General features: G+C 33.3%; 8 protein-coding genes and 1 pseudogene across 11 annotated transcripts; 6 read left to right on the top strand and 3 right to left on the bottom strand.

Moving 5' to 3' along the window:
* Window positions 1–37,718: 37,718 nt before the first annotated feature.
* Window positions 37,719–40,685, top strand: LOC125837882 (replication protein A 70 kDa DNA-binding subunit B-like; annotated as a pseudogene).
* A 3,896-nt stretch (window positions 40,686–44,581) lies between these two features.
* LOC125837850 (uncharacterized) lies at window positions 44,582–46,184 on the top strand. The gene is made up of 4 exons (XM_049516918.1): window positions 44,582–44,919; window positions 45,093–45,325; window positions 45,388–45,537; window positions 45,649–46,184. The coding sequence occupies exons 1-4, from the start codon at window positions 44,582–44,584 to the stop codon at window positions 46,182–46,184; spliced, it is 1,257 nt and encodes a 418-aa protein (XP_049372875.1).
* Window positions 46,185–57,972: 11,788 nt separating this feature from the next.
* LOC125837849 (uncharacterized) lies at window positions 57,973–58,440 on the bottom strand. Its single transcript, XM_049516917.1, has one exon. The coding sequence runs from the start codon at window positions 58,438–58,440 to the stop codon at window positions 57,973–57,975; it is 468 nt and encodes a 155-aa protein (XP_049372874.1).
* A 6,017-nt stretch (window positions 58,441–64,457) lies between these two features.
* On the bottom strand, window positions 64,458–67,004 carry LOC125837877 (protein NLP6-like). The gene is made up of 5 exons (XM_049516952.1): window positions 66,881–67,004; window positions 66,524–66,797; window positions 66,323–66,394; window positions 65,088–66,183; window positions 64,458–64,948 (listed from the first exon to the last, which is right to left on the bottom strand). The coding sequence occupies exons 3-5, from the start codon at window positions 66,341–66,343 to the stop codon at window positions 64,467–64,469; spliced, it is 1,599 nt and encodes a 532-aa protein (XP_049372909.1). The 5' UTR covers window positions 66,344–66,394; window positions 66,524–66,797; window positions 66,881–67,004; the 3' UTR covers window positions 64,458–64,466.
* Window positions 67,005–75,440: 8,436 nt separating this feature from the next.
* LOC125837931 (zinc finger CCCH domain-containing protein 19) lies at window positions 75,441–91,521 on the top strand. 3 transcript variants are annotated; one of them, XM_049517013.1, is made up of 11 exons: window positions 75,441–75,884; window positions 75,954–77,026; window positions 77,135–77,214; window positions 80,970–81,154; window positions 81,790–82,708; window positions 82,847–82,974; window positions 86,887–86,946; window positions 87,026–87,076; window positions 88,222–88,293; window positions 88,935–89,085; window positions 89,211–91,521. In XM_049517013.1, the coding sequence occupies exons 1-11, from the start codon at window positions 75,561–75,563 to the stop codon at window positions 91,250–91,252; spliced, it is 5,085 nt and encodes a 1,694-aa protein (XP_049372970.1). In that variant the 5' UTR covers window positions 75,441–75,560; the 3' UTR covers window positions 91,253–91,521. The 3 variants fall into 3 exon arrangements, with proteins under 3 accessions (XP_049372970.1, XP_049372969.1, XP_049372968.1); XM_049517012.1 differs by having other exon boundaries at window positions 75,441–77,026; window positions 88,935–89,070; XM_049517011.1 differs by having other exon boundaries at window positions 75,441–77,026.
* Window positions 91,522–93,965: 2,444 nt separating this feature from the next.
* On the top strand, window positions 93,966–96,085 carry LOC125837930 (pentatricopeptide repeat-containing protein At2g22410, mitochondrial). The gene has a single exon (XM_049517010.1). The coding sequence runs from the start codon at window positions 94,010–94,012 to the stop codon at window positions 96,083–96,085; it is 2,076 nt and encodes a 691-aa protein (XP_049372967.1). The 5' UTR covers window positions 93,966–94,009.
* A 5,649-nt stretch (window positions 96,086–101,734) lies between these two features.
* LOC125837840 (E3 ubiquitin-protein ligase BIG BROTHER-like) lies at window positions 101,735–108,780 on the bottom strand. 2 transcript variants are annotated; one of them, XM_049516909.1, is made up of 9 exons: window positions 108,653–108,780; window positions 107,338–107,432; window positions 107,099–107,263; window positions 106,233–106,464; window positions 104,713–104,747; window positions 104,209–104,253; window positions 102,897–103,024; window positions 102,109–102,217; window positions 101,735–102,021 (listed from the first exon to the last, which is right to left on the bottom strand). In XM_049516909.1, the coding sequence occupies exons 3-9, from the start codon at window positions 107,237–107,239 to the stop codon at window positions 101,971–101,973; spliced, it is 741 nt and encodes a 246-aa protein (XP_049372866.1). In that variant the 5' UTR covers window positions 107,240–107,263; window positions 107,338–107,432; window positions 108,653–108,780; the 3' UTR covers window positions 101,735–101,970. The 2 variants fall into 2 exon arrangements, with proteins under 2 accessions (XP_049372866.1, XP_049372867.1); XM_049516910.1 differs by having other exon boundaries at window positions 107,099–107,253; window positions 108,653–108,774.
* Window positions 108,781–120,832: 12,052 nt separating this feature from the next.
* Window positions 120,833–131,284, top strand: LOC125837907 (uncharacterized). The gene is made up of 6 exons (XM_049516981.1): window positions 120,833–121,063; window positions 121,154–121,293; window positions 128,067–128,419; window positions 129,403–129,499; window positions 129,585–129,872; window positions 130,024–131,284. Exons 1-6 carry the CDS (start codon window positions 120,925–120,927, stop codon window positions 130,999–131,001), a joined length of 1,995 nt encoding a protein of 664 aa, XP_049372938.1. The 5' UTR covers window positions 120,833–120,924; the 3' UTR covers window positions 131,002–131,284.
* Window positions 131,285–135,421: 4,137 nt separating this feature from the next.
* Window positions 135,422–139,650, top strand: LOC125837905 (uncharacterized). Its single transcript, XM_049516979.1, has 3 exons — window positions 135,422–135,587; window positions 139,022–139,154; window positions 139,565–139,650. The coding sequence occupies exons 1-3, from the start codon at window positions 135,427–135,429 to the stop codon at window positions 139,619–139,621; spliced, it is 351 nt and encodes a 116-aa protein (XP_049372936.1). The 5' UTR covers window positions 135,422–135,426; the 3' UTR covers window positions 139,622–139,650.
* Window positions 139,651–144,179: the final 4,529 nt, after the last annotated feature.

Raw genomic sequence — 144,179 nt, 5'->3', positions numbered from 1 at the left:
TAATCCTTCTTTGATCAGGCGGTACTGATTTGAAGAGAGCTAGGGCAAGTTGCGACCATATTTAGAAAGACTTTTCCAATTCCTTTTCCGTCATTTACTTTTCTGAAAAAAATAGCGGGACTTTGCCTTTTTTGGCTTCATTAAAAAAAACTTTAGCGCCTAAAATTTGGTGAAAACAAAAGTTTATTTTTTTAATACTTCAGTATTTAATTTGGGTTGAAGTAATTCCCGCTAATTCCTTCAATTACAATTTGGGACCAGTTAATAAGTTCTTTAGGGACCGGATTTAGTATCTTCCCTATAAAATATATAAATAAGGACCAAAATATAATCTCGTCCCAATACATATATCATTAGAGAAGGGATTACTAGCTCGTCTCTAAGCGTTGGTCTTAAATAACTGTTTTTCTTGTAGTGTCAGCAGCGATATGGTGCAATGTATGTTTACAAAATTGTTTCATCATTCTATAAATTGATATAGCTCTACGAAATCTATTATTTAATAAACTATATATATGTACAGGGATTGTGGACTGTATTTGCAGAATACTTGAGTGATGGCAAAGGTATTTCTGTTGAAACCATTGATGCTGAGGTTACTTCGTACTAGATACAGTGCACGTCTTTGAGAATACGCTGCAAATAAGATTGAAGATAGAGCTGTTAACGACGATGAGGCACCGCCTAAGTTGAACAAGATGCCATGCTCAGAAATGGACAGTAGTGAAATTGTCATGATCAGCTAGTAGCCTATCTAAGTTTTTTAATTTTTAGATGTTTTGAAACTACTATTTCGTTTTGGATATATGTCTAGTCGTTTTTAGCTTAAAGTATTTTAATTAATGAATAAGTGAATTTCTTTCTGGGCAATTAAGAATCGTTGACAGGCTTCATTTTTGTATGCATATTCTTTGTATCTATTTTAACTATATTTATGTATATTAGTATTTAACTATATTTTTGTATGCATAATTGTGGTATCATATTTAACTATATTTATGTATATTAGTATTTAACTATATATTTTTGTATGCAGATTCGTTGTCTCTTATTTAACTATATTTATGTATATTAATATTGCTAAATAGTAATTGCTCGCATGATTTAGTCTTGTTTAGCCATTTTTATCAAGGAATTTTGGTAACATAACTTTGTTTAGGATGAATTTATAATCGGATTTATTGTGGCTCCTAAAATATCACATTGGTTAAACATGTTCATGTTTAAAGTTAAATCCAATCAAAAACAGTTGTATGCAAATAAAATCACTTTATTCAATAATTGTATATTTACTCAAAAGGTATATTCTAAATATATGGGTATGTATTCCTGTGTATTTTTAGTTAAATGTATTTTAATTTTTACCTTCATTGATTTTTTAGTTAACGTTTTTTTTAATTTTTATTCAGTCATTATTATGACATAGCAATACCACATCTTTTGAGACAACAAGAGAATGGGGTATTTAAACTGATAAGAATATGATTGGATATGTCTTTAAATAAGTAATTATTAGTTCTAATGTTAATAATGAGAAATTGCTCATTGTATGGACGTAAATAAGGATTGTGGATTATACTTAGAGTCAATTCCTTATTTAGTTTATTGTACTTAAAGATGTGTTAGTGTATAAATAGAAAAATTAAAAATGTATACAAAAATACAACGAATAAAAGATATAAAATGTAGTCATTTATTGTAAATAACATACTTATAGCTATTGAACTTCAATAACCCTATAAATATATTCATTTTTGTAAGTTGCTCAAAAAATATTTTGTTATAAACACTTATTTTTCTAAAACTTTTTCTGAAGGGAGCAATTTGACAATTAATGAACTAATGTTTATTTTTTTAATTACTTTTTTTAGCCATGGATTACATATTTGTCTAAATTGATCTAAAGATATTATTCTTTCTTAAATCTTTTTCATTCTAATACAATTGCAAAAAAGGCTTTCAAAATAAAAATGTTTTCCAACTTGGTTACCCAATTACTTAATCTTTAGCACTCATATCTGGACGGTAACCGTTTTTAATGGATCTTAAAAGATGCTTAACCCCTTTCCTTTAGGATAACTTGAACCCTTACCTAGAATCACTTAAGTTAAGTAGACCTTAATTGGAGTCAATTTTAGTATTACTTAGTTAAATATTTAGATGTCCTAATTCACCGTAATTAATTAGGTGGCGACTTCTTAAGTTAGTTAATAATTTGGAAATCACCAATATGTTGTACACTGTTTGGACCTCGAGTTGAAATGGGGTATAACAACGAAAACATAACAACTCACTCATAAAAGACAAGAATGACAATGAGGTGTGAATACAATACAATACAATCAATGTCATATAGAATGTTGCATGTATGTTCTGTTGATACACTCGCTGACTAGTATCCCCGGACACATGGAGGACATATATGTCCATGCATTCACTACATAACTGTTGACTAGCAGCTCAAGAACCATGAGGGACATATTAGTCCATGCATCCATCAGAATCATTTTTCATCGGCATAAACATCAATCGCCAGAACCATTTTCCAACGACATAAACATCAATCGCCGGAATCATTTCCCATAAGCGTAAACATCAATCACCAAAACCATTTTCACCAGCATATCAAGAATTCAAATCTCACAATAGTGTTTCAGCCAATGCAAATAAGCAAGTTCACGTGTGTAATAAGAAGATGATAAATTTTACATCAATAACCAATCCACACACACAATTATGGCACATCATCAAAAGTGAGTCAAGATAATCATTCAAGTGCGGCACATCACACATTATTATATCAACGAATTCATTTTTCTCCGCATGATCACTACAAATATTCGGGTAACATTTAATAACAAGTATAATATACGAAGACCTTCACCATTCCCCATTACTCCCAGTTACACAACAAGACATACAAGGTTCAATATACTTAACAAAAGGTTAAAGAGGTCCGCTTACCTATAAAAAAAAATCAACTCGGTACTATTCATGTCAATTTATCTATCTATTCAAATCAATTTATTTTAATTTGTTAACGTGATCTTTTTAAATTTAGATCACCCATTTATTTTCTACCTCTAAATAAAGTCAAAAGTTTAGTTTGTGGACAAGTGCAAATGGATCAAAAAGCTCAAAAGGTTCAAACAGACTTTAGCTTTTTTGTGGAAATTGTACATTTTTCCATGCTGTAGTCCCTGTGGAAATTGTCAAAGGTAAAAAGGAAGGCAAAAAATTGTGGAGTTAGTACCATTTGTTCTTATTGAATTTGTATCTCTAACAACCATTTCGTTGGGTGGCAAAAAGTACTCACGCAAACAAAATTGTTGGCGCATTTACTTTGCAAACAAATTGCAAAATTCTGTGTCAATCTAGCTTTTCGTGCACTAGGCACCAAAGGGTACTCTTTGAAGCTTAATGTAGTAACATCCTTTCAAAAGCATGAACCTTGGGATGCAAATGCCCTCCCCACCAATGCCTTCCCGCTCTCAATAAGACAGAACTTAGAAACATATTCAAAGTCATGATACATTGAACTCGAATGATCATAGATGGAGGCACCAGCACGATAGAGGAGTTGTAAAGAGCGAGGTCGAGAAAAAGGAATCCAAAATTGAACAAAGGGACTATGTCTTTCAAGGATCTCAGATAACCCGTTCTTTATTTCATCAAGTCTATCATCAAGTGCCAGCTATAAAAAATGATAAGATAAGCTATGAAACTATAATAGAGCAATGGAAATAAAAATGAGAACAAAATCTGATCTCTTTTTCTTTTTAACTTTTATTTATGTTGTTTGGTTTCGCCAAAATAAAAAAGGCAACAACACCATACCTCTGAAAGTCCAAAAAGCATGTCCCTTGATTTACAAATGCTATACAACCCAAATGATTTGAAATTCAACCCCTATGATGGAAAATGAAACAAAAGTGAATAATCAATGTTCTTTGGTTGAAATCCATCAATTTAGACAACCAAAAAAGACGGGTGGGCGTGGCAAGCTTGTTTTTCTTTTTGTCTTAATTCAAGCATATGACCATGCCTCCAACCCCATCTATCTGCCAAGAAAGTGTTGATCTCGTGTCTATCTCAATTATATACTTAATAAATCGAAAAGCTATGAGCAATTACCATAATAAACTTTGGAAGACAGATAGATGGTTGTGTAGATACAATCTCAAATACACCAAGGTCAGTGGCGGAGGGAGGATTTTCATCAAGGGAGTTCAATGAAAAAATTAATCACATAAATAATATCCACAAATAAATTAAACGGGTCGAATCGGATATAAACGGGTCGGATTAAACTGTGCATTATTATATTTTTAAATAAATTAAAATGCCTAAAGTATAAGCTGATAAAAGAAATGGCTCTGCCCGGATTCGAACACGCGACCCCGCGAGCGAATTCCTGAACCCCCAACGCCACTGAGCTACGCCTTTGGTGTATGTTCAGGGGGTTCAGTACTATATATATACATGTATATTAAAAATTTAATCTTATATATATAGTGTAATTTTTCGACAAATGAACCCCCTTCGTCCTACGTAAATCCGCCCCTGACCAAGGTAGCGCTGATCATGGAGGTTGAACACTGGAAATGCATAATAAGAATGAATTCCCAAGCTTATTGCAGTTTCGAGAAGTGGAAACTCTGCAGCAGAGTAACTCTGGACGTCGGGATTATATTCTGGCAAGCATCTTCTGAAAATTCGTCCAAGGGGGCCAAGTACACCATCCTTGTAATAGTCAATTGGAATCGAAGTATCTATACATAACCTCCTGTATGAAGAGAGACTCTTATTGAAAGCACATATTTGATCCGCAGTGGACAGGAAAGTGGATCCGTTGACCTTGATGGGTGCCCAAAATTGAACCAGAGAAATATGTGGACGTGACATTTTCTCAATAACAGATTTGATCCTCAATTTCAGCATTAGAAAGCTGAAATCGAGAGAAGCAGGAGCAGCTGTATCAACATGATAAGATTGAGAATATAATAAACAAAACACTCATGTTTTGATATTGACAACTCTTAACTCACAGATGAAAGGGGAGATCGTTCGTTGGTACTCCAACTCATCGTCTTGTTTTATGCTCCAAAATGCGGAGGCATTGCACTTCACTTCACACCACTCCATTTGACTAGACATTAGGTCACATATCTCTAAAACTTGCCGGAGATGATACTCCATAGAATTTCACTGCCTTTTGTCCCTTTCCTCTCCTCCTTGTATTATGGCAACTTGCTTTTGTTTTTGTCTACACTATTGTTTCTTTTTTTTTTTTTTAAGGATTTTGGCCATTGATATAAGATTGTATTATTAGTACTATTTTATAATGAAATGTTTCGTTTAAGGATAACCTTAGAACATAATTGATGACAATCAGCTTGCAAGAGTAGTATAATAATGTATAACTTACATAAATCATATAGTGTAAAGACCTAAATTACATTCTATCCCAACTCTTTTTCAATTTACAAAAATCCCTCAAAATCAATGTTATCCGGATACATAGCAAACAAGCCGGATACATTAAATTAGATACATTAAAAAAAATTCAGTTACACTTTTAAAGGAAAGAAAATATAAAATTGATTGTGAGTTCCCCAAATTACGCTAATCTAGTATATTCAATCTCTCCCAAATCTTAAAAGATTCAATCAAATCAAAATTTAAATTTTCTTCTTTTAGTTCTCTTCCAAATCCACCCACCTTTAATTCAAAATTCAAATTTTCTTCTCGCAATTCTATTCCAAAACCGTCTAGCTTCAAACAATTCAAATTTTCTTCTTTCAATTCGTACCCAAATCGTAATAGATTAAAAAAGTCAAAAACAATAGCTGATACATGATGAATACATTGAAGAATCTAGGAAAACAAGGTGAGTTATGAACGATACATAAGTGATGGATTTCAAAATTTTCTCCCAATTCGTCGAAGACCCTTTCAATTTTGATTCAAAATTATCAAAAAAAAAAATTGAGAAGATACATCATGAATATTTTGATTTTGCCGAGACAAGGAAGAATCTGAAGAAAAAAAAGATCTGACATTCAAGAATCTGGAAAAAATATGAGCCTCGATTGTCAATGCATAAAATAGATCAGAGCTTTAATTTCATAGTAAAATTGATTTGGCAATCAGAGATTTGAAATTACATATATTGTGTTGTTAATTTAATTTTTTGTTTGTGTTTTCAAGATGACTATACAATCGTGATACATTAGTATTTATTTATCTTGGATAAATTGATAAGTACTATACTCCTATTAATTAGATACATTAAATAAGTAATTTTGCATTTAAAGTGTTTGCTTAGAGATCAATAGATTATTGTGTGATACATGTAATATAAATTTAAATTATTGTATCATGATCAAATATTTAGCATGATACATTGCTATTTTTGTATCTTGTTGTGTTTGTGAAATACTATACTTTATAGATGATATATTGTACATGTAATATGTTGTAAAAGCATCAAAATGTTCAAGAATGAGGGTATGCATCAAATTATAGTTATATTTTGTACCTGATACTAAGTATAAGTTAGTTGTTTGATTGTTTGTGATTGATCCATAGAAATAACTGTTTTATGGAATGTATCACTAATTTCTTTAATGTTAACAACTTGTTGCATCATCTGAGCATCTTTATTCAGTCTATGATTTTGGAAGAAGATACATTGTTTGTCTTGAAATATAAATATGCAATTGTGAAAGATTTCAAGTTGATACGATACATTTTTTATATAATGTATTATTTTATAGTTGATATTCATGTATCTGATACAATAAGGTTGTGAAAGAAGGGTGTATGTAAGCTAAATAAAGTGTATCTATAAATGTATCATTTTATAGTTGATAATGATGTATTTGATACAATAAGATTATCAATTTTTACGTATTTATATATCAAGATACTTAATTTGATACACAGTGCTTTATCAAAATAAACTAGATAAATTAAGTATCATATGCATAGAACAAAAAACGATTGTAGCAGTGATGTATCGAATCAATAATAACACTAATAAAGATTAATTTAAGAATCAAAACAAACGAGATACATATAGGGAGTGATTTGTAGAGTGAAATAAGGAAAGGATAAACATTATTTTGGGGAGTTAGGATTTATAAGGAATTTTGGAGGATTCCCTAACTTTCTGCCTTAAAGGTTAATAATAAAAAATTGTTGAATCACTTTCCATTATTAATTTTCTCAGAAATGCACCATTTGAAAATCTTGCAAATGAGCAAGTCCTTAACGAACTATAGTGAACGTTTAAAACATACCATGGTATTGAGTTTTGGTTTGTCGTAGATTTTGAAGTTTGAAACTTAAAAATATGAGTTTTTAAAATTGTGATTTTTAAAACTTGAAATTTTATTTGGACATGCATTTCTACCCGGAAAAAATTTAAAATTTTATAAGTGAAACTGGAAATTTTTCTTTTTAGGATAGATTTTTAAAATCTGATACAATATCTATTATCAAAGGTCACTTAATTCAAAAAATTTGATATACAAATTGATGTGTAGTTAGGTAATTTTTCCTATAATAATTGCATACTCACATGTGTCACTTATCCAAGATTAATTATAGCCCATTAAAAATAGGCATAATGCATAACAATGACTCTTAACTTGACGTCAGTTGGCAACTATGACCTTTAAATTTGGGTGTGCACAACTAGGCACTTAACTTGTATGAAATTGAGCAAATGGACACATTCGTCCTACATGGCACCCTACATGGCAATTTTGTATCCTACATGGCGTCCTATGTGTATTGTGCCATGCAGGACACTTGTGTCTACTTGTTCTATTTTATACAAGTTTAAGTGGCTACTTGTGCACATTCAAAGTTGGAGGGCATAGTTGTTTGCTGAAGCCAAGTTAAGGGGCATGTTTATATATTATACCTTAAAAATAAGTTGTTCTTTTTAATGGAGATGGTTGTAGATATATATTAATTGGGATTAATAGATAATGGATGTTTTTTATAAAATAAAAAGTTTTAGGTAATTTTAAAAAATTTCCAACACTAGAATTTGGCCCAAATTCTTGTTTTATCTAGAACTTGAAAACTTGGATGTGTGTCAAATATATTTGCAAAGAAATAACAAATTATATGGCCAAACGCTAGCTGCCAAGATTTTTTCCAAATATATTTATGACTAAATATATCGGAATTCATATGCTCCTAAAATTCGGAATCACAATTTTTAAAACCTTGAAGAACAACAAAAATATGTTTTCACTTTTTTCAATTCAAATTACTCATATATAATAATAATAATAATAAACAACTTCAATTTGTATTTAGGCACTGGTCCAATTTTCCAAATATCCTTTTTTACTTGTAGTTTTTATTTTCAAATTTCACTATGAGATATGCCGAAACATCATAACAAAAAGTTATTTTTACTCCAAATTATGGGGGGGGGGGAGAGAAGAAGTTAAAAATAACTCTAACTTGAAAATTGCCAATTTTCAAATATTATTTTTCCATTTTAAAAACAAAAATTACCATTTCAAATTTCAACATGATCAAACTTTCAACAAATTTTGCCCAATAATTTTTATTCAAATTCAAATTAAGTTAAATTCATATCAACTCGTTCATTTACTCCTCTAAACAAAATCATAAATTTAGTACTATGAAAAAAGCCTCAAATATTCATTTCATATAGGATGGAGAATATTTTCCTTCATAGTCTTTAAATTTTAAAAAAGATTTTATAACTCAGCGCCTAAATTTAAATGGTTAGTAACTTAATATTACAAGAAAATTGAATTTATCAAACTTTTTATAAAATTTTCATGGTTAAACACCTTATTACGGCCACTTGCTTCCTCCTCCTTTTTTAAAAAAATAAAATTGTTTGCACTATTTTACTTATAACAAAACAAAATTAGACCCCTCATTTATAAGTTCTCCCCGATTAATTGGATTATGATTTATATTTTATTCTATTTTAATTTAAATAAATTTTGGAGGAATCAATAATTCATTCATTTATATCAGTCTATTTTATTTTTGGAGGAATCAATAATTCATTCATTTATATTAGGCTATTTTATTTTGTTCAAACTCAAAATTAACTTGATCTATTTAAATACAGAACACATGTCTATTTGACACTTTCAAAATAAGATCAAAATTTTAGTTTGTGAACGGGTGCAATCATATTTATTTCCTTTTCAAGTTGAAAAAAGAAGAAGTAAGATCTGTGTGAAGCAAGTGAATCAAAAAGTTCAAGAAGTCAAAGAGATTTCGTGTTTTTGTGGAAATGCCAAAGGAAAAAAGGAAAGCATAATATTTGTTCTTTATTTCTTTATATAGAATTTAAAATCATCCATAATTCTCGATTTATAGATTTATATGACAGTGACACACTTTGTACTTTTTAATAACTCAATTTATTTAACTACCACATATAAGTTATTTTTTCATTTATGATCCTGTATCTGTATTGGAGCCTGACTATTTTAGATTGAGCAACTTTCACATATAGCAAACACAAAATTCATATTTGTATGTTATAGCAAAGTTTGCATAATTGCGCTCCATAGCAAACATAAATATGTATATTTCGCTATACATAAACAAAAGAAAGCAGTTGTATAATCTGTTTTGGTATACATATACAAAAAGATCAATTGTATAAAGTGAGAGAGGCGAGTGAGCGAGCAAGATCTGGGAGAGTGGCGAGCAAGATCTGGGAGAGGGGAGAGAGGGGAACGAAAATATATGTATATATACAATTTTCACGCATTTTATACATTTGCATTTTTGTATAAAGTGAGAGAGGCGAGTGAGAAAGCAAGATCTGGGAGAGTGGCGAGCGAGATCTGGGAGAGGGGAGAGAGGGGAACGAAAATATATGTATATATACAATTTTCTCTCGCTTTATACAAACACAAACGCATTTTATACAATTTGCGTTTTTTGTATAAAGTGAGAGAGCGAGATCTGGGAGAGTGGCGAGCGAGATATAGGAGAGGGGAGAGAGGGGAACGAAAATATATGTATATATACAATTTTCTCTCGTTTTATACAAACACAAACACACTTTATACACTTGCATTTGTATAAAAAACGAGAGAGGCGAGGGAGAGAACGAGAGTGGCGAGCGAGATTCACCAGGAGAGAGGTGAAATAGCAACAGTTTGCTATGAGGTACAATTAAATCAAACTATATTTATAGCATTTAATTTGAATTAATAGTTTGCTATTATATACAATTTTCCCTTTTAGATTCATAGGGCCCATTCAGGGGAAAGCACTCGCTACCCAAGTTTTTTCTGTACTCAGAATTCAAATGCGAGATTTCTGGTTAAGAAATGAGTAACTCCATCCATTGCACCACCAGTAGCAAAGTTAGAAATTTCGCTAAGAATATCTAAAATTTAATATATACGTGTGAAAAATATTTTTTGACTTGTATATTTCGTACATTTTTTATTATACATAATATAATTTTTTGAAGAAGGACATCCAACTGAACATCCTGAGCTATACGTAGCTATGCCTATATGCACCACATTCTTTTATGATGCTATCAAATATTGTCACAACATAATTAAATATTATTCAAATACCATTACAATCTAGTCTCAAACTTCCCACATAGTTTCGATTGGGACTCATGAACCGGGAAAAGAAAATAGGAAAATCTTAAAAGGTTCAAAAGGTTATGGCATAAGATATTGAGGTTCAAAAGATTATGATATTAAGTATCTGCATTATACGTAAATTCCTTATCAATATTTTAAAAAAATAAAAAAAATATTAAAAATCATATAACCAAAGAAGTTCCTAAAATATGATAAATAATCATCTTAAATAACTAACTCAACAAAGGAAGAAATTATTACGGAATTGTGTGTCATAGCAATAAATTTAAAAATTAGTAGTACATATAACTCAACAAAATTAGACCCCCAAATTTATATGTTATGCTCAATTATTTGGATTATGACATATATTTTAATTTAAATAAACTTTGGAGGGTTCAAGTGGATGATTGTGACAAGCTTAAATCATCATCTCTTTTTTAAAAAAAATAATCAAAATTTTAGTTTATTGATGGGTGCAAGTGGATAAAAAAGCTCAAGAGGTTCAAAGAGACTCCGCATTTTTGTGGAAATGGTACATTTTCCCACTAAACTATGGAAATTGTCAAAGGAAAAATAAAGGCAAAAAATTGTGGAGTTAAGTTAGTACTATTTGTTCTTTATTGAATTTATAAATCACCCATAATTCTTGATTTATATGACAGTGACACTCTTTTTCAAATAAGAAAATTCACTTATATCCAAGTTTTGTACAATTTAAAATAATTCAACACATCACATACTATCTCCGTTCATTTTTACTTATTCACTATACTAAAAATACTTATCCAATAATACTACTTGTTTAGTTTGGAAAATCAAGAGATATTTTACTCTTTTGTGTCTATTTTATCATTGTTATTCAATGTCTAATACATTTTCTAAAACATTAAATTTAATATATTCAAAGAATAATATAGTAATATTGCTCATATTATTTATTATTTCTTAAAGTATGTGTTAAGTTAATAGCGGATAATTATTATTGAAAAAAAAAGTATATCTTAATTAACCTGTTAAATTTGTGCATTCAGTTAATTATTTTTACATTAAATTGAAATGGGTATTAAATATTGTCACATCACCATTACACATAGTTTTGATTGGGACCCCATGAATCGGGGAAATGAAACATGAAAATCTTGAAAGGTTCAAAAGGTTGTGGTGCATGACCTTAAAGTTCAAAAGATTATGATTTTGTACTTCGTTACTATTTAGAGGAGTTGCTAAATTGTGGTCTCACATAAGAGGGGATGTAACTAAAGAGAATAATGGATCATCACAAAATGACAGATTAAAGATTTTTTATTACTAGTACTAACAAGACTTTCTGGTTTTCGATATATAACATTAAATTTATATCAATACTTAACAAATTAATAAATAAATTTTAAAATAAAAATGAAAAAAAAAAAATTTTAAAAAATTCCTAACGTATTTTCCTTTAATTAACTAATATTCTTTCCATAAATATAACATTTTGTAACTTGCAGAATATGTTGATCCCCTAATTTTCTTCTAATCGGTTAAAAAGATCTCTCCTTTCTAAAATATCGAGAAAAATAATTGTGAGTTAATGTCTTAAAAGATCGTTAAACTATGAGAATTTATCTAGTAAAGTTATTGAACTTTGTTTTGTATCAAAAAAATCATTCAACTTAAGGTTATAATCTTTAAAAATCACTCAACTACATTCCTCACTAAAATAAATTAAGCATGGCAAAATAAATTATTTTTATGTCATATAGTAATACCTTAAACTTGAAATTAATTATAAAAATTATGTGGCTTACAAAACTTTCTACGCAATATGACATGATAATTTTAAAATTTATATAATGATAAAAGGAAGGAAAACAAGAGCAATTTGGGCACGAACATTTTTTATAAAATACGTCAGAATGTTAATTGGTGAACTGAATAGAATCATTCCTTTCACTTTTTTTTGTTTGTCTACAACCACAAGTCTGGAAAAATACAATCTGAGTCAGTTATTTGGTTATGAAAAAAATATACATATTTTATTTTTAAAAAAATAAAGTTGAAATTGAAATTAGAATTGTACTTGATCATACTTTTGCAATAAATATATGGAATTTAAATGTAATTTTTAAAAAATACATGAAATATGATTAAACATGAAATGGGTTATTTCATAAACTCATTTCGTAAGAAGAATTTTAGCATGAATAATATTAAAGAATTTTCCAAGAACAATTATTTTTTGTAAGAACTTTTAGAGAAATAAAGAAAGGAGAAGCATAATGGGTGGATTTAAAAAAAAATTAATTTATTTATGGGGTCCATGTTTATATAACATAAAAAATAATTTATTTTGTTCATATCTAATCTATATATCTATATAATAGGAGAGGTGATAGCACCTACATGTCAGCGCCACAATTAATTTCACTTTTTACTTTTTAATTATCAATTAATAATTAATAAATATATATATTCTTACGGAAATCCGCAAGAAAACGTTAGAGATTTTCAAATAAAAATTAAACATACAAGTGTCATCTTCTAATTATTCATTCATTTTAACATTTAAAATGATAAATTATTATAGCAAATATTAACACGTGTCAGCATTTGCATTATATAATTTGACATTTCAACTTCTGATTTAAAAAAAAAACTTAAATAAATTTATTAAAGGAAGTATTTAATATGCACGTGTCAAATCTGGATCAATTAATCACTAATTTAACATTTAAAATAAAAATTAATTAAAATATCTTAACACGTGTCAACATTTGCTTGATATAATTTAACGTGTCAATTTTTGAATTTACAAAAATCTGAAATAAAATTATTGAAGGAAGTTTAAATTTACACGTGTCATATTTTCAATTAAACACTAATTTAACATTTGTAATTAAAATAAATATAAACACGTGTCATCATTAGCATGATATAATTTTGTCTGTCAACTTATCAATTTTAACAATTAATTGTAAAAAAATATCAACACTATAGCGGTATTAATATTAAAATCTAATACAGTTTCATTGCATAAAGGACGTGTTAGCTTCTTCAGTTCCAAACAGCTTTGTTAGCAATATGGTAGCATCTGAATTAACCTCTAATTCTGTAATAAAAAATTCAAAAGCAGTTTAAAATTTAGAGCAGTTTAAATTAAGAGCAGTTCTGTAACTTCCCACTAACTTTTGAAAAAACTGTTTCTCAAATCACGTACTATGTACCTATATATAGATACCATTTGTTTCAAACTAAACATGTTTCTGTCAACTTTCAAATTACAAAATATGGTTTGCAATATAACACAATATCTGAAATTACCAATAACTCAATGAACTGGAATTTAAAAGTTCGCGTTGTTCGTTTTTGGACAGTGCCCGATAAATACAAGCCTGATATTTCGTATACTATGGAGTTGATTTGCAAGGTGAAAAGGTATGATTTAATTCAAATTTGTGTTTTTAATGTTATTCTCTAATTCTATTATACATTTAATATTAATGATTAATGATTATACGAAATTTGTTTTCATATAGGGTGATCGAATACATGCATCTACTGATAAGTTCACAATAAAGTATTTTAGAGACAAGATTTATGATCATGGTTTATATCAGATGAAATATTTTGTGATAGCGCCTTATCACTTGAAATTTAAATCAAATTCTCATAAACACAAGCTTACATTCACTCAGAATACTATTATGACTGAAATTGAAGATTTATCTTTTCATTATGGATGTTTTTAAGGTACACACTTTTGAAGAAGTGGAAATTCAACACAAGATCGACGAGAATCAACTAATTGGTAAATAATAATATTATTATATAATTCTTTTCATTATACTGTAAATATTATAACTAAGAATTTCATAATTTTTTAAGAGTTGTTGGACATGTTGTCTCATATGAACCAAATCAATTGTCAAAGAAAGGAGACAACAATAGTTCTTTCATGAATATTGTTGTAGAAGATGAGCAGTAAGTATTATTAAACAATTTACATTTAATAGGGTATATAATATTATATTATTATTATATTATATATTATAATAATAATTATTATATTATCTTATATGATAATAATAATTAAATTTATCGTTTTCACAACATTGTTTATGTTGGAGAAATAATAATTAAATTTATCATTTTCACAACACTGTTTATGTAGGAGAAACAAGCTTCCTGCCACTTTATGGGGTGATCTCGCATGTCAAATGCAATCACATTTATCTGGATCGACAGATGAACCATTAATTGTGTTCTTCAATTAATGAAGACACACAAATTTAGAGGTATGAATTTTAAAGTTTTTATTTTGTTAAGCTATTGTTTATCATTATTACAAATTTATTTATCTAACTTCTTGTAAATTATTTTACAGATACCTATTCTATTCGTAGTTGTTGACCAAACTATGGATTAATGCAGATCTACCACAATCTTTGGATTTTAAAAACAAGTTTGACAACTCATCTGTATTATTAAGTACTCCAAATGAATTAAAATTAACAAATTATATAACTACTATTTTATGATAAATTTACAGGTTAATTGCATCAGATGAATATGAGAAGGTTTCACAAACAAGTTCACAACATATTTCAATTTCTAAGGAGTTGTCTACAAAAATGGTCTCTTTTAAATTTATTAGGGATTTCCTTCAATTCACTGAAGTGAGTTGTATATATTATATTACTAATTATAATCTATATTTTTTTATAGTACATATAATTGTCTAGACATTATGATTTAACTCACTGGAGTCTAGCTATTGGATTGGTGTAAAGATTGTTTGTTTGGAACTTGGTCACAGATGGTCATACTTGGCTTGCAATAAGTGTATCACAAAGGTTGATCCTTTGGGATACAAATAATATTGCGTAAAATGCAATGCTGAAGTTATATCTGTTATTCACAGGTTGGAGCAAACAATATAGATTTTTAAATTTAACTAAAATTTATATAACACTCTATTTTATACACTTTAGGTATCAAATTCAAATTCATGTTACTGATGAAATTGGATTTATATCATTATTGTTGTGGAATAAAGAGGTTCTACAATTAATTGGAATGACTGCCAAGGAGTTGAAGGCAGGATTAATAGGAGATGCTGACATGGGTTATCCAATAGAACTTGATTCTTTGATTGAGAAAAGGCTAATGTTTAAAGTCCATATTAAGGATTCAAACATTAACAAGAATGATAATGTTTACAAAGTAGTAAAGTTCATTGATGATGAAGCATTACTAAAGGAATATTGTCATCCTTCTCTTATACACAATTTGAATATAAGTGTCTATATTATTAAAATTTAACTCTAATTGTCATATAAATAAATTAACTATAATTTTTTGAAACAGGAGGCAACCCTTGATTGTGGACAGAGCTATGATGAAGATAAACTAATTGAGGTATATAATTTAATTCAACCTATATTTCGCTTTTTAAACTTTTCAAATTTTAAAACATAGTTTGTTATTTTACATTATGTGTATAACTATTCAACACACATAAATTACTAAATTATGTATGTATTTAAATTATTTTCAGACACCTATCAAAAATAGCATTTCAGATTGTGCTTCTTCACAAAATAAAAATGTGATTGATTTGACTGGAAAGTTATATCCCAATAGTGGCAAACATGTTGGAGTTCGACCAACACATTCAAATGATGAGGGATTAAATGTCAAACTACCCAGTAACAAGTTACGCAAAGTTATAAAGAAGGAGAAGAAGACATAAGTTTTTCATAATGGGAAATAGGCTTTAATTATTTAAGTTAGTTTATTTTAGAATATTAAACTATCCAATTAACTTTGTTCTATAAAGATTTATAATAATTATAATATTTAAAAATACTTTAAATAAATTAATATTGTTAACTCTTTTATTGACAATGACATATAATACAGCTGATATTTGAGTTGTTGAATTTGAAGAATTAGTAGCAAGAGTTTGAAAAAACGGAGGGGGATAATACACTTATGCATATGGTGAACAATTTCACACTTAAGTAATTGAGTGTGCTTTGAAGATAGTATCAAACTCTTCCATTATATGAAATGGAACCGCCTGTTGACATTATTTTTTTATAAACTAGACTATATATATGCAATGGAGGGCTTGGTTCTAGATACTTTTTAAACTTTACATTTAATCTTGCTAGTTATCCTGTAACAAGTATTTAAAAACGTGAATATCAAATATGATACATCTTTCACACATTTATAAATTCTTAATTACTAATATACAAATTTGTTGGATATCAATTTTCATACATAATTTGATAATCAATATTATTGCCAATTTTCAACTTGGCTTGATTTTTTCCAAATTTGAATTTTTGACAACAAATTTTGATCCTTCTCAAGAGTCTTGACCAAGTTGTCACATCAAGTGGAACAAAATTATTTTATTTTTTAGGCAAAATAATCAAAATCAAATAAAATAATACAAAATCATAGAAATTGAAGAAAAGAGAATTATGGATTAAATATGATTGCATGTCAAATGAAACATAATGTTGGACGGCCTTTATTCCTTTGGTTATGACCATAGAATCTATCAACACCACTCCCGCTCAAATAGATCTTTCTTTCCATAGAAGCGGCTCTAATGTAGTACCAATCGGGGCAAATTTCTTTGGCCTACCAATCTTGACGATATTAGTCAGGAAGCTCCATCTTTTCAGAACGATTGTGGCCTCCATCTTTGCCTATACACATCTCTCTCAAGGAAAAATCGAGAATGATTTTTTTGGACCTGGGGTCCTTTTATTTAATCACAACAATCAATACATCAGATGGCAACTAAGCCCAAATAAGCAATAATTAGATGGCCCAAATTAGGAAATAAGAGACATTTTCCCACAAAAGTAGGGATTTTTCCACTTCCTTTCCTCTTATCTCCACCGCCTCCATTTCCTTTCAGCTCAAATTTCATGTTTTTTTCCTTTTATCTTTCTCCGCATCTGGATCATCAACATTCAGCATCCATGGACAATGAAGTGGCATAGGTATTCCCATTAGATTTTGTGCCTCTCCCAACTAGTTTCCTTGTTAACTTTCCCCTTTTCGTAGATGTGTATCCCGGTGAAGGTGTTTCTCCTTCTGAAGGCTTTGAGGATCGGCTTGCTGTAACGAGTGTGTGCTCCATTGAATGAATCGGTATAACACACAATTAGTACTGCTATAATGGGGAGAAGATTCACATGAGTTTCATCATCATTGTGAAATTTTTTTGAGAAGATTTAAGGAGAGAAGTTTGGAATTTCAAGTATTGTTACATATTATTACTTTTAAGGAGACATATAACATTAAAATTTCTAGATTGTAGTTAGATAATTACCTTGATAATTGTCATAAAAAAATCAAACCTTTTATTTTCTCTTTCCAATATTAAATACGAAAATAAAAAAATAAATTTAATTAATTAATTTGAATCTGTTATCACTAGTAATAAAGTTGTTGTATTAGTAATTCCTAATTAATAGATTTATATGATGCAATATAAAATCTCAAATACATATATGAAGTAATTCTTCCATCAATAAATAGTATGCTATTATTATCCGTGTATTAGAGGATCGACATTCTAATGGAAGAAGGGAGTAGGTAAACTTATCTGTATGTTTAGATTTTGTTTTCGGTATAAAAGTGTTCCTTATTGTGAAGTATCATAATTGCCCTTAACAGAAATGAAAAATTTATTTTAATTGGTTATCATAGTTAGTAGAAAGACTAAAATAATTTATTTTAATTAAAGGTTAAATCTGGGAAGTAAGATAGTGCTAGGATCAAAATCAAAATAAGACAATAACATATGGACGAAAACAATTGTTTTCCCTATAACTTATTATTTAGAAAAACAATAGTATTGAAAATTAGAGAAATATTATTATGATAATATACAAATAATAGTGTACAAAATTAATATTTGAGTTGTGATGGGCACTGTCCTAAGGACCTGTTTGGTAGGCGGTATTAATTAGAATAGTTCATGGATTAAAATTTAGTTCATCTAATATATTGTTTGGTTATTTTACTTAACTTAATACATGGATTAGTTATACACCATACGTGGTCTTATTTTATCCCTAGAAAATGGAGGGATAACTAATCCAAGGTTTAACAATCTTGGATAAGACCCCTAAATGACTAAACTATCCCCCTATTTCGTTTCTTAAATTTCGTTTGTAATTTGTTTTCTTTTTTTATTTATATTGGAATGGTTATAAATGTTCTAATTAATTCTCCAATTTCATTTAGTGTAATTTGATGATTTCACTAATATTTTTTCTCTGTATTTTTGAATTTGTTTATTCAATGTAGTTCGTCAATTAACCACTTGAACTACTTTTTTTTTAAAAAAAAAAATAAGTTTTAGGTATTGAATAACTTAAGTAGCCTTAAAATCTATCCTAAGATTAAGATATATTTGACCAACAAAAAATTAGAAATACACCCTGCCATCAAGGATCTCCGAAGAGAGTGAGTGTGTGTAGAAAATGCTGAAAAAGAAGATTTTGTCCGGGGATTATCTACCTTGGCCCAATTACGTAAAATAAACAAGAGGAACTTTTGCATATAGTCACTCCAAAATAGTCTAATTACGTTGCATAACTATAGTTTGCTAATTATGATTCGTAGCTACATGTTATAGGGAGGAGAGTGACGAGTGAGATTGGGAGAGGGAGGAGAGAGGTGAATTGTATATGTATATCAGTTAGATAATTGTATATTATACATATGTATTTGTATATTTTGACGAGCGAGATTAGGAGAGGGAGGAGAGAGGCGAGCGAGATAGGTCAATAATTTGTATAATTCGTAGGTATGTTTGTATAATTCGAGTGTTTTTGTATAATGGAGTAATGTAAAGTCTGAAATTATACAAATATGATAAAACTCAAAATAACGAATTGATACAAATATAAACATATGAACTTTAAACAATTATACAAAACATATTATACAAGTTACATTATATAAATTATCTTATACAAAATTCAAAAACTACACGTTTATATAATCTTTAAAAAGTTATACACAAAAAGATTGAATGAATATGATGACAAAACTGAAAAACCAAAGGAAATCATTGGCATATACAAATACAAACCATTGTATACAAATATAAATCAAACAAAGAATTGTTAGTTGCGAATTATACAAATGTGGTGAATTATACAAACATGACTAATTATACAAACTCGAAGTCAGCCCACGTAATTAAGTAGCATAAGTTTGCTTAACCGCATAATTTTTCCAATAAAGCAATATCATAATAACACAAGGTTATAATAGTAAAGAAATATTTTATAGAGTTTCAAATCAAACACAAAATTAAGTGGGAAGTAATGAATCAAAGTATCAAACACTTGATTAAAAATAGTATCTACATTCAGGGCCAAATTTATGTATAAATTTTAGGTCACTAGAACTCGTGGTCATCCGACTAAACTCGATATATTACTTCTATAATTATTAAAGAATATATTGAATTAAAACTTGTGGAACCCGTTTTCAAGATGACTGGATGGTTCACTGGTACGATTGCAAGATTTCAACACGAAGGTCGCAGGTTTGATCCTAGGCAGCCCCAATTCGCTTCAATTTATTTTTATTAACTAAAAACATGTTTTTCATTAAAAAAAAAAAAGAAGCTAAATTCTGAAAGTTCTAAAAGTCAAAGACTTCAAAAGTTTCCTTCCCACCCACTTTCCAAGTTCCAAGTTCCAAGTTCCAAGTTCATTCCAACAATATCTTTCTTCTCTCTTTAAATTTGTTTTTTATTTTTCACACAAAGAAGAAGTTTCAAGTCTCCAACTTCAAGTCAAGAATCTAGAGAAATCATCATTGTCAAAATTTAAGATAATTTTAGTTTATGATTTCTCTTTTTAATAAACAAACTAACAAGATTAAAAAAAAAAAAAGATATATATATTACCCTTATTTAGAAGAGGGAGTTGTGAAGGACCAACACAGCTCCAAAAAGTTGTTCCAAATGTAATTTAAGTTGTACTATGTTAGGCTCCACTTTATTCAACAAGTATTGTACTAGCATTGATAAAAGTGGGCTCCATTTCATTGTTAATTGAATCAGTCTTTATGGTCTTTTCCTATAAACACGTGTTGTACCTCGATCCACGTGTATCATATTAGCTATCTCTACAATTTTACTTTCCTTTTTTGCTGCTTTGACTGACATTTCTCATGTTGATTTTCTCTGCAATTTTACTTTCCTCTTCCTTACTTTTGCTCCATCTTTCTTCATCATTTTGTTAAATTTCTTGCGGCTGATTTGAGATAAGAGTTTTAACAACTCTAGAAGCATTCAAGATCTCCCCAGCATCATTAAATTTAGGGGATTTCTGCCGGATGAACAAGGGCACTTTTAGGGATCTGTATGTTTGCTGTCTATCGAGTTTAGCTCTTTCATTGTTTGCATCGATTTCTCCTCAACAGTTGCTCTAATCCTTAGTTACAGTAAGTTTTGCTTCCCCTTCTTCCCCAATTTTTCGGTAATGTGTCCAACTCTTCAAAATAACCTATATTGGTAGTTTTTTCCATTATTCTTTCGATTCTTACGTTTTCTGTGGATTCTTAGGTTCACTATCATAAACTGTATGTTATTTTCCTATATGCATGTTTGAAAATGTAAATAAATATGTATATAACTTTGATGTATAGAGTGCATCTATGGTCGTTTTTACCGACTGTCCACCTGTGCTCAAAAGTCCAATAACAACAACCACAACTCTCACTTCGAATCTACTTTGAACTGTTTCCCATCTTATTTTCTTTGACTGCTTCAAATTTGATTCTGCTAAGTTTCCAAGTCTTTTGTTTTTATTGCTCTGGTGTTTTTGTTCTTTGTTTTTACTGCTGGTTAAGGATCTTTCTCCTTCACTCTTTCAATATCGAATCTCTTTTTGACAAAACAAAGTTAAATTCCTAGGCGTAAAATTTCTAATTCAATCACCCCTTATATTCAATACAAGAAAAGGTGCAATATTGTTTGTTTGAATCATAAGATTCCACAGGTTCATGAAATGTCCTGTTTGTTTGAATCATAAAAACCCACAACTTCATGTGAATGTCTTGTTTGTTTCAATCATTTTCAAGATAATGATAAGCTAAGAATTATTTCAAGTTGTACTCATATACTCCACATTGATTGGTTTCTATATCTTCTATGAGGTTGCTAGAAATCTTGGTAATTCCTACTCTCTATTGCGAAGAGGAAAAATAACTATTTTGTGAACTCTCTTTGTTCATGATTACTGTTTATTTCGAAGCTTATTTCAATTTTTATTACCCTTATTTAGAAGTGGGAGTAGGGAAGGACGAACAAGGGCAAATAGGTAATTCTAAAGTTAACTTTGAGGTAATTCCAACCAGCATGCAAATAAGGGCATTTTTGTAATTCAAGGCATAAATTGAATTAAAATAATGTTTCTTTTAAACTAGAGAATTTGGATTATATAAACTGTCCTTTCTAAATAAGATTATATAAAGGATTACAATGGAAGTGTTGGTATGCACCAGAAGTTGCATTAATTTTTCATATGTTCCATGTTAAATTGATTTTCCAGATTCTATATCTTATGCACTGAATTCACCACCTCTGTGTAAGGCCAAATATTATTGTTGGACTTCAATCAAAGTTTTAGAAGTCTTATCAGTTGCACTATGTTTATGCAACTTGCACACCTTAGCAAGACATTTCTGTGAAAAGACACCTCCAAGATGAGTATTCAACCCTTTATTAATCGGCAAGAATTGTCAATTCTCATGTCAGCTGATTATATAAGATTGGTTAAATATTTCTCACTATTACCAACTGTACACCTGAAGGACAAAGATAAGAAGTATATGATATGTGAAAAAACTTGAAGGTCGAGGAATAGTCAAATAATAGTCAAATATGAAATGATAACATGCCTCACCAGTACAGATCACGATGTCTATAGAATTTTGTTGACTTGCACTATATGTAACCATTTCATTTATTTCCAGTTGTACTCATATACTCCACATTGATTGGTTTCTATATCCTCTATGAGGTTGCTGGAAATCTTCGTAATTCGTACTCTCTATTGCGAAGAAGAAAGACTCATTTAATTTGCCTTATATAGGATGAATGTGATAGAACCTGAATGCGATAGACAGGTTCTAATAGCAATCTCATGAACAATTTATCATTTAAATCTCATATGAAGTGAAAGGATCCTTAGCTTATTCTCTGGTGATTTGAAAATTCATTTATCAAAAAGTATCGTAATTGGTTCATCTTCATCTATTTAGATTTAGTAAATTAGTGTTCTACCAACAAAGGTCTTTGTATGCGGTTATTATTACCCTTATTTAGAAGTAGGAGTAGGGAAGGACGAACAAGGGCAAATAGGTCATTCTAATGTTAACTTTGGGGTAATTCCAACAAGCATACAAATAAGGGCATTTTTTTAATTCAAGCCATAAATTGATTTTTCTTTCATCAAGCCACGTGTTGTCAGCTTTCTTCCCAATATTCAACTCATTCCCACCTTCTCCATTTTATTCTAGGCTATTCTTTATGAAGTTGTCTAATAAAGCTTTTGAAATTGTACAGAAACTACTATCAAAGTTCTTAATTTATTGGGTGTTTTGTTTATTTACAGGAAATTAATAAATCTGCTCTTTCCGATTGTTCAAATTTCCCAAAAACAAAGAAAGAGCAAATACATATCAGGTAAACAATCTTTCTGAACTTCAATTTCAACAACTTATTGCTTGTTTGTGTGATTCATTCTACAGGGTATGTCTGATTATTGCTTTTTACTCTTATTTAGAAGTGGGAGTCCTCCTATTTAGAAGTGGGAGTAGGGAAGGACGAACAAGGAAAAATAGGTAATTCTAATGTTAATTTTGGGGTAATTTATTTGTCACATGTGTATCCACTTTATCCCTTCTTTCATTGTTCATCGCTACAATCTACCGTCTGCTATAGATTTGTTCTATCACTGCCTTTTGCTCTTCATCAAATCCGGATCATCGTTTTTGGATCTCAGTTTTTCCTCAAATGTTTCTTCGATGTTGCTCTAATCCTTAGTTACAGTAAGTTTTGGTTTCCCTTCTTCCTCAATTTTTCGGTAATGTGTCCAACTCTTCAAAATAACCTATAATGGTAGTTTTTTCCATTATTCTTTCGATTCTTAGGTTTTCTTTGGATTCTTAGGTTGTGTATCATAAACTGTATGTTATTTTCTTATATGCATGTTTGCAAATGTAAATAAATATGTATATAACTTTGATGTACAGAGTGCATCTATGGTGGTTTTTACCGATTGTCCACCTGTGCTCAAAAGTCCAATAACAACAACCACAACTCTCACTTCGAATCTACTTTAAACTCTTTCCCATCTTAGTTTCTTTGACTGCTTCAAATATGCTTCTGCTAAGTTTGTAAGTCTTTTGTTTTAATTGCTCTGCTGTTTTTGTTCGTTCTTTTTACTGCTGGTTAAGGATCTTTCTCCTTCACTATTTCAATATTGGATCTGCTTTTGACAAAACAAAGTTAAATTCTTAGGCGTAAAATTTCTAATTCAATTACCCCTTATATTCAATACAACAAAAGGTGCAATATTGTTTGTTTGAATCATAAGAATCCACAGGTTCATTAAATGTCTTGTTTGTTTGAATCATAAAAACGCACAACTTCATGTGAATGTCTTGTTTGTTTCAATCATTTTCAAGATAATGATAAGCTAAGAATTATTTCGAGTTGTACTCATATACTCCACATTGATTGGTTTCTATATCCTCTATGAGGTTGCTGGAAATCTTGGTAATTCGTACTCTCTATTGCGAAGAAGAAAGACTCATTTAATTAGCTTTATATAGGATGAATGTGATAGAAGCTAAATGCGATAGACAGGTTCTAATAGCAAACTCATGAACAATTTATCATTTATATCTCATATGAAGTGAAAGTATCCTTAGCTTATTCTGTGGTGATTTTAAAATTCATTTATCAAAAACTATCGTAATTGGTTCATCTTCATCTATTTAGATTTAGTAAATTAGTGTTCTACCAACAAAGGTCTTTGTATGCGGTTAATGAAAACACATACTGCTTTTTCTATTCTCTTCAAGTCTTTTCCTGTCATCTTCTTCCTCTACTTTTTTCAGTTACATCTATCTCACTTAACTTCTATTTCTCCTTTTCAGATTTTTCCAAATTTCATTTACTTTTTCAGCTGTTGTAATATGTAGTTGTCCAATCAAATATATGTACATTATGACCTGAACTAATTCCTTTTATTTTGCTATATCTAAATTTAATGGGTATATATTATTAGTATTCTAACGAAAGGACTTTTCGTCTATTTTTCAATAAACACGAACTTCTACTCTTCAAAGTGCTTACTAGAAAACAAATTACACTATTCTGTTTGTATTATTTTCATTGTAATTCTTATTTTCCCAAATGCTACATTGATATGTCTCAAGTGTCTGGTATTTTATCCCAATAGTTCTCCTGTTACAGTCATTTACTATTGTCTGCATTTTTTTTTGTCAATTCTACATATTTTTTCCACATTACATTAAGTTATAAATTAATTTAACAAATCATGAACTACTCGAAACAGGAATGGAAGAAAATAGAGATAATAGAGATAATGTGTTTGTCCAAGAAAGAACTTCTGACAGAAATTTTCGTCGTCGTGCTAGATATGCACAGATGTCATCGGAGAGAAAAGAATTATTTTTATCCCAGCTAAGGCAAAAAAAGGGCTGAATCAAAAAGAGCGGCAGTACTATCCATCAATCAAATAGTACTGCCGCTCTTACAATCAGCACTTCTTCGTTATCTCCTCAACAAGGTCAACTAACCATATTCTTATCTTCCTTCTGTCGAATCTCTCTTCTGAATATCTATAGCTATAGTTACACGCTTCAACTGACCTACTCTTACTAGAGTTATTTTCCTCATTTTGTAGTTGAAGCTTCCGAACCTACAAACCTACCAGTTACTTCAACTAGAGGAGAACGTATAGTTAATTGCTTATCTACCTTCGAAGTAGGTAAGTTCAGAAATATTACTTCAACTATTTTGACTATATTCATTTTGTATAATTCGCTAGCTGTCTCTAAATATTGTTTTTCCTCATACTAGGATCAACATCAACTACATCTCATGTTGCAAGTAAATTAAGTTCAAGACGTACTGCAAATAGAGGTATGCTTCTTTCTACCAAAGTAAAAAAAAAACATGTATTGTCGTGCCTTTATATATAACAAATAATTGCTTTTTACCATGCACAGGTAGAAATAAGTTAGAAGTCAATCTACAAAATGCTAATTTATTGCCAAAAGATTACTTACTTTTAAAGAAAGTTCCAAATTGCAAATTTTGCGCAGCAAAAAGGTTTCAATATGAATCACCGGGTTTTTGTTGTGATAATGGATCAATTAGACTATCTTCTCATAACATGCCTACTAAGTTGCGAAATTTGTTCTTGGGTGACTCTAAAGAATGTCAACATTTTCGCACTTATAGTAGAGCCTACAATAATATGTTTGCATTCACTTCACTTGGAGTACATTATGATAGAGAAATCGTGGCATCTATACATTTAAAGTCCAAGGACAAATGTATCACTTCATTGATGATTTGATACCCTCAGCAGGAAAAGGAAAAAAATACAGTTATATTTCTATGATAACGAAAATGAGCTAACAAATCGAATGACGTTATCAGATAATCTTAATGAGCTGATTGTTACAAAGCTCATGGATATACTAAAACTTAATCCTTATTCTACTTTTCTAAGATCGTTGACAATTGTTCCAAATTTATCTGAATTTTATATTGCTCTAAACTCAAGTTCCAATTTAGACCAAAGAACACATAACTTACCAACTGCGTCCGAAGTTGGGGAAATTTGGATTGAAGATCAATTAAATGATAAAATTCCCACACCACATATTCGAATTTACACTCATAGTAACAGAAGTCAATTGGTAAATTACTATTATGGATGTTATGACCCATTGCAATATCCACTGTTGTTTCCTTATGGTCAAAATGGTTGGCATTGGGGTATTAAAAAAATCAAAAAGACAAACAGTTATTCCAAAACACAAATTTATTGTGAATATGAGCAGCTACCAAGTATAATGAACATGACTTCTATTGATGGACTCCTTCACATCGAATCTACAGTTTTATCAAAAGGATTGAGAAAAAGAGAGACTGTTTCTTGTCGTGAATATTATTGTTATAAAATTCAAATAAGAGATCAACAACCAAATGAAACTTTACATTCTGGAAGAGTATTTCAACAATACATAGTTAACCAATATATAAAACTTGAGACACAAAGATTAGATTTTGTTTCATTTAACCAAGATCTATTTAGAGTTGAAGCCTTTCAAGGAATTATTGATTTATTGAGGCAAGGAGAAAGAGATGCTTCCAATATTGGGAGACAAAAATTCCTTCCTGGTAGTTTCATAGGAGGCCCAAGAGATATGCGTCGAAGATATATGGATGACATTGCTTTGGTACAACAGTTTGGAAAACCAGACATATTTTTGACAATGGCTTGTAATCCTTCTTGGCCTGAAATACAAGAACAATTACAGCCAATGGAAGAAGTTCAAAACAGATCTGATTTAGTTAGTAGATTATTCAGAGCAAAAGTAGAAGAACTTAAAACAGATATTCAAAAAAAATAACGTATTTGGAAAGGTTGCAGCTTTTATGTATACAATTGAGTTTTAAAAACGAGGTCTTCCACATGCCCATTTTCTCATTATACTTATGGATGGATATAATTTGCTAACACCACAAGCATATGATAAAATTGTATGTGCTCAATTACCTGATCCCCATATTGATCATCATCTATACAAACTTGTCACCAAGCACATGATCCATTGTCCTTGTGGCTATTTAAATCCTTCAAATTCTTGCATGCAAAAAGAAGGAAAATGTAAGTTTAAATATCCAAAAGAACTTACTGAACAAACAACCAACGGAAAGAATTCATATCCTCTTTATAAAAGACCAAAAATGCTCACACCAATCAAAGTTAGAGGACACAACATTGATAATTCTTGGATTGTTCCGTACAATCCCTTTTTACTGAAGAAATTTGGTTGTCATATTAATGTTGACATATGTTCTGACATTAAGGTTATCAAATACATTTACAAATATATTTGCAAAGGACATGACAAAATTGCATTTTCTGTACATAATAATGATACTAATGTAGAAATAGATGAAATTAAAGAATACAAATCTGCTAGATGGGTTTCTCCACCAGAGGCTGCATGGCGTCTGTTTGCTTTTTCAATAAGTGAAATGACTCCAAGTGTTTGCCAGTTGCAATTGCATCTTGATGGACAACAATTTGTTTCTTTCAAAAATAACCAAACTGTGGATCAAATAATAAACAATCCAATGATAAGGAAAACTATGTTAACAGAATTCTTTCTTATGAACAAAATCAATAACGATGCTATAAATATCAATTTACTATATAAAGAGTTTCCCCAACACTTTGTATGGTCATCATCATACAAAATATGGTCGCGTCGAAAACAACGCCTTACTATTGGACGTATTGTCACATGTCATCTAACCGAAGGAGAAAGATATTATCTTAGGTTGCTTCTAATGAACGTCAGAGGACCAAAATCATACGAAGATCTTCGTACAATGGATGGAAGATGCTACACTACATTTAGAGAAGCTGCAGAAAAAAGAGGCTTATTACATTCTGATAACAACTTAATTGACTGTATGTCTGAAGTTGTAAGCTATCAAATGCCTTATAGTTTAATAAGACTATTTGCAACATTATTAGTTTATTGTAATCCTGGTAACCCAAAAGATCTTTGGAAAAAATATGAAGACTCTATGTCGGAAGATTTTAAACAATTTCAAATGTTACAAAAAATGATATCCAGTAGTTAGTTTTAAATCATATCAATGAAGTTCTACTTTCAATGGGACATAACATAAATGAATTCAAAGATATATTTGAAAATGTTAGCTCTTCTAGAACAACTAATGAGGCCAAAGAAATATATTTCAAAAGAAATATAATAGTGTCTGAAGAAGATATACTTCTACAATGCAAATTAAATGTTCAACAAAAAAGGGCATATCACATAATTCTTGAAAGAGTATATTCCAATAAATCAGGAGCTTTTTTCATTGATGGTCCTGGTGGAACTGGAAAAACATTTCTTTATCGAGCTTTGTTGGCTGCTATAAGAACAAAAGAATGCATAGCTTTGGCAACTGCAAGTTCTGGTGTGGCAGCTTCAATACTTCCAGGAGGACGAACAGCTAATTCACGTTTCAAAATTCTTATTGACATCGATGAGAATTTCACTTGCAATATTAGTAAACAAAGTTCATTAGCCACTCTAATTCGAGATTCAAAGTTAATTGTTTGGGATGAGATCTCAATGGCAAAAAAAAACACGATTGAAGCTCTTGATACACTTTTAAAAGATCTTATGAATACAAAAACACTTTTTGGTGGAAAGGTAGTAGTTTTTGGGGGAGACTTTAGACAAACACTTCCTGATGTTCGTAATGGAAAAAAAGAAGACTTTATTAGTCAAAGTTTATTATACTATCATATTTGGAATCATCTCAAAAAATTGTGCTTATCTGAAAACATGCGTGCAAAAAAAGATCCAGCATTTTCTGCATATTTAATGAGAATTGGAAATGGGCAAGAAAAAACTAACAACTGCAACAAAATTGAAATTCTCAATAATTTTATCATTCCCTTTACACATGAAATAGAATCTTTGAATCTTTTGTTTAATGTAACTTATCCTGATTTCCATACATTCTATTCTAATCCACCTTTTATAACTTCCCGTATTATTTTGACAACAAAAAATGATTTTGTTGATGAAATAAATGACATGCTTATACATGGATTTCCCGATGATGGTACAGTGTATACAGCTATTGATGAAACAATAGAACCAAATGATCAGTGCCAATTTGAAGATTTTCTGCATACCTTACATCCTGCTAACTTACCAACTTATAGATTAACTTTGAAAAAATATTGTCCAGTTATATTATTAAGAAACTTAAATCCTACTGAAGGTTTATGCAATGGTACACGATTGATATGTCATGATTTTAAGTCACATGTTATCAGTGCTACTATTTCCAGTGGTGATTTTAAAAATAAACATGTTTTTATTCCAAAGATACCATTACTAGCATCACAAGATGAGAGGCTACCAGTTCCCTTCAAAAGAACACAATTTCCGATAAGGTTATGTTTTGTTGGAATATATTTGCGTGAACCAGTTTTTTCACATGGATAACTTTATGTCGCTTTATCTCGAGCAAAATGTTCAGACAACGTAAAAATATTAATACGTCCGCCTACGACAGAGGACACAGATGATCATTCTACATATAATGTAGTTTATGACGAAATCATTTGAAAAGCATTCTCATGATACTTTTAAAACCAGCAAATGTAACAAGTAAGCACCCTCATGCTACACATTGTGAAATTCCCGATTCTTTTACTTCATCTGTTTTTTAAGATAACTAAGAGTTAGCTCGCAATCATATTTCAAGATTTTCAGTTTAAAATTTAAGCTTTCAATTCAGATTGTGCCTGGCCAATTAGTTAAATTTCAAATGTTAATTTAGACTAACGTAAATTACTAACATTGCAGGAGCAACTTATTCTATCAAGGGTAATTGTTTGTATAGTTCTAGCTGAAGGAAATGACAAAGATGACCTATCTCTTAAGGCTTCAAACCTTTTTTATTCTAGATGATGCAAGTGCAAATAAATGATCATGAGGTAGGCAAAATTTACAGTCATAATGTTATACCAATTAATGCTCTTAACTTTGTTAACTGTACTTTCAATGAATTTTTCTTGCTTATCTTCTCTCTTTGTTTGTTATTAAACTTCTCACATTACCGTATTGACCTTATTATAGTATGTTTATCTTCTCATAAATGTCTTTATTTTGAAATTGCAAGTAATTTTACCATATTTGAACAAACCATTTTCGATTTGCTTTACTTCACCTATGTTTTTTTTTCTTGAATTGCTTTAATCCTTTGGTTATCTCGATTCTCCGCATTGGTTAAATGTGATATACATTAATAACAAAATTGGTTCTCTCAATTCTCACTTTGGTGATCCACATATGTGCGCTATGAACATTGCATCACATAACTTAACTGTACAAAAAGAAATAGTTATTCTATTGCATTTATGAACTTATATATTTTCTTGGTAACTAAACTTTGGAACTATTTAATTGGTAGTTAAATTACATCCTCTTCTCTCATGAACATGTATGTTGTACTTCTCCTTAAGCAAATACGTGTATGCATATTAGATAGATAGACAGACTTTCTCCATCATCACTTTTCACCAAGGAAATCATTTCTCATGCACCTATTGTGTTTGATAGTATGCCGAAGAGATTGAACAACTCTTATTTCTTTGTTCTCTCCATAGAGTTTCCACAACATTTTCATCTGTCACACAACTATCCGAAAGGTACATTTTACTTAATTTCTAATAGAGAATATTATTATATAGATCAGTATGTGTGTTAGTTCTGATTGGGTTCAAATATTTTTGGAACCTGTATCCTTTATTTGCCTTTGGTTTCATTGCATTTTGATACTATGTGCCTTTACTTTAACAAAATTGACAACTACTTGCAATGGTAATGTTTGACAAACAAGGACAATGTGTTGCATGACCCCAAAATACTGACATGAGTGTAATTGGAGATATTGTGGGTGTGCACTTTACTTATGTCTACACTTAGTGTTCTTAAAATTACCTCATGAAGTAATGGTAATTATGCTTTCAATGACCTCAAATCGTGTCATTTGTTTCTTCACTTCTTTTCATTGATCTTCTAATGGAACTTGCAAAAGTTGGGTTAAATGTTTCTTTATAGTCTGTTCACTACCCTTCTGAAAATGAGTATTCATCTACTTTATTGGTTGTCTGAGATATCTTTCAATTTTTTCCCTTTTTTTAGGAAAATCTTCTTGCTAATCTGGTGTAGTTGGATATGCAGGTCAATGCGGCTATGATCTGAACAAGGTTAGTGATATCAACTCAACAACTTTGTATACATATGTGTTTTTTGAGGCATCAAATGCTAGCATTATATATGGATCAATTTTATGTTTACATTCAACATAGGCATCTTTGCACTTAACTGTGTATGTTGTTACTCAGTAATTCACACCACATTGTTATACGCTAAGCCTACATGTGAAAGTTGCTCTTCTAAGTACCTGCAGATACCATCTACCCTGCCTATTCTCCTACTCCCTTTTATTATCACCTATGAAATATTGAAAGTAAGTCTTGTGTTTTGTTTGATTTATGTCCAAACTATGGCTTCTTTTGTAGGTCCTCTTCAAAGTTAATCCCGTTGCTGGTTTGGATTTTGTCGCTTAAGTTTAAGCTGTTTTGATGTATGTGGTATGAAGTCAGTATTTAACTACAAAATAAATTATGCTCCATTCTACTTACCTAAATATCTATTAGTCTCTATCACAGTTAAAGTAATTACCTCATGTACCTAAACTTATCTTGTGGATTTAGGAACTGATGAATGAATTTCTTGCTAACTGTGGTTTACTTTCATGCCGAGAAACCACAATGCATGTGTGGAATCATACATAGTTGCAGGAAGGACAAGGCCAGGTTGTTGGTAGACTTGCAGAAGCTTAGTTCTCATGCTAACTTGCTAAGTAGAAAAGACAATGCTCCGTTATTGCTGTTTGATCTTCTTATTCTGAATACATCACCCTGGCAACACTTTTTTTGTTCCTGCTTGGGTGCTTCTATCGTTTCATTTCAGAAATTTTGCATGCATACTAGACATAGATCGGCTTACTTCTCTAGACAGATTTACATATCGCTCTAACCTTGCATTTTCACTATATGACACCCCCTTTCCTCTGAATTTGCAGAGTATGGATAAGCTGCTAGATCTGTCTGCATCAACTTTGAGAAAGAGTGATGATTATTATAAATAAAAGTAAGTTTTCTAGTACGTCAGTTGGTGTTGCTCATGCTGCTAACTAGGATGGATGAGGATGAGCTAGGCTTTCAACAACGTAGGGCACATTCATAACGCTAAAGAAAACATTTGATTCCATTGGATAACAAACTAATAGCTGAATTACCAAACCAAGGCAACTGTTGAATCATTCAAAGAATGCACCACCTACCCACTACTCTTCAGCAAAACCCTAAGCTCATGATATAAAACCCTAATGCCTCCTCTTCAATCATTATCAGGCAGAGAGAAGAGCAACAATGTCGAAGGAAGGTACAATTCGATTTCTATCGTATTTTCATTGTCTGATCTCAATTCAATATATTTACTTCAAAACTTGAGAATTTACACATCTTTCATGTCATGTAACTCATTATTACCTGAGAAACCAAGTTATTTAAGTCATATAATTCATAATATACCTTGAATTAAACATATTCAAATGTTTCATGTAGTTGGGATGTACATTAGTTGATTGCTTGCTTGATTTGTTTACCATAGTATACTGAAACAAGATGAGTAATATACTTTCTTCTCATTCTGTTGCAAGAATATTTAGGAACATAAATCTTAAAGGACAGAGATGGAGTTTTTGGTTCAATTTCTTTCTCCCAATGTATTGATGAATTTTCATGTATATACGTCAAAGTCTACAGAGAGCTGTAGGGAATAGTAAATATAGATAATACATATAGTTCTCTCTAATTAATTTTGAATTGAAGTAGTAATGATTGATCGATCAGTAGTCATTTTGAGGACACAGGTCAATAAAGAGATAATAAAATGAAGTCTCATTGTTTTGCTTCACTTTTACAGATGAAGTCAAATGTACTCACGAATGTAATCTAAACCTACTATTTAACTACTAAAATGGCGTTTCCAGTAGGCAAAAGTAAATAAGTGAATCAGTGAATGAATTTGAACTTGTGTGAAGAAGTCATATAGAAAAGAACTACATGGTTTAGTCTTTTTGAAATATTCTTACTGCAAAATTTTGTTCATTTCTTTCTAATTCTTATTAGTCTCATGTTATACTGAAGAAAATTTTGGTAGAGAGTACAAGTTGCAATTGTTAAAAGTTTTGACAACATTCAGTGTAGCAAAGGCAGGATGAGGATTGAGCTTCTATGTTTCACATCTGCACTATGTATAACACGTGTTTGGCCTTCAATTACCATCTTTTCATCATTCCAGAAACTGCAATCAGTCCGCCTCTTCCTCTTTCGAAGGTAATTTTCTTGGGTTTACATTGTTCCTCCATCTCAATACACTTTTTTCCTGATTGAATGTTAAGTTTTTCATGTCCTTTCTTCTTCTCTAGCTTCAATTTCTCTGTTTTTAGAAGACTTTTTCCATGCCTTTATATTGTTCCTAATCTGAATCTACTGTCTGCTCTAGATTTGTTCTATCGCTGGCTTTTGCTCTTCATGAAATCTGGATCATCGTTTTTGGATCTCACTTTTGTCTCAAATGTTTCTTCGATGTTGCTCTAATCCTTAGTTACAGTAACTTTTGTTTTCCCTTCTTCCCCAATTTTTCGGTAATGTGTCCAACTCTTGAAAAGAACCTATAATGGTAGTTTTTTCCATTATTCTTTCCATTCTTAGGTTGGGTATCATAAACTCTATGTTATTTTCCTATGCATGTTTGAAAATGTAAATAAATATGTATATAACTTTGATGCATATAGTGCACTATGGTGGCTTTTAGCGACTGTCAAGGTGTGCTCAAAAGTCGAATAACAACAACCACAACTCTCACTTCGAATCTGCTTTAAACTCTTTCCCATCTTATTTTCTTTGACTGCTTCAAATCTGCTTCTGCTAAGTTTCTAAGTCTTTTGTTTTAATTGCTCCAGATTTGAATGGAAGTTTAATACTCCTTTTAATTGTGATATGCTATCTCCTTTGGTGAATATTCTTGAATGGTTTAGCAGCACACATTTTTCCTCTTAAGCATATTCTCTCTAAATTTACATTTCAAGTTTCGTGAAAAACTAATCCTCTTTGTGAGTGCATTTTATTTTTGCTTGTTGCTTTAAGCTCACTAGATATCTATATTTGCTTACAACTTAATTTATTTACTTTTCAAATATATACCAAAGCTTTAGCATTTTTGTTCCACTTAGTATACTTAATTCTGCCCATAATGATATAGGCTCGGATCATTGACATTTAAAGTCCCTAATAATGTGAAATACACATTTATGAATTTGGCTTACTGTGGGGGAAAGCTAGAGGGACTATGACTGAAGTTTCGGATGCAGTAAAAGAAAAGGCAAAGGCAGTGAAAATATTCATTAGTGACAGGTATATAATATCCAATCTTACATTCATTTTTTGCACAGTATCATATTATATGTTTCAAGTATTTAGTTTGCTTATAATTTAAGACTATAGAACACATGTTCATTGTAAACACTAGCTTTCTCTACTCTTCTGTATTTGATATGTCATCATTTCAAAGAGGGAGTTCATATATTTAAAGAATAGACTCAATTAGACTATACCTTGTCTTATTTTCATTGCTTAGGACAAAATAAAATATTCTTACTGCAACTCTTAACTTGTTCTTCTTCATAATTTTGAAAAGACATATATATACACTTCCTCAGCTTATTCATGGAATAGAGTAATATAGACATAATTTTCATTTTCCTCTACAATTGGAGTTCCCTACATTGTGGTAATAATGCTAATATCACATGCCATACACATGAATTCTCTTTCGACAAAATCGAGCATATATGTGCAATATTTTTAACTATTAACTCACTATGGTTCCAGTTGTACCTTCCAAGTTGATCTTATTGTTGCCAGTAGTTCGAAAACAACATGTATTTCTGGTCATCTAGCTGAAAAATTCCTCTCCTTGACAGTAGAAGACATATTTGGCACAACCTATGGCAAGGTTTCCTTTATTTATACGTATCAGCATACTTTATATATGTTTGTTTGGCTATTTCTGCCACAGTTGTGCAGCCAGTTGAATCATTCCTACCATGTAAACGCATATAAATATTTATACTAACCTTTTCACATACCATATTTAAATCTTACAATTTTTTTCTTTTTGTTTTCAGCACCAGCTACTATGTGTTAATCATGTACAACAGATGTAGTCAAATAGACTATTCTGCATTCTGCTGACAAAGTCATCCGCATAAATTCTAACAGTTCTATCATACATAGAAAATGAACATGTTTTCCGATCAAGCATTAACTAGAGAAACGCTAAAAAGGTGAAGCCGCTAAGCAGAAGCAAGCTGGAGATACTGCGATCAGTTATTGAATCTGAATCTTCACACCGTTTATAAAAGGTTAGACAATTAATCATCCTTTAATTTGTTCCAATGCAAGGATAGGACGAACACTGCAATTTGATATTGTACCCAAGGTTTTCTTACTGGTACTATAAGCGTGTACGTATTTATTGGTTATGGATCAACTTTTACTTTTCAGAAGCCTTTTTGCTTAACGCGTGTTCTTTTTTTCCTGCAAACTATGTCTATACCAACGCACTTGCCACTTTTCCTAATACCCAGATGACCACTTTTTCTCTCTCCAACTCTCTCTCTCTCTCTCTCTCTATATATATATATATATATATATATGTAGAGAGAGAGAGAGATAGATAGATATTTTTTACCCTTATTTAGAAAGGACAATAAAACTACATGTGTCTTCTTAAAAATTCATGAGGTTTTGCTTGCCAATGAAATTGTGCCAAAAAAGAGACAAAATCATTACATTTGACTAGCAACCAAAACCCCATTAATTTTTAAGAAGACACATGTAGTTTTATTGTCCTTTCTAATTTCTAATAAAAATAAAAATAAGGGCAAGGTAATATATATTTATATATTACTCATGCATCACAAATTTAATAGGCTTCCATTGAAGAAAAACTTTTGCTCCCTTTCTCAGGTATTTTTTCCCCTTTAAGAACATCAGTAATATGCATCCAAACATACACATAGAACTCTCTTTCCCTTAGCTTGTATCTTTAAAATGCCTTTTTAAGTTATTGCTTCCCCTTTCCTCATCATGACATCTTACAGTTCAGTTATTGGCACCTTACAGGGAGATTTTCCAAATTCCCAATACTTAAGTTTTCTATCTCCTTTATATCTCGATTACTAATTTATCCATGCAGGCTTTAACATTTCTCTATCTTGGTGTTTATCTTAGCTCTTTGTATTGGTGAGACTGTACTCTCACTGTTTATAATAACCCAAAAAAAAATTGGGTTGCTTCTTCCTTTGCTGTAAGTTTGTATACATCTCAATTAATTTTCGTACGATAGCTATTTTCTTTTGTCTTCTTTTTTGGTTTTTTTTAATAGAAATTTTAAATAGTAGCATGAAAGTTTACTTTGTATCAGAATAGGAAAGATATCAGAGATTCAGACACAGTATGTTACACATTTTCTGACCTGTAATAATCTGCCAAATGTTTTTGCTATCCTTCTACAAGCAGTTTAGAACTTCCTAATTTTCGATGTATGTCTAAATTGAGTGATAATTACATTTATGTTTGACGGATAAGCTCAGTCACCAAAACTTTCCATCTCTTCTTTCAGTGCACTTAATTGTATTCAGATCATGTAATTTAATTTAATCCTGCAGAAATTTGTACTAAGTTTCAAAAATAGAAGTTGAAGTTATAACAACGCTTTAGGTTCAGAACAAAAAGAGGAGTACAACCATCTAAACTCATGAAACTTATTGGATTACCCAACAAACTGGATTGCATTAGTTTTTTTTTTATGTACTCTTGATAAAATAATACATTTTTTATGTACTAAGATGTTTTTGCACTTTCTCTTTTTCTGCCAAAATATATCTGACTTTTAGTATGTGGAGAGCAATTATGTTGTTGCATCTTCCTAATTTCATCACCCTGTTCATAAAAACACAAAAAAGATAGGACTTTGACTGAATACTCATGTTATCCTGCAGATACTACTGTTTGGTTAGCTATATTGCCTACAAAAATGGTACTAAGATTGAACATCGACCGAATTGAATTAGCAACACGAGATTGGATTTGCAAAGTTCAAATTGTCGAAATGGGACGCTCGCGAGAAAGCCCTGACAAGAAATGTAGATTCCAAAATTTGATTTTGGAAGATGAAGAGGTCAGCTCATTATTATATTTTATCTTATGAATATTGCTCTTTTTCTTTTTACCTCATCTGAACATTTTTCCTACATTTGCTCGTTGGTAAGCAGCTACAGTTATTCTCAACTTAGTTAATCTCAGCTTTGTATAACTCTTACTTTCAGGAATGCCAGATTAAGGCAGTTATGTATGCTGATGAAATTGAGCAATATGCAGATAAGCTTAAACTCATCAATACCTACCTCATCTCTACCGCAAGAGTCAAAGTCTCGCCAACTTCATACGGCAAGCCAATACATAAATTTTACTGGATTCTTGACAAAGAAACAATAATTGAACATATTAAACCATCTAATGAACTTGAAAAACCACTTCCACCACCAACCAAGCTGAACATCACAACCTTTGACTGCATTCCTCATCTGATGGTTGATTCTGCTGCTGAAATTGGTATATCCATCCTAATAGCTATTATCAGGCTAAAATATATTATACAGTATTCTTTTTAAGTAAGTGTTTTGCAACATATATGACTGCTATGTTAATTGCTGTTTATGACTGCTAACTTGCTCAATCTTGGATTTTTTATATTTCTTCTTTTGTTTTATTAGAGATTGTAACTTTGACACAAAAAATGGCGGACAGAGAGATGTTTGCTATCCAGGATGAGGTTAATCAGTTTCTCAGTCTTATTATCAACACTTTCTCGGTGAACTCATAAGAAATTCTTCCAATGCAAGTCTGAAGACAATTTTTTATTTTCCTGTATTCTCTTTCTATATTGTTTAACGTCACATCTAAGATACTGTAGTTTCGTGCTTTTTCTGATTTTGAAATTTGATTAGTTTAGAGCAATCTTAGTTTTTTTTATGATCTTAGTAGATATCTTAATGGGATCTTCTACAGTATTGTGGTGTTGTCAATCTATGTGATTTTGAAATTTTATTATTTAGAGCAATCTCAGGCTTTTTATTGTATTTGTTGATAGCTTAACTTCATCATCTAGGATACTGTATACCCATTAATCCTTGTGGTTTTGTAATTTGATTATCATAGAGCAACCTGAGTGTTTTTGTAGGTTGTTTATATGTGTTGTCTTTGTGGATAGCTTAACGCGCTCTCTTAAGATAATGATGTGTCGTCCTGGAAAGTTGGTCATTATGTATTATATATGCAGATATACTGGCAATCGTTCTTCGTTATGGTCCTCAAAAATATGCAGGTCGCAGTCATCATAGGTGTTGACAAATTACCCTTTGTGACAATCAGTGAGTATAAGATTTCACCTTTTATTTTCCCATTTTCTGCAAATATTTTGAATCAGTAACCACTTTTTCCATTTGTTTGATTGCATCATCAATTATGGTCTGAGCGTTATCATGGTACTTACTCTTCTCTCCTTATGTTCTCACGCTCTCAGGAAAAATCAGTTTCTCCTCACTCTATGGGAGGATTTCGGAGAAATAGAAGGACATGAAATTGCCTCTAAAATGGCAACAGAGGCAGATCTTATTGTAATCCTTGGAAGGAGTATAGGAATCTCTAAGGTACATATGCACTGAACTTTTTACCAAGATAATTCTAGATAATAACAAAACATTATACAAGCTATGTGTTATACAGGGTTGTCACTGCAGACTAGGTTCAATTCCACAGTACGTGTGAATCCTAATTACCCACAAGCAGTAAAACTCATCAACTGGTACTCACATTTCATCATTATTCTCTAGCTTTATTTTGCATGTAAAGAACCTACTCAACATATTATCTATTGTAACAATAGGGCAAAAGAAAACAAAACAATGTTGCTAAGTCGTGCGTCAGAGAAAACCTCAACAAGCTCATCTGTCACTCCCATGATAGTCACTCCTACTGGCCAACAAGTTATCTCTGTTGCAGAAATCTCATCAGTACCTTCTGTAAGTCATACTTGAAGTTGCTCATTTGAGAGTATGCTTACTAATTTTCTCATTGTCTACCTTTGCCTAAATAATAAAAACAAATTATATTTACTCATGAGTAATTTAACACGTATTATGCATATGATATTTTCCGACAGATGGGAGTGTTCTATGTTGAAGCAGAAATGGCCATATTAGACGAATTCCAAGAGTTTTGTGTGCATGAATGCTCAGGATGCAAATAGAAGAAGCGCACAAAGGATAGAAAGGATTTTGAATGTCCAAAATGCAATCGGAAAACAGCATTAGTGCCTCGGTACTATACTTTTGACTTGTAAATTACACTTTGTACAAAATATAGCATATATTATGCACAAATTTCAAACTTGCCATCATTTCATGTGTATCTTTCAAATTGATCTTATTGATGGTACTGCTACAACCACAGCATCTATCTCTACTGAATTGGGAGAAAAATTACTCTCCATGACAGCGGAAGACATATTTGACATAACTTGCACTAAGGTGATCTCTCATTCCCGCTGGCTACTTGTACATATGTATTGTCACAATACCATATGTCTTCAGCAGAAACAATTTACTATATATGCTTAGTTCTAAAGTGTTTGTTGTAACTCTTTACATTTACTGCGGCAATCATTGTCTCTTGATAATGTCCATCAGATGTTGTCAAACAAAGTATTCCAAATTGAGCTAAGGAAGTCATCTTGGAGCAGCTCAAATAGCACGCATGCAACTTTGTCCATTCTTTCCTACATGGAAAAGGAACATACTCCGCAGGCACTACTGATAGGAATTCTAAAAAGATAAGGCCTTTGGAAATAAGTGAGGTGGATGTGATAGCAACAACTATTGCAGCTGGTTCTTCAAATGCGACGCCAAAATTTGAACCACCCACACCAACCAAAAAAGTGTAAAAGGTCAGTCTACATCTAACTTTCACACCAAACTATAAGTCACAATGATTATCAATTCCACATATTTAGAAGTATTTCAAAAAGTTCTGGTAAAAAAAAACAACACAGTGAAGTAAAGGTAGAATCATTTAATTGTACTAAAGGTAGTACTAATTATACAGTAATTTGCCCCTTTTGGAGTTAAAAAGGACGAACACTACCATCTTTAAATTGTACTAAAGGTAGTACTAAGGTTTCCTCAAGATTTTTGTTTGTTTGCGATGCCCTGCCCAAGTATTTCTTCATGGTTTAAGGTAAATCTACATTCTTGCTCCATCATTTGCTCTTTCTCCGATTCCTAATTTATCTTGCCTAGAGCATCTTTTTTTCCCTCTTTCTTAGTATATTCCTCTGGTGCTTTCACTGATTTTAATTTGTTCGGTTTTTTAAAATTTTAGATCCAAATTATTTCTGGTATATGAAGATCTTTTTAATCTAAAATTTCGGTACAACTTTGAGCTCTACTTTTCTCCTGTTTGATCTGCATTTTCTTTTAGCACTGTAGATAGATTTGCTTTTACATCTCTCTCTATTTCGTTGTAGATGTAAACATATTCTGATTTGTCACATATGTTGTATCCTCACATGTTCGATATTCAGAGCTTTTATATGTCTTTGCTTTCATTTGCCTCAATAGTTCTCCAAAGAGATTCATTAGTGAAGTCAAAATAAGATAGCCACTGAACTACACATATCTTCATAGACGTTTTCTCTAAAATTAAAATTAATTGGGTATTTCTACTGATTGTTTATGGTTAATGTATGTTCTTTTCAGTTAGAGGAAAGATAGTTTGAAACCCACCAAGTATACTACTGCAAGAATTTACAACCCACTACATTTCTCTTCGACCTCTCAAGTGGTATACTGTAAATTTCTTCCTATTTCCCTTTTTCCATTTTCAAAAATCCCAATCATAGAGCATTTACTTTAATTCAGACCAACTTTCACAATCTTTTGCATTTGCTCTTATCTGCTTTCAAATTTCACAATTTCGTTATGTTTATGTTTAACATCTCTGTGGCGTGAAAATATGCTATTTTGATTATTACTTTTGAATTAGCTTCTTTTAGTTAAAACAATTGAGCAGCTTGATTACTTCAGAGTTAGCACCATCTCTTTTGGGCAGTCAGCTGTGTGTCTTTGTCATGTTATTAAGCATTCAAATGTCTTTTAGTTTTATGGAAATAAATTGTGAATTATTATCATAACAATAATTGAATACACTTATGGAGCATCTATACTCTCAAACATTGTTGGACCTCAATTCTACTAATTACAGAGCTGATCACAAAGAGATGCAACAACGAATCTATCACTTTTATCGTGATTCCTTGAATTTCTTTCTCTTTGATACCTAATGGCCATATAAATTTACCTTCAAAGTGTTGCTCATTTTGGGTAATTACCCCCCCCCCCGCTAACTCACCATCTATTGTTCTTTCTGAAATTTCCATTTGCTCTTTTGCAGTTTCTGTACTAAAGATGTGCCACTTTGGATGTTAATATTTAAATTGTTTTGCTATGTGTTGCCATATTTTCAATTTCTAATAGACTTTAAATTCTCTAATTACAGGAACTCCCTCACTTCATTTTGCCACTTTTGCTTAATAGGGAGAATAAAATGAATCAGTCTCCCTATACTATGGGTTTTTGAATGAAGAAGATTCGCTACTAAGAAGCAAACTCCGATGTCCTCTACATATGATAAACAATGACATGCCAACGTTATATACCAAAACTGAAACATCTGCTATACTATTTTGGTTGTATTACATTAGTTAGTATTTGCAGATCGTTCAAATCGTCATCATACTGATGTCTGTTGTACATATTGTAAATATATCTAATAATATATAATATATGTAATATTATCCATCTGCTAATGTGATCAGTAAGTTGTGCAAGTCTTTTGAAATCCAAGAAGTATACTACTGCAAGAATTTACAACCCACTACATTTTACTTCCTTCAATGTTATCATTCATTTGAGATTCAACAGGGAATCTATCACTTTTATCGTCATTCGTTGAATTTCTTTCTATTTGATACCTAATGGGCATATAAATTTACCTTCAAGGTCTTGCTCATTTTGGGGGATTAGCCATTAGCCCCCCCCCCCCCCCCCCCCCCCGCTTTAACTGATCATGTATTGTTCTTTCTGAAATTTTCATTTGCTCTTTTGTAGTCGGCATCATACTGATGTCTGTTGTACACATTCTCAATATATCTAATAGTATATAATATATGATATTATTCATCTTCTGCAAAAGTCATCACCCTTGATTCATTAATATTAATATTTTAACAAACATAATATTTTGACTATTGGGCCCGTGCTTGCCACGGGCCTTCCCCATCTAGTATATATATATATCACTTTAATCTTAGGGTTTCCATATAAAAAAATTTGTCATTACTTATAATAGGAAATCATAAATAGTTAAAGAATTGATTATCTCAAATTTACATATTTTGCGGATGTAACTTGTAAGGAATGTGTTTTATATTATATTATCAATTTTGAAGGGTGTGATTTCCTTCTTCTTCTTTTTTTAATGTGAAAGGGGTGTGATTCCCTTATTTTTTTAATGTGAAAGGGGTGTGATTCCCTTATTTTTTTAATGTGAAAGGGGTGTGATTCCTTTATTTTTTAAATGTGAAAGGGGTGTGATTCCATTATTTTTTAAATGTGAAAGGGGTGTAATTCCCTTTTTTTTTTTAATGTGAAAGGGGTGTGATTCCCTTATTTTTTAAATGTGAAAGGGGTGTGATTCATTTTCTTTCTATGAATATGTGATTTCGAATGCAAAAGAGGCATAAGTCCTCTTTTTATTATGAATGTGTGATTTTCTTATTGTTAAATGTGAAATGGGTGTGGTTCCTCTATTTTAGTTAGATTTGCAAGGATTGTGATTCCTCTATTTTATTTGAACTTGCAAGGGTGTGATTCCCTTATTTTTTATTGTGAAAGATATGTGATTCTCTTATTGTATGTTAAATTTGCTAGTTAAATTTGTGATTAAGTTGAATAGTTATTTGAATTTATAGGAACATTTATCCTTGAATATCTAAATGGATAAATTTTTTATTAAGCAATCACGTTCTAGTAGCAGGCCATCTGTTAGTTCACATGTAGCTCCAGAAGCTCAAAGAGAGACAATTACACATTCTTCTTCAAATGTTGATTGTATTCTTGGGGTTGGATCTCTCAAACGGGATCCCGGAGAAAGAAAATCCATCTTTGAATATGATTTTAATATTCGAGATGTTGTGAGGAGACATTATATTTTGATGGGGCCTTATCAACCAAAACTTCATGTATATCCTAAAACAACATTTGGGACTAGGAATCTGCAATTTAATCCTGTGTGGTTTAATGCTCCAAATTCTGCTTGGTTGGAATATAGCATAGATGATGATGCTATATTTTGTTTGTGTTGTTATCTCTTCAAGAATGAATTTGAAAGTCGTGGCAATGCGGAAAAATCATTTACACAAGATGGATTTAAGAATCAGAACCATGGTCCGGAAAGAATTCAATTGCATGTTGGTGAGGTGAATAGTATTCATAACAAATGTTTGAATAGATATTGCTTGATTTTGCGAATCAACGTCAATCAATTCAATCTTTTCTTCACAAGCAAAGTGAAAAAATAAAAAGTGATTATCGAATTCGTTTAAATGCCTCAATCGATGTGGTAAGGTTTCTCCTAAGAAATGGATTGTCATTTCGTGGTCATGATGAGAGTGAAGATTCCGATTACAAAGGTCTTTTTCTTGAACTTTTGAAATTTCATGGGGTTAATCGTCCGGATGTGGAAAAGGTGATATTACAACATGCTCTAAAAAATGATATGATGATTTGTTCAACAATTGAAAAAGAGATTGTCGATGCTTGTACTAAAGAAACAATTAAAGCTATCATCAAAGACTTAGATGGTGATTATTTTGGAATACTAGTTGATGAGTCAAAGGGCATTTCACAGAAAGAGCAAATGGCACTAGTTTTACGATATGTTAACAAAAACGAAGAGTTGATAGAAAGCTTTTTGGATATTGTTCATGTGGGTGATACATCCGCAAGACAATTGCAAAAAGTAATTTACTCTTTACTTTTGGATCACTCGTTATACCTATCAAGACTCCGTGGACAAGGTTATGATGGAGCTGGTAATATGCAAGGAGAAAAACATTGGCATAAAGTCTTTGATTTTGCAAGATGCTCCGTCTGCATATTATAGTCATTGTTTTGCTCACCAATTGCAATTGACACTTGTGGCTCTTTCTAAAAAATATCCGAATGTGAAAAATTTCTTTTATGTTGTCACTAATGTTTTGAATACTATTGGGACATATTTTTAAACGCAGGGACTTACTTCGACAACACCAAGTTGAGAAGTTGGAAGAATTGCTTAAATTTGGAGAAATTCTTACCAGACAAGGATTAAATCGAGAACGTGGCCTCCAACGATCGGGTGATACTCGTTGGGGATCCCATTTCAAGACCTTCGAAAATTTCATGATTATATTTTCTTCAATTGCTAATGTGCTTAAAGATATGAAAGAAGATTCTCCACATGATCTTGACAAACTTGCAGCAGGTAACCTTTTAGATAAAATTCAAGAATTTGAATTTATCTTTGTGTTGCATTTGATGTTCAAGATGTTGCTTCTGAATTGAACAAAGCTTTACAAAAGAAAGATCAAGATATTGTCAATGCTATGGGATTGCTTAATCTTTCAAACAGAAGATTACAAACAATGAGAGAGAGTGGTTTGGAGTCTTTGATGGATGAGGTTTCTTCATTTTGTGGTAAACATGATATTTTGGTTCTCGAAATAACTGAAGATTAGCCAAGATCGAAGCGTAAGAAGTCCGAAATTTCATATTCACATCACTTTCGTGTGGAAGTGTTTTATGCAGTTATTGATTTGCAACTTCAGGAGCTCAATAATCGTTTTGATGTTGTGACTAGTGATTTATTCCTTGGTATGGCTAGTTTGAATCCGGTTGATTCATTTGCTAATTTTAGTAAGAGCAAAATAATGAAGTTGGCTGAATATTATAAAAGTGAGTTTGGTGATAATGAACTTCGAGATCTCAGTTATCAGCTTGATAGTTTCATTGTCTATGCTCGAGAGTGTGATAGCAAGTTTCTCAACTTGAAGGGGATTAAAGATCTTGCTACGATGATGGCACAAACAAAATTGGATCAAACTTGGTCTCTTGTTTATTTTCTTGTAAAGTTGGCTTTGATTTTGTATGTTGCTACGACAAGTGTGGAAAGCGCATTCTCCACAATGAAGCTCATCAAAAATGGTCTATGTAATAGCATTGGTGAAGAATTTTTGAATGGTTGTTTAGTTTGTAAGATAGAGCGGAAGATATTTGAAAATATAAGTAATGATGCTATTATAGATCGTTTTCAAAATATGAAGTCTCGTCGAGTACAATTGTAAACTGATGATATTTTTTGTGGTAATTTAATTTTTATGTATTGCTCGCTTAGTTATTGTTGTTATAAATTTTTTGATCTTATCTTTAAAGCAATGGTGCACCCGTTTTCTTGAAATCCTGGATTCGTCTGTCTACAGTACTAATCCATGCATTACTAATTCATACGTTACTAATCTATGCATTATCAATATTTGTACCAAACAACCCCTAAGAACTATTTCAAAGATGTGAAATGTTTTCCCAAAATTAAATAAGCTTTCTCTAATTAATTAAAAAAATATAGGAATCAACGGAATTAATTAACATTAGCTAGTTATTAATGGAGAAAAAGATAACAAAACCAAAATAATTAATTAACTTAAAAGGAAAAAGCAAAGGAGAGGGGCAGCAGAACGTGAGGGAGGAGATAGAGAAAGCAAGAAAGAAAACTGTAATGAAGACCTTCATGTGTCACCTTGTGGGGTAACCACTAATCTCATTGTATTCATTCCCAACAATCTAAGTGAATTCATCCCATCCCTCAAATCTGAATCAGTAGTTATCAAAATCCAATCGTCATCTTCATCTTCATACTATATTGAAAACCTTTCAAGTGATATCTTAAGCCTCTTTTCCACTTTCCCCTCCGATTCTACTCTCGTTGATGAAAGGGAGAGTTGAAACATTATAATATCACCTCTATATGTAACCTTTAAAATCATCACACTATCACAAGGTTTTCCTGTTGCAGGAAAGTTCTTGTTACCCAAATATTCAGTGCCTTTTTCTTGGGAAAGAGCAGGACATTGTTGATCAATCACATATGGTTCAGCACCTTGAAAAGATATGCCTTGGCTAACATGGACATTAACCTTTCTAGTCTTATGATGTCGCCATCTAGCGATTTCATTTTCTCTACATATTTGTTTCAGTGTTGCTCGACTAACTGCAATAAATGAAGTCCACAAAAAGGATTTCAGTGAATCTATGCATAAATCATTTCAATTAAAAGGCATATGATCTTTTTCTATCCTTTGTATTGCTTTGTTCTTAGTCGTTGCATTTCCCGCATAATTAATTAAATTGATTGCAATTTAATTATTTAATATAATTTTAAACCCACACCCAATTTAATAATTCAAACCAATGGTTGAGTGTCACGTAATTAAAAGGATTATTTAATTATTTTAAATGGTGCTCCGTTAATGAAGTGGCTAAAATTGGACCCAAAGGTGGATGTGGAGGGTATTGTGAGCCAATAGGTGGATGGGAAGGGTATTTGGGAGGAGCCAATAGGTGGATGAGGGGTAGTTGTGTACCATTTTCAATATTTCGAGGGTATTTTAGGCCCTTTTCCGTTTAAATATTATCATCCATAATACAAGGTAGCATTTCTTACTAGTTTTACATTACATTGTATATATATATCTGTAGTGGCATTTGTTGGGTATTATTTACCATGAGTTTCTTATCATAAATAGATTTTTCTTTTCCTAAAAAGAAAACATAATTAAAGACTTCATATTTGGCTAGTCCTTTCTCGTAGGAAAAAGTTTAGGACTCTATAAATAGAAGTTTGTTCCTTCTAACTTAGTTAACATTCACAATATAGTCTTAGGGGCTTTGAAATTTTTGGTGAGGGGAAATTTGTGGGACACAAGTGACAACACCTCTTTTTATTGCGAGTGAATTGGTTGAAGTTATTTATTGTGTACTCTTATGTTTATACCGTGGATTGCTCGTCTCCTTTTTGAATGTAGGTTTGTTGACCGAACCACGTTAAATCTATGTGTCTTTTTGTGTATTTCTTGCTTGTCTTATTACTCATGGTCTATCAAAGTTTGATTTGCTAGCTTCCGCATGACACCTAATTATTTCGATCCTAACAAGAATTGAAGCCGGGGGACACAATCTGGCTACCATTATTAGGTGGCTCCATATTACAAAAAGTGGAAGTAAAATACTATTAAATTTAATAGTAGTATTAACTAAAATCTTCCTTGTGATTCCTTTTCTATATATAGGCATTTTTCGTAATTTGATAGTTCCCCATTCGTAACAGCATTAATCACCTTGGTTCACTGAGCACAAAGACATGTCACACAACACAGCAGGGAAGAGACCAACACCATGTCACCAAAAGATAACATTTCTGCAATGAAGATGAACACCATAACAAAACGTACAAAAAATCCTTCATGTCTCAGCTTTTGGGATAACCAGTAATCTCATACTAGTCCTTCCCAACAACCTTAGTGAATCCATACCAACCCTCAAATCTGAATCAGTAGTTATCAAAATCCAATCGTCATCTTCATCTTCATACTTTATTGAAAACCTTTCAAGCGATATCTTAAGCCTCTTTTCCACTTCCCCTTCCAATTCTATCCTCGTTGATGAAAAGGGGAGGAGTTGGAACTTAATGATATCACCTCTATATGTAACCTTTAAAGTCATCACACTATCACAAGGTTTTCCTGTTGCAGCAGATCTTTTGTTACCCAAATAATCTGTGCCTTTTTCTTGGGAAAGAACAGGACATTGTTGATCGCTCACATATGGTTCAGCACCTTGAAAAGATACGCCTTGGCTAACATGGACATTAACATTTCTAGTCTTGTGATGTGGCCATCTAGAGATATTATATATTCTACAAATTCGTTTCAGTGTTGCTCGACTAACTGCAATAAAAGAAGTCCACAAAAGAAATTTCAGTGAACCTATGCATAAATCATTTCAGCTAAAGGCATAGGTACATATATATAATAACACAAAAAGAATTATGAACCTCGAATTCGCTAAAGTTAGTGAACTTACCATGTAGACTTTTGGCAGCATCTTCAAGAGTCATGCCATAATGCTGCTCCAGAATCTTCCGGGTAATCCCATGATCTTTTTCTATCCTTTGTATTATGATGTTCTTCTGTGAATGGATTTTCTCACTGTTAGTTGTTGCTCCACGGGCAAAGTTACTTTCTCTGTTTATAGCTTCAGCTTGAAACGATTGTCTGACATATCTAAAATCATTATGCTCCACTTTGTCATTATTCCTTGCATTGCCCGCATAATTAATTTTTAAATTTGGTTGCTCAAAGTGTGAACCAAGTTGCATCATTTCACATGTATCCTCAATGTGGTCATCATGTGCTACATCCACATTAACCGTTCCATTGTTTGTCACAACTTCCTCTATTGGATGAGGAAGTAACGGATAAACCTCCACTGTCCGCTCACAGTTGAGTGAGTCGCGCTTGAGTGATGAACAAGAAGGAACCAGTAGTGCAGCAGCAACATTATTCTCCATGTTCTGTACATTTGACTGTTCACAAAAATAATCAATTTCTGTTGTTTCTCCTCCATCCTGATGTGATCCACTCGGCAGAGGTTGGCTGATTTCTGTTGTTTCCCCTCCATCCTGATGTAATTGAACACTCGGCAGAGGTTGGCCAATTTCAAAGGAGTCAAGCCTTCCAGGTTTGGCTCCAGTCTCTACAGGCTCAGCAGCAGCTTCTTGGGCTGGGCCAGTGATTTTCAATGATTTTTTTTTTTTGTCAAATCTTAACGGTTAAATCGATAACCGAACCGATAACAATCAAAAACCGATAAATCAATAACTGATAAGTCAATATCTTAATGGTTCTATAATGGTTTAGCATCTCTACAACCAGGGCGGACTCAACAAAATTTGGGGCCTAAAGCCAAATCTTAAAGAGGGGCCCTAATCTTTTTTTAAAAAAAAATCATCATATATACTTTTATTTAAAATCTACTTTTATGGCCTTTTTAGATGCAAAGTTATTAATTATATGTTTTAATAATTCCTTTTCAATTGATAATATAGTTAATCCATTCAATCTCCCTTGAGACATTGTTGATCTAGATAAAATTTTATCAATTTTCATTTCAAAAAACTTCTTTCGGCTGAGACAACCGTGAATTGTTAACATCATTCTATAAACAATACTTTTTTATTCAGAATTTTTATTTTTTGTTAAAAAATCTATCAAGGGCTCCTTTTTGGGATTTATTTAATTCTTCAAGTTTTCTCTTTTATCTCTTTTTTTGTCAAATCGAAATCATATTTTCTAGTTGACATATTTAAATTGAATAATTTTAGAACAATTAAAACGACGACACACTTATTATTATATATCTTGTCGAATTATAATGTAACTATCTTTTGCTTTCATTAGTAGAATTTATTTCATTGATTTTCTTGTGTATTTAATATTTTATATTTTTGACACTCCTTAATAAAATTCTGACTTATCAGCGGTACACTTACCACTAATTTATAGGAGGGTGCAAGTGGCTCAAGAAGCTCAAAAGGTTCAAGAGGCTCAGCATTTTTTTTTTGTTGGAAATAGATAAAGTAATCTGTACTACATTTTTCCACGCGGTAGTTAGTGTGGAAATTGCCAAAGGAAAAAAAAAAAAATAAGGCAAAAAGTTGTGGAGTTGGAATATAGACATCTTTCCATGAGCCCAAACGTAATTAGATAATTCCCATTTTTCCACGCGGTAGTTAGTGTGGAAATTGCCAAAGGAAAAAAAAAAAAAAAAAGGCAAAAAGTTGTGGAGTTGGAATATAGACATCTTTCCATGAGCCCAAACGTAATTTGATAATTCCGCATTCATAATAGCAGTGTTTTAAAAAATCCTATTGGGACTCGTCTCGAGGCTCGCCCTAGGGCGGGACTTTAGCAAAACGCCTCGAGACTCAAGTGTGGGGCTTAGTTCCGTAAGACTTATGTCCTAAGCACCCAATTGTACGCTCTAAGCATGCCCAACACCCAACACTCAAGGCTCGCCTAACAGATCTTACACAGTGTTAAAAATTTTAGTTAAGATTGTTGACCCTCATAATTTTTGAATAATTGAATGATACATAATAATTTTTAATCTATGGAGATAAAGAAAATTGAGAATAACTCAAATAACAAGTTTTAGTATCACATCTTTCCTATTTGGTAACTATATTACGTAACATTTCTTTTATAAATACGTCACGAATTTTTTTACTTTTTCACTTATCATTGGTCTTCATGATTTTGTCATATGTCTCAAAATTATTATATTTTATTTAGCTATTTGAAAGTAATTTTATTTTATTCATGATGGAGTGATGTTTTTATTATAATAGTAGTAAGACTATTAATTATTTTCTTTTAAGGGGGTAAATCGTATAGTATGATAAAAAAATATTTTTGAGAGATAATGATTCTTTTATTATTAGAAGGTTAAGATATTAGATTATTTATATTTGTATAATCATGTTAGAACTTTTATTTTCTATTAGTTTATTTAATCATATTTGTAATTATTTCAAACTATTGATTTTTATTATACTATAATATAAATTAAAATTTTAAAGATCCATAGGGCTTATGCCCCACGTCTCGAGGCTTGCGTCTCACCCTATACTAAGTAAAATGCCTCGCCTCACGCTTAAAACACTGCATAATAGCATTAATCACCTTGGTACACTGAGCACAAAGACACGTCACAACACCTCAGCCTCAGGGAAGAGACAAACACCATATCACCAAAAGATAACATCACTTTCGGAAAATCCTTCATGAGTCAGCTTCTAGGTTAACCAGTAATCTCATAGTAGTTTGTCCTGACAATCTTAGTGAATGCATACCATAGCTCAAATCTGAATCAGTAGCTATCAAAATCCAATCGTCATCTTTTTTTTTTGACAAAGATAACAGTTTTGTGTATTAATCTTCAGCACTAAAGGCTGGGATCCCAAATTTACATCCTGGAGCTACATACAGTTGTGTGTACTTAAAGCAACACTAAACTAAATCCTACTTCATCTTACAAAGGACCTAGGATATCTCTAACAGCTATAGGATCATCTACATACTCCGAACTGCACCAATAGCAAAAAGTGATTATGAAGTTCATTTTAATCATGTGTAAAGGACTACTAATACTCTCAAAGCATCTCATATTTCTCTCCGTCCATATGGTCCACCAAATCACTGCTGGGACAACTCTCCAATCGTCATCTTCATCTTCATACTTTAATGAAAATCTTTGAAGTGATATCTTAAACCTCTTTTCCACTACCCCTCCAATTCTACCCTCGTTGATGAAAAGGGGAGTTGGAACTTAATGAAATCACCTTTATATGTAACCTTTAAAGTCATCACACTATCACAAGGTTTTCCTGTTGCAGCAGATCTTTTGTGACAAATGATGTGTGCCTTTTTCTTGGGAAAGAGCAGGCCCACATATGGTTCAGTAGCTTGAAAAGATACCCCTTGGCTAACATGGAAATTAACTTTTCTAGTCTTGTGATGTGGCCATCTAGTGATTTCATATTCTCTACATATTCGCTTCAGTGTTACTCGACTAACTGCACAAATGAAGTCCACAAAAGGGATTTCAGAGAAACTATGAATAAATCATTTCGGTTAAAGGCATAAGAGCGTACATAATAACACACAAGGAATTAAGAACCTCAAATGCGCTCAAGTTAGTGAACTTACCACGTAGATTTTTGGCAGCATCTTGAAGAGTCAGGCCAAAATGCTGCTCCAGAATCTTGCGGGTAATCCCATGATCTTTTTCTATCCTTTGTATTGCGTTGTTCTTATATGAATGGATATTGTCGTTGTTAGTCGTTGCATTTGCCGCAGAATTAATTTCAAAATTTGGTTGCTCAAAGTGTGAATCAAGTTGCATCATTTCACTTGTATCTTCAATATGGTCATCATGTGCTACATCCACGTTACCTGTTCCGCTGTTTGTCACAGCTTCCTCTATTGGATGAGGAAGTAACGGATGAACTTCCACTGTCTCTTCACAGTTGAGTGAGTCACGCTTGTGTGATAAACATGAAGAAACTAGTAATGCATTAGCACCATTCTTCTCCCCGTCCTGTAAATTTGACTGTTGACAGAAAGAATCAATTTCTGTTGTTTCTCCTCCATCCTGAAGTGATTGAACACTTGGCAGAGGTTGGCCAATTTCAAAGGAGTCAAGTTCATCGCTCAGGGTAACTTTAACAACTTCAACGATCATCCTCTGCCCTAGTTCATTTCCAGAAGCAACTATGAAACCGGGAAGTTGTTCTTTAATTGTGTATAAAAGCATGTTTAAGAAAGTCTTTGTATCTCTAACAACGATTTCATTGGATGGCAGAAAGCACTCAACTACAAAAATAAAATTGTTGGCGCATTTACTTTGCAAACAAATAGCAAAACTCTGAGTGAATCTAGCTTTTTGTGCACTAGGCACCAAAGGGTACTCTTTGATGCTTAATTGAGTAACTTCTTTGCAAAAGCATGAACCTTGGGATGCAAATGCCCTCCCCACCAATGCCTCACCGCTTGCCATAAAACAGACCTCAGAAGCATATTCAAACTCATCATACATTGAACTCGAATGATCATTGATGGCAGCAGCACGATACAAGACTTTCAAAGAGGCAGATGGAGAAAAAGGAATCCAAATTTGTGCAAAGGGAATCCAACTATGTCTTTCAAGAATCTCATATAACCCGCCCTCTATATTGTCAAGTCTACATCATCCAGCGGCTATAAAAATGATAAGATAAGCTATGAAATTAGTAGGACTGATCTCTCTTTTTCACTTTCATTTATTTTGTTTAGTTTCGCCAAATTCAAAAAGGCAACAACTCTAAAATTCCAAGAAGTATGTTTATTGGGTTAGGAATGTACAACTCAACTAATTCTGGGGAAGCGTTTTTGTCACGACCCGAGCCTACACCCTGGACGTGGCCGGCACTCGAGAACCATTGTTGGTCCCCAAGCGAACCCTCATCATGGCTGACTACAAGCGGAAGACTAACTCAAGCATACATAAGCATCAAATTGGAAGAAACATTTAAAAACAGCTTACTAAATCTCAAAACTTTGCTAAATATATTGAGTATGAATCATAAGTTAAAATAAAACATTTGAAAACTAAAAGACTCTACAAAACTGTTTATCTATGAAGCCTCTACTATATATAGATGAGTGTCAGGACAAGACCCACGACTACTCAAAATGTTACTAATACTAACAACTCATAAAACTGGAGTCCTACGAAAGCAAGGAGGTCTTACTCAAAAGTTGGCGAGAAGACGAAGTGATCTCAACGAACTCTTGTTGAGGATCCTAAGAACCTATATCAGCATCATTAAAAGATGCAGGTCGAATGACATTAGTACATTGAATGTACGAGTATGTAATATAGCTGAATAACAAACAGCTGAATGAAAGGATTACAATAGATATAGATATATACTTAACTGAATGTAAATAAATAAAGGGGTGAAATCATTAAAACTTTACAAAAATACTTACTCATCTATGAACTTAGCATATTAAGTGATATAATAAAAATACACTTTTAACTCTATCTGGGAGATTCTCTAACCGACAACCATCACTATGAGCTACGTGATGATAAAATGTCTCGCCCACGCTGTCAAAATTGTCCTATAGCTTGTTGGGGTATAGAACACCTCAACTAAGTGGATCCATTAAGCTCTGCCCGAAGGCACTAAGGATTCATCTAAAAAGTATGATTCTTTACCCATGTTGGCATACATGGTTTATGAGGATTTTGAGTTGTCTGAACTCATCCCCATATCGATGCTCAATACTACTCCCAATAATATACTCATGCTCAAATGTATAAAACACTCTTTCTCTATTTTGAGATAATTACTCAAAATAACCACTTTAATGCTCTGAAATATCTCTGAACTCATAAACTCATTTAGAAATCAAAGTTCCTCTTTTTTTTGAGATAAGGGTAACTTTGTATTCACAAAAAATTCATCATCCAAGGGATGATAAATTGGAAACTTACATCCCACATGGTGGTGGGCACACCCTCAAAAAGCCATACAGAATTACAAGTTTCCTTTAAAATCGACCATCTCTATGCTTTCCCCTACCAACTCTTGCTTACACCAAAAAAATAAAAGAATTAAGCATTTCATTTCTATCTTCTGAAAACTATCATTTTGTCCTTCAAAACACCTAGCATTTCTTTCTTTCCACAGAGTCCACCATATACAGGCTGGAATAGTCTTCCACCAATCTTCATTTTTCCCTCTGTTGCCAATTCTTGTCCAGCTATTAAGGAGCTCCATGGTTGTCTTTGGTATTACCCAGCTAACCCCTAGAATACACAAAAACATATTCCACAATTTTGAAGCTGCTTTACATTGAATGAACAAATGACTATTTACTTCTGCTTTCTGCTCACACATAAAGCATCTTGAGCAAAACTGCATCCCCCTTTTTTATAATGCCTCATGTGTAAGGCAAGCTTTTCTTATGACCAACCAGACAAAACATGCTACTTTTAATGGGCTTCTTGTCTTCCACACTAGCTTCCAAGGCCATTTTTTAGTCACTGATTGATTGACATTTATCCTCCAGTAGCAGGATTTGACATGTGAACATTCATTTGCTATGTAACTTCCAAATTGGTTTATCCTTTCTTTGAGATATGACTGGAGGGGTGTTTAGCACCTCTAGTAGCCTGGCCACATCCTCAATTTCCCAATCATTCAAAGCCCTCCTGAACACTAAGTTCCACCCTTGTTGGCTCCATACTTGAGCAACAGTAGCAAATCTTTGTAAGTTCAAGGTGTAGAGGTTTGGGAATAAGTTCCTCAAGCTATCATCCCTTTCCAGATTTCATTCCAGAAATCTGTTTTCAGACCATTGCCCACACTAATATAAATATTGTTATTGAACTGTGGCCATAACCTTCTGATGGTCTTCCCCACACAGCATCCAAATGACCCCATCACCTCCTCAGTAATCCATTGGCTAAACAAGCCATATTTCCCTGCTATGAATCTTCTCCATAGGGCTCCATCTTTAGTACAAAATCTTCATAGCCATTTTTGTAGCAAGCAATTATTATGGATGCTAAGATTTCTCATGCCAAGGCCATCTTGTTTTCTGCTCAAAGTGAGTGTCTCCCATTTCACCAGGTTGTAGCCTTTCTTTTCTTTGTTCCCTTGCCAAATGAAGGATCTTCTCATTCTGTTAATTTTCTTCACAATGCTCTTGGGTATTGGAAATAGACTCATAATGTAGGTAGGTAACCCATCTAAAACTGACATGATGAGAGTCAACCTACCCCCAGTGATAGGTACTGACTTTTCCATCATAAGAGTCTTTTCTCACATCTCTCCATCACCTCATTCCATACCTCCAACTCCTTGTTTTTGGTCCCCAGAGGCAAACCCAGGTACTTCGTGGGAAGAGAGGCTATCTGACATCCCAAATTCTCAGCTAGACTTTGTAGATTATCTACCTGATTAATTGGGAAGAGGAAACTTTTCGACCAGTTAACATGAAGCCCTGAAATGCCCTCAAATATTGTAAGGATTGCTCTCAAGTGTCTGATTTGTGCCACTTCTGCTTCACAAAAAAACCAGGGCATCATCTGCATAGAAAAGATGTGTGATTTCCAGATCATCACCTCTCCCTATTTGAGCACTGAACCCTTTTATCCAGCCATTTACCTTTGTTGTTCTGAACATGTGGTTCAGACCCTCCATATTTAGTAGGAACAAAAAAGGTGACATAGAGTCTCCCTGTCTAAGACCTCTATGCGATTGAAAAAATCCTTCAGGCTTACCATTTATAATGAGTGAGAATCTTACATTTGAGATGCAATACTGTATCCAGCCAATCCATTTTTCTCCAAAACCCATGTCTTTCAGAATTTTTAGCAAGAAATTCCAATTAACATGATCATAAGCCTTTTCAATATCTAGCTTGCATAGGATGCCTGGTTTCTTCTGTTTTACCCTAGAGTCAACCATTTCATTAGCCAGCAGAGCAACATCTATGATTTGCCTTCCTTTCAAGAATGCCATTTGATGTCAATCAACCAGCTTCCCTATAACTATTTTCAATCTTTCGGTGATTAGCTTAGAAATGATCTTGTACACCACTCCAATTAAGCTGATCGGTCTGAAATCCTTTAATTCCATTGTCTCAGGTTTCTTTGGGATCAAAGCTATGAAAGTAGCATTAAAGGATTTCTCAAAAAAGCTCCTCATGTGAAAATTGTGGACAGTATGCATGAGATCTTCCTTAAGAACATCCCAACACTCCTTGAAGAAAGATATGGTGAAACCATCAGGACCTGGAGCTTTGTCACCATCACAGTGCTTAATGGTCTATAGTATTTCTTCTGTGAAAGGCTTCTGCAACCACTCATTTTCTTCAGCTGAGATTGTTAGGCATCCTCTAAATTCAAAGGAAGGTCTCCATGATTCAGGTTCTGTGTAGAGCTTGGAGTAAAATTCAATAATGGCTTCCTTAATTTCTTTAGGATCCTGGGTTTCCTCACCTCTCACCAATAGCTTGTCAATTGTGTTATATCTCCTGCGGGCTATAGCTACTCTTTGAAAAAATTTAGTATTATTGTCTCCTTGTTTCAACCACAAAGCTCTAGATTTCTGCCTCCAACTGGCTTCTTCTTGCTTTGCTAATACTTCCAGCTCCACAAGTATTGTTGCTCTTATCAACACCTCATCTTCAAACAGTTCTCTTTCTTCTTGGATTTTGTCCAACTCAGACAATTCTTCTAGTAGGGCTATTTTTCCTTCTGGTTCTTTCATTGAAGGTTTGTTTGCTCCATTCTTTCAACTTTTGTTTCAGCATCTTTAGCTTGTTGCTAAGTTAGTAGTCAGGGCACCCTTCTACCACAAAGCCACTCCACCACCCCTGCACCATCTCCTTGAAACCATCCACTTTGAGCCACCAATTTTCAAATTTACAATAGGATTGCCTATGTTCCCAGTTCCCATTAGAATGGGATGTGATCAGAGAATGTTCTGGGAAGGATGCTCAATTTGATATTTTTGAAACACTCCTCCCACTCCATGGAGTATAGGAATCTGTCAAGTCTTGCAGCACTTTGGTGATTGGATCCTCTGAACCAAGTGTATTTCCCCCCAAATAGTTCTGGATCATATACTTCCAAGTCTTCAATCCACTTGGACAAATCAGTCATGATATTGGTGACTCTAGTGCACCCTCTTCTTTCTTCAATGTGTCTGACTGTGTTGAAGTCCCCGCTGGTGACCCAAGGGCCTTCACTCAGTTCCTTCATTGCTGTCATTTCCTCCCAACACTCTAATTTCTCACTTCTGCTATGTGGACCGTATACAGTAAAGAACCATGAGAAAGAGTTTTGTATTGATTCAAACTTGTAAGTAATTGAGTAGTTCCCCTCATCCCCATTTGTGCCTGCCCATGTTCTACTATCCCACATGATTAGGATTCCCCCCTTGCTTCCATCTGCTTCTATGTAGCCGCATCTCATCCATTTAACTGTTTAGCAATCTCCTCTATTCCTTTATTTAATTTTGTCTCCTCAAGACAAACCACATCCACTTTCCATTTCTGCAAACATGTCTTAACAATATTCTTGTTGGATATGTTGTTAAGACCCCTTACGTTCCATGAGAGAAGTTTTATATTCATTTAAATGTTAAACTGAGCACCCTCCCCCTGTTTCTGATCCCATCCACCTCTTTGTTTAGGCTAGATTAAAGGTTCTTAAGTTCATTTTTCCCTATCCCCCTGCTCTTTGGAGTTGTTGTGGTTATTTCTTTCCCTTTGTTGTCTAGCATCGATTTCCTCTCATCAATTCTCATGAGCAATGCTAGTGTTTCCTTCTCAAACCCCTCAAAGGCTACCCCATAGGTGTTGCTCAGTTCCAGTATGTGTGAGTTCACCCAGCTTGGTGCTTCAGTCTCAGTTGTTTCTGATTCAGCCAAATTTTGCATGGCCACTGGTTCTGCATCTAATATATGTTGAATCTATAAGTCTTTTCTGGTGGAGTTTGATCCATAGATATGTACTCATTCTCAGCTCTTCTGCTCATGTCGTTATTTATGCTGGATTCTATCATTTCCTTAACTTGCATGAGAGAATTTTCCTCCGGTGTTACTTGTGATACCATGTTCTCCCTCACATTTAAATCTGGAGAGAACTCCCAGGCTCTGAAGACTTCTAAGAACTGTGAAGCCAGTTCTTTTATGTTTTTAAGTCCACTAAGTGATCCTCATGTGCCTCACGTGACTTTCCCTTTAAAATAAGTGGGGGTAAATTCACTTCAATAAGGTTATGGCCCAATGATTCTTTTGGGCCCAATATTTCTCTTTCAACAGATTGAATTTGTGCTTTATTAGTTATAGATAAAAGTTGTTGGACCCCACTAGTGGGTTAAAGGACCTATTTTGCTTATCTTCTCCGGCCTCCACTTTCGCCGGAGTTTCGACCCAGATTTGCATCATGAAGACCAATCCACCATTTTCGATCTTTATCTCCCTCGGAATGTTACTACCGTCACCACAGATCCTGAGTCTTGCCCATTTCAGATGGTTGCGAATACTTGTTTCCTCCTCTGTTTCGACCCATCCCCCGCAGTGGTCACCTATTGATTTGAAGACCTTATGAGTCCATAGGTGGAGTGGGAGCCCCACTATCTTGACCCAGGTTGTGTTAGGCTCACTCTTCTTCTCAATGGTTCCCTTAAACTTTACTCAAAATTTCTTTTTAAACTCTACTCAACTCCGCTTTACTTTCTCAAAAAAATAGTTTAAAACAAACGTTTATTGTGATCTGATCACTGATGACTCGGAAAGTCATACTGCATAAACATTGATGGCATATCTAAATGTCATACTGTTTACACATTAATGGCACACTCGACGGTCATACTAATCATGAATCATAGTTCTCTGCTCAATGTAACAATAGAACATTTGGGAAATGCTTAGTTCCCTTCTACTCTTGTTCAAATCTTGGTTAAAACTCTTTCTCAAACTCCTCTTTACTTTCTCAAAAACTCAGTTTAAAACACATATGTTGGCTTTAAAAGATTCTCAAAATTTATAACTCAAAATAGAGTTCATGCTGAATTATAGACATGAACGAATCAACTCAAGGATCTCAATAACAATATAGAAAACTCAATACTCAGAACTCAACGATACTTCTCATCTCAAGAATACTCAATTCATAGGGTTCATGTTGAAATATAGACATGAACGAATCTACTCAAAAATATTAATGCATAACATATAGCAATTCAATAATTATGAATATAATTTCAAAAAGAATCAGGAACTCAAGAACTCAAAATCAACTCTAGAAACTTAGATTACTCTTTTACTAATTTGAAAGTAGATGTAGGACGTGAGGAGGAACTAGCCCAACACTATAATAGCCTTTCATACCTGGAAAGAACAAAGTCCTTAGTGAAATCGATGAATATCGAAGAACGATAGAAAATCTTAGTTTTTCTCCTCTTGAATCCTTGCTCCAAGTCTTTGAAGTGTGAACGTAAAATAATGTTTAACATTGTTTAGACCTTACTTAGGTGAAAAAATGTCGTGGGTTGGGCTTAGAAAGGGTGAGAAAAGACTAAACTACCCTTCTTAAAACTGGCGAAAAAACCTTCTATGGGTCGTGGTTTGACCCATGAACTGTAGATCTCATCCATGGATTTTATATTGAGTTTTTAAGGCTCAAAAGTTCATTTACGGGTCCAAACGACGGCCCGTAGGTCCACGTACGTCCCGTCGGTTGGGTATGCAAGATTTGGGTCCCAAAAGTTGACCCTCAATATTCTATCGACGACCTGACAGGACAGGTCGTTGTTCAACCTACGACCCGTTGCTTGGGATCGTCGTTCACAGACTCAGAAAACTCTAGTTTGACAGTCTTTGGTAAAATGGTCATAACTTTTTACTCCGAACACGAAATGAGGCAAACTTGGTGGCGTTGGAAAGAGGACTCAAAGACCTTTAATTTGGTAGGTCATAGGACACCTAATTCATTATGTGCTGGGAGATATGATCGTTTGAAGTTAACTAAAGTAGAATCTTATGTCAAAACTTAATCGGAAATGAAGATTTCAACTCAACTTTGTGCTAGGAGTTTCTAGTGACCTTAATTGATATCCAATATCATTCCCACACTAAAGAATTTACCTTTACGCATATAGTCAATTTAAGAATCACCCGATACGACCTTACATGTAAATGAAGAATAGTTCGGGTCTTGACTTATAAATTTTTGGGGTGTTACAATTTTGACATCCGCGAAAACCACAAGAAACTAACTTACGCCTAAAAAGGCTAAAACAAGCTCGGAACCTCTCGAAAATCAACCAAGACATCACCTAGGCCTAACATCACCCCCGAAACCAACGGAACTCTCAGAATTTCGATCCGAGCATTTGAACCTCGAATATTGACCAAAGTCCACCCAAAGGCTAAATTCCACAATTTCACAACTTAGGACCTCAAATCCTCAAAAAGACTCAGAATCAGAAACCAACAACTCTCGCAAGTCAGATTTCACATTTTGGGACTAATGGAATCGACGGAATTCCATTCCGACATTCGAAACTCCAAAAGACACTGAAAACCACTTTCTTAACAACTTTATCTTTCAAACTCAAAACTTACCAAATTCTCAAATTTTAACTCAAGTTCAAAAAAATCAACTTTTCAAACTCAATCATAAAAGACTCGGGATCAATATTGAGAGGGCAAAATGATAATTTCACGGAACTTTCCAAAAATGACCGACCGGGTCATTACAATGATAAGGGAGAGGTTTGGGGAAGAAATATGTGATCATGTGAATACTAATTTGTGTATTGGTCTATCTTCTAATGAAAGGGACAAACCATGGTGGATAGGACTGGGCATTCGGTATTTCGGTTCGGTTTCAGGTTTTTTTTTTGGTTTTCGGTTCTTGTACAACATGTACCGAATACCGAACCGAAATAATTCAGTTCAGTTCGGTTTTTATTATTTCGATTCAGTTTATATTATTTCAGTTTGGTTTATGTTATTTCGGTTTTATGTTATTTTGAAAAAATTATTTCACAATAAATTCACACACTAACTAGTAACAAAAGCAAAAATCAAAAAGAAAAATAAATGAAAGAAGAAATATTCATTTTGAAACTTGTTAACTTAAAATGGAAGAAGAAATACAATACCTATGGTTGTCGGCGGAAGTGGAAAGTGGTCGATGATCTGCTCACGGCTGGCGCCTGGCTGTGTGGAAACTGGAAAGGTCGGCTGCTGTGTTGCGGCTGCCTGTTGGTCGACTGGTGGTTGCTGCATGCTACTCTTGGTCGCCGGTCGCCGGAACTCAGTCGTTGTTGCTGTAGTCTGTGGACATGGGAACGTGGGAAGAGGGATGGCCACTTTTGGCCTTTGGGAACTGTAAAGTGGAAAACAGGAAAAGTAACAAAAGTTTGAAAAGACAAACTTTTGATTTGACCTACTTTTGCTTTTTATTTTAAATTATATTTAATATTAATAATTAATATAATATTAATATATATTATAATATAATATATTTCAGTAAACCGAAATACCGAATAACACAAAAATTACATACCGAAAACTGAACCGAAATACCGAAAAATACAAAAACGTATACCGAAAACCAAACCGAAATAATTCGGTTCGGTTCGGTTTTTCGATTTTTCGGTGTTTATGCCCACCCCTAATGGTGGATGCCCAACAGTTGGAAGTGCTTGGGAAATGTTGAGAAAAAGGAAGGACAACCAGCAGGATATGATATGATCATTTGGGAAAAAGGAATTCCTTTCAGAGTTTCTTTTCTTCTATGGAGAATGTAGTTTAAAAGAATACCCCATTGGAGAGGTATTAATTAGGTGCAGAATTGTTGACTCTGTTACCTGTGTTTGTTGTAACAGAAACTTTTGATCATTTGTTTGTAGCATGCCCAAATGCCAATTTTCTATGGAGAACTCTATCAAGACCTGCAGGGATACAGGGACCTTATATACAGTTGAAACAAACACTTGACAAATGGTGGGGTGCTGATTGTAATGTTAAACTGAGACCTCTTTTTAATGCAGTTCCAATATTTATTATATGGCAGATTTGGAAAAGGAGATGTTCTCAGAAATGGTGAAAAATTATCCAGGTTTACTATGATTAGAGAAGTCAACAGGAATGTCCATTTTTTTGTTGTAAATAGATATCCTTGCGAAAATGCAATGCAAAGTCAAAATCCAACAATTGTGAAAACTCTATAGCTACCGGTTGGATGTCAACATCCTCAATCTCAAAATTCAGATTATGTGCGGTGGTCTAAGTGATGACAACCGAAGCACTAGACCGAATGTCGGAAAACATTTTTTTTGGTATTGTTTCTCCAGAAAGCTGTCAATCCAGAGGTGATTTCACGACATCAGCCAACTCGGTGTTACTATCATTGTAATCTGACTCTCACACAGAGGTGATAGTTGTAGCACCTGAAATATCTGGAGTATCCGAAGCCGTGGAGTCCGATTGCATCTCATCCTGCAGAGTGATCATACGGCAAATGGAAGAGACCATACTAGAATGACTCCCTTGCATCACCTTCACCCAATCTTGCAGTGCGTTCACTGATTCAAAGAGGGTGTTGAACTGCACATCGAGCATGCTAAAAGGACAGAAAGGCATGGAGTACGAACAATAATGTAACAAATTAAGCTTTGTATTGATCATCAAAGGAACTAATTACAAATAGATTGTTCATGCAATCAAAGAGCAAATGGAAAATAGATAAGGGAGATTCTAGATTGTTATTATAAAAATAGCTAATCAAAAGAAAGTAACATAACTCTTACACCTTGTTTGGAGGTTGTTACCCGTAGTATTGTATTATACTGCTAGTTTAAATACAATGTGTGTTTTGATTGTTACTTAAATATTATTATATCATATCGTTAGGTAACAACAAAAAGTCCCATTTTGTGTAATAACCGATTTGATGTGATTGCGTCGTTACCTTAATATTTTCTTCTCATTTTATCTTTACTTATTATTTAATAATCACAGTTTATCCTTTTACCTCTACCTTTTTATAGTAGCTCTACCATATATCCTACTTTTCTTGTAGTTTTATCATTCAAATTGTTGGTGTGAGACATTATGTAACAATGAAATGAATACAATCTATCCAAACGTTGTATTTATTAAAATAATATAGTATGATATGAAACAATATGTAACAATCATCCAATTAAAGTGTGCATAAGCCTTAATGTATTATTTTCCTCTTCTATATATAGGCATCTTTTAGGACTTCAAGCGTAATTTAACAATCCCCCATTCATAACAGCATTAATCACCTTGGTTCACTGAGACAAAGACATATCACAACACAGCAGGGAAGAGACAAACACCATGTCACCAAAAGATAACATTTCTGCAATGAAGATGAACCATAATATAACTTACAGAAAATCCTTCATGTGTCAGCTTCAGGGGTAACCAGTAATCTCATAGTAGTCCTTCCCAACAATCTAAGTGAATTCATCCTATCCCTCAAATCTGAATCAGTAGTTATCAAAATCCAATCGTCACCTTCATCTTGATACTTGATTGAAAACCTTTCAAGTGATATCTTAAGCCTCTTTTCCACTTCCCCCTCCAATTCTTCCCTGGTTGATGAAAGGGAGAGTTGAAACTTTATGATATCACCTCTATATGTAACCTTTACTGTCATCACACTATCACAAGGTTTTCCTGTTGCAGGAGATATTTTGTGACCCAAATAATCTGTGCCTTTTTCTTGGGAAAGAGCAGGACATTGTTGATCGGCCACATATGGTTCAGCACCTTGAAAAGATACGCCTTGGCTAACATGGACATTAACCTTTCTAGTCTTGTAATTTGGCCATCTAGTGATTTCATATTCTTTACATATTCGTTTCAGTGTTGCTCGACTAACTGCAATAAAAGAAGTACACAAAAGGGATTTCAGTGAACCTATGCATAAATAATTTCGGTTAAAGGCATATGAGCGTACATATATATAATAACACAAAAGCACTACGAACCTCAACTGCGCTAAAGTTAGTGAACTTACCATGTAGATTTTTGGCAGCATCTTGAAGAGTCATGCCAAAATGCTGCTCCAGAATCTTGCGAGTTATCCCATAATCTTTTTCTATCCTTTGTATTGTGTTTTTCTTATGCGAATGGATTTTATTGTTGTTAGTCGTTGCATTTCCCGCAGAATTAATTTCTATATTTGGTTGCTCAAAGTGTGAATCAAGTTGCATTATTTCAGGTGTATCCTCAATGTGGTCATCATGTGCTACATCCAAGTTAACTTTTCCTCTGTTTGTCACAGCTTCCTCTATTGGATGAGGAAGTAACAGATCAACTTCCACTGTCCTTTCACAGTTTAGTGAGTCACGCTTGTCTGATGAACAAGAAGGAACCAGTAGTGCAGCAGCAGCAACAACATTATTTGACTGTTGGCAGAAAGAATCAATTTCAGTTGTTTCTCCTCCATCCTGAAGAGATTGAACACTCAGCAGACGTTGGCCAAATTCTGTTGTTCCTCCTCCATCCTGAAGTGATTGAACACTCAGTAGAGATTGGCCAATTTCAAAGGAGTCAAATTCATCACTCGGGGAAACTTTAACAACTTCAACGAGCATCCTCTGCCCTAGTTCTTTTCCAGGAGCAACTATGAAACCTGGAAGTCGTTCTTTTGTTGTGGATAAAAGCATATTTATGCAAGTCCTTGTATCTCTAGCAGACATTTTGTTGGGTGGTAGAAAGTACTCAACTACGTAAACGCTATTGTTGGCGCATTTACTTTGCAAACAAATTGCAAGACTCTGAGTGAATCTAACTTTTCGTGCACTAGGCACCAAAGGGTACTCTTTGATGCTTAATAGAGTAACATCTTTGCAAAAGCATGGAACTTGGGATGCAAATGCCCTCCCGACCAATGCCATACCGCTCTCAGTAAAACAGGCCTCAGAAACATGTTCAAACTCATGATACATTGAACTCGAACGTTCATAGATGGAGGCAGCAGCACGATACAAGACTTTTAAAGAGACAGATGGAGAATAAGGAATCCAGATTTGAGCAAAGGGTAAACTGTCTCTTTCAAGGATCTCATATAACCCATTCTTTATTTCATCAAGTCTATCATCAACAGGCGGCTATAAAAATGATAAGCTATATAATTAGTGGGACAGATATAGTAGTCAGTAGAGCAATGGAAATAAAAACGAGAACAGTCTCTAATCCCTTTTATTTATTTTGTTTGGTTTCACCAAAATCAAAAAGGCAACATCATACCTCTAAAAGTCCAAAAAGCATGTCCTTTGAATTACAAATGCTATACAACTGAAATGAATAGATTTTCAACCCCTATGATGGAAAATTAAACAAAGGATTACAGACTTGTTCAAACAGTAAATACGGAATATAAACATAAGTGAATAACCAATATGGTTGAGCATTATGAAAATAAAATTTAAAGAATTGATGAGCAAATACCGTAATAAGATGGGAAAGATGGAGAGATGGTTGTGTAGATACAATCTCAAGTACACCACGGTACTGCTGGTCATAGTTGTTGAACACTGGAACTGCATAATAAGAATGAATTCCCAAGCGAATTGCAAGTTCGAGCAGTGGAAACTCTGCAGGGGAGTAACTTGAGACGTCGGGGATATATTCTGGCAAGCATCTTGTGTAAACTCGTTCAATTGGGCCAAATCGAATTTCGGTGTAGTCGTCAATTGGAATCAAAGTATCTAGACAGAGCTTCCTGTATGAAGAGAGCCTCTTATCAATTCCCTTATAGAAAGCAAATGTTTGATCCGCAGTGGACAGGAAAGTAGATCCATTGACCTTGATGGGTGCCCAGAATTGAACCAGAGAAATATTTGAAGTCGACATTTTCTCCATAACAGATTGGATCCTCCATTTCACAGTTGGAAACATGGAAACAACAGAAGCAGCAGCTGTATGAAGAAGATAAGATTCAAAGGATTTACTGGTGCTAAGCAAAAATTGGACAATAAGTTTGATATTCACAACAGACTCACACATGATGGTTCGCTGGTACCCCAATTCATCTTTGTATTTTCTGCTCGAAAATGCCCAGGCGTTGGACTCCAGTTGACACCAGTCCAGTTGGCAAGGCATTTGGGAACATACATCTGAAGGAGAGTGCTCCATTTCCATAGAATAGAATGAAATTTTCAGTGCCTTTTGCCCTTCTGCTCTGCTCTTTATATAGAACGCGACTTGCTTTAGTTTTTGTCTACACTCTACACCAGGAGACGAAACTTTAGACTTCATATAAGCAAAGTTGTGCCAATTTAATTTGGGGATCAAAAAGCTCAACAGGCTCCACTGACGTCTTAAACTTTATCATCAATATTATTTTTTAATGATATCTACAATTTGTTCGAAGTTTTATACCTCTAAACATGTATTTATTTTATTACAGTAACCGAGATCACTAATTATGACCTTAAGTTCATGAATGACGTTTTCACAAGTAGGTTCTTTCAAATTCTTTGAAATATCATCCCTAAACAATTTTTTCAGTGTCGAAACACTCTTTAAATTAATAAATATTAATTTATCGATTAAATAATACCTCTACAAAATAATAATATTTCATGGTCCGACCTATATTAATTTAGAGAGTTTTTATTTGTTCAATACTTCTTATGTACAACAATAGTTGTCCATTATTGACTTGACACACCTTTAAGAAACAATAAATAATAGGGATAATATTACTATATTATCCTTCACTTTATTAAATTTGATCTTTTGAAAAATGTGTTAGATGATAAATAATATTTAATAGCAAGAGTAAAATAGACATAAAAGATAAATTATCTCTTAATTTTATAAATTGAACAAGTATTATTAAACAACTATTTTTAATATAGTGGACAACAATTATTCGGAAGTATATAAAATCATTCATAATTCTCCGTTTATATGACAGTAATTAAATAGCTTTGAAATACTATTACATTTAGACCCGGGTGCAAATGGATCAATAAGCTCAAGAGGTTCAACGAGCTCCATGTTGTCCCCAATGTGGAAATTGTCAAAAGAAAAAAGGAAGGCAAAAAATCGTGGACTTGGTATTATTTGTTTATTTTTTTATTGAATTTACGGGAAAAAGTAAAAAATGTTGTGAAATGAATAAAAATCTACTTTGTTTATAATGTGGTTTGAAAATGTTTTTATAGTCAATATTTTGATTTTAAAATGTCCTTAATATTATTTAACATGTATTAATTATTTGTTTTGTTGTAAATTATATACATTTAAAATTAATACGGGTGAATGTCTAATTTATCATGCATAACTAATACTCTTGTTTGTATCAAAAGCTCTCAAAAGAGATGCAACTGGAACTACATCGTCTACACTAGTTCATTTTTATATGGATGAGCCTTCTAATTAAGTAAATAAAATCCTTTTGTTTCCGAAGCAAAAAAAAAAATTTATTCCACTTTCTATCCCGCATAAATTATATATAGATTCCCTCATAAGTTATATAAGTATTAATTACGTTACGATTACAAAAAACGCAATCAAACACTGTACAAAAAATAATACATGAATAATTTTTATACAATATTTAAAAACCGACCAACCAAATATTGTATAAAATTAGTAAATGAATAACTCTTATCCTATTTGCAAATCAAACATGATATAAAATAAATATATAAATAACCAAGTTATTCATATATTAGGTTACACTTATCTAGCCACCAAACGAGCCTCGGTACTTTCTGCATCTATTGTTGCACAACTGTTTTCTTTGGTAATGGATGTGAACAGTAGGAGACCAGCTTCTTTCTAGCAAAAATATTATTCAACTATTCTATGTTTGTCATTTCAATTTATGTGATATAGTTTGACTTGCTACGACGTTTAAAAGACTTATGAAACTTGTGATTTGAAATAAGTATAAATGTTTGTGTGACTACAAATCATGTATTTTAAAATCAAACTACTATTACTAAATAAAGAGTGTGACATTCTTCTTAAAATTGATTTAAAAAGGAAATAAAATCATATACAAGTTGAAGTTTATTCTTTTTCCTTATTAGCATCACGTTTCCCCTTGTTCTCTCCGATCAGTTCTTTATTTTTATTTTAATGAATTTCATGTTTTTTTTGTTTATTAACAAGTGAAAATTATTTGCATCGTCTTTGATTTAAAAATCATACTCCAACCTCAATTTTGAATCATAAACATTTTCTTCTTCATATGTATTTACACAAATTAAAATAATGGAGAGTGATAACTTCAAAAAATATATTTCAGTGTAGATAACACAAAAATAATGACGTAATAAGAATAGAAGTATGATTATAATTTTTTTAAATAAATTATCTATTCGAATTATAAATAAATTTTAAATAATAATTTAGAATATTTCATTAATATAATATTTACTTGTCACTTTTAACATATCAAGAAAAAATAATATATATTTTTTCATATTTTACTCTTTGGATTTTAATTATTTATTCTCAAATCATTTTACAAAACCTAATAATAAATATATATATATATATATATATATAAGATAATGGAGGAAAATAGATATTGTTCAAAGTTGAAAAGAGAATTTGATTTTTAAAGCAAAGTTAAAAGATGGTAAACAATTTTTCACCCTTTACTAATTATTTCTTTAAGTCTTCAAAAATCGGTAAACTTCCACCACAAATTCTATGATTGTTCAAATTAAATACTCTTTTTTTTAATTTTAGTGTAGGAATTGAACAAACTTTGCTTTTATCAAAGTCTAGTTGAACAACAAAACTGTAATTTTATTTTATTTTTAAAAAAAAAAGGTAATGCGTCAAGTCTGCAGACCAAAACACCGCAAGGATAAAATAGAAAATCAATTAACTTTAACCATGGTTTAGGAGTTATTTTGAATAGATAAATATTGGCAGAAGAAACCTTACCCCCGGTACAAGAACCAAATTCTTGTTAATTTGCCTAGATAAAGACGCAACACAATAAAAGAGTAATTTTATCATGCAAAAAAATCACAACACAATTTTATTACCTTCAAGAACAATTCAAGATTATAACTCAATAATCAGGGACTAACTCTAGTACCTTTACTCTTCAATGATTAACTATAATCGAAGATTCTACTCTCCGAGAAGCCAAACTCACTTCTTGTTACATTTCTCTCAAAACTCTCTCACACACTTGGAACAATAATTCATAAGCACTGATTCTAAAACAAAACAATGCAAACTAAACTTTAGAAAGAAAAATCTAACTCTAGTTCTTCTTTCTTCTCTTTTTTTATCTCTCTACCTTTGCGGAAAACTCTCTCAATTTGTTATTGAGAAAGCCGATATTCTCTTCTTTGATGTTGTTCTTTTATAGAAGTGGATTAAGCCTTAGTAGAATCTTACGGGATTTGTTTGTCTCTTTCCTTTTCGCATAGGAGTCATCTTCAATTTTTTCTTTCCTTATTTGATCTGGATTACTGTTTAAAACATGTTCTACAATTTCTTCCTACCTTTTCATTTTATGTCTGGTAAATGTTTGTGAACCTGGTTCATGTTGTCATCATAAAAATTAATTTCAGAGGCTGTCAAATCATCAATTTCCCCTTTTCTGATGATGACAAATATACTCTTTTTTCTTGCACCTGTTTCAACATAACACAACCCTTTTCTTCCCCTTTTTGACATATCAAAAAGAAAGGATAAAGACAAAAACAATAGAATATCATAACAAACTTAGAGCCACGAGGGAAACACCCGGGTAGAACAACCAGATCAATGAACAAAATCTAAGGATATTAATCATCCAAACCAGATATAATGAAAACACCCGGCCAAAGATAGATAAGCAATCAAAACAGAATGCACAATAATTTAAGCTTACTAGGAGCTCCAGCAAAATATCCAGCACACATACAAAACATAGCAATTAACAAGATTATCTTAAAAGAAGAAAAAAAAAAACTATGGAATGAGGATTCAGGAGGAGGAATGAGGAGGAGTTAGAGGTGTGTGAGATAGGGCCAAGAGCTGTAATACATTATCTACACGAGCATTGTTGTCATGTTGTTGCTGCAACAACTGGTCCTTCAGCCTGGCTACTTCCCCTACGACTCAGCCAAGTTAGTTATAAGAGACTCAGTTTCAGTTAGAAGTGTTGCATTCTGGTCCCTAGCAGCACGAAGATCATTAAGAAAAATGGCAACTGGCCGGGCCAGTAGCCCTAGGAGCAGTAGCATGAACCTGGTCGTCATTACCAAGTAGTCTGCAATAAAAAAAAGTCTACCTAGTGATCATATCCTTCTTATTTTGATGTTTGCCTTCCCCTAGAGGTACCTCAAAAGCTTTAAGCACAGTGGTAAAGAGGTTCCCAAAGGCCAGCTGATATGGATCAGGTTTAGAATCAACTACTCGAGCCATATGTTTAAACATCATGGAGGGCTAGTCGATAGGTTCTTTTTTTTCCAATGCATTGGTTATCCCATGTCCTAAAGGAGACGCGACGTCTCTCACCTCTTGGCAGAACACCCTTGTGCACCAATTCATACATTAGTTTGTGAAAGGGTGTCATTTCTCCCTTAAGCACCTTCCTAGGTCGTGTAGTGACCCGCCCTTGAATATACTTAGATGTGAGCATATACATTTTTCATCCTTCGTCCATACATATTCAGCTAACCCAACAGTTGGAATATGAAAAATTTCACTGAGACAGACATTATCGAAAACCAATTCAACCTTATTTACAGACGAAGTAACAATATTGTCCTCTAATACAATAAGATTCACATAGAATTTCACTAATAATAGAAGTCAAAACAAACACTTAACCCGGAAGAAAATGTTCAAATATATGAAGAAAATCGAAGTCGAGGTCTGGTGATTGATCAAGCAATGTAATTTCTATTTAGGCTAAATAACTGAACATGATTAAGAGTTTTGTACAAGCTCATTTCTTCTCAAATTGAATATAACCAAACAACTATATTCTAATCAAAGAAGTGTAAGAAGCACGACAATGAAATGAACAAACTCTTAAGGATTTTACTTCCTTATGAGTTGGCATAATACATATACAAAAAAAATATGTTAACCGGAAGACACATAAGATATAAAAAGGCCTTACTGAAAGCTAGACTCTAGGGAAAAGTTTAAAGTAACCATTATCCTTCAACATATATTAGACAAAGACAAGAATTAAATAAGGTGTATAATCTTGTCTTTTGTGGTTGAAAAAAAAACTTATTAAAATCTTTTTTTTTAATGTGAAAATTATAAAAAGAGGTAATTCAATTTTCATCTAGATTTTTTGTTGTAAGAACCATAAAGCAAAAGGTATTTCTCATGTTTTTCCACATTTCCTAACAATTCAAATAGTATGGTAATATTTTTGTGGGGCGGTAAAAATTAACATTAAGATTTTTTTTTGTCTCGACTCATTAATTAATAGTGGAAAATCAATGTAAAATAACATGTTAAATATATTTTTCATACTGTCCATTCTGTCGTAGTATGATAATTATCAAACATGTGAAATACTTTAAGGTATGGAGGAACAATCTCAGTCAATAAACTCATCTATCAAATTATGCACACAATAAATATGTTTATAGAATAAAACGAGAAAAAAGAAACTCAACAAAAAAGAATATGGCAATATGACTTTGCAGTTAACAAGCAAAAAAAACAATGGAGACGTACAAATTTATTATCTCAAGACGAAAGATACAGGCATCATAAAAAATAAATCACCAACTACCAAAAATTAGATTGTTGATGATTGTTTTTTCAAGAGCTTTGCTTTAGTTAACTTTATCTTTTTACACTTAGAAATAAAATTAAATTTTGTTAGTTTTGTTTATTTTTCGTTGGGCCATTCCTATTGAATTTGCACCATATTTTTGCTGGACAAGTCCAAAGGCCTTTTATTTAATAAAGACTGAATTTTAGGCTTAACAAACATAAAAATCATATTTGTATGTTGTAACTATAGTTTATATAATTGAGCTTCATAGCAAATTTTATATTTGCTATGGAGCATCAGATTTGTATAAATCGTTGGCAGTCTCTCATTTGTATAAATCGTTGGCAGCCTCTCATTTGTATAAATCGTTGGTAGCCTCTCGTTTGTATAAATCGCTGGCAGCCTCTCAATTCAATTGTATATATGTAATTACTATGTATATGCATCAATGATTGTGTTTGTATATTTGCATAAAATTTGAATTTGTATACAATTGAATCGAAATAAAACATTTGTATATCAAATCTCTCTCTCTCTCGCTTTATAGAACACAAATTATACATTGTAATTTGTATAATTTGTGTTTGACTAAAGCGAGAAAGAGAACAAGGCATAAGAGAACTGGTAGGGGAAGATCTGTATTTGTATAATTATTAGTGTATAGGACAAAAATATATGTATTTTGTATTTGTATATACAATTTTCTCTTACTTTATACGAACACAAATACAATTTATACATTTGTGTTTGTATAAAGTGAGAGAGGCGAGGGAGAGTGTCGAACGAGATCTGGGAAAGTGGCGAGCGAGATTCGCTGGGAGAGAGGCAAATGACAACTGTTTGTTACGGGTTACAATTAATGAAACTATGGTTATATCATTTAATTTGAATGAATAGTTCAATATTTTATACAATTTTCCCTGGCTAAAATTTGTTTTAATAAAAAAAATAAAAAATTAAATGAAATTATTAGAGTAAATTTTAGGAATAGCAAAGATAAAAATCATATTAGCGTTCTATAGCTACATTTTTGTTTTTTGCGCTCCATAGCCAATTTATGTTTGCTATGAAACATCTGATTTGTATAAATCGCGGCGATTTGTATAAATCGAACGCTAATTCGTCTATGTCTATGAAAATTGTTTTGTATGTATTAAATAGTCTAGGGAGGTAATAGGTTCTCATGAAAGTTTAGTATCGCAACAGCAAATCCGATCAAAGTTAGGATATTTTTCAAACCCTTATCCCTACAAAAAATCACATTCAAATTTGACCGTAAAACTTATTTTAATACATTTTTTGGACCCCCTTCGTTAAGTTTTAGTAACATTTTAATGTTATGTTTTGAAAAGTGAAAACTCATGTTAAATTTTGTAATAAATCGGAAAAGGGTCAAAACTGCCCTTAACATACTAAAAATAGCTCAAAAATACCATCCTTTCACCTATTGGATCAAAAATGCCCTTTCATCCACCTATTTGGATAAAAAAATACCCTGAAAGTTAAATTTGAGCCTAAAATTACTCCTTTTTTTAATAGAAACTGATGTGGCATAAAAGATTCTTTTAATTAAATATGTGGTATTATTTAATTGGTCAACATGTAATTAATTAGATCCAATTTCATTCACAATGATACTCATTAACCCAAATGCATTTCTTAAAAACCCAACACTTTCTTCATCTTCCTTTTCCAAAATTATTTGGTGAATTAATAAAGTGTTGGGCATGAACTTGTTTAAGAAAACAAAAGCATGGAGATGGCGACGAATTATCAGAAGTATCCAAGTCAAAAAGCGAAAAATCTCAATTGGGTCATCATCATCAGCAGAATCTGACTTGGCGACAAGTTATCAGAAGCATCCAAGTGCATACAGAGCAGAAAACAGGTGCATTAGTAACGTTGATGGAGAAAGAGAACTCGAATTAGAAACACTACTTACATCTAACAATATTTGCTTACATTTTGAGAGCCAGTGGGACAAGTATAATGTAAAAGGCTTTGCTAGAAGATGGAACTGATGTTAACCTGTTTGAATATTGAAAACCAAGTAAAATTCAACATATCTTGAAAACCAGTACTTTATTAATTCCTCCAAATAATTTTGGAGAAGGAAAATGAAGAAAGTATTGGGTCTTTTAATTAGAAATGGGTTTGGGTTAATGGGTATGATTGTGAAAGAAATTGGGTTTAGTTAATTGCATGTGTATAAATAAAAATAATGCCACATATTTAATTTAAAAAAATCATTTAAGCCACATCAGCTTCTGTTAAATGAAAGGGTAATTTTAGGCTTAAACTTAACCTTCAGGGCATTTTTTATTCAAATAGATGGATAAAGGGTATTTTTGATCCAATAGATGGAAGAAAGACATTTTTGAGCTATTTCCTATACGTTAAGGGTATTTTTGACCCTTTTCCCATAATGAATCTTACCTAGGCTAGTATATTTACGTTTTTTTTCCCTTTCTATAAATTGACCCAGTTGGGCTTGACAATGGGCCTGCACGATTTCTTGTTTCTTCAGCCCAAACTCCACACCTCCTCTCCCTCTCTCTCAAAAGGAAAACCGTTCTTCATATAAGGCGATACAAACACAAAATCCCAATTTCATAATCTTCAATCGATTTATACATTCATATATTTTATATATATATGCAGCTCTCGCAGCATCAACAGCAGCTACACTTAGTTTTCTTCTCTATTTAACTATTTAATTAAATAAGAAAAATATAGAACTAGGGTTAGGGTTTTGCTGTTTAATCCGCTTTCATGGCGGAAGACGAAGAATCTATGAATAAACCTATCATCGCTGACGAGCAAAAACTCGATAACGTTACCGGATTGGGTGCCACGTCACCATCACTGGTAGTTGAGGATGATACGGCTTTGCCGGCACCGGAGGTGGGCCCACCAGTCGAAGAATCAGAGGTTGCCGTAGACAGTTCACAGCAGCCTGGCGTTGGTGATGCATCGATGGGAGAATCAGAGAGCTCTCAGCAGGGTAATGGTGATGCTGAGGAAGTTGAGGTGGTTAGGGTGACTGAAAATGAAGCGGTGACAGAGGAAAATGTAACGGCTTTGGAGAAAGATGAGGTGACTGAGGGGGCCTCGGTGAGAGATGAGTTGACGGAGGAAAATGTAACGGCTTTGGAGAAGGATGAGGTGACAGAGGTGGCTTTAGAGAAAGATGAGGTGGCAGAGGCATTGAAAGTCACAAAGGGCGAAGCAGAAAGTTGTATGTCAGAGGGTACTGGTGATGAGAAAGTGGTCATGACTACAATGGGAACTGAGAATGATGAAATTTTGGCTGGAAATGATAATATTGAGGGGACGGAGAATGGTGAAACAGTGACAGAGATAAATGATTCAACTGTTGAAGGTAGTGTAGGTTTAGGGAAAAATGTGGAAATGGAGGAAGTTAAGTGCGAGGAAGTGGGAATTACTCCTGTTGTGTTAGATGATTCAGGAGGGATCACTCTAGAAAAGGAAGCTGAAGCAATGGAAACTGACAATAAAACTGCTAATGCAGAAGAAAATGATGATATGGTGTCACATGTAGATATTGCAGCTGTTGAAGCTAGAGTAGAATCGGAGAAAGATGTCGAAATGGATACAATTAAGCATGAAGAAGTGGAATATCCTCCTCTAGATGAGGAGGACAAAGGGGCAGGTGCTGAGGACGAGACTGCTAATGGGAAAAAAGTGGCAGTGACTCAAAATGAGGAAGATGATGAAATGGCGACACAGGTAGATATTTCAGCTGTTGAAGCTAGAATAGAGTCTGAGAAAGATGTCGAAATGGATACAATGAAACATGAAGAAGAGGAATCCGTTCCTCTAGACGAGGAGGACGAAGGGACAAAACGTGAAGAAGAGGAATCTGTTCCTCTAGAAAAGGAGGACGAAGGGACGAAACATGAGGAAGAGGAATCCGTTCCTCTAGATGAGGAGGACGAAGGGACGAAATATGAGGAAGAGGAATCTGTTCCTCTAGACGAGGAGGATGAGGGGACGGGTGCTGAAGACGAGGCAGCTAATGCAACTCCTACTGAAATAGAGTCTGAAAGTGAAATGACTGAATCGGGAAAATCCTCTGGAGGAAAGAGGAAGAGGAAGAATACTAAGAGTACTGGGAAGTCCAAGTCTGGAGGAAGAGCTTCAAGTAGGAAGACTATAGGAGAGGATGTTTGCTTCATTTGCTTTGATGGAGGGGATTTGGTGCTATGTGACCGTAGGTAAAGTTTGTTTATTTTAGAACCATATTCATGTTATATTTTGCTCTGTTTGTGTTTTGTGGAATTTGCTCACGTGGTGGTACCTTTTTGGTGGTTTTTGTGGTATAGGGGTTGTACCAAAGCATATCATCCTTCGTGTATTGACAGGGATGAGGAATTTTTTCGTGCCAAGGGTCGTTGGAATTGTGGTGAGTGCATTAATCTACCTCTTTGTTGACTCTTCTGCCTTTATTGAGTAACATGATTAATGTAGAACCAAGTTCTCCTGTTTTATATTTTTTAAAGATAGATATACACATTGATATGTCTTCCACACTGAGATTTCTAAGGCATCTCTAAAATAAGCTAAAAGTACTCTATTTTGAACTAACAAATAAATTTGCGGGACAATATTTTTGTCGATAAATCAAACTTCATTCATTAATAACATACCAAGATGGTTTAGCTACCTTGAAATAACATCCTATTCCTTTTATTCCAAATAATCTGAAGTTGCATGTTGGAGTGGTTCTCAAGCTGGTTTCCTATCTTTTCTAATCTTCTGAACATTAGCTTGGCACTGCTTCTCAGAGTCTTTAGTGGGACCCAGCTTTTGAGGAAAAACAGTCTGATGCTATGGTTGATTAGGGTGAAAAGGGGTTGGGCAAGACAAGGTAAAGCAAAAGAGGAGGGGTGATGGTCATTTTTCCATTTGATGTGGAAAGAGGAAAGCTGTGCAATCTACATGCTAGTCTTGACAACTTCTCCAGATTCTGTTATAGGAAGGAGTAAAAATCAAAATCTTTTGTAACCCATCAGAAATTGGATATAGTTCAAGGACAAAATCTCCTGCCATTCCCTAGTTTGATGATAAATGTGATGTCATTGATGCATTTTGGTAGTGCTTGCAATGCATGCATGCTTATTCAAATTATTTACGTTGTTCTGATACTATACAGTTTTGGGAGTTCAAAATTCTTCGGTCAGTAATAGCATACAGTTTGCTTCTGATAAAAATATACTATACAGTTTTGGTACATAAAAGTCACTGATCACTTGACTTTAGTTTCTTTTGGGGGTTTAAACTGTACTACGAGGTTGTCAAGGCTATTTTAGCATTATATCCGTTCTATATTTATTACTACCCTAAAATATTTTTTATTGTTTCTTTTGTCGACTTATTTTTTTTTCTTTTCCTTCCTTTCTCTTATTTTCATTTCTTCATTAAATATTGTCTCGACTGTTTTATTTTTCGGAGATTGAGGATGAGTACAATTAAGCACTAGTTGTAGTTGACCTCTTCATGAGAGTTTAACCTTTTACTTTCCTATTTCTGTTTTCTCTTTCGTTTTGTCTGAAATTTGTATCGTTTTGTTTTCTCTTTGCTTTGACTTTGGGCCTGACCTGTTGGTGGTTGGGCTTCTTGCGTTTGTCTATATTTTCTTAGTTAATAAAAAGGTCTTGTGCCAAGATTTAATTGGAAAAAAGCAATTGAGCACTAGTTCTTTTGTTCTGGTTTCTCACAGGAAAGCATGCACTTGTCACCTTCAAGTTGAATGTGGCTGAAGTGACTAGGCTTCATCTAAATTTGAGCCAATACTATGCGCTTTATCTTTCCTCACCCCATCTAAATTGAGCCATACTATGTGCTTTATCTTTCCTCGCCCATATTTTTCCTACTTTGGCATCATGTAATTACATGACAACAATTCATCCTAAAAAAAGAAAAGAAAAATACATGCCAATAATGTTAATGGAGCTTCTTGGCTGTGCTTCGTGAACCAAAGACTTACTCGTGGTTTATCAAAACATGGAAGATCCACATCACATCTAAATGGAGGAGAAAGGACCACAATTTTTTTTTATTATCCAAATACACTATACATCTCCCCACACTATTTTAATGATGTTCTACGTGCTTGCTTATCGAGAAAGGAAAAGAACATACACTTACTCCTAGCCACGTGAAAGATCCATGAAATGTGCAAAACTACAATGATAGGTTTACTCAAAGGTATCGATTTTCTTTAGATGCCAATGAACTTTGACATTGTTTCCTATAAGTAGATATAGAAGCCACCCAATAAAGAGAGATTTGGGAAATCATTGAACTCATCAAAATCTCAGCTTGAGCACAAGGCACATTTAGAACAAGAGATATGGCGGTATAGCCTAAAACTCAAAACAACGATGACTTCGGTACCAAATGGAGAGTATATAGGCTCCATTATGTTGCTACTTAATAGATTCTTGAGTATGAATCATTCCGACGGCAACCGATTAAGTGCATTCCTTTTTCCTTCCTTTTGCAACCACCTACTAGCTCTTACCACCTATTAGCTCTTAATAGGTTTGAATTATTCATTATTCACGTATTGTCCCAAGTCCTAAAATTGTTAAGATCTTAACTTGAAGGTCTTGTGATTGTGACAATACCACCTGATTCAACTACCTCCGCCATGAATTTTTTCCATTGCCTGACATCACTATCAATCACTTTTATCACCCGGCTTGATTGCACAATCATCTCCGTCAACGACCACTACAAACCACCAAGAACCTCTACCATCAACTACCTCCACCACCACAAACCATCTTCTCCCTAGCCTCCCCTGTATAACCACCACTATCAACTATCACCATCGACAATTTCCTCCACTAGTAGTCACCATTAGCTACCTCTACTACAAACTTCCACCGCACACCTACTACCACTAACCATCACCATCTGCTACAACTGCACATCCATCATCTCTTGTCATCAGCACACAACCACCTCCAGCGATTGTGCACAACCACCACCACCAACCTCCTCGACCAGGCACCATGAACCATTATCATCAAGTACCACCAATGCCCACACTTTTGGAGTGTGGTTCATCAAATAAACATTATACAACATCATGTAAATTAATATATTGAGGATATAAAATTTATATTAATTAATTTCTACTAAATAAAGATGAATTATATAACATTGTGATGTTGTGGAGAAAAACAATCTTAGCTATCCAATGTTCAGATTTAGATACAATATCTGAGTAATCAGATGTGCGTTTGGATCCAAATATCTTGATAAAAATATAGGGTGTCTTAGCCATAGATTCCATCAGTTTAAAACACAATGTTATTAGTGCTACATCTATGAGGTAGATCCATGAAGTCAATGAGCTGAACTATTAGTTGATTGAAAGACGGAGAAGGTTTACAATACATATTAATGGATTATTTCATAAAAGTGGCGATGAAAACTAATAAAGAAATTTGGGAACGACAGAGAGGTGGTTTTTGGTGTTAGACTAACAATAGAATAGAAGGAAATTAACAAAGAGAAAGGTTGATTTGTCCTTTGACAAATGATTGTGCAGTACCAATTGGGTCCTGTAGATGAATCATGAATGATATAGAGGAGGAAGTGTGTGTATTACTGGTACATTGAATACATTAATCAAATCTATTTCCATTTTTATAGGAGGTGATTGTAATTATTTTAAATTGGAATGGAGTTCTCTTGAAGTTCCACTTAACTAGAGTGAAATCAGTGTCAATATCTATGCATAGTTTGTGTGCAATTTACCTCCTGTGGGCAGATTTCACTCAATGACTTACTTTGGGTTCTTGAGTAGAGAAATGATGACTTTTGGGAACATGTAAAGTTATAGTTATATTGTTCACTTCTGCCATCTGATTCATAACTCCTCCCGTGTTTCTTTGAGTTGATGGGAATTTGTATTGGCTTGTGCTTATAGTATTGCATAGAAAAATTTATTAACACACTATTAGATTGAGAATGTCTATTATAAAAAGTTCTATCATTGAGAGCTCTAAAGTATCACCTTTAGTACTTTTCCTTATTTGAATTCATGACATGAAAAAACAGTCTGCTATACCATTTAACTTTGAAATATGTTTCTTCTTCTAGTTGCACTGCTTTTACATTGTAGTTCTTTTTGTACTTTTTCAGGTTGGCATCAGTGTACTATTTGTCAGAAGAATGCTTGCTATTTGTGCTACACATGCACATTTTCATTATGCAAGGGGTGCATCAAAGACGATGTCATCCTATGTGTAAGAGGAAACAAGGGATTTTGCAAGAACTGCATGAGAATGGTCAAGCTAATAGAAGGCCTTGGTAAAGAAGAGAATGATGTATGTAGTTCTACTATACTTGCTATCTTTTTGAGCTGTTGATTGGATTAAGCTATTCTCAACCAATGTTGTCACACATCCTATGCATATGCATAACTTTTTTACTATGAGTACCATTCAGTTAAAATATAAGTTGCTGCAAGTTAATTGGAAACATGCATAAAGAAAGATTCCAAGAAAATTAAAGAGCACTACCATAACTGATTGGCTAAAAAGTAAGGAAGTTGGGCCTGGGAGTTACCCTATCATATATCCATTATCCAATCCACTTAAGAGGATGGTGCTTTTGGTTATAAACTTTTATGCTACTTTAGGTAGTTACAACTTATGAGAGACGGACCTAGTTAAATACTCTAGGTGGGTTGGGTTTATTTATAGTGTTGTACATATTGAGATCAATTTTGGGTTGTTAAATTAAATTTTATATCTAAAATATTATCTGATGTAGTATAAATAGACTAAGTTCTCTTTTCTATGGTTGCTAGCAACATGAACTATTCTGTGTTTTTAGTTTCTGTTATTTTTTTCTGGTGGTAATTGATTGATGTTCCTAATTTCTTCCTCCTTAAACTGGGTAGTCTTTTTAATCTAAACCTTTAGCACAGTTCTGATCTTCTTGCTCTTTGCTGGCCCAGGGTCCGATAGATTTTGATGACAAGAGTAGCTTTGAATATCTGTTCAAGGACTACTTAATGGATTTAAAAGTGAAGCTATCTTTATCTTCAGATGAAATTGCTGATGCCAAAAGTCCTCGGAAGGGAGCTGATGTGTCAGCTTCTAAACAAGATCTGTCTCAGGCACAACGTGACAATAATGATGATGGAGGTTCTGGTTCAGATGCATCCATTGACACATTGGAAGCAAGTAAAACCAAAAGAAGAAAGCTAAGAAAACGATCGAAATCTGTCAGAAAGGAAGAGGATGCCGCAACTACGGCTGTTACTATTAGCGAAGGCTTCTCCACAGCTGGCACCACTGAGTGGGCATCAAAAGAGCTGCTTGAATTTGTTAAGCATATGAAAAGTGGTGACACTTCTGTTCTTTCTCAATTTGATGTGCAAGCTCTGTTGCTCGAATACATCAAAACAAACAAACTGCGTGACCCTCGTCGTAAAAGTCAAATTATATGTGATTCAAGACTTGAAAGGCTATTTGGAAAAGCACGTGTTGGGCACTTCGAGATGTTGAAACTACTTGAGTCTCATTTTCTTATGAAAGAGGATTCTCAGATTGATGATGTTCAAGGTAGTGTAGTTGATACAGAATTTAATCAGTTTGAAGCTGATGCAAATGCTGACACTCCTACAAAGGGAGTCAAAGACAGGAAACGTAAACGTAAGAAAGGTGAAAATAGGGGACCTCAATCAAATCTTGATGAGTATGCAGCTATTGATGTGCATAACATCAGCTTAATTTACCTACGACGAAAATTGGTGGAGGACCTTCTTGAAGAGAATGACAAATTCCATGAAAAAGTTGTTGGAACCTTTTTGAGAATACGAATTTCTGGTAACGTTCAGAAGCAAGACCTTTATAGGCTGGTGCAAGTTGTAGGTAATTACATGTAGTTTTCAGGACATTGCTTGTTTGTACCTTCTTATTATTTTCTTGCTTTTATGATATTATTATGTACATGCATTTTATTTGAAGCTCCTCAACTTCTTTTTCTGAACAATGTGGTCCTGACTGCAGGTACAAGCAAAGCCGCTGAACCATACAAACTTGGCAAGAGGACAACTGATATTCAGCTGGAGATCTTAAATCTGAACAAGACTGAGGTTTTATCAATTGATACAATCTCAAATCAAGATTTCACAGAGGTGATTGAATATGTGTTTCGTGTGCTAAATCATGAAATACAATTTGAAATACCTAGTTTGACATTCTGAAATTGGTGCATGATAAGAAAAGCTGTAGGAAAGAAAAAAAAGAATACCAAGATTCTAATTGAAATCCTGATGAATAATAATAATCAAAAGAGAAGAGAAAGAAATTTCTCCACAAAATTTATTTATTTCTTGTTTTCATGTCACAAGCCTTTGATTACAAATATACTTATGATAAAACACAATTTTTTGGTAAATTTTAGGCTTAATTCGAAAGCAAATTTCTGAAACATGGCTCAGTTTGCAATTTGCCACATCTAAAATGTGTGAGGTGTTTTTACCCCCTTGACTACTATTTCTAGTGTCTACTTTCACTGAACGTGCCAAGTTACAGGAAGACTGGTTTCAGTTCTTTGTTGACGCATGAGCATGGGAAATAGTGTTAAATAAGCCTGTGTGGTTATTTGTTCACCATCTAGTTGCCACACAATCATATACCATGACTAGATGATTCAGCTACATATTTTTTTGTTGCTTTTTTCCCCTCTTGATTTCTTCTTTTTTGGTTTAGAAAATTCGATCTAGCCCCAAAAATGGAGTTGCAACCAAACTTGTTACAATCTAGTCAAAAAATGGAGTTCCAAATATGCACAAGTATAAACAGAAAAATAAATTTAGTTAAAACAAATGCAGATTGCATAAAATATAGTGGTGGTTAGACCAACTATGTTGGATGGGGCACAGTGGTGGCTGGTCAAGAACTCGCACATCCAGAAAATGAGATATAGGATCAGGAACGAAGCTATCTGGGATAAGGTGGGAGTAGCCTCTATGGTGGACAAGATGAGATGGTTCAAGCATGTGAAGAGAAAGATGTACTGATGCCCCAATGAGGAGGTGTGAGAGGTTAATTGTAGTGGGTATTAGGAGAGGTAGAGGTAGACTGAAAAAGTTTTGCGGAGAGGTGATTGGACATGACATGATACACTTGCAACTTGATGGAAGACGTGATCCTAGATAGGAAGATATGAAGGTCAGGATTATGGTGGAAACTAGAAAGTTAGTAGGTAGTCAAATATTGTCTAGTTCCCTTATCAGTAGTGTTTTAAAAAAAAAGAAAAGAAATCATTAGTGTTATTATTACTCTCGTACTATCTTATTTTTTGATCTGAGTATTACTTGTGATTTCCTTTGCTTCAATTATTGTATTATTTCTTGTTGCTACAGTTCTCTTCTTGATTGTTTTTAGCATGATCTCATTGCTCATGTTTTTGCTTTACATACTTGATTTTGGTATGCTTTCCTTGAGTCAAGGGTCTATCGGAACAATCTCTCTACCTTCATAAGGTAAGGGTAAGAGTGTGTACACACCACCCTCCCCGAATCCCACTGTGGGATTAAACTAGCATGTCTAAATAGTAAAATAAATAGATTCGTTTGAAAAAAAAAGAGTTTCCGTCAAGCTTGTTACATGGATTACCAAAAGTGCGTGAGTTTTAACAGAAATAATTTAATTTGAAGTCAAATGAAATGTTTATAATTTTAGGAACTGTTACTATGTCCTAAAAACTGATACCTTCCATCCTTTTTTTAGTTCTGGCTGGTAAAGGTGGTCTATGTGAGATAAAAATAATAATAAAATGTATTCAAATTTTAAAAAATCCCACATGCTTGGCGCGTGAAAAGCACCAATAGACATTGAAAGTTGTAATAGGGGTAATAGAAACCCTAAATAGTCAAAATGTTTAAGTTGCAGACAAGCAAAGTCTAGAAGAATTGAGTTTGACTGCTGTTTGCATTGTTGGTTGGCAATTGAAGAGGGGGTTATTGGAGTGTACTAGGGGTTGGAGAGGTCACCCCCGACTAAGTTTACCTCTGCCATATCTCCTTTCTCCGCATGCTTTACAATGCTGTGCTTGGTATCAACCACCTTGCCTTGTTTTTCTATATCATCTAAACACAGAAAGGACCTTTGTTTGGTGGGGCTGGGGGGCATCACTCCCCATTCCTCAGTAGTAGAACCCTGGAATCCAGATGTTGCATGAAGGGAACCCTCAAGACGAGGGAAAGGAACACCAACCACTCTTTGACAACATTTTGGCCCTGGAAATTAATATGGAAGATTAAGATCCCTCTAAAAGTTGCTTGCTTCACTTGGTTGGTAATTAGAAGAGCTTGTCTAACCCACGAAGTGCTACAAAGAAGAGGTATACAGATCTGCTCAAGGTGCTATATGTGTGAACAAGAGGCTGAAGTAAATGGCCATTTATTTTTGCATTGCAAGATGGCTACAGATCTGTGGAACATGTTCATTTGTAGACTCGGGGTTAATTGGACAATGCCCAGAACCACTTTTGAGGTACTAACACACTGGCAAGGAATTGGGAAGAGAGGATCAAAGGAAGATTGGTGGAAAAATGTACCTGCTTGCATTTGGTGGACACTATGGAAAGAAAGAAATGGAAGGTGCTTCGAGGGGAGGTCAAGCAGCTCCCAGATGATCAAGATGAAATGCCTTAGTCTTTTGTTTTTTTGGTGTAAGCAAGATTTAGTGGGGGAAGTAGATAGTGTAGTGGAGTTTATAGGCCAATTGTAAATTTTTGAAAATTTGTTTTTGGATTTGAGAATGATGGCACCCCCTGGGGGTTTGTAAATCCCTCCTCATCAATTTCTTGATGAGTTCTTTTGTGTGAATATAAAGTTACCTATTTCAAAAAAAAAAGACGAGGGAAAGGGGTTATATTGAGGGGGGGGGGGCATCACTCTCCATCCCTCAGTAGAACCCCTGAATCTGGACGTTGCATAAAGGAAAACTCGAGACGAGGGAAAGGGTTATATTACAGCCAGAAAGGAAAACATGGAAAGAAGAGGGGAAGGGGTTATATGTCAACCGGTAAGTTTGCCACTACATTGGTGTTTGGGTTACTTTTCTAGCATGAACTCGATTAAAGATCATTTCCCCGGACTCCCAAAAGAACTATTTGTATTTTTGCCTAACTGGCGTATTGCTTCATCCATGTTAACTCATGTGTGATACTTTTATGATCTTCATCTGTCCTCTTGGAAAAGAAACAATGATCTAGAAGCTGGAGTTGATATTGTCTTCTGTACAGTCATATTCACACCTTTTTGGTGCAGCATTTAATGCAGAAGTGGACCTATATGTAAGGGTGAGGGGTCACCAGCACCTGCAAATTTCGGAAGAAGTTCAATATTTACATATAAATATGTTGAAATAATAGTCATATAGTAACTGTGCCCTTTGTATGAATAAACAATGAGCTGGTGCACTGGTTAGTGGTTGCCCAAGCCCCCAAAAGTCTCTCCATAGGAGAAACCAAAAGTCTCTCCATAGGAGAAACCCAGGTTTCGAACCTGGTATTAGTCTATTTACTTTTGTTATCAGGCTTTCCCACCCTCTCAATCATTTGTTTTTATATATACTTTTAATTTTTTAAAATTTTGATTCCTTTAGGTAGATTTTTACACTACCTTTATTTCTGTTCTGATGCTTTTGTTTTTCTGTTCTTTTGTTCTTTTATACTATCAACTCTCTTTCAACCTTAGATTAAAATAAGTGTTGAATTTAATTAATTAATTTCTATTTATTTGCTACTTATTTGATTATGAAAAGTTGTGATGGCTTCCTAAATTGCCTTTTGATTATTTGTTATTAATTTCAGTATTTTAATTTTTGAATCTAATAAATAAAGAAGAAATCAGTCCCATAAAATATGAAAAGAAAATAATAGAAGTGAACTATATTCCATAAAACTGAAATAAGAGTGAATAAACGTAATAAGTTGAACTGATTTTGGTCCATTGATCTGACAAATTTGTATATTAAAAATTGATTACATTGAATCTGTTCAAGCTGTTCATATGTATCTTCTTTTGACATTTCAGGAAGAATGCAAGCGTCTGCGCCAGAGTATAAGATGTGGACTCATTAATAGACCAACAGTGGTATGATGCAGCCTAATGTTGGTAATTACTTCAGGTTTGCACTTATTTTCATCTGCTTATTAAATTGGTTTATTCACAGGGTGACATTCTTGACAAGGCCATGGAAATACATGCAGCAAGAGTTAATGAGGTTAGTGAAATGGAAACACTTCTTTGGACTACTTCTATCGATATGCATCTGGTTGTCATTTAAAGATGTGCCAGTGATTAATAAGGTTGAAGAAAGTTATTCAGCAGTTGGTTAGAAGTTCTATTTTTGGCAGATTATTTCCTCTATTACTTTCTTTGAACTGGAATCAAGGGAGTCTCTCCTTATCTGTGTGGCTATCTCTTCTGTCCCTGAATACATGTGCAATCTTCATGATACCTTGTTGAAATCCTATTTATAAGCGCCCTTTTTGGACTAGCTAACTGTTTATTTGACCTCCAGTGCCTGGTCCTTGACATGCATTTTTATCTACTCAAATAGCTATTAGGGTAAGATTCTCTGTTTTTTTTATACCTCTTGTATAGTGGGATTTACTCCTAACATCAATACAATCTTTTACCTTATTAAAGACTAGTTAGGACATCTATTAGAGAAAATAGAAAAGGGCATATCGTAAGCAGTATTGTAAATGGATGAGGGGAATTTGTGTCTTGTAATTGACCTTTTCATTCTAAGGATTGGATAAGCTCGTCAAGAAATATACCATAACCTTTTGGAGTTCAGTTACCCAGTCTCAAACTGTTTATCTAGCGATGATGGTTAGATGACATTCAGAAAATCAAAAGAAGCTGCATTGGAACTTTCTACTTTTGGTGTAAAGAACATTGTATAGAAAATGCTGAACAGTTAGTAGATCTTTTAGGATTACTGTAATTAATTTTTTGTTTTAGCTTGTTACTACCCTTTTGGAGGTCTCCAGCATACCTTAATGCTGAGGAATACAACATTACCTATTTCAAAAAGATAAATAATGGTTAGACGACAAACTATCTTATTCATGAACTTTCTAAAAGTTGACTATGATTTACTGGCTGGTCGTTTTTGTCCTCTTAGTACACTGCCGTAGTTGATGATATCTCGTGAAAAGATAGCTACTGCTTTCTGAGGGACTTCAGCATAAAAATTTCTATTCCTCTTGTTGTGGACAAAATTTGTGAGGGTATGCTCTGTAATGGTTGTGTTCTTTGATTGCACTTCTAATGGATTCCTTCTGCTTGTGGTCATCCTCTACTGGGTTCCCAACTTGTTCTAATATATCTTACCTGATTCTTTTTGCTGATGTTCAGTGGCTGGAATCAGAGATATCCCGTCTCTCTCATCTTCGTGATCGAGCTAGTGAGAAAGGGCGCAAGAAGGAATATCCTTTGTTCGCCAAAATTTTATCATTTCTATTCCCTTCCCCTTCCCTCTGCCATTATCAAACTGCAGTGTAATATTTGCTTGAATAAGTTTTCGTTGGTGTCCATTTTCCTTCTCTGGAGGCAGGACTGTTGGGTCGATATATTGTGTGCAATGCTAGGGCCTAATAACATTTTTTCTTAATATCAGAGGATGGCTTAAAGTTTGCTGATGAAAATTATGAACACTTCTATTTGCATATGTACTTCAGGTTATGGATGGGTTTGCATTAGTATTCAGTCGCCATATTACTATTGTTCTGTGCTCATGCAGTAATTCATGACTTCATATGTACCCATTTTTATTTAGAGCTCCTTTAATTATTGAGTAATTCATGACTTCATATGTTCCCATTTTTATTTAGATCTCCTTTAATTATTGTTCTATATGTTGTTGAACGTAGATGGGTATATTGGTGCTATTGAAGTAAACTTATCCTCACTTCGGCATTGCTTGAATTTTGGACCTTGAATACTGTGTTGCCTAAACATATATGATACCTTTAGAAGCAGTTCTTTCATCCCTTCTTCTATTGGTCTTTGCTTCATGTTGCTTGGGCTGAATCAGTCGCACTTAATATACTCCTTAACTAATGATTACACTTAGAGAATGTGTAGAGAAACTACAGCTCTTGAAGACCCCCGATGAGCGTCACCGTAGACTTGAGGAAGTTCCAGAAATACATGCAGATCCAAAAATGGACCCAAGCTATGAGTCAGAGGATGAGGACAGTGAAAGTAATGATAGACGAGGTTCTATTAGTTTCCTTTCTTCTTCATATGCTATGAATAGTATGCTTTGCTTTCCTTTCTTCTTCATATGCTATGAATAATATGCTTTGCAGTGTATAATTTGAGAGTTGCTTCTTCTCATGCAGATGCTTATATGAGGTCTAGGGATTCAGGCCTTAACCGGAGAGGACGTGGGCCAGTTTCTCCAAGAAGCAACTTCTCTCCAAAAGATTTTTGGGGGGCTGCAGGAAAATTTTCTTCAAAGAACTTTGAACTAAACAGGAGTTCCTCTGGTAAAAACGTTTTGAGCAGAAGTGAAGATGGTGTGCATTCTGGAGGGGGACTGAATGAAGACACATGGATTGAAGGAAGAGATAAGGAGACAGAATCTATGAACATAGATAAACCGACTTCTGCTGCTATTTCTGAGCCAATGGGACGGAATAGCCAATTTTTGTCGAGAATGGAGTCATTTTCTGGTGCATCATCGGTATCTTCTCCAGCTACACTCCAGGGTAAGGTTGCAGAAAGTTCCATCAAGATCAATGAAGCTGAAAAAGTGTGGCATTACAAGGACCCTTCTGGTAAAATACAGGGACCATTTTCTCTGGTCCAGTTGCGTAAATGGAGCAATACAGGATACTTCCCTGCTGATTTGAAAATATGGAGATCTTCAAATAAACAAGAGGAGTCTATTCTTTTGACTGATGCACTGGCAGGGAGGTTTGAGAAAATGCCATCAGCAGTTGACAATATACTTTCAGCCACTGTTCTGCAAAATCAAAATGGAGAGAGACCTCGAGTCAACCAGAATGTTGGATCTCAGAATTCTCGTCGTTTGGTTCCTTCTGGTGGTGGAATGACTTCTGGTGATGTTTCTGCGCTTTCTACTGAGAGGTGGAGTAATGATGATTCTTTGAATCTCCCATCTCCTACTCCAAAGCAGAATACTGCCGGTTGGGTTGCGGGAGATGGGCCATCTGTTGCAGGTGCAAATTCGTATTCTAGTGGCAACAGAATTCTCCAATCTCCTCCAGCCCCACCAGATGATGGTGTTAATGCATCTGCTTCAGTTCAAAATTTTGGTGGGCCTTCAATTAGGGGATCGGAAAATAATTATGTGAATTCTGGTAGTGATTTTGGTCTAGTGCCTACTTCTGAACAGGTCATTGCTGCACAGTCTGGATATTCTTTGCAAAATGCTCAATCATTTGCAGCTAGTGAGCAACAGACAGCACTGATTAATAGCCAACTTGGTGCACAGCATGCAGCTCTCCAGTCAGTATCTCTTAATTTACAGAACCCTAGTGTGGATGTCCATACATGGGTTGCGGCAGCACCTTCTAAGGGAGAGCCAAACATTTCTGCTCTGGCACCAGGACAGTCCCAGGGATATGGTAATTGGGGTACTACTTCCTCATCTGTACAGAATCTTGCGGGAAATTTTTCAAATGCAGGTGCCTCAGTTTTGCCTCAGCCTGATTATTGGAGCACACCAGCTCAAGGCAGCCAACAGATCATACAGCCTACAACTGTGCCTAGTGTTCCATGGGGTGCTGGTTTGCAAGAGAATTCGAGTTCTGCTTCAGCATTAAGACCTGAGAATAACACTGGCTGGGGTATGATGCCTGGAAATCCAAATGTGGGCTGGGGTGGACCTGTACCAGCAATCATGAATGTAAATTGGGGAGCAGTTCAGGCAATGCCTCCAGGGACTGTAAATCCTGGTTGGGCTCCGACTGGGTCACTTCCTGGGAATGTGAATCCTGGATGGGTTGCACAATCTGGGAATGCTGGTGTTCAGGGCTTGACGCCTGGGAATGCCAATCCAGGTTGGGTTGCTCCAACAGGGAGCATGGGTTCAACTATTCAAGGGCCTACATCTGGTAATGGGTGGGGTATGGGAGCTGGAAATCCTGGAGCACTTGTCCAAAGACCACCACCTCAAGGAGATTCAAATCAAGGTAGGGGTGGACCTAATGGGAATCGAGGCACAAGAAATAATGATCAGCATCAAGATGGGAGATTCTCTGGTCAGAGGGACAAGGGTAGGAACTGGGATAGGCAATCGTCTTTTGGGAGTAGAGGGCCGTCTAGAGGTGGCTTCAAAAAGAATAATGTCCCGTGTCCATATAATACAAACAATCGATGCATAAAGGGTGATAGATGCAATTATCTTCATGGCTAATCAGAAGGAAACAGAGTAGTAGTAGGAGTAAAGTGATTTTGTACAGTGATTTCGTCTCAGTTGTCTTTAGTATATAGGTTATTTTGGTGTTCTATAATTGTAAACTTGTGCAGATTAGTAGCTCCTCGCCCTCTTCTGATCTGATGCAGTTTTCCCAGTAGCTAGATTTACCCGGCCTATCTTATCAGCTTCTAATAACGCAGACAGCGGGCATTATGGCCATATATTCGCCTAGTTTCATATTTATGGATTTTGCTGTTCTAGACTTGAATCATGGAATTTATGAAATGTCTCACAGAGTTATGGGACGAGGTGGTTTTTGGCTTGTTTTGGTGTGTTAAACTTGTTGCCTTCTAGTTTAAAAGGTAGTTGGTAGTTTACTATTTTACCCTTTTCATGTTTTTATAATCTCGAAGAAGCCCATTCCAATATCTTTCATCCCCCCATATTTCTACCCTTTGTAGCTTGCAGTGATTTTATTTCTCTCGAAGCACTCCTTGTATCTTCTTAGTTCTGACCAAAGCAATAAAACAAAATTGTATTTGCACCTGAAAATGTCCTGGAAACTGGAGGGATGAGATTGTTAGGGCCCTTGAAAACTAGTTTGCAGTCTCACGGAATCACTTTTGCTATTTAGCCCTTTGTTTCGCCACAAAATTATTTACCCCCTAAACCTTATCTCTATGAAAACCTTTTGGAGATGGACCTTTTACAAAAATCTATTTATTTTAACATCATATTTTTATTTTTTATTGTTTTTAACATGTATTGTTTTAATACAAAACTATGCAACATATTAATCATTTCAACAAACAAAATAACTCTACTCGCTTGTGTGAATAAAGAGTTATAAACTAATATAAATTTCAGATGATATACTTGACTAAACAGAAAAAGAAACCAATATATTTTTCAAATTAAATAGCGATTTTGAGTTTGGCAGCAAAGTCTGCTTCTTGTATGCTGGTTGCCTTTATAAAGATGCTTTACTTGTGAAAAAGGGAGGGATACATTTAAGAAAAAAATAATAATGTAAACAGTGGAATCTTGAAAAAAGTCGATAAAGAAATAGAATTATGAAACTATGCGGACATTTGTTATTTGACCATAAAAATCAAAACAATTTCATTTTATTTGGAATTTTTAAAGTTGAATTAGAGTTGTGTTTGATCATTGTTTTTTTCAATACATATTTTGAATTTAAATTAAGTTATTTTATAAAGACAAAATGACCTGAAAAAAGCTTTTTATTGGCTTTGTTTATCATTTGGACCCTCCTATTCATTTCCAACAAAATCCTTAAAATCCAAAGAATTTCAGCATTTTAAACCTAACCTGATCATTGATCAAACCTATATGGCAACTTAATAATTGACTTGGAACAAATATATAATTTCACGCGTAAATGGATCAGACATAAAATTCGACTAAAAATAATTACAAAAAATAAACATAAAATAAAAAGGCAAGACAAAATGAAAATAAGAAATTAAAAATTTCACTTCTTTCTTCTTTTTCCCACCCCTCCCCATTTTTTTCTCTCTCTTTCTACCCTCCATGTTTATCCCACCCAATCCCCCATTTCTTTTTCACTCTCTTTCTCCCCAAAATTTCGAAGAAATTGTGCTATTGTTTTTATTTCCATTTTCGGGATAATTTACAACTTGTGAAGTTAAAAATCAATAGTTTCGAAGGGTAAAAAGTAATTGTTAAATGTCTTTGTGGAATTAGGTGAAGTATGTTATGTAAATTTATATACAAATATTAGAACATATTAAAATATTTTAATAGTGATTCATTGACATTAATAGAGAAAAGGAATTTATGGTGATTTAACTGGTGGATGTACACGTTGGTAGAAAAAAAATATGATTATAAATTGTGAATGATGCAAACTTGAATAGGAATAGTGATTTTTTAGTTATTTAGAGAAGTGATCGAACCGGTAGAAGGAAGGTTGTGATGGTGTCTCTAATGTAGAAAATGGAAAGAGATGGTCAAGGGATAGAGACAACGGTGAGGAATGAAGTGAATTTCTTTTCAAAAATTTTAAAATAAAAGAAAAAATAAGTGACGTGTCATTTAAAATTTGATGTGGATGATGATGTGTCATTTTCAAGAATGTTTAAATGTCAAGTTTCGTTGGATTTAAGAGTTTCATTGGCAAGTAGTGAGCATGATTATCCAACTGACAAACAAAATCAAGTACATTAGTTTCTCAAGTCATTTCGTACACTAATGAATTTTATAAAAGTAAACTTTTTAGGATGAATTTGAAAAAAAAGAATATATAAATGTGAAAATAGAGTCTTGAGTATTTTTTTAAATTTTAAATACAATATTTAAATTTTTTATGACCAATAGACACTTTGAAGGAAAAAAACTTTTAATGACAACAGTTTTATCACTGAACATGATATTTTATTTTGTTGAAATCAAGTAAAATGAATTCGATAAAAATCGATAAGTAAAAAGATGTTTTACTATATTGAAAACAAGTAAAAAGAATTCGATTAAAAAATAATAAATTTAATCACACGATATAATAAAATTTAAGTAACAATCAAAACAAATACTATTATATTTAAATTAACAATATAATATCCTATTCAATGAAGATTTTTCACCCGATATTAAATACTCCTATTAAAATTTGATTAAATTTAAATTTATGCCAAAAGTCCTCATTGGGTTAAAGCTCTCACTGTTCTGTTACCAACAGTTGCATATGGCTAAAGTTGTTTTCTTTCCAAGAGAATGATGCATATCATTTCTCAATCCTTCAGCTCTTCATCACTTCACCATTGTACACTAAAACTTTTCTCCAAAACCATTTCTTCTTCTTCTAAATTACCCCATTACAAAACCAAATCCCAATTCAAATGGAGGACAAATCATGTTTTTGTACAAACCAATCCACTACTTTCTCTTTTAGAAACCAAATGCAAATACATGAACCAACTCAAACAAATCCACTCACAAATGATTCTCACAGGCATATTCTCAAATGGGTTTGCTTCAAGTCGTTTAATAGCCTTTTGTGCACTTTCAGAAAAGGGTTATCTTGATTATTGTAAAAAAATATTGTATAATATGGAAAACCCAAATACATTTTCTTGGAATATAGCTATAAGGGGTTGTTGTGAAAGTGAAACCCCAATCGATGCATTCTTTTTGTATAAACAAATGCTTATGACAGTAGAGAATGAATTTAGTTGTTTGAAGCCTGATAATCATACTTTTCCTTTGTTGTTTAAGATATGTTCTAGATTGGGTTTGTATTATATGGGTCAAGAGATTCTTGTACATGTTTTGAGGATTGGTTATGATGGAGATGTGTTTGTGCATAATGCAGTGATTCATTTTTTGGTTTCTTGTGGATTCTTGGAGGATGCATATAAGGTGTTTGATGATAGTTCTGTGAGGGACCTAGTTTCTTGGAATTCAATGATTAATGGTTATGTTAGGAGTGGGAGATCGAGGGAAGCGTTGATGGTATTTGAGAAGATGAAAATGGAGTCTGTGGAGCCTGATGAAGTTACTATCATTGGGATGGTAGGGGCATGCGCTCAGCTTGAGGATTTGGAGCTTGGGAGGAAGTTACATAGATACTTTAGGGACAAGTGTTTATATTTTAGCATACCACTTTGCAATGCACTCATGGACATGTATATGAAGAATGGGAGTCTAAATGAAGCAAAGGCTTTGTTTGATAGGATGGATGAGAGGACTGTGGTAAGTTGGACTATAATGATTAGCGGGTTTGCTAAATTTGGGTGTTTGGATGAAGCGAGGAGGGTTTTCAATGAGATGCCGGAGAAAGATATTGTACAGTGGAATGCCTTGATTGGAGGTTATGTCCAATCTAAGTGCAGTAAAGAGGCATTGGTTTTGTTTCAGGAAATGCAAACGATGAATATAAAACCCAATGAAGTTACAATGGTTAGTTGTCTATCAGCTTGTGCACAACTTGGAGTACTTGATATTGGGATTTGGCTCCACCACTACATCAAAAAACATAAGCTTTGTTTAACTGTTTCTCTGGGAACTGCACTTGTTGATATGTATGCCAAATGTGGTAACATCGAAAAAACGCTTCAGGTTTTTCATGAGATGCCCATCAGAAACTCATTGACTTGGACAGCTGCAATTGGTGCCTTGGCGCATCATGGAAATGGACATGATGCTCTATCATATTTTTTGAAGATGGTTGACAGTGGCCTGAGACCAGATGATGTCACATTTCTTGGGGTCTTGTCAGCTTGTTGTCATGGAGGTTTGGTTGAAGAAGGGCGAAAGTTTTTTGCTCAAATGAGCAAAAAGTTCAAAATTCCCCCCAAATCTAAACATTACTCTTGCATAGTAGACCTTTTGGGCAGGGCAGGGCTCCTGGAAGAAGCTTATGAGCTAGTCCGTGGGGTGCCAAATGAGGCTGATGCTTCAGTATGGGGAGCATTGTTTTTTGCTTGTCGAGTTCATAGGAACATTGAGATGGGGGAAAAGGCAGCTTTGAAACTTCTTGAATTGGATCCTGGTGATAGTGGAACTTATGTCTTACTTGCTAACATGTATGTTGAAGCAAATATGCAACATAAGGCACGAGATGTGAGGAAGATGATGGGTGAAAGGGGATTACAAAAGACACCTGGTTGCAGCTCCGTTGAAGTAAATGGAAATATTTTTGAGTTTATTGTTAGAGACAAGATGCATCTTCAGTCCGATCAGATTTATGAATGTTTGATTCAGTTAACAAGACACATGGAAATAGTTGAATATTTTCCATATATCAGATATGACCTGTTATGTGATTCTGATGTTTACAGTGCAATGTAAGAAAATCTGGTTCGTCAGTCACCAAACCTACGTAGACAACAAAAGGACTTGGTCCTGCTAAAGATGTTCCAATGATAAGGAGGGCAGGAGTTGAGTTGCAATCTTAAGGCCACGGGAACGACTTAACCCACTCCTCTGTTCTACTGAGGTATTGTGAATTACATTTGATCATTTCACTTCTGCATTGCTGCTTCGCTCATTATAGGATCATATTATTTGGTGGTATCCTGTTAAATGCAATTATTGCTTAGGAGATAATTTGAAAGTTATTTAGGATTTAGGACCACTTCATATGTCAAAACATTGAGGTGTCTAAGAAATGATCTTAATAGTTGAGAACCTAGTCATTATCTCTCTATTTGACAAGTACAATATGTTTATTGTAGGAGTTAAACTAACCAAATGTCATGGAAGTAGTTGTAACGACAATGATGTTGGCAATTAAGTACGAGTGGATGTATATATCATGTTGAGTCAGAGATACGAATTAATTGAAAGATACTGATTGTTTTGAGTTTCTTTCACACAAGAGAGCAATTTGCTGGCTCTGGGTGAAGGATGATGAATTGAGCTAAAATGTTTCATGAGTGAACACACAAGTGGTTGAGACACATTTTTTTGACAATCGAAGAGACTATATATGGTTATAGTGCTCAAGCTTAACTAGCCTGCGCAAACACAAGTGGTGGAGCCACATTCAAGCAAGGGAGGTTTTATATTATCCCTCTTGCTTAATTTTTTTTTACTTATTATACATATTTATTATAAGTAAAAAATAAAGAAATATGTGATAAATATAAGAGTTGAATTCTTTTACTTGAAACAGAAGCTTGGTATAATATATATTTATAAAGTTGAATTCTCTTAATGAAATTTTTGGCTGTGTGTCACTGGCGCACACACAATTATTCTAAAACCAACTTGTATTGGTTAGCTGACATCCAAAAGATGAAAACTTCTAATTAAGATCCTACCTAAGCATAATCACAATTAAATGTGGCAAATGAGTGGATTGAGCTGAATTTGAGTGGGTTAAAATGAGCGGATATTGACTCACCTAAAAGTTAGGGAATGACATGGTGTGGCTGTCGGAAAAGTTAGGGAATGGCATGGTGTGGCTGTCGGAAAATTTAGGGTCATTCGCACAAATGCTCCTATTTTGGTGTGATTCTTAATTTTTGCCTCTCAAATTTGTGGTCTTTAATTATTATTTTTCCTACGGTTCATTAAATGAAAATTCGAGGGCCAAAATATTCTTAACTAAGACCTAATTTCGTTGGATAATGTTTGCTGTGGGGCATAAATTCTGTAGTGTCTTATTCACAAGGTAAAACTTTTAGAGAACTTTGCTTTGGGGTGTAATTTGTGCCACTGAACTTATGTCATATGGCATAACTTATGCGAGTTCGGAGCCAAAAGGGCAAAACAAATTGTCAAAAATTTCAAAAGGGCACATCAAATTTTTTTAAAACCAAAAGGGCAAAATCGCTCCTGACGAAGCGATTTCCCTCTGACGAAGCGATTTCCCTCTGACAAAGTGACGAAAAATCGCTGAGCTAGCAGCGATTTCGTCTAAAAACTTTATTTATTTTTTTTTAATTAAAAATCGCTGTTGTGGCAACGATTTTAAGTCAGAATTTTTTTTGTCCTTACACATCGCTGCAGGGGCAGCGTTTTTCATGCCTAGTGCTATTGTTTTCATGCCTATTGTTAATTAGTAATAATATAATAATGATAAACAAAACGACAGTATACTCAATAAAATTGTTGAAGCATGAGGAAAATTGAATTATATATCATAAATAATAATAAAAGAATATTAAATTAAATAAAAAAAAAAATTAAAAAATTCTTAACCAAAATCGCTGCTAAAAAAAGTTTTTCTTTGTTTTTGAGAAAATCGCTGTTAAGGCAGCGATTTTTATTTTTGTTTTGTCAAAAGAAAATCGCTCCTGACGGAGCGATTTTGTCCTTTTGGTTAATTTTTTTTTTGATGTGCCGTTTTAGTTTTTTTAAAGAAAAAGTTCCCCTTTTGGCTCCGGACTCTAACTTATGCCTGGGACATAATTTCTTTTGTCCCAAGGCATAACTTGTGACTTGGGACATAACTTGCGTCATTGTTTTTATGCCCTGGAGCATAACTTGTGTCAGTGTTCTTATGCCCTCGAGTATAACTTGTATCATTGAACTTATTTCTTGGAGCATAACTTGTGTCACTAAACATATACCTTGCGATTTAATTTTCATTGACAAGGGCATTTTTGCCCTTTTCGTTACTTTTAAGTGTCAAATGGCTAAATTAAAGACCACCTGGAATAGGAGTAATATGTGCAAAAACTTGGAATTTAAATGGCCCATCTTTGGGATATATGGGTGCATTATATTTTGCTCAAAATTCAGCGTTGCATTAGGGGGAAGCTAGAAGCCCTTTATACGGGTTCGGCGGAACTCAATAACTTTTGCTCAAATAATGTATTTGTATTAAGAAGTTTATTAAATATGTACAAATATTAAGTTTAGAACTCAATTATTAACATTATATTTGAAATCGTGGCTATAAATTTCAAAATCTATAAACCTAAAATTTTGACTTCGCCTCTGGTTGCATTCTCGAACGAAGCATGTCGCAATAGACTATTATTTCGTTCGTGAGAAAGTTGCCTCAGGAAATCTTCTAGTTCATCATGTCTCATCGTCCCAGCAATAAATATGTATTTGTATTTATTACATTCTCATTCTCTGTATTGTAATGTTATTGTGTTTCTTATTTTACTAGTTTCAGGACACGTGCGTTGCACGTGTGCCCCATGCTAATTTTTATATATTCGGTAGAACAATTAGAATTCTACGTGTACATGCATGTAACGAATAATAAAATACAACAATTACAAATAAAATTTTAAAATTGTGACAAGAAACATCAAATGAGGGATCTTATTTTAATGTTTAAAATTTATTCTAAGCAACAAACTGTAAATTTAGAACTTTAGATCGTAATTAGCCAATTTCCATTATAGTCACAAAAGATTAATTTTAGCCTAAATAAAAATACACTTAGAACCATCAGAAATTTATAGAAAATCAAATTAAAGAAGTTTAATAGAGAGAAAACACATAAAAAATAAACAAAGAAAAAAACATGCAACAACATACACATCTTTTTTAAGACTTTAATCATAACAATATGTATATGAAAAAAGAAATACAGAATCACTATATATTTTTTCAAGTTTTTGTGGACAATTATAGTTCAAGAGTCTTCTTCATTTAGTTAAAGTATGAATCAAATATATCAATAATTATATAACCGGTATATTATTTAAACTATAAAATGAAAAGATTAACCATAGTTAGGGTCCTCATGAAACAAATAAAGATGAATTTATATGGATAAAAATAGAGTAATTAGATAGTATAAGTTATGAAGATGAATATATTATTCCTTATCACAATGAAATGCAAGAATACAATGACTGCAATTATTATTCAAAATAATAGTAGCAACTAAAGCTGCACCAAGTAATTTGTCTAAATTATTATCGATGAAACATTCGATGAAACATTGCAAGATCTTTCATCTTTTCGATCAGCATTCCTTTAATAAAATGAATGAATAATTTACACTTACAGATTAAAATAATCATTCAATCTTTAGTGGGCATTATGGTCTTCATAACTCAATGGTCTCATAATAAAATAATTTACTTTTTAGTATAAAGAAAAAGATTTAAAAAATGGAACTAATTTAGTCTTTAAAAGGGTAGAAATGCCTAATGTTTTTTTATGAATATTTTGTCTTTCAACTTTTGACTTAACATTTTTAGATTTTTAATATTTAGTGTAGCATGTAGAATGATTACTATTTAATATTTAATTAAGTAAATGTTTTATAATATTTTGATTTAACATAGGGTTAAAATGATAATCCAACTTTATACTCTACTGTTTAAATATTTTTTATCCTTCAACCAAAAACAACCTTGGTAGGAAAAAAAGGGACAAATACAATGAAAACTTAAGGAAACTTATGGCACAATGTAATATAGCACAAAATGATTGAAGAGGGGACACCATATCAGAGAGAAAAATTATGCATTAGGATTGAATCATAGCCAAAAGGAACATACACAATGAAATTCATTTTATACCATGACAAACAATCAAAGAAATATGAAAAACATTATGAACAACATATCCCAAAATTGTAGTCCACCTTACTTTTTTTCTATTAATATACCTACATATTATCTAAATATAACAATCAAATCATTAAATATAGAAGGAAGAATTATATAAATAACAAAACTAAAACGGAAAGTAACAAGGAAAAAATTGATAGCTAAATTGTGACTTACTTTTTTAATAGATTTAGTGTACGTCCATCTAAATGTCAAAATAACTCCTTTCAAATGTATTAGAACCTTTCTGTGCCATCATATAGTTTCATGCAATAGAGAAGACCAAGAAAATTCTCATTCAAGAAAAAAGGGTTGGAATATGAATTCCTGTACTTTTGAGTGCTGTTGATTTGTGTTGTTATTTTCTTTCTACATGTCTTAAATATCTATATATTTCAATAATATGTGGAAGATGAAAATAATTCAAGTTAATTAGAAAGGTTGAAGTGACATATGAAAGTTCAAAAGAGTGATCTTTTCATTTACCATATTCATTGTAATTGAATGTAAGTTAAGTAGCGTGTTCAAAATTTAAAGCTGAAAAAACCTTTCAACTTCAATAATTAAGTGATGCATGAAAAACTTTAAAAAATCTAATCATTTGCCTTACGTAATTGAAAGACATTGACTACATAAATCAAAACTTTCTCCCTAGCTTTAAATACTTTAGAAAATTAAATAGAAGGATATAGTATAATTTGAAATATTAATATATTATTTAGTATGATATATATATATATTTAATTTTTAATTAATTAGATTTTTTATAAAATTTTAATTTATTGTAGGGGTAAAATAGTAATCCAACTTTGATGTTAGGATCTTCCCACTTTTAATAATATATTATGATGATATGATATGATGATGATAACTATGAATTTGAAGCCACAAGAGCCCCTTTCCCATAAAAATGTATAAAAGGACACCATCTTTCCTAAATAGTGTTCCTCTGTCCCAATTTATGTGACTTACTTTTATTTTTAATCAGTCCCAAAAAGAACGACACATTTCTATATTAAATAACAATTTAACTATAAAATGTCAATTTTACCCTTAATGAAATGATTTACAGCCACACAAATTTCTATCATTCATTTTGGATCACAAGTTTTAAAAGTCTTCTTTTCTTTCTTAAACTCCGTGCCGAGTCAAACTACCTCACATAAAATGAGACGGAGGGAGCAACTAAAACGGGCGAGTGCTAGACGTTGAACGACTTACCATTAATAGATGACATGAGTTGAGGAGTAAATAAGCGAAAAGGGATCCAATTCCTACAAGATGATTTTGTCCAATGCTCCAATACAGTTACACAAGCCCTTGAAAAACCTAAACAGATGTATGAAATGCAAGAATATAAACAACTACAAGATATCATTTTCAGAACACATCTTACAAGAACCTAGTATCTTCCCCCCATGCAATAGGATCAGGGCTGTAAAAAGTAAAACTAGAGATCCTTTCTGTGACAAAGTTTTGAGATCAAGGCTGAATATGTAAAACAGAACACGTGGTACAAAGCTCCATCGTTAAAAGAAACTGACGAATGTGGTGTTTCTTTATGTTCTTATTTACCACTAAACTATTTCTCTAATGTAACACAAGGAACAGGAAATATAAGATTCTATAACGAAAATAGAAAGGGGAAAATGCTTTGACTGAGAAGAAAAATATGATTTCAGTCCCCCACGGTGCTTATTATTTGCTTCACCGCTTTGATGTATTGATCACCACTTCTGAGTAGCAAATTGGGCAAGCCTGACACATTAGTAAATGACTCAACAATCTGGTATATATACAATGATGGATTGAGGGAAATAGTTTTGAGAGAGTTCAGTTGATTACTTTGTTGATACTTAGCCATCTGCTTCCACAACAAGCATGATAGACATGTTTGCAAGGAAGTGTGACCTGCCGATCCTTTCGTTTGTACTCCATCTGGCAGATCACACACCTGGAAATAAGAAGGAAAATCCACCGTGTTCAGTGTAAACACTTTGATACAAAACCTTGCCCAAAGTACTACACCAAGATTATCCTGATAGACTAACAATTTTTTTTGGGAAATTAGTACTATAATAGATAATAATGACAAAAAAAAGAAAAGAATTTCATCAATAACCTGTGGGGAGAAAAACAAATAAAACACACATAGCCACATACATATATTAAACTCCACAGTATGCACCAGATGACATCTCTCAAAGGAGGTCTAGAAAAGAATATGTGCAGGCGAAACATAAAAGGACATGATACCCACCCAAGGAAATAGGTAATATAGAATACTGTGGTAACATACCTATACTTGAATTTTTAAAAAGGTAAACAGTAGATACCTATACACTATTTAGATGAAGAAGATTGTTGATGAGAAACATAAAAAGTCTACCAGTTTCTCAAATTAACAAAAAATTATCAACTAAAGTAACAATGATTTGTATGACCTGGTCACACGTGGAAAACAACCCACCAGCATATTATTCTTGAAGAAAACATAACAATCAACACAGAATGAGAAGCAAATGAAGAAAATCATAATACGTTACAGGCTTACAGCTAGAGGAAAATTAAACATAATTTTTTTCATTAGTTGCCCTTATTTATAGGAAGAGATACTCAATGGTTTGTTCTACCTTTCCTTTCTTGATTTCTTTCTTGAGAAAAATCCACACTTAAACTTTGTGACTGGAAGCGAGGAGATTTGATCTTGGGAAAGGCCTCTGCTTTGAGTTCCAACAGCCTCCCCCAACTCAAGTAATTCCTGCAATTCAATCCACATTTTATCTAAGGGAATTAAAGCGGCAAGTTTTACTAAGTCTCCAATATAAATCTTCAAACAATCCAAAATAAAACAAAAGTCTACAATATAAATCTCCAAATAATCCATAATAAAGCAAATTAAAACATTACTTATGATCACTAAAACAAGGATAGTGGAAACAATCATTAAAAGAAAAAATCATTGTTGTCTTCAATGAATTTCTGCAGATAGGAATGTGAACACTGAAGAGTATGTAACGCATGTCTGTTAGTTACACCACTCATCAGCTACACTATTTCTAGTATGATTTTTCAAGAAAGTAAATCAATTCGCTTAAATAGTAGTCATGACTGTATTGTATACGGAAATGGTTCATTGACAAGAACGATAGAATATGAAAATTTTCATAAAGAGTTGTGAGCATCAAAATACTCTTTAGCCTCAAAAGATAAAGTAGAATAGAAGAATAAACTCAAAAATCCTCTGAATCAATTAATTGCCTACTCCATCTTGAATCAAATATTCTTTTTATTATACTCTTGATGTGGTGGTCAGCTTGTGCGCACCTTGACTAATTCCATGAGGTTCCTACTACCTAGGATCTCCCAAATATTTCTCTATGCATGAGTATTGAAAATGACATTCTTTCTGGAATCTTAATCTTCCATTCAGGACAAGGCTTGCAAAAGGGACCTATGACATTCCCTCCCATGAATAAGGATGTTTAATTCAACCTAGAGAAAACAGTGCGGAAACTATCACAATTGAACCGAGAAATTGTATCGAAGTATCAGTGCCATCTTTCATTCAACACTAAGCCACCATTCTCGTCAGCAATGCATGTCACATACGTCTACAACAACAATTAAGCCTCGATCCCAAGCTAGTGGAGATTAGTTATATGAACCCTTCCTATCCATTTCACTCCATCTAGACCTATCTCACTCTAAGGATAGAGGTGATAGAGATCCCACAAAAAATATACTGTACCTTACAGGGCTCTTTCATGTCAACCTGCATAGCTTTGAAAACTAATTCTCTGTCTTAGTAACCAAAACAATTCCGATATGAGATTCTTGGTGTCTCAAAGTGGATTACGAGATAATGATACTATCTGATGATGCACAAGGTAATGATAATACAAGTCAAATAAGTGGAGATGACATCAATTTTACAAATCAAACCTCATAGGTCATGTTGTCAGGGTCGATGCTATCTTGCCAAACAACCTGCATTAATTTACGACATAGATGAATAAAATTAGTAGTCAGTAGTTCTAATCATAAGAGGACAATAAAAGCTTCTTCACCCTCTGTAAAAGAAACAAGTATGATCCCTTCTTACTCAGCAGCCAGTAGCAATTTTTGAAAACATTAGCAGGAAGAGAAAATGCAAGACTCCTCTAGTTACTATTACATTTTTACCTTTTTCTTTTGGGAATGGTAAACTACTATTACAATTTTTCTTATTCATCAAAAGAGTAGTTTTAAAACTATTAAGCTGTTTTATTGTTTGCCTGCTTTAAATCATTACTTACAAACACAAACACAAAAAACAGCTTTATTCTTGTTGTAATATGCAAATACTTTGAATAAGAAAAATAGAGGTTATGGTGGTTACACATCAGCCAGACTAAAGGCCTTGACATGAAAGAGAAAAGAAATATAACTTGGTATAAAACTTCATACCTCACTGTCACGAGCATTAATTTGACCCCTGGGACCTGAAAAAGAGCAAAGGGTCATGCTTATCCATAACTTAATGTATAATAAAATTAGGAAGCTTTTTATGAATAGGCCAAGCAACAGTAGCAGAAAACAGAGACAAATGAGACTGCAAATACTCAAAGGCATAAGGTCCAACACAAACATATTCCAAACACTTTTTGCTGTGTTCAGATAGACGTATACCCTTCCTAACTCTAATACTTTATCCCATCACAAATTTCAGATGCATAATCAATAATTCAATATAGTTGCAGCACATAATGCATAATAGAAGAATGTGCTGGATACATGCTTCTAGATGGCTGCCTTACAAAAGAAAACTGTCACTATTAACTTTCTGAAATTGGTATATGGAAAACATAAAGAAACGCATAACCAGTTATCGTAAAGAAGAAAAAGCCATTGAGTTTTTTGGAATAATATTTGGCATTGAAGCAGCAACCAGTAGTGTTTGGAGACTACATAAAGTAGAGGAGAAGTGAAATTAGAAAGTGTAATAAAGCAACCTTAGCACCACTTTGACTTAGGAAAGTATGATGTACTACTATTTTATGCATTTTATCACTCTCCACACACTTATAACCTGTGTTTACAGGCATATCTTCAATTTAATAAAAGATCTGTCCAATCTAGAATCTTGGCATTGTGACCAGCTATTTCAGCGTCCATACAGAATTGGTACCAAAAGAGATAGTCTTCAGAAATGCTGTAGCAGAGGTCCTTTTTTAATAAACAGCAGAAAAACGTCTCAGTGCCTTCTGAGAATCATTTGAGTCAACTGCTGCAGACCACAGGACCAATTTCATATGATGAGCATGAATCATTCAAGGAGTTATCAGACAAGGATTTGTTCATTTTGTTGGATGGCCTTCTCCTAACCCATCCAAGTCAAATTTTGTTGGTTGACTAATGCACTTTGAGTGGGCACTGTGGAACACTCGTCCAAACGTTGAGGCTTATAGTTCAATGGCTTTCAAGACATCAAGATAACCATTGGAAGGTGAGTGTTTTGATTTCACCTATAACCTTGAGATGCAAAAGAACAGTAGATATCTGTCCTCAATGCTCAGAACCTTGGGAGCGATGAAGAGGGGATGTTACGATCTAGAATTACGGTGTTAAGCGACTGAGGCTGGTATACAAATGGCAGTGTGATTATCTAATATCGTGTTTGCTAAATAATTGACAGATAATAGTAAATAAAATGTGAGCACAGGGAGACATCTTTACAGTAGGAATGAACTAAAAGGGTGCTAACTAATGCAGGCAACTCATGGTAGATGATCAATAAATTATTCCTGATGCATTTTCCTTGCAATAGTTTATCATATAATATATACACAAGGCAAAAAAAATAAAGAAAGGAACTGTAGAAGAAGTTACCATATACACAGGCTTTCAACATTCTAGCTTTGTCGGTTTTCTTTTTTAAAACTTGTACATATCAACCACAGTAGGAAGATACTGAAAAGGGAACTTACATTCCACAGAATTAGTGAGTGAATTGGAGCCTGAAATTTCCTCTCTATGCACATTTGCAGCTACATTTACAGTGGCAGTTGAAGGGTTCTCTAAATGTCTATCATGCTCCTCGATTCCAGATACATGATCATTCACCACATATTCATGATCATAATCGTAATACGAGAAACTACCTGCTTCAGAATAACCAAATTTGTATGGATTGGTGCTGATGGATGGATATAAACTCTCCTGCAAGAATCAGAGAAGTCATATGGCAGTGTTATTTAAGAACATGCTCTTCCATGTTACTGACAGTTTGATATAGACGAAACCAAAGATGTATCAAGAAAATGTACATGTTACAGTTAAGTGATATCCAAAGGTATCTCTAAGGTCTTCATATGCTTAGCAGATTGTAGCAGAGTTTCTTAGTTTGCTAGAGCAATTTGAAAGCTAGTGTCCTTTAAATGCAGCATAGTTGCTAATTATGCAGTTGATACATGTTGTATATGTGTACTAAGGCATGGTTCTAAGTTTCCTCTATGCAGTATGCACGCTACTAGAGTAAATGTATGTACGTATAGAACAGCACATACTTGATAAACAAACTTCCACTTTCTCATGGACTTTTTTTTTCATATTCATGAGCACTGTTAGTAATATCTGCTTATCCTATCATGATTTTCAAAATGTACAGGGTTGCAAAGTTAATTCTACAAGTGTAAAACTAATCATTGTTCCAATTGCACCCTCATTTGTACAAGTTAGTTTGCACAATCCTGCATAACAGGACAGAAGAATATGGGATCAAAATGGAAGTAGTGGAAGGCACAACATGAATATAAAAAGAAAAATGATCAACTTCTGTGAAACTACTGAATACCTGAGCATAGGGAGGATCGGCAAATATATAATTAACATGGTCATATGTAACACCTCCAAAGAAATCCATAAAACTTCCAATTGAATTATAAGGCATAGCACCATTTGTGTAATAAATTTCCGTTTGCTGATTCCAGTTCATGGTGAATTACTATTCTGCAGCAGACTGCAAATTCGCTGTGTCAACTCTTAAAGCTAAAGTAGCTATGACGACTACAAGACAACGAAAATCATATTTACCACTAATTCTTCTGGAGAGCACAGAGATGAACAATCAGCATATGAAACTCTGATTCCAAGATAATAAATGTGGATCCTCTTCAGATTTGGCAATCCTATTAAAACAAAACAATCAGTTTCTTTACTATAAACCAAGCCAAAAAGGAAAATTAGAAGACAAAAATACATAGTATGTTATATCCTTGCTGATGCACAAAGATTAACAAAAGGGAAAAGCAAAGAAAAAAACACTTTCATTATCAAGAAATTGTAACTAATTCTTTTAAACAGAAAATTAGAACTAACTCAAGTAACTTCCCTTACATCTCTTCAAACAGAGTACTATATTTTCCAGCATTCCCTCAGAAACCAAAATTTGCAACAACAATCGAGTTAAAAGTAACAACATATAGGCACATTATACTTAAGAAAATCAGATATAAAACCAAGCTGCTCCATATCAACTTCAAATAAATCAAGCAATAATAACTTGATATTTCAAAACACACACAGAATCAAAAGAAAAAATTATGCTTTGTCCTCTTACTCTCCAGCATTAATAGATTGCAACAATGTGGACGAAATTAAACACCAGATTTCGCACATTTTACTTGAGAAACTCAGAGATAAAATCTAACCACTCTGTAGCAAGAAACTTTAACTAAATCAAACAGTAATTCCTGAACAAATGCACAAGAAATTTTATACTTTCAGGTTTATTCGTTTCCTTTCAATAAAACGGATCACAACAACAATTAGAAGGCAATTAACGCCACATTTGCTTCTAAAAACCAAACTTCATCATAACCTATCATCAATTCGTTGATTTTTCCATAAAAACCGGCAGAATGCAGAAATTCCCTTTGTTTTCCTTTTTGTTCAGAACAAAAGAGTACCTCAACAGATCTCAACACAATTCAACAGAAATTACCACCATATATTAGCACATTATACTTTAAAAAAAAGAGTAGCAAAACCAAATTTCAACTAATCGAAATTCCTTTAATTTTTTGTTCGAATAATCTCAAGCATTTTCTCAGCAATCAAACGGATCGCAACAACAATAGGAAGCAAATAACGCCACATTTGCTTATAAAAACCAAAACTTCTCCATAAACCTATCATCAATTCGTTGATTTTTCCATTAAAACCAGCAGAATGCAGATTTCCGTCCGGAAGCGAACAATTGCAACGAAATTACAACGGAATTTGAGATTGAAAACTTGTTAGGTTAGCTCACCATTTTTTTGAGATTGAGAAAATGAAAACAGAATGAAAATGGAAGATAAGGAGGTGAAGAAAGGAAGAATAATAATAAAGAGATTAAAGAACCGACATTTGTTTGTTTGCTTTATTGAATGCCTTATGCAGTTCATCAAAGTTGTTCTCTCTTCTTCTTTTTTTCTCCTTTGTGTGTGAAAATGGCATGAGAGAGAGAAGATGAAGACAGAGTTGCAAATTGAGTTTTTTTTCACTTTTTTCTCTCTCTCTCCTCACTTCTATAAAGATGGATAGGGAATAATGTACCACCTGTAAAGCACACTGTACAATGACTGCTATGTTTTTTCTATTTGTACTCTCTTTATACAACACATGCTAGTTATGAGTAAATTATAATATAGTACATAAATTGTTTTTTTTTTGTGACATTAATGAGAGAGTAATGCAACATAGGAGTATCAATTATGGGTTGACAAGAGAGTTGTGATGAAGTGGTAAGTTTCAAATTGCCTTCAAATATATGATCATCTATTCACCTTTATTAAGGAGCGTTTTATTTTTTAATGTAGAATTTTTTGACATAAATCTAGATTTAATCGGACCTCAATGTGAATATTGACATTTGATGGGAAATCAAAAATTGTAACACTTCGAAAATTTCTAAGCTAACATATGGACTTTTCGGTGTATGCGTGCAAGACTGTACCGAGTGATTTCTAATTGTGCATATAGGTGTTAAGATCAATTTCTAAATGTGGAAAGTGTTTTGGAGATGAATTAAGTTCGTAAGATTCCTCTAACACAAAGCTGAGTTGATAAGCTTCCTTACTGATTGAGTTTTGGTGCAAGATTTTACTTGGGTCAACTTCAAATAATCATATCTCATAGAAAATAAAGAGTTATATATTTGTCTCATTACCAATCAAATTAAAGGCGTTGAGTCTTCTTTCTAGCATCACCAATCTATCGTCAAATCGAGGTCTAAGTCAAAAGTCTTGATCATTATAGTTTTGTCAGACATTATGTCTTAGACATGCATTTCACCAGCATTCTGAACTGGCGAAGCGTCGGTTGAGAAAAAATTAAGAGGTTTTCTGTTTTGAACATGTGTTTCACTAGCGTTGAACAATTTTGAATAGGCGTTTCACTGATCAAACGTAGTTGGGCGATGAGAAATCATTTAAGTCGGTTTTAGTATGTTTTTTTTCTCTCACTTTCGGTCATTATTTCAAGTCCTAAAAGTGGTTTTCTCTCCTCCTCTCATCCTCGTTCATCAGAGTAAGTCATTCTCTGTGGACTTCAATCCTTTCAACTCAAATTTCTTCATCTATTTATGAATCTTTGATAGAAATTTTAGCACTTGACCATAGGGTTTGCAAGAAACTAATTCTTTAGAATCTTAAAAAAGAATTTCTTGCTAATCGTTCTTCATCAAGTTTGGGTTCTTTCTTAAAGATTTGTGGAGTGTTTAAGGTATGTAAGGCTATCATAGTGAGAAACTTAGTTCTTTCTCACGCCCTACGTCTACAATTTCAGTTAGTAAGATCAAAATTAGGGGTTTTATATATCCCAAAATATATGAATTTGAATTTCTCTATCTCATATCGTTGATTTTTAATTTTATCATCAAAATTATGGTACTTCATATAATTAATGATCCTTGATTCATGATTTATGTATATTATACCACGTGGACCCTTTCTAGCAAAAGTTATTTAAAGTCTTGTCATGATATTTCATATGTATTATTTTCATGAGAAAAGTAAATTTTAAGATTTTCAAGAAGTATTTCAAGAAAAGTATTATTATCTTTGATTTCTAGTGCATTATTTCATGAAAAAGTTTAAGAAATTATATTTTACCTCAACTGTATATTTTCAAAAAGAAAAACATAGAAAAATTTTCAGAAAGTTAACCTTTTAATCTCAGATCAGGTATAATTATATAGAAAAGACTAGCTTCATTATATTCAGAGTTAGTAGTCACATATATCAATTTTTTATAACTAGTATATTAAGTATATGATTCATGATTAGTATGACAATCGGATAAGTCATCAATGCTTAGCAATATGACATCTAAACATGCCATCAATGTTTATGCAGTATGACTTTCCAATTTGTCATCAATGATAAGATCTCAACATGTTTCAGATAGTTGTGAGCTTAGTCTTACCAACAATACAATTTACTAATTTGAGCAAAGATTCACAATATGATTTCAGTTATAATTTTCATAATATATTATAAGCATATATAGATTATTTTGGGAGGATTATTTAGCATCGAGTGAATGAGGGTTCTGAATTGCTCAAGTTTCAGAACTATGTATCACCATAGGATTATATTTTACCGCAATGTCGGTTGATTATTTAGCCTTGAGATCAAGGCTCAGATTAGTGGATTCATATTAGACAGGTAGGTTCTATATATATATAAACCCTGACAAGGTATTGAATAGTCCTCTCCAACTGAAATTGTAAGTTGATGCATTATGAGCTCACATGATGTATGTCAGTTATAAAAAAACTCCCACTTAAAGATTTTGTATACATTTTCGATTTAAGCGTATATATGATTATTAATGGAGTTACAAATATGATGATTTCTCGAACTTAGAGTGTTATACATGTTTTCATGTCAAGGCATAGAAACAATTTGCGTTAATATAGGGTGAACGTGTGTTAAATAACTTGTATATTCCTTTATTTCTAAATATTAGAAGAATCACCCAACTGAATAATTTATCTGAAAGATACAATCAAATATGCTCTAAACTAGTAATATCTCAAAAGAGACAATCATCTAATGGTGTAAATTAGATTCCATTTATGAGCTACTACATACTATAACAAATAATTTTTTCACTTTATTTGAAATTGTTAAAGTTGAAGTACTTGTGTTTGGTTTTAATTTTTGTAAATAAAATTTGGTTGTTTAAATGTACTTTTTCTAAGGAAAGAAAGAACATGAGATATAATTTAAATGTCATTTATATATAAAATAATAGGGCAATTTAAAAAAAATATATATAGTAAAAGTAAAAAAAAAAATAGGGTTCTGGATGTTTTCCAAAGCCAAATGCTTATTTTCAACCAAAGTAGAAAAAATCGGAAAAATTGAATAATTCTAGTTGTTAAACGGATCCTTAGCTTGTATTTGGATATGTGATACGAAGTCATGATTTCAAATTAGTGTTTAGACATACTATTTATTATTATGATTTCAAATTTCAAATTCTCCAAAAAATATGTTTTGAAATTCTAAATTGTAATTTTAAAACTTTACCCAAAGATTTATGTTTGTAAAAGAAATTCATAAATTGGCAGAAATATTTATATTATCAACCTGATTATTGTGATTTATTTATGGAAATAATTTCATGTTTAGAAATATTTTTGAAGTACATTTTTCTTATTCTAGTTCATTCTTCAACCTAATTTTTATTTCCATCAATCTTAGTAATCAGATAATCGTTATAAGTTGAGATCTCAAAACAAAAGCCTTAATAAAGGTCCTCTAATATCTTTGTCGTTAAAACTATACCGGATAACTATTTTCTCCATCTAAAATTTAAATTTAAATGTTCATCTCATTCGACATCCTAATGATATTTATCAACAAATTGCTTAAAGTAATAATATCGGTATATTTTTTCGGTCATCTAATCGAAAGATGCATGTTCGACGGAAGAGATTGTCCGTTCTCATTGTTGTATAGGAGAATTATATTATAGAGTAGTACACACATCTCATGATCAATTTTATTTTTTACTTAACTAAAGTTATATCAATAAATGTTGCATTTTTTAGAATGACCTTTTGATAGTGTATTATATTTTGTTATAGATTTTTTTTGTCATTTAGTAAGATTGTATAAGAATTGAAAAACTTTTGACAGTTTCATAATTTGTGGGGTCATTTATATTTATGAAATTTAAGTTACATGTTCAAATAAATTTTTAATTTTATATCATTATTATTTCATATTATAATTTTAAATCATGATTTCATATCACATATTCAAAGAGATCATTAACTAAATTTCCTTTTTGAGAATTTTCCAATATCAACTTTTTAACTCATTTGTTTTCTCATGAGTCATGATGATTGAAAGACAAGCATTGATCCACTCACACATAGCGTGTGAAGCCTGACATCTTTGTGTAGGACATAACACAAGGCATGCAAACTCCGTTACTCATCACGTAAAAAGAAACTAATCATGCACACCATCATATGTTAAGAGTATAAAATGATCGGATTGAGTTAAATTTAAGCGGATCAAAATTAATACTGTAAATAAGAGTTATTAACTCGTTCAATACTTTTTATTTATTCTTAATATAATAATTTATAATTATATAAATATTTATATTTTATTTTAAATCATAAATTTTAACAATTTTTCTTTCATCGTTAAATTTTATATTCAGTCAAACACGCTCCCAAAGAAAAATAAGTATTAATGTATCGCAGAAGTAGATACCCCACTTCACCATATTTTATGGAGTAGTAGCAAAAGAAAAAAAAGTAGAAAAAGGCAATAATTGGTTTCTTGTTCTTTACATCTTCATTTTATTAGTGGGAAGCTATGGGATTCATCTTAGCTTTATTTTTGACTTTGCCTTTACGGTTTGTCCAATTATACATATTTTTTTCTGATCTATCTCTACTTTAATAAGGACATCTTCAAAAAAAAAATTAGAATTTTTTTTTCTATTTTAATTTAATTAGTACATAATTTTCTGAAATTATGAAATCTACTTTAGTTATGATATAACTTAATTATTTTGAATATCGGTAATATTTGTGTATATTTTGCAATTATTTCGAGCAAAAAATATTTTAATTATGAAAATCTCAATGGACTTCTTCACATCAAATTTGCGCAGAAAAAAAAAGAGATTATTTTATTGCCACACAAAATATATTATAACTTATTTTAAAGTAAAACTTTAAAATCATCTAATCAATATCACTTAAAATTTACCAGATATATATTTTATAATTAGCATCATTTATAAAATATTTGTGAACAAATAGGCAAATAAAAAATCTTCCTAGAACACCAAATAAACTTGGGGGGTGGGGGTGGGGGTGGGGGGGGGGGCTATTCAGTAGTTAAACATTTTCCTGAATCATTCAAAAAATAGTAAAGTAAATATAAAGAGTATTGTCGAATAAAAGTTGTGGTTCCATTCTTATTTAGAGATTTCAAATTTGAGTTCTGAATATTAAAAAGTAAAACTTATTAGAAATCAGACCACTTTCCCTTTAAATGGATCTTACATGGTGCGAATCCTTATTACTCTAGACTCTAATATACGTAATTGTGAATATTAAATACCGGGCATAAAACTAATAAAACTAACTAAAGAGTACTTACTTTAGCTTTGGACCATAATAAATTAAATCCAAGGATTCGAATAATTAAGTAGTTGGCTTATTTGTGGATGGATAATATGGTAGAAAAGGAAGATAACCAAAGAAAGATACTTGGTCTAAAGAAAGTTAGCAATTGTTTATGGTTCGGTAAGAATTTTTCCCCACATAAACCCCAAACCTTTAATCAATTTGAAGGAGAACTACTTTCCATACAATTAGTTGTAACTAATCTTCTAATTAAAGTTTTGTCCCTTAATTTCTACAAAGTGAAAAGCAAATTATGTTAAGAAATACTTTAAAACTAGGGACCCTTAAAACTATTAATATATCATTTACTCTTTTTTTTTTTGGTACGATGATGTAAAAATATTCATATAATCAGGTGATTTTAAGACCACAAAATAATATAGATAAATATCTACCTTAAATAGTCATCCGTGTTCAAATTTGTCGAAGAACTAGATTTGCCTCAATTAGATAATAGAGTGGGTAATTAATATGTTTTGAGTATGTCAAAATACAATGAACATATATAATCCATTTTTGGCATTTCTATATATTGTGAAATGAAATTGAAATGATTAAGTTAGTTTGACTATCATTAGGTGATGATATGGACTTTGGTGGTTACATTTTAGTTTTTAGGTAAGAAAAAACTCCTTAATTTTTTTTATAAAAAAATGTTTTGCAATTGCCTATTGGCTAGCAATCGTGATCTTAAGAACTACCATAATCCTAAATTCCTAATCCATGTTAGTTTTAGGAAATAAGAAAGCTAGAATGAAAATAATATTAGAAGGAAAGGGGAACATAAAGAAAGAAAAAATAAAATTTAATAACTTTGTGACAAGTGTTACAATACAGAGTGAACATTGTCAATTTTACACTTAGCCGATGTTTAACCATAGATTTTGAAAACTTATCTTCAAATATCTCTTTAATTATGAAATTTGATCAGATTTTAAAATTTGAACTTCAAATATTTTCAATCAGTTTTTGAATTCTTGGAACTTTCCGTCACAAAACTTGAATCTTTTCAAAGTAAAATGCATGTCCAAATTAACACAACTTTAAATTCTAAAAATCACAACCTCATAAGCTCAAAATTTACAAATTCAACTTAAACTTTAAAATCTATGATCAAACGGGACCTTGTAATATAATTTAAAACTTGCATATGGGTGTAGTACATGTGTTTCTTGAACATTTATTATTAACATGAATCAACATTGCATGCTTCTTCCTACTAGAATATTAAAACCCTTATACAAAACACACCATTTTTTATTTAATTTTAAAAAAATAGTTTTACAAAGAAATGCTATAGAAACATGTTCCAAAATTTTCATGTTTTTATTTTTTATATTCCATAGAAATGTTCAATAATACTTCTAGGAGTAAAGAGTACTTATGCAATCTTTTATACTTGATGAAATAAATTAAATGCAGTGTTCAAGACCAAATGCTCTATTTTGAAGAGAAAAAAATACTAGAACATTTATACTTGTCTTTATATCCCATCCATGTGAATTTACTTAGTTAAATGATAAAATTAAAGTAATACTCTATTATTAACTAATCATGTGATAAAGACATTATTTTTATTTTAAATAGACACGAGCTATACATTTATAATTGATTTGTAAAAACATAATACAAGCACAATTATATATTCTTCCATCGATTAGTCATTGATTTACCACTTCAATTTTTTCCCTTCACAAAATTAATTAATACTCGTATAACAAAAAACATATAAACAAATCGAGTTACAAGATCTAGTCCAATCAAAACTTAGGGTGGGGAGGACGTACAATTAACGTGGAATGTTAATATTTCTGAAACTTGATTTTCCTATTTTTGCTAGGAAAATCAAACTTATCTTTTTAAAGAATTGATCATTGAAACATGAAAAAATTTGGAAAATATGCAAAAACACCCTTAATGCTCAAATTATTTGTTTCTTGTCAACTCTAGTCACGTGCATGTGGTATGTAGCAAGATCAATAGTGGAATCAGAATTTTCATTAACAAATATCAAAATGTATAAAAAAGTAAATTCACGAAAAAGTTAAGAAATGTCAGCCATATAATATGTATAAAATAATTTTTCAATGAAAAAATATCGATTAACACATCTGAAGTACATGTGGCTCCGCCACTGAACTAGATAGATCAAAAATGATAAAGGGAAAAGGCGATGGAAAATGTGAATGATTGTGAGTGTGGAAGAGAACAAAAATTGTCGTGCAATGCGCGCAAGGAATGTTAATTAGTCATGTCAATATATTCCCTCAATTCCTTTTGTCACTAGACATGGCAGGGACTACTCATCATATGCAATTCTTCTAGATATAAAAAATCATATAATATATAAAAGACCCCACATATATATTCTATATCTATACTTTGGCATGTCTTCTACTTTTCTCACTTGCAGCCTTTAATTCTAATTTCTATTATTTAGATGGACAAATTGATTGCATAAACAATACTAGTTTAAATTGTACTATTTGTATTGTTGGGTTCATTGATTTCATTGTTAATTGAGTTTTTTAGGTGTTTTTTCCCTATAAATATGAGTCTTACACCAAATTATGTGTATCATTAAATAGATACAATAAACTCTTTATTATTTAAGTAACGTCATGTTATGAAGTTCAATTTTTTTGTTTTGCAAATTCACTTTTTTCCTTGTTTTTTTGAGTGTCATCTTTTTCTCTCATAATTAATTTCTAACAAATGATGTTTGTAGTGCTTTTGATATAGTCCTCACAAAACTTGATATGAGTGTCATTATAAGTTCAATTTTTGGATTAGCCATGGCCAACTACAATAAAAATAACTTTTAGCGGTAATAAATATAGACATTAATAAAGAGTGCTAAAGTCTTTACTGCTAAAAATACATATTTAGCGGCAATTAAGCTATTGTCATTAATTAAGTGTCCTTAATTAATTGCCGCTAATGATCATTTTTGATGTAGTGGGCTAAGATCTAAAAATTAGCTGAGCAATTTTATTAGTCATTTAAATGCCTATACGATCTATGAAGTTGTACTTTTGCATCAATATATCTACAAATGTATATATTTGTGTTAATTAATGTATCGTCTTAATGTAAGTTTTTCATCACTAAATGACTAGGCAAAGCATTAAAAAAATAACAGCTTTCCGTAAGTATTATGTTGGGCACGGGTCATGCCCATCTAATTTCTTTTTTTCATAAAAACTAGAAGTTGCAGCCCATTGAAAATTGTTGGGTTGAATCAACCAAGTGGATATATTGATTTTGAGTCATTCAGAGTTGTTGTTTTGGATCAATTTTGAAGTAAGATCGGTTGAAAATGTTACGAAAAATATCTTCTTGACGAACACTTGTAGAAATTCTCATAGCATGAGGTGTGTCAAAGATATCGTCCTTAAGGATATTTCACTGGTAAGAGTACAATCCCTCAACATTCAACAAACTCTTCTAGTATACACTTGGAGTCAGAAATTAACAAAGATTCAATCAAAATGAAAATACACCACTAACTCAATATATTTTGTGGAAGAAGAATGTATATATCTATTATCTTATTCACTCTGATGATTGGACTTCTAGACTATGTATGTCTTCTCCTTCTCTTGATCAGAATGACATAAGGAAAATACCATCTATGTAACTAGAAAACAACGTTCACAATCATAATTTTATCATTATAACCATTCAAACAGGAATAATGACTAATTAAGGCTAATTAAAGGATGTGTTATAATTGGTTATAATGATTATTAATCATATATAGTAAGGAGTAATATATGGTAGTGATGGATTGCTGCTATATTAAGACTATCCAAAACCATATCAAATATCACAAATATAAATTTAAATATTAAAAATAATAATTCATTTTAAGATACTTAAAATTAATTTTCCAACAATCCCCTACATATTTTAAAAAGAATATTAAAAATAAAATTAAATAAAAGATTTTGCTGGATTTTTAACATATGAGTACAATGCATCGAATATAATGTCCATAGACTATGAACCGGACCTAGATAAAACAAGATATAAGCTTACAAAATAATGGTGAATTTTTTAACTTCTATGAACCAAAATCTCTTTTGTAAGCTCAAAGTCTTATTCAACACATCATACTCGCACAATCTCTGTCGTTTGAGTTTGAGTTCCTAAGAGGACCAAGTATGTGTTCATAGTTCTATGAGTGAACTTGACTTTCTTCTTCATAGTATAATTGTTGCATATTGGATTCTTGAGCGGTCCAGATTACTTGAAAGGGGAGTTGATCTCAGGTATGACTTATATGTGATCATGTGGGACATGGTTCATGTTACTGTAAGTCAGGGTAAGGACTGAGAGTCCGAGCTATGTAATACATGTGATGTTTGAGGAATTGTTATTTGTTGTTGACAACTTAGTTCTTAGGGGTTTAATTCTGCATTGTTGTTACAAATATTGGATTAAGTTTATGGGAGCTCAACTCTTAGTTGTTTCTAAACTGTGTTCCCCATTTATCCGGATGAACTTGATTTTATAAATGGTGTAGGGTTTAGTTTTGGTATGAATGAGTTGGTCTAAAATGCCAGTTTCATTTATTGTTCCAAAAAGGGTCGGTCAGGGAGTTGACATGAGAATTTGAGAAAAAATAGTAGGTTGGTTGATAGGGCTAGTGATGACCTAGTGTTTGTTAAATATTAATGTGGTAGAAGAGTTAGACTATGACTTAACACTATCATAGATTTGTATTCATGAATATTAATATGGTATAGAAGAGCTATGTTATGATCTGACATTATGATGGCGTAACATAGAGGTATGAGATCAAGGTACATTAGTTATGACATTTATTTGGGGAGGGTGAGAGTATGCGGATAAAGACTTGGGGTGGTATAACTTCCTTATTGCATGTTTTCTTCTGATTATCTATATTATATTATGTAGTAGGTTCGAGTCGACCAATGATACGTACCAATACATGTTGTTTGTACTGATACTACTTTTGCTATGTCACTTGGCATAGTCTGGTTGTAGGGTTAATGATGTTTCATAGGTGAGAGTTGTGTCTTATTTTATTATATAAATTGTACTCTTTTAGTAACTCTTGTACCTGTTTAGACTAAATTCTTGAGAAGGATTTTTCGGTCATTTGTAAAAGGTTTCCATTAAAGTTGATGTCTTCGTAAATCTTTAAGGTATAAATTTTTTTTCATAGTATTTGATAATTTCCGCATTGTACGTTTTGAATTGGGTGATAATGATTCTCCTATCTAGGTGTTAGGTCGTAACAATATTTCAAAATCTTGAAATATAGCAGCACACAATTAAGCAAAATTTCTACTTCATTGTTACATAAGGTTGCTTGGTTATGTGCTTTCCCTAGATGAGTGTAATTGATGCTACCATATCATTTAACTCTTTAAAACATTTTCTGCATTAATATAATGAAAAACTATCAAATTAGATATACAGTCATACCATATCAACTAATCCAATTTACACTTTCAAATAACTATCTATTATCCCACTTTTTAACTATTATGTATCGATTTGGAGTTAAACACATTGAGATACATCACTCCTTAAAAAATAATCTAAAATAGAACCCTTATTTATTTAACCACTTAATTCTCTCCCTAATTTACACCTTCACTCTAAATTAGCCCCACACTCTCCTTATTCTCCCCTCCCATGTTCAATTCTCTCTCTTTCTTCTTTCACACACGTTCTTCTTCGATTTATTCATCAAAAACCAAATGTAAAATGGAGTAGAGAGTGAGCTGCCACTGTGTATCCCATACACGTTCTTCTGAGCATGTATCTAAGACTTAAGAGCGAGTTGTGATAGTTAGTTGTGGGTTGTTCATTAATTGGTCTATTGATTTTGCTATGAATATGATATATATCTCAACATGTATCTAAATTAAACTGTTATGTATATATGTGATGTATTTGTCATGTATCTGCGATATATCTATTATGTATCTGTTGTATAATTAGGTATGTATTTGAGTTGCACATGATGTATATGATATTCATCTAGATTAATGTGTATCTATTGATTCTTTCATGCATGTGTTATTTATCTTGCAAATGTATATGGACTCATGTATCTACTTGCAACTTATTTTCTATAGTACCTATTCTATTTTTTTTCATTTTCGTAGCATATGAATGCCATTGTGTATCCCAGAAAGCTCAAAATTCAAATTAGTAGAAATAACAATTGGAAACGAAATTCAAGATGAAATACGTAAAAAGATTTTGATTCTAAAATTAAAAAAGAGAGGAATGAATTTCAAATTTCTTTGGATTAATGATACAGTAGATGCTCTATAGTAATTATACGCGTGATACAGATAATTAAATATATCTTCTAGATATGTATCTGGACGCGCTAGATACATATACTAAAGGTCAAAATATGATAATAATTAGGAAAAAAAGACAAATATATCCCCGAAATATCGTAAATGGTATGCAGATAACCTTTGTCAGATTTTTGGTACATTGGTGCCCCTACCGTCCAAAAACTAGAGCATATATGTCCTTCACTCTAACGGAAGACTAAATAGGGATACGTGACACAATCTTATCCACCGATCCGACATTTACTAAATATCAGATCGACGGATAAGATTATGACACGTGTATGTCCATTAGTATAAATAGTATATATGCTTTAGTTTTTGGACAACATGGACATTTATGTCCCAAAAGTATGATATAATATCTATATACTATTTACGATAGTTTGATGATATATTTATTCTTTTTCCCTAATAATTATAATATAGAAAATTCACAGAAAGACATGTAATTTTTTATTTTATTTTTTAAACGAATAGCCTAGTTGAAAAGTGCAAATATCCATAAGAAGAAAATAGAGTTACCTAGCAAAAACCTCCAATATCGTATTTTAACAAAAACCAGTAACATAAAAATCTCTTGACGAAAAAAATCAAAATCCATTCGATTTGGGAGTTGCTTCCGAAATGGCTCCGAAGCCGAAAGAGAAAGCAAAGGCATCTGCAGTAGCAATCCCTGCTATATCAATTGAAGACCTCTTCACTTCGCTTAATCGCCATATTCAACGATCCGAGTATGAGCAAGCCGTCAAAGTTTCTGACCAAAGTAAGTTTCTTTACGAGTTACAATTTCATCAATCTGTAATAATCCAATGTATCCATACTAAAAAAGGCATTTGATGATTTTTATTTGAAGTTCTTGCGGCTGCGCCTGGAGATGAGGACGCGATACGGTGTAAAGTGGTGGCGTTAGTGAAAGCAGATTCTATAGAAGAAGCATTGGTTGCTATTAAAGACTCTAGAAAAAAGGGTTCTGTTGATCTTAGCTTCTTTAAGGTAATAATGCATGTTTGCACTATATATATAGCTTAATTTAAAGGTGACTTGAAAATAGGCATTATGAACCCATATATATCTAGGGATTTTGGTTTTGCTTTGACATTGAAATTGGAAAATTGTGCAAACGGCGAGTTTGGTATGACAGAAATTTTTCCACGGTGTTGATACTGACTTCTCTATTATGGGCAGAAGTCATTGTACATTACAACATACTCTAACTCTCTCCATGTCACTTGCCCAACCAATACTTAAAGAAACGCCTTTGAAACTTGTAGTCTAAAACAAGCTATATATATTAAAGGTAAAAGTAGGAATTCAAAGTTATTATTCGAAATATAGAAAAATGTGTTCTTTTTGGGACATACTAAAAGGGAAAGAGTATCACATAATTTGAGACGGAGAGAGTATACATCTTTAGTACTCAAAATCACCAAAGCACTGTTCTAATTTTTTGGTGAAGTAAATAAATTGTATTAAAGAGGTGTCAAGAGGATGCAGAGTTACAAAGCATCTAACTGTTAGCTTCAGGGCAAAACTATATGAAGCTAAAACTAAGCAAAAATCTGTACAAACAGTCAAAATATAACCCTAACACCACTGCTAGGTCAGGTTCAAGGAGCTAATAAAATCCATAAATCTGTCGACACTGTTTACAAGGAAGTGAAAATGCCAACTAAACATACTAACTAGACATCTAGCCTTTAGAGTACTTGTAGGAGCTGAAACTCCATCAAAGCGTCTGCTATTCCTTTCCTTCCAAATACACCAAAAATTTGCTGCTGGGATCATTCTCGAGATCCTTTGGATGGTTTCATCAACTCTCCAGAGTATCCAACTTCCATAGGCAACTTTGATGGAGTGGGGCATGACCTATTGGAGGCCAAACATAGAGAAAAATAGATGCCACATGTCATCTGTTCCTGAGCAATGCAGAAAGAGGTGGCTGACAGATTCGTTATTCTGCTTGCAAAAGAAGCATCTGTTGACAATGATGATACCTCTCTTTCTAAGATTGTCTTGTGTCGGGCATTTGCTATGGAGTGCTGTCCAGGTGAAGCAACTAACTTTAAAGGGCTGTCTAGTCATCCAAACATAATTTATTGGGTAAGTATTGTTTTTGAGCATATTGGTATGTAGACCAGACATACACTCAAAAACCATTAGAGTGATGTTGAGATTGTGGACTGTCTGCTCCACAAAAAATCAAAGTATCATCTACATAGAGCAAATAAGAAACAATGATAGTGGTGGAGGGATTCCTTCCAACCTGGGACCCTTGAATCCATTGGAGTTCTTTGCCAGCATTTGAGTGAGCCCACCTTCCATTGCCAGAATAAACAAAAAAGGGGGAGAGAGGGTCTTCCTGCCTGCGACCCTTTTGAGGAGAAAAAAATCCCCACAGGGCTTCTATTAACCAGAACAGAGAATTTTACAGTTGAAATACAAAAATATATCCACCTTATGCATCTATTTCCAAACACCATCTTCTTCAATGTATCAATTAAATAAGCCCAATTTAATCGGTCAAAGGCCCTTTCTATGTCCAGCTTGCATAGAAGGCCAGTATCCCCAGTTTTGAGCTTCCAATCAAGAACCTCATTGGCAATCATGGAGGCATCAGTGACTTGCCAATTTTCACAAAAGCACTTTGCTGTCCAGAAATCAATTTGGCCTAATCATCCCAGCCCCCAAGTCATTTTCATTTTCATTTTCCTCTCTGTATCCTTTGTATTTGGTCTCAAACTCAGAGTGTGGTAATCCAGTGTAGTGGCAAGTAGCTTTTATTTGTTGCTATAAGTTTTTGTTTGTAATCTCACTTGATTAATATTATTTTGTCTTACATGATTTAGCAGACTGAGGATAACCATTAGGTATTTACGTCTGGAAAATATGAGTTATATATGATGCCGGGAAATGTATTTGCATACTTTGTTCTTGTTTAACCATATAAGATCAAACCTCTCCAAGGGTTGCAAGGCCATAACGAGTAGCTGGTGGGTTGTTTGATTATCCTTTGTTTGCTAACTAATTTGTTTTTCTATTTCCCCACTTTGTCTTTTGTTTTATTTTCGTGTATGATTAATAACCAAACCAAAATCGATAACAACCAAACCGATAAAGGTATATATTTGGTTTGGTTTTAATAACTTTATAAACTGATTAAATTGTTTTGGTTTTGGTTTTGATACATAACCGACCCAAACCGTCCCGTGAACACCACTAGGCACAGAACTGAAGGGCAGCTAAGTGCAGTGAGGGTCTCCATGATTCTGTCTCTTTGTACAGTTTCTGGCAGTAATCCAGAATACCTTCCTTGATCAACCCCTTGTCATCAGTTATGCACTCCCTTATTTTCAAATGATAAACGGTATTGCCTCTTTTGTGTGAGTTAGCCATTCTCTGAAAGAATTTTGTGTTCTTATTTCTTATCACCCTCCTTCAACCATAGGCATCTAGATTTTTGTCTCCAGCATACTTCTTCTGCAATTTCTATCTGCTTCAATTCTAATTTCAGGCTTAGTGACCTCAGTTTCTGATCGGGGTGTGAGTTCTATGTTCAGCAATCTGCTCTAAGTCTCTCCTGCTCTACCAAATCCTTGCTCCTTTGAGCTTCAATTTTGCCAAAACCCTCTCAATTCCATCTAGTAATGTCCTTCATGTTCCTTAGCTTTTGTGTGAACATAAAAACTGGGGTGCCCATAACTGTATAAGAGTTCCACCAATCTTTCACTATATCTGTGAAACCATCAGATTGTAACCACATGTTCTCGAATTTAAAATATGAGGGTGATGCTACTCAATCCCCACTTTCCAGAATAATTGGCTTATGATCTGAGAACACCATGGGCATGGTATATTACTTAATGGCTTTGAACATTTCACTCCATTCAGGGGAGATTAAAAATCTGTCAATTCTTGAGGCTTGGGAAAGCTCCTCCACTCTTGATCAGGTGTACTGTGCTCCTGTAGTAGAGGGTCAATCAACTCCGATTCTAGGATGATGTTTGAGAAACCCCTCATTGCATGTTGTTATCAATCTTTGAGAGAAGAGAAGAGGAGAAAGAGAAGAAGGTACAATGTATGTTGTTAAGCTAGTTTGGATACTCTTACCAAAGGTCGATTTCCCAGGATGTTAGAGGCAGCGATATTTTCATCTGATAGTCACATATTGTATACCTGAATGATATGATTACAACTGAAACATCCTTACGGCTTCCTCCGAAGGGCAATTCCAACTAAGAAGTAACTAAGGGAATGAGAGAGTTTTCTGATTTCATAGAGGACATGGAATTAGTTGACCTGCATTTAGAAGATGCTGCTTACACATGGTTTAAGGGAGATCAACAAGAGGCAGCCTCTAGAATTGATAGAATCATGATTTCTAAAGAATGGGATGATACCTTCAACAATTTGAAACAAATTCCTCTTCAAAGGTTGGGCTCAGATCATATACCAATAGCGTTGATTACTGGTTGCTGGGAGAGGAATAAAAGCTACTTCAAGTTTGAAAATTGGTGGCTGCAGTCAGAAGGATTTGTGGATAGAGTTAGAGAGTGGTGGAGCTCCTTCAGTTACACAGGAAGACCTGATTATGTTTTGGCATGCAAACTTAAAGCACTGAAACTTAAGCTAAAGGAGTGGAAACAAGAAGAGGGTGGAAATCTGGGCAGTCAAAGAAGGAGATTGTTAGAGCAGTTAGCAGAATTAGATACAGAAAGGGTGAATAGAACTCTCACTGTGGAGGAAATGACAAAAAAGGCTGCAGTCTTACTTGAGTATGAAGAGCTAGTCAAGAAAGAGGAAGTTTCATGGAGACAGAAATCAAGAGTACTATGGTTGAAGGAGGGAGACAAGAACACCAAATTCTTCCACAAAATGGCAAATGCTCACAGGAGATATAACAATATAGATCAACTCATGATACAAGGAGAGGTTACTCAAGAGAAAGGCAGAATTGAAGGGGAGATAATAGCATATTATAAGAACCTGTATAGAGAAACACATCAATGGAGACCTTCTTATAATAATGTTGAATGTCCAATGCTGACTGAAGGGGAAAAAATGTCCCTGCAAGGCAGATTTGAGGAGAATGAAGTTCTAAATTGCCTAAAGCTATGTGCAGCCGATAATGCTCCTGGTCCAGATGGGTACACAATGGGTTTCTTCATCAAGTGTTGGGATGTACTGAAGAAAGACATCATGGACACATTTCAAAACTTTTATGAGCAAGAAGTCTTCGAGAAGAGTTTTAATGCTACCTTCATTGGACTCATTCCAAAGAAAAAAAGAGCCAACGAGTTAAGGGACTACAGACCAATTAGCCTCATAGGGAGCATTTACAAAATACTCTCCAAAGTTCTCACAGAAAGGTTGAAAGTTGTGATAGACAGACTGGTGGACTCACAGCAAATGGCTTTTATAAAAGGGAGACAAATTATGGATGCAGTGTTGATTGCTAATGAAGCTGTAGATTCCAGGATTAAGCAGAAGAAACCTGGCATTCTATGCAAGCTGGACATAGAAAAAGCATATGATCATGTGAATTGGAAGTACCTTCTGAAGATTTTAGAGATGATGGGATTTGGACAAAAATGGTTGAACTGGATCAGCTTCTGCATTTCTACAGTTAGCTTCTCTGTTCTGATTAATGGGTCCCCTGCAGGGTTTTTTCAAACTCAAAGAGGACTCAGGCAGGGTGACCCATTGTCCCCTTTCTTGTTCTTAATTACTATGGAGGGGCTGAATAATATGCTCAAGACAACAAATATGAGAGGATGGGTAAAAGGTTTTGACGTGGCTAGAGAAAATACAGAAAGTTTGGAGGTGACACATCTTCAGTATGCAGATGATACACTGATTTTTTGTGGAGCTGAGGAAGACCAATTGAAATACTTAAGGGTGATCCTGGTGCTGTTTGAAGGGGTATCCGGGTTGCACATTAATTGGACTAAAAGTTCTATGTATACTATCAATGAGGTCAACAACATAGACTTGTTAGCTTCAATTCTAGGGGGTGAAGTAGGTACTCTACCTACAACATATTTGGGTATGCCATTGGGAGCAAAATCCAAGTCCTTAGAAATTTGGAATGGTGTGATAGAGAAGTGTGAGAAGAAGCTGACCAGATGGAAAACTCAGTACTTGTCAAGAGGGGGCAGACTGACCCTCATTAACTCAGTCCTGGATGCTCTCCCAACTTACATGCTGTCTTTATTCCCCATCCCACCAGGGATCACTAAAAGACTAGACAACATAAGAAGGAAGTTCTGGTGGCAAGGAAACAAAGAGAATAGAGGCTTTCATCTAGTTAAATGGAATGCAGTGACAACTGGAAAGAAGAATGGTGGTCTGGGAATAAAGAATATGGAGCTACATGGCAAAGCACTCTTAATGAAGTGGTTGTGCAAATACTCAAATGAAAACCAAACACTTTGGAGAAGAGTGATAGGTGCCAAATATGAGAATGAAGACAGTTGGATGACTAAGATTGTGACCACACCTTATGGGATCAGTTTATGGAGGTCCATAAGAGCATTATGGGAGGAAGTTAAACCCAAATTCAAGATGAAAGTGGGGAATGGGAACAAGATCAAATTCTGGAAGGATGACTGGCATGAGAAAGGTAACCTGGAAACTCTTTTCCCTGATATTTACAATCTGGCAATGTTCCAACAAAGAACTATTGCAGAACTATGGACACCACAAGGGTGGAATTTCATCTTCAGGAGAGAACCAAATGACTGGGAAGTGATGAGGTTGGCAGAATTCCTCAACTTGGTTGGAAACTTTACTGGACTTCAAGCATATGAGGATATGCTTTGGTGGAAAGGCAACAATAAAGGAGAGTTCAAAGTGCATTCAGCTTACTGGATGATGGATCAATCAAGCCAGCAGAGTCCCATCTGGCCCTGGAAACAAATATGGAAGTGTAGAATCCCACACAAAGTCTCATGCTTTATTTGGCTCCTAGCTAAGGAAGCGGCCCTCACTCAGGATAATGTAATGAAAAGGGGGATAACCTTATGCTCTAGGTGTTTCCTATGTGGGGAAACCTTAGAAACTGTAAATCATCTATTTCTACACTGCAAATACACTCGGCAGCTTTGGAGGATTTTCTTGAGTCTTGAAGGTATATCCTGGACTATGCCTAGGAGAGTTACTGAGGCATTGTACAGCTGGGAGGAGGCAGGTGCCATTGCAAAAGACAGAACTAGATGGAGAATTATCCCTGCTTCAATATGGTGGGCAATCTGGAAAGAAAGGAATTCCAGATGTTTTGAAGGCATAGAAAATAGTGTGCAGGATGTTAAACTAAACTGCATTTTGTTGTTATGTTTTTGGTGTAATCAATTATACTCAAATGACACTGCCTCTATAGTTGATGTTTTAGACTCATTATAGAAATAGAGTAGGAGTGTCTAGAGTACATTTGTATATAAGGTTTGAGTACAACCCATGTACTCTTGTGATATAATACATCGTTACCATTTTCAAAAAAAATAATAGGAAATATACGAGCAGTCATCAGTCCCTGATCTTGTCTACAGGAGATAGTTAACCATTTTGTAAGCTTCTTTTCAGTGCGAAGTTAGCTTGTATCGTTCCAGCACCCGTTTTTATGCAAATTATTTACATATATTTGCCTTATTTTACTGTGTACCTCCTCTACTTGATGAAAAAAAAAAAATGAGTTCCTTTCTCTTCAGTTCTGGATTTTGTTTCTCTCATTAACATTTTTCCTTTTTCATTGTCATGCTTTCTTTGAAAAGGCATATTGCTTGTATCGGCAAAATAAATTGGAGGAGGCTTTAGAGTCCTTGAAGGGGCAAGAAGGAAGTACTGAGTCAATGCTGTTGGAATCTCAGATTTTGTATCGATTAGGAAAGATGGGTGCATCTGTCGATATTTATCAAAAGCTCCCAAAGTCTACGATAGATTCCTTGGAGATAAATCTTGTTGCTGGTCTGGTTTCTGCTGGAAGGTCTTCTGAAGTGCAGGGAACCTTGGATTCACTGAGAGTTAAAGCAACTAGCAGTTTTGAATTGGCTTACAACACTGCCTGCTCTTTAATTGAAAGGGAGAAGTACAAAGATGCCGAACAACTGTTATTGTCAGCTCGAAGGCAAGTTTGCTCTATTAAGCTCTTCTAACACCATGAAAGAATTAGATTCAGTTAGTCCTGACTTGTTTTATTTGTATGACTTTTATCCATTTTCTTAACAGTTGATGATGCACAATCTATGACTAGTAAAAAAGCATCAGATATTTCCTTGCTTGGAAGTTATTGAGGGTTTAAGTTGGCATCAAGATGTACTTGCTTTAGCTATTGATATATTCTTGTCTCTATGAACTTAAGGAGAATCTTAACCATCTTTTATTTTCTTATTTGGGTTTAACTTTTTGTTGGCTTGTTAACCATTTAATAATGATAGACTGACAATTTAGAACTAGTCTAATTGAAAAGATGTGCCATTGCAGTCAAAAGTGCTTGTATGTTGGGGGTTAAAATGTCTGCAAAGCTTCTATATCTACTTATTTGGCTTATGTAAATGGAGTTTACAGTTCTTTATACAAGAAAGAAAGTTTCTTTAGCTATTCCAATTTTCAGGATCATGCAAATGATGATTCTGTATCTTTGTTTGGTTATAATTGTTACTTGCCTTTTCTATCAAATCTTAATGTCTTCTCTTTTGGTTCTCCTTTTTTTTTTTTTTTTTGGGGGGGGGGGGGGGGATAGAGGGGGCATGTTATATGAGGCTGTAAATCATTAGTTGTGTATATTGTAGGATGATTTCCTCTTTAGATCTTGTACACAGTTGAATGCAGTTTATTATTTGCTGCCAGAGATGTAGGACAAACTGGAATATCTATTTATGAGATGTCACAAGGGACAAACTGCATTCTGGTCTATTCATTTGGAACAATCATAAAATGAAATTTTCTCTTCCTTCGTCTTTTTAAAGTTTATGTACTTTTAGAAGTCTCAAATCAAATGGGGTAAAATCTTCCACTTTAGAATTCTCTGTGAAACTTCCAGTTTTTGCATGAATGAAATGAGAATATAAAAGAAAGACGAATATCTTATTGTGGACATTGGAATTACAGAATTGGTCAGGAAGCACTTATGGAAGAGAATTTAGCTGATGATGATGTTGAAATTGAATTGGCACCTATAGCTGTTCAAATTGCATATGTACAACAGGTAAATTATCTTATGACATGAGTTTGACTAGCCTTCTTTTGCTTTGATAAGTTGCAATTATGCAAGTTTTTTTGTTTCTCTCCAGATTCTAGGGAACACCCAAGAGGCTGTTGCATCGTATACTGATCTTGTCAAAAGAAATTTGGCTGACGAGTCTTCACTTGCGGTGGCAGTAAATAATCTCATTGCTTTAAAGGGTCCTAAAGATGTCTCTGATGGCCTAAGGAAACTTGATAAGCTAATAGAGAAAAGTGATGGACCAGAGAAGTTCCAGCTTGCACGTGGACTAGACTTGAAGCTCTCACAGAAGCAAAGGGAAGCAATATATACCAATAGGGTGCTGCTGCTACTTCATTCTAATAAGATGGATCAGGTATATTATCTGAGATTTACATTGTTTGCAATGGTTCTCCTTTTACATTTGATGCATTAGAAACAAGGTGAACCATGATAGACATCCAACTGCTACTGTTTATTCCCAGAGTCTTTTTCCACTGTTTATTTTTGTCATTGGATTGTTACAGGCTAGAGAACTTGTTAGTGCTCTACCTGCGATGTTCCCTGGTAGCTTGATGCCTGTACTTCTTCAAGCTGCTGTACATGTGAGAGAGAACAAGGCTGCTAAAGCTGAAGAAATACTTGGACAGTATGCAGATAAGTTTCCTGACAGGTCCAAGGTTATCCTGCTTGCAAGGGCTCAGGTTGCTGCAGCTGCTGGCCATCCGCAGATAGCAGCCGATTCCTTAGAGAAAATACCTGACATTCAACACAAGCCTGCAACTGTTGCGACCATTGTTTCTCTCAAGGAACGGGCTGGTGATACTGATGGTGCTGATGCTGTGTTTGATTCCGCAATCAAGTGGTGGTCAAATGCCATGACTGAAGACAATAAGCTCAATACCATCATGCAGGAGGCTGCTGCTTTCAAGCTCAGGCATGGAAGGAAAGAGGAGGCAGCACGCCTTTATGAGCAGCTAGTGAAAAGCCATGGAAGTATTGAGGCTTTAGTTGGATTAATCCAGACTGCAGCCCATGGTGACATTGAGAAAGCAGAAGCTTATGAGAAGCAGTTAAAACCACTACCTGGTTTGAAAGCAATAGATGTCGACAGTTTGGAGAAAACTTCTGGTGCCAAGCATGCCGAGAAAGGCCCGAATGCTGGTGTCACTGAAACATACGAAGCGAAGAGTAAGGATAAGGCAAAGAAAAAGAGGAAGAGAAAGCCAAAATATCCAAAGGGGTTTGACCCAGCTAATCCAGGACCTCCACCTGATCCAGAGAGGTGGCTTCCCAAGAGGGAGAGGTCTAGTTACAGACCAAAGAGAAAGGATAAGAGAGCAGCTCAAGTTAGAGGTTCTCAAGGTGCAGTGGCTAAAGAGGCAGCGAGCAATAGTGATACAAAATCAAACCAGCCAGCTAATCCAAAAGGAGGCCCTCAGAATGCAAGCACTGTGCAATCAAAGGCTTCATCCAAATCTTCCAGGAAGAAATCAAGGAAGTAATCCAACAACAGATAACCAATGTTTCTTTGTTATTGTTTCGGTGGATTCTTTTTGCCTGATTCGTTTAGCATTTTTGTTGTACAACACGAGTTAGTCTCGGAGATGCCCATTTATCTATTGGTAACTTTTTGTACTTTTTCATACATAAGGTTGTAGGGGAGGGGCATTGTTGCTTGCATCTGAAGTTAACCTACCTTAATCAGATTTGGAATGGTCTCATTTACTTGGTTCTGTTAGGTCTAAACTATTTAGGATTGTGGCATCAATGGATGGATGAGCTATTTTGTTGCTTCTTTCTCTCCCTTTATGCTCTGTTCTGAAAGCAATTGTTTCGTACCATGGTAGTGTTATTTTAGGATAAGGTATAAGTAGCCCCTAGATTATAACCGAAATCTCAAAGACACACCTTAACTAAACTAAGGTCCTATTACCCCCAAAACCCATTTTTTTTGTAATTTTGTGCACCTTTTTGCTTACGTGGCATCCAAATATCTCCATGCACCTCAATTGCGTGGAGTCGTGGAGTGTGCCACATAAGCCAAAAGGTGTATAAAATTACAAAAAAATAATAATAGAGTTCCAGGGGATAATATGACCTTAGTTTAATTAAGGTGTGTCTCTGAATTTCGATTATAATCTAGGGGTACTTGTGCCTTATCCCTTATTTTTATGTCTCTTACTTCTTGCAGTCTAATCTGCTGGGGATATGTATTATTCCCTATGTGGAAGGAAGTCCATTTAACTAGAGAACATTAGCCTTCTATTTCCACACTTGGTACACGTAAGGGTCGTTTGGTTACGGTATAAGTTGCATTTTATTCATGTATAAATAGTTGCATTAGTTTTACTATGTTTGGTAGAAGTTTTGTATTAAGTGGAAAAGTCAATATGAACTTATACCATGTTTGATTGGTAGGATTCCAAATATTGTATAAAAGTTATTCATGTATTAATTTTATGCGGTGTTTGGTTGTGTTTTTTGTAGTGCTACATAATTAATACCAACATAACTTATGAGGGAATCTATGTATAAGTTATGCAGGGTAGAAAGTGAAATAAGTTATGCAGGTATTATATATATATATATTAAAATAGTAAATTACACATTTACCCCTATTCATTTACTTTAAATTTTTTTTATTGAAAACTTTACCTAACTATACTATTTTCCTAACTTTTTTTTTAATTCACGAGCAACTTTTCTTTTTCCTGTTTTCATTTGGAATCCAAATGTAATATTTTATTAATATTACAAATTGAATGGTATATGCTTTGCTGGCACATATGTTAATCATATATTAAGGTTATATATTATTAAATATATTCCACTTATTTAATTAACATGTATTATTATTTTGTTTAGGATGTGAATTTATACATAATTTCTATATTTGGTATATTAAAAATGTATAAACAATATATACTACATATTAATAGAATATTTACATTATATAAAATAGGATATTATAATGTACTTGAAATACATTAATCGTATTTTATTTGTATAAGTTATAAACATAAAAAAACAACAAAAAGAAAAAATAGCGGTCCCAATTAAGTATAGAGGGAAAAAAAATTTCTTTACTTTTTATTGAAAAAAGTGGGAGAATTTATACTATTTGCTTATTTATTTATTTATTTATTTATTTGTGCGTGTGTGTGTGTATATATATATATATATATATATATATTAATTTGCAATAAATTCAATATTTAATAGTTAATAATTTAGAATTGTGATCTCTACATAACTAAATAATACATACATAACTAATATCTGCATAACTGAACCATGCATAACTAAACCCTGCATAACTAAACCCTGCATAACTAATATCTGCATAACTAAACCCTGCATAACTAATACATGCATAACTCTAACCAATAACCAAACGGCCCCTTAGTTCTGTGAACTTGAAAAAATTTGAAAAAGTAATATTTTACTTTTGTAGAAGGAATAAATATCTTATATTAATAAGACTGAAAAAATTCTTGGTGATTGTTGCAACTAGCCAGGAACAATAGATAGTAACAGAAATAGAAGTCGAAGGAACAAGAATCTACAAGAGTGACTATGTCTACTAGTATGAAAGAATAAGTGAGATTGTACTAGACCATCTACTAACCTTTTACCTTAATTCGTATTCTCAATAGTCTTTTAAGGTCATGTCATTGGTAAACTAAAGTTGCACCATGTTTTTTCTAATCATTTTTCTTCAATATTTCTTCAATATATCTTTATTTCAATTGAAATTATTTCTAACCACTCTCACACCTCTGTGTTGAGATAATTATGCCTTTCCTCTTTACTAGGGTTGTTCAAAATCGAATCGTAACTGATAAGTCAATCGCAAAATTAATTTATTGGCTTATTGGTACTGTATTATCGAATTAATGATTGGTCAATAGATTAAAATTTTATAATTAATGGTTTATCGATGCGGGGACGGATTACTTAATTTCCTTATTGGGTAAACTGTTAACCCGTTAAGAATCATCGTAGTTACATTTTTACCATAAGTATATTTATTAAGTAAATATTAAAGTGCTTGCACCCTCAAAATTTAGACTTTATATGTGTCTCACTGTGATTTACAATTACTGAATTACCAGCTTAAGTAGGGCTACAAATAATATTTTGTTTGATGAGAGATCAATCTAAATTGTGAGTGAAAGTGAAAGAAGGGGAGCATGAAATATTGAAATCAATACACCGCCCGATAACCATCCGTTAATTCCTAATCCGATACCAAACCAACCGATAGCTTAATGGTTGGCTAGCGGATTTGTATATTTAAAATTCGATATCTGATAAGCCAAACGCTTAAGCATAATTATCCATCCGATTTGTCCAATAAACAACCTTGCTCTTCACATGTTGTCCTCCATTAGATGTTTTTGTATCACCTAAAATTTTCATCAAGGCTAAATTTAAGTAACGGCAACTTTCCTTTAGTTGGATATCATGATAAAGAGACTTTCCTCTCCATTATTTTTAAAGCAACAGTTTTCATACTTAGGGTTCATTTGGACATAATTGAACTTTGAAGTCCGACTTGAAATTAGATTGATTTAAAACTAAAATTTTATTTGAACATACAATTTAAATTTTTTAAATTGTATTATTTTTTTATAAACATAAATCCTTCATAATTTGTGAAAACTATCTCAATTTCTCCTCTTATACAATATTCTAATGTGTGAATTAATAAATCAGACGTCTCTATATTCCTTTTATAAATAAATATTTGCAAGTACATATTATTTCAAATTTTTAGATACGCACATTTACAAAGATTCATTGGTCCAATAAATCAACATTATCAATATTAACTATTCTTTGATAAAATATTCCTACATGGTGTAGACAATCTCTTCATATGGAGTATAAGTTTTTTTTTAAAAATAAAATATAAGCTTATGAATCAAGTTTTTTATTTAAAAAGTTTTGAAATCACATTAAAATATTAAATCCTATTTTTTTTGAAGTATTTGAAATTATAGTTTTATAAACAAATGCTCATCTAAAATCAAACTTGAAATTAGATTTTCAAATTTTATGGCCAAACTTTCCTGGTATGAATCCTTGCCTTATAGGCGCTGTACCTTGCACAAACTCTTCTTTCATCTTATTTCATTTTATATGACAAGGTTATTATTAAAGATTCAAACAATTTTTCTTCATGACTTCTTCAATTATATTCCTAATTTATTTTAATTTTTAAAACCAACTAATTTGGAGTATTCGTAAGTTTCTAATGTTACCAAAGAATTTAAAATATTTATGTCTAGTCATATGCTTTGAATTAATTAAATAATCGACATTGTACTACAAAATTTTCTCCTCGAAACATGAGAACAATTATTAAGAGAAAATGACAAAAATGATCCTTTGAGGGTACGGAATAATTTTCATTAGGTAAGGTTTTAAATTTTTTTCTATCACCTTTCATTCTTATCAAATATTTAACAATTTATGCTTATTAAATTTGATAGAAATAATGAAAAAAAAGGATTTATTTTTAAATATCAAGAAAGTCTTATTAAAAAAATGCAACATAGAGTTGCACTATAAAACAAAACAATATAAAAAGTTGCAAAAATCACACCTAAAAAAAATACACTAAATTTTGAAATAAATGAAAAATAGCACAAAATATGAAAATTGACCTCTAAATTTGAGTTACGCTAATCCCCATAGTTACATCAAATCTATTTTATTTTTTTTTATGAATATTTGACGAAAATTTAAAATATTAACTTTTGACAAACTTTAACGTCTACTCGAACACTCACTATGTTAACTAGTGGGGTTAATATAGCAAAAATGGGTTAATTTAGCGGGTAATTACAATCCGACCCGACCCGACCTGACTTCGGATAAATTCAGAAACAGTGTGTTTTGTTTCTCTATGGGGGGTGAAAATGGCGGCATCATTCAGATGGGTGTTACAGCTACACAAGGACGTACCAAAAGCAGCAAGATTCTATTCAGAAGGCTTGGATTTCACCATTAATGTCTGTACCCATAGATGGGCTGAGCTCCAATCTGGGCCTCTCAAACTTGCTCTCATGCATTCATCAACGTATTTCTCTCTCTCTCTCTTTCTAATCAGTTGATTCTGGATGAAAATGTGTTAAATTTCGGAGTTTGGGTTATGGGGTTAGGTAGTTTACTGTGCTTATATTTGAAGTTTAGCTCTATAAAATTTCAGAATTTTTATTCATTAATTGTGTTTCTTTCCCTTGCTAATTGTGCTTGAATACTCATCCAAAATTTTATTATTCAGAAAGATGTGTTGAAGTTGTCATTCTTTGGGTTTAAAAGTTAGGATCTTTTAGTGTTTCTCTACTTTCAAGCAGTTGATTGTTTGTTGATCAACATGTTATAATGTCCTCATTTTTGGCTTCTGTCATTAGGTAGTTTTGTATCTTATATTGAAGAGTGGTTTTCGACAATTATAATTCCCATTTCTCCTCATATCAAAATGGTGAGAGTATACATTTTTAATTTTTTGATCAAAGCTCACTTAGTTTGAATATTGGGATGCTGATGGAGTGGACAGTTCATCACTTAGGTGCGTTCGGTACGGAGGAAAATGCTTTCTAATATTTTCATGTTCAGTTTCTCTAGGAAAACAAGTTCCTTAAAAATGAGGAAAATGACTTCCCTAGTCACTTAATCTTTACCCCACCCCCGTAGCGCCCCATCCCCACCATCCCATCCCCCATAGTGTTTGTCTAGATCATATACAAATACTTTTAGGATAATATTTTTTACTTACGTACAAATATAAGAAAATAAGTAAGAAACCTACTTATTTTTCTCAAGAATTTTTTCCAATAAAATATTTTCCATGAGAGCCATTTTCCTTCATATCAAACACACCCTTAGAGTTGAAGGCAGTTTTGAGGAGCAGTTCCGATATGCATATTTTGGAGTATTTATCTAGAGAAATAGTAGATGCTTTAGTGGGAAGAAAGAACATATGTCTTAAGAGTCCTTCTTGCTGTGTAAGAAGAAAATAATAATTGATTTGTTTCTTTTTCTGAAGTTATGTACTCCTTCAACCTATATACGGAACAAAACTTCCTTGTACTACTGTAGTACCTCCTTGGAACATATTTAATACAAAATTACCTTTTTCAAAATTACTTTGGAACATTGGGAGTATTTCTTTGGGTGGCTGCTGACGGGTGATGTAACAGGAAAGCCATATGAGAAACTCTAGCAGCTCCCAATCATTGGTTGAATTTCAGGGATTTTGAGTATGTTCTCAATGCATCCGTCGAGGTCTTTCTCTTGTTGGATGCTTATCTAAAAAGTAGTTTTAGGGTGCTCAAGATAGTTGTCATGTTCTTATCTTGGGCTTCTAGGATTATATTTAAGTGTGCTGGAACAAAATTTTAATGATGTCACTTACTGAGGGTGATTTTCTAGAATTGATGTTGTCATCTTTTCAAGATGTATGGTTTTATATGTATCTTTTCCCTAGCTAATTTTATATGGAGTACTCTGCTCAAAATGGTTTGAGCTACTTTAACTATCCGCCTATGCCATAAATATTTGATTGAGGATCAAGATGTATCGAGATTCTCATTTTGGTATTGGGAGTTGAGCGTGCTTATACTAATTTTGTAATGCAATTCATACTAGGTGGCTTTGAGAACTTTCTCTGGTCATAATCTTTTTTTATAGGAAGTAGGGTGCTTAAGGAAGTTACATTAATTGTTTCGATTCAAATTCTCACTTTGCTACCTAATCCTAATGTGCTAACAATTTTGCTAGTGGCATGGCTTTTTAGATCATTGGTTCATATCTTTACAAAAAGAAGTATTTCTTTAGTAATAGTTAATTGGATTAGATTTTTTTTTAACATCATAATGAGTCACATGTGCAATGCTGGTTTTTTCTTCTTTTTTTTGATCGGTGAAAGATGAATATATAGATAAACAACATCAAGTAAGTGGTGAGGAGAATGTACAGAATAACCACACTGCAGGTTTTGTTATCTGCTAAAAAAATCTAACATGACTCCTTGTTCTCAAAGATTCTAGTGTTCCTTTCCTTCCAGATTGTCCACCAGATAGCTGCTTGAATCATGCTCCATAACCTGATTGACGTGTTTCCTAGACCTTTTCTATGCTAGCATGAAAAAAAATCCAAGGTAGAATAGGGCATTGTCAATTTAAGGCCGAGGACGTTGAAGAAAAAAATTGCCATAATTGGGAGGTGAATGAGCAATGGAGGAAGATGGTTGGCATCTTTTAACTGATGTTCGCAGAGTGAGCATCTGCTGCATCAGATTATCAGACCTCTTTTTTGCAGATTGCACTGTGTTAGAACTGCTTCTTTTGTTACCAACCAAGTGAAGCACATGACCTTGGAGGGGGCTGCACTTTTCCAAGGCCAGGAAGAGTTTAAATCACTATAACTGGAGAGAAGTAGATAACCTTTTTTGACAGTGGATCTACCATCCGGAGCTCCATTCCATGACAACGGATCAGGCATATGAACAGGAATCACATACGAAGGAACAATTCTTGCAGGAAATTTGTTTGTGAGGAGGAATAATAAAATCAAATTTTGCACTAGGCATTGTAAATTATGTCTAGTTTGGGTTCCAATCATTTTTCAATGATGTCAACAGGTACTCATTGAAGTTCCTTCCGAAGTATGATATACCATCATATCATATTAGCAATCTGACATTATGCTGGTGTTCTATTGAGGAATCACACGTTGCTCTGATAGGATAATTAGTTTATAGGCGTTGTAGATAATGATGCAAAGCAGCTCACTCAAGCTCCTTTGAGAGTAACTAATACTATGCTGGATATTTGTGGGCTACCAGACAGAAGACACATCTTGGATCAGATTCTTAAGCTGTAATGAGTGGTCAGAAAGTCTAGGAAGATCTAAGTTTTAACCACATCCATACATGCTTAAGTGTTAGAACATTCCAGCCCTTCTAGTGCAACTATGAACCATCTAGTATATGTACAAAGGCAAGTTCAGTGTGTATAAGGATGATTTGTCGTTTAATAGAGTTGTACATGTCAAGATAAGGTCAAGTTATGATAAACCTCAGCTCTTACACCTTCACAGTCCTGGATATGCCTTAAGCTTAGTTTGTTTAGTTTGCATTCAGACATATGGTAGCCTTGTTTGATATCCTTTGCGTACTGTATTCTGCTGCATTTTCAGCCATTTCTCCTCTATCCAATCATCTGTTTCTTAATTAGTTCTCAGGAGCCGAGAATGTGTGTGATGAGCCTATGGTCCTTTTTCCTTTTTGTTCTTTTGTCTTAACTTTATGCACTAGCCTTCACATTGTTGCCAGCTGTTACTTCAAGTTTTTGTCTGCAGCTCAAACTCATACATTAACTATGACAATTGTCTGTCTTTGCTTACTGAGTAAAATTATTTCGCATCAATCGGTCACTTTTTTCTTTTGTGATTCTTCTTCTGTTTATTGAACATCATACAACCAGTTAACTGCTAACATTAGTTTTACAGCGACATTGTTGTGCAGAAGGGATACTCATCCCTCCTATCCTTTACAGTTGGTGATATAAACAACTCGGTGACCAAGCTAATGGCTTTAGGGGCTGAGTTGGATGGCCCCATCAAATATGAAATCCATGGAAAGGTAACCAAAATTTCATAAGGTTTCTCTTCTCCTTTATTGTTGCTTCAAAGCATTAGTATCACTGTTATTGTACTAATATCATTATTGAATAATCAGAACTATTGCTCTAGTTGCTAGCTGTGATTTATGTTTCACCAATTAGGCATTCTATTTTTTCCCTTTTTAGCCGAGCAAGTGATAGCAAATTCTGCTGTCAACTAGCATAAAATGTGAAATTTGCTGTGCTTCTCGATGTGGAATGGTTCATATCTATGTGGTTTGCTTATATTTGTTGACCAGCAATCTATTACTGGTTTATGCTTGTTATTTACATATTGATTCAGAATTTTGTTGTGCAATCAGCACCGGTTTCTCCCCATCATTTATGTTCATGAAAGCTGACTATCACATACTGTATATGGTTCTCGTAGGTTGCTGCCTTGAGGTGTGTGGATGGGCATATGTTGGGTCTTTATGAACCGTCCTAAGACTTCTTTGAGACGACTGCTTGCAGGTAAACGAAATTGTGACTTGTATTACAAAGGCAAATTGGATGCTTGACACAAATTTTGCATAAGAGAAATTTGACTCTTGTTCATGGAGGTGAAACACAAGAAGGTAGAGGAGATAGTCATTACTCATTAATGTACCAATTGTTTACAGCAAGAGACTACCATTACAGTAGTAGAATTCCTACTGTGGATTTCAATTTCATCCTTTTTGTAATGCAGATGCATGTCATGATGGTATTAAAAATCCTTCATACAAGTGAGTCTTTTCAAGTAATTTGGGTAGGTTCTCTACCAAGCTTGTATAAGGGGTTTTCCATCATTAATATACTAGTTTAGTGTAGCACGTGTGTCTCACTTTAATTAATTATAAATGTGTATAGAAAGAACAAATTATTGTGGGTCTGTTATATTATTAAGTATAAAACTTTTTAAAAATAACATTAAATTTTGAAGATAAAAAATGTACTTCAAAGAGGTACATGATAATTGATAACTTACCATCACACTACCATCTAAGGAGCAAAATAATTTTACTCAAGTAATTGATGAATTTACTCAATAAATACTTTAGCTTGCAACAAATTAACAGTACTAATAGTGTTTATGTATATCACTCCTATGATGACTTTTATGTTAGTAGGCAACTTACTTTAACAAAATCTATTGACCTTTATTTTAAAAAATTAATTCTAACTATCTAATCATCTAAATCGCTAGTTATTTTCTTACTTTCGGCGGAGGGGGCTTGCCTCTCAACCTATTTTTTCAAAAGATGGTAATAGAGGCCCAGAGGCGTATTCAAGATTTTGAGATGATGGGTGGACTATTACGAAAAAGTGAATCTAAGATGTAAATTTTGATCGGTTTGATATTTATTATCACTGAAAATCATTAAAGTTTTAAAATTATAGGTCCACCAATTTAGAAAGGAAAATAAAACAAGATAGATAAAAAATTCATATTTATAACCTCACAGAGGTGCACCAAATCCCCTCACCTTCCCATTGAAGAGGTCTTGGAGAAAGAAGAAATAAAGAAATCAGGAAAAAATAAAGTACAATATTGCAGTTTTTTGTTAATTTTGCTACAGACAAAAGGTTGAATTTGAGTTCAGGCACACACAATACATCTTAAACTACATTACCTCTTTCTAACTATCAATTACCTGACTGAGTAATCACAGCTGATTCACCATTAAGTAACTGAACTCTTCCTGATATGGCAACTGTTAAACAATGAGCTATCACTCACCATGTGATTAGTAGCTCCACTATTAACTATCAATTGTGGATGTGCTAGCTTAAGCTAAGACATGTGAAATAGTACGAAGTTCAGGTGGTAATACAAGTGCGTGGTGAGCGAGTAGTCCCTTGGCAGGCTCTTTGTACTAGAACCATAGATATTTCATTGGTTCATAAAAATAAAGACTAAACTAATCAAAGATTTCGAGGACAATCGACTGTATTACATAAGTTAACTCCTAAAACACGTGAAAATTAACTGATGAAAATGGGAGCAAGACGGGGAAGAAAGATATTTACCTTATAATGCTAAATTTAACTTACTTTATCATACCGTATTTAATCATTTCTTTCTACTTTTATCATGCTTCATCGAGCATTCTTAAATTTCTTGTGCTTTTTATACTTTTATTTTGTAATGTTTTACTTTATTTTTCACTTTAAAAAAAAATTAATTTAGCATCCATTCAATCACATATTACTATGAAAATCGTCAAGATTTTCTAAAAGTGTGTAAAAATAGTGTTACTAATATTATGATGCATATTCAGAAGATAAATAAATAGCATCATTTATTTTTTTAGTTCATATAGTTCAATTTACTAGGTTAGTCATAATTTATAAAAAAAAACAAATAACGAATAAATCAAATATGTTTAGTTTCCATCTCTCTAAAATAGAATTAAAAAAATAAAAGAAATTTCATGAATTCTATAAATTAATATTTTTGAAAGGATGTTGACGATATTTAAGTTTCTTCATTCAATTACATCTAATTTACCTTTTTTTTCTTTTAAATAATTATATTTCTATCTCAATTTCTAGTTAAATATAATTCATCATTTTTTAAAAGAGTTATTCAAGTTAGTATATGATAAAAGAGTTACGTTGAAACAAAATGAATAATAGATATAAAAAAAATAAAAAAAAGAATGTGTCTAATAAATTTAAACAAAAACAAATTAAAAAGAAGAAATGGAACAAAAGGAAAAAATAATGAAAAAGAAGATGAAAGTCTAAGCTCAAAAGTTCCATTTTCCAAAGTATTTAAAGGAGGGAAAAAATGTCTTCCATGAGATTCAAACCTTTGACCTAGGGGCATTTGTTGAACCACTTATCCACTATTTTTAGGGAGTTCATTTTAATATATATACGCATAATATCAGAATTTGACGTTATATATACAATGTAATTTTTTGACGAGGGGCTTCGAGTGAACCCCTTGGGTCCACCTAGGTCCGCCCCTGGCTTCATTCATTGAACCATCATCAAATTGCTCTCCAGACAAAACCTTCTAACTCTCATCCTGAATGATCATCGCATAACACTGATTAATAGTTAGAATAGGGTTCATCATGAGGATTTGGCAACGAGCCTGATTATAGCCATCGATGAGCCCCATGAGAAATTGTACAAGTCGTTACCTCAGCAAACCATCAATATAATCCTTCGATGTTGACAATCACAACAAGAAGGTGGTGTAATTAAATCAATTCATCCTATAGATCCTCTAACTTCGAGAAATACACAACAACAGGGGAAACACTTCGTGTCAATATTGCAATTGCTTTATATAGATGATAAATGCTTGACATTGTCAAATCGCTCCTTCAAATCACTATACTATCATTTAACAAGTTCCTTACTTATATTTTTTACGATCCATGAAATCACCATCGCATTACATCAAGCCCAATCCTACTTCTCAAATTTAGTTATAAAATCATCTCGCTTGATTGTACCATCTATGAAACCCAATTTATTTCTAGTTAACAAATGCAATCGTATTGCTCGACTCCAAAATGTATAATTCTTCATTCCTACGAATTGAATCCCAATTTACACACCACCGGCACCACCAACGTCCGAAGAGGATATAAATAGATGATGATTATGATTGTTCCTCGCCGCTGAAGTAGATTCCCAGAATTACATATACCAATCTCTCAATCCTTACGACATATTCACCAGAAGGACCATATCAAAATATCAACAGTCCATACAATTTGATGTATGAAACAGGGAGAATTGAGAATTTTTCTTGTTTTGCATAATGAAAATTGAAACTGATTTTGTACATTTCAGTGTATTTATATATACTAGTACCTAGCTAACCTTCTCTTAACTTATTGTACATCTAATACAATAACTAACTAACAGAAAATATCTAACCACTAACTATGTGACAGTTATATGCATCATAACAATCTTGACAGCTCAGCTCAACTCTAACTCACTTATCCTCTATATGCTTAATAAAAACTTAATACATGAATAAACTAGTTAATCGTATATTAGGTTGAGCATTATACAATAACCAAAAGGGTTCTTAGTATCCAAGAATCTAAAAACTCTTCTTATTGAATTTAGGCTACCTTAGCTAAGGGTGAGGCTAGTAAAGCGCCTACTTTATGGACAAAACTCAGCGTATGCAGCAACAAAAAGTCCACAATCTATTTATGGTATATCATCAATTAGAAAATACAATAACATCATATTTCAATAGTGGTAAGACAAAACAATTAATATGATACTTACAGACTATTACTTGTTTGTTGGGCAATACCAGTAACATGTCTGACTTCGAATGGGTGAGATTTGTTCTTTTCTTGGTAAGATTCAAGAACTGACCAGTTGGTTCGGTCTTTTTGATAAAAAAAATTCAAGGTACTTTGACAACAATGTAAACAACTTTTGAATCCCGGAGAACAATTTTCTCTTAGTCCTAGATGAGGTGCCAAGGCAGTCCACTAGGTATACCAAACCCTTTGATAGTGCCAACAATTTTATTCTCATATTCAGAAATAACACTGGCATTATCAATGTATGTTTTGAAAAAAACAATTAGTAGTGGTATATCGATATTTAGAATGACTCTGTTGCTTCGACGTCTTCTGCAAATAGTATAAAATGACATCCACATGTTGCACAGATGCATCAACAAGTGTATTTCTGTATCAATTTATATGTAATCATGTCTTAATCAAAAGATAAAGTGGGCATGGATTTACTTGATCAGTCCAGTACTTATTGGGTTGAGACATTACGTAAAACCAATCCTTCTTCTTTGAAAATGCAACTACAAAATCAAGTTGTTTGAACTCAAGATCCTAGCAATTGGCTAAGTAGTGACCGTCCTTGTCTCTTCTGCAATTGTGTAATCATTATAAATAATTATTTAGTGGACAACAAGAAGAAATACTAATAATAGTTGAACGACTTTACTTTTTTGCATGATGCTTGTAAAGACCCTTGTTTATCCATTCCGAGAAGGATGACATTAGTTCAGTTGG

Source organism: Solanum verrucosum, unplaced genomic scaffold (assembly GCF_900185275.1).
Source record: "Solanum verrucosum unplaced genomic scaffold, falcon-dt-bn FXZP01000262.1, whole genome shotgun sequence".
Taxonomy (NCBI): Eukaryota; Viridiplantae; Streptophyta; class Magnoliopsida; order Solanales; family Solanaceae; genus Solanum; species Solanum verrucosum.
Note: the sequence above shows the minus strand (reverse complement) of the source record. Positions and strands in the feature narration are given on the sequence as shown.

Coding starts and splice junctions, on each gene's coding strand:
- LOC125837850 (XM_049516918.1), top strand. CDS start 44,582: ATGATTTGTTCAACAATTGAAAAAGAGATTGTCGATGCTTGTACTAAA. Junction 45,326..45,387: donor TCTTGACAAACTTGCAGCAG/GTAACCTTTTAG, acceptor TTGATGTTCAAG/ATGTTGCTTCTGAATTGAAC. Junction 45,538..45,648: donor TGAGGTTTCTTCATTTTGTG/GTAAACATGATA, acceptor TGTTTTATGCAG/TTATTGATTTGCAACTTCAG.
- LOC125837849 (XM_049516917.1), bottom strand. CDS start 58,440: ATGTGGGATAGTAGAACATGGGCAGGCACAAATGGGGATGAGGGGAAC.
- LOC125837877 (XM_049516952.1), bottom strand. CDS start 66,343: ATGCTTTTTGGACTTTTAGAG. Junction 66,184..66,322: donor TGCTTTTTGGACTTTTAGAG/GTATGATGTTGC, acceptor TCATTTTTATAG/CCGCCTGTTGATGATAGACT. Junction 64,949..65,087: donor TGCTGCCAAAAATCTACATG/GTAAGTTCACTA, acceptor CTTTTATTGCAG/TTAGTCGAGCAACACTGAAA.
- LOC125837931 (XM_049517011.1), top strand. CDS start 75,561: ATGGCGGAAGACGAAGAATCTATGAATAAACCTATCATCGCTGACGAG. Junction 77,215..80,969: donor CAAGGGTCGTTGGAATTGTG/GTGAGTGCATTA, acceptor GTACTTTTTCAG/GTTGGCATCAGTGTACTATT. Junction 81,155..81,789: donor TTGGTAAAGAAGAGAATGAT/GTATGTAGTTCT, acceptor TTGCTGGCCCAG/GGTCCGATAGATTTTGATGA.
- LOC125837930 (XM_049517010.1), top strand. CDS start 94,010: ATGATGCATATCATTTCTCAATCCTTCAGCTCTTCATCACTTCACCAT.
- LOC125837840 (XM_049516909.1), bottom strand. CDS start 107,239: ATGAACTGGAATCAGCAAACGGAAATTTATTACACAAATGGTGCTATG. Junction 106,465..107,098: donor CCGATCCTCCCTATGCTCAG/GTATTCAGTAGT, acceptor TGATTCTTGCAG/GAGAGTTTATATCCATCCAT. Junction 102,218..102,896: donor AAGAAATCAAGAAAGGAAAG/GTAGAACAAACC, acceptor TCTTATTTCCAG/GTGTGTGATCTGCCAGATGG.
- LOC125837907 (XM_049516981.1), top strand. CDS start 120,925: ATGGCTCCGAAGCCGAAAGAGAAAGCAAAGGCATCTGCAGTAGCAATC. Junction 128,420..129,402: donor CTGTTATTGTCAGCTCGAAG/GCAAGTTTGCTC, acceptor TTGGAATTACAG/AATTGGTCAGGAAGCACTTA. Junction 129,500..129,584: donor AAATTGCATATGTACAACAG/GTAAATTATCTT, acceptor GTTTCTCTCCAG/ATTCTAGGGAACACCCAAGA.
- LOC125837905 (XM_049516979.1), top strand. CDS start 135,427: ATGGCGGCATCATTCAGATGGGTGTTACAGCTACACAAGGACGTACCA. Junction 135,588..139,021: donor GCTCTCATGCATTCATCAAC/GTATTTCTCTCT, acceptor TTAGTTTTACAG/CGACATTGTTGTGCAGAAGG. Junction 139,155..139,564: donor AATATGAAATCCATGGAAAG/GTAACCAAAATT, acceptor TGGTTCTCGTAG/GTTGCTGCCTTGAGGTGTGT.